This window comes from Apis mellifera, linkage group LG1, assembly GCF_003254395.2.
Source record: "Apis mellifera strain DH4 linkage group LG1, Amel_HAv3.1, whole genome shotgun sequence".
NCBI classification, from domain to species: Eukaryota; Metazoa; Arthropoda; class Insecta; order Hymenoptera; family Apidae; genus Apis; species Apis mellifera.
Genome location: NC_037638.1, coordinates 9,724,699 through 9,846,272, shown reverse-complemented (window position 1 = coordinate 9,846,272; position 121,574 = coordinate 9,724,699). Strand labels below are relative to the sequence as shown.

Below are 121,574 nucleotides of genomic sequence, written 5' to 3'. Positions count from 1 at the left end.
ATGAATGATTAATAATATTAAAATTATTGTTTATAATTTACGAATGTAACAATTTTTATAATAATTATGTTTTAGAAATTAGGTTATATTATATATTATTTTAGTTATTAATTATTATATATATTTTATTCATCATTTCATTAATTATTTACTTTTGAACTTTTTATTTTCTTCACTATGTATATATTAAAATTATTATATATCTATTTTTAGTTATTTATTTATTTACAATTATTCATTTTTATTCATGTATTTGTCTAAAGAGTTATTTTTAGATTTTTCGTTTTGTTCATTTTGTAAAATTAACAATTTATTTATTTAGTTTCTTTTTTCTTTATTTAATTATTTATACATTATTCTTTGTTCATTTATTTTAATTTTGTTTTGTTCATTGTGATAAATTAATATTTTATTATTTATTTTCTTATTTAATTATTTGTACATTATTTTCATTTATTTAGTCTATTTTTCTTTGTTTTTGCTAATTATTTATTTATTTAGTTCTTTCCTTCTATTTAATTATTATTATTATTATTCTTTAAGACAAAATTTTATTTTCTTAGATTTTTTTTGTTTTTCATTGTGTTGTTAAATTAATTTATTGTTTATTATTATGTCTTTCATTTATTATTTGTACACTCTATTTTGCATTTATTAGTCACTTATTTTTTTAAACTATTTGTTTGTGCCTAAAATTAATTCTATTTATTTATATTCACTTTCTTTTCTTTATTTAAATTATGGTATACATTTTTCTGTGTTCATTATTTTTTAGGGAGTTTTTTTTTGTTTTGTTATTTGTGTATAAATTAATTTATTATGTATTATTTAGTTGATTTTTCCTCTTCATTTAATTATTGTACACTTATTTTACATTTTATTTAGTCATTTATTTTTAAAACTTTAGTTTTGTGCACTAAATTAATTTATTTATTTATTATTGCCTTTTCGTCTATAATTATTTATCATTTTTTTGGTTTTTAGGGGTCCAAATGTTTTTTTTTCCCAATTATTTTTTATTTTTTTAAATATTTTTTTTTTTTTTAATATATTTTAAACAATATTTATTTTTTGATATAACACAAAAAATTATTGATTTTTTATCTCTTCATTAATTTATTATTTATATAATCTCTCGCTAATCATCATAAATTTGTTCACAGTTAGTCTATATTTATTATTTATATAAAATATTTATAATATTTTAATACAGTAATTAATCGAAAATTAAAATCATAAAACAGCAACTTTGATTTGTAAAAATATATATTAATTATTACGTTTAATATGTAATGAATTATTAGATGTATAAATAACAATAAAATCTAAAATTTGAAAATTATTAATTATTATATTCGAAACTTGAATTTAAAGCAATTGGCAAAGTATATATGTCATATTTTCGTGTCTTATATATACAAAGCAGGTTGGAACGGAATAATCATTTCTTATCGAACTTTGTCGATGAGTAGATTGATTTTATAATATTTTAATTAAATTTTTTAATATAATAAATAATTTTCAAGCTATTTTAAATTATTATTTTAATATATTTATTATATATTGTCATATATTATATTATATTATTTGTTCTTACTTTTAATAAATTTTTATTAATTGCTTCATTTAGTTGCTTAATCATTTACATATTCATTAATTTAAACATTTATTTTTTAATTTATAATTTATTTATTTAATTATTCACTTCTTATTCAATTCTTTTATTTATTCTTTTTATCTTTTATTTTTTCAATTCTTTTATTTATTTATTTGCTTACTGTTTTACATTTACTTCTTAATTTATTTTTAATTAATTTTTTTAATATTTTATTTATTTATTTATTCACTTTCATTATTCACTTTATATATTTATTTATTGATACACTTATTTATATATATATATGTATATATATATTTATATTTATATTTATATTTATATTTATATTTATATAAATATTTATATAAATAATTATATAAATATTAATAATTATATATATATATATTCTTCTTTTGATTATTTATTTCTTTAATTATTTATACATTTTTGTATTTTGTATTTTTTTATTTGCATTTTTAACTATTTGTAAACTATATATTCATTTTTTTATGACTAATTTTTAAAATTAATTTTTAATGAAGAAACAAATAAATAAATTAATAAATTGATGTAGATGATGTGAATGTGTAAAACAGTGAAATCTACAAAAAGATCTAGAAAAAATCATTATACAAATGTAATAACAAACATCATATATAATAATTAATAAGTCCTTAATTTTATTCATTATATGTATCAAATCATTTATATATTTACTACTTTGATTATTTAATTATTCATATATTTATTTATTCATTTGACTAATGATTCATTTCTAGACATTTTTATTTTGTTTACTTATATATGTATCAAATTATTTATATAATTTCCCCTTTAATTATTTATTTATTTATATATCCATTCATTTTTTATTCATTCATTTGTCTACTGATTTATTTAACTCTTATTAAACTCTTTGTTTTGATCATTTACGTATCAAATTATTTATTTATTCACTCCTTTCTTTATTTAATTATTTGTGTATTTATTCATTCATTTGTTTAATGATTTATTTGTAAACTTTTTAATTTTATTCACTATATATTTATTTTTGACATTTGTGCATACATTAAATTATTTTTTTCTTTATTTCATTATTTATTTAAATATTTACATATTTATTCTTTTATACATTCATTTTTCTGTAAATTATTTATAGATTTTTTTTGTTTTGTTTATTTATGTATGTATCAAAATATATTTATCACTTCTGTTTAATAATTTAATATATTAATCATTCATTTAATAATAACTTATTTCTAAACTTTTTTTATTTGTTCATTTATATTTGCATCAAGTTATATATACATATTTATTTTTACTTTTATTATTTTTTTTATTTAATTATTTGTTAATTCCTTTATTTGTTCATGATTTATATCTAATTTTATGTAAACTTATAATATACATATAATAATAAAAAACTATTATATAATTAGTATATACTGTAAATAATAAATATATACTGCAAATAAATAAATAAATGAGCAAATAAATAATTTAATGCATTTATAACAAAACTATATAAAAAGTCTATAAATAAATCATTGACAAGACAATTGAATGAATAAATATTTAATAATTAAATAAATAAAATAAATAAAATAATGAAATAAATAATTTTGATGCATGTATAAATAAATAAAATAGAAAGTCATTAAACAAATAATTGAGTAAATATATAAATAATTAAACAAATGAAGCAATAGATAATAAATTTTTCAATATATAAATGACAAAACATAGAAGTCTACAAATAAATCATTATATAAATTAGTGAATAAACATATAAATAATTAAATGAATAAATAAATTTGATATATACATAAATGAACAAAATAAGATGGTCTATAAATAAATTAATGGACAAATGAATTATTAAATATATAAATAATTAAATGAAGAAAGGAATAAATGAATAAACACTTTTTTTGATGTGTATATAAATAAATTTAATAAAAAAGTTTACATAAATAAGACAATCATTAGACAAATGTGTGAACAAATATATAATAAAATAAATAATATAACTAAATGAAAGAAGGAATAAAGAGAAAATAAATATTTTATTGATGCATACATAAATGAATAAAATAAAAAATCTATAAATAAGTTAGTAGACAATGATTTAATAAAAGAATTAATAATATAAATAAATAGGGAAGGAATAAATAAATATATGAATGAATTTGATGCACACATAAATGGACATTATTAATAAAGTGTACAAATAAGTCATTTCACAAATCAATAAATAAATATATAAATAATCAAATAAATGAACAAAAAAAATAAATAAATAGATGCATATTTGATAAATAGGCCAAAAATATCTATAAAAATATCTATGAATAAGACAATGTCATTAGACAAATGGATAAATAAGTATATAAACAATTATATTATGCAAATAAATTTATAAATAATTGTACAAAAAATGATAAAATAAAAATTAATTAATTTTATATGTATATAAATAAGCAATTTAAAGAAATTTATAAAAATATTAAAAATAAATCATTAGAGAAATAAATAATTTAACAAATAAATCGATAAATTGATAATCGATAAATCGATAGTTAATGAATAAAAAATTAATAAAAATATATATAAATACAAGAATTAAAGAAAAAATAATAGATTAAAATTTAATAATATATTAGTAAATTAATTTTTAGTTAATATTATAAATTAAAATAAATAAAATATATTATGCAATAAATTAATTTTCTATGCGATTTCGATTATCGAATCGTACAATGTCAGCCAATCAGAAGGCTCCTAAGAAAGTTTTGGCGGGCGGGGTCAGTTTTCTGTGGAAAGTGATAGTGAGTGGACGTGTCGTCGCTGCCGGCTTCGAAAATTCTACTGCGCAGTAAGTAATTTTGATCATATTTTATCATTAAATTTATAAATTATTATCATTTTCGTTTATTTAATAGTTTATTTATTATTGTAGTGTCGAAATTAATTAGTATTTGGGATTTTTTTGTGTTTTTTTCCGATTTTCGTTTCCGTCGAGATTACCGGTATTTCGTGCTTCGTTGAATCGGGATTCGAATTCACTTGTTGCTTCATTTTAGTATAGTTTTTATTTTATACGTTTGTTTTACGATTTTAATTTTTATTTGGAAGAATTTATTTGCTCGGGATAGAATTATTTGCTTGGAAGGAAAAATAGATTGACGATACATTATAACGATTTATGACTGATTTTTTTCACGTTAATATATCTTTTAACGAATAAATTTATTAGAATAAATTTATTTAGAATATATTTTTGTAATTTTTTGTCCATATTGAAACGAACGTGCATAAAGTGAATTTTATTTATCATATTCGAAATATATCGATATATTTGCAATACTGCGCATTTAATATATATTCATATTATACACGTATTTTGTGCCTGAATATGTTCTGCATCACTTCGTAATGTTTATATATTTTTTTTCTTTTTTGTTCAATGCTTCGAGGGTCATTTGTTTTCATAATATCGCTTTTCCAAGAATTTGAGAGTTCGCGTTTTTTATTAGTTCGAAATATTTCGACATGCTTCGACAGGTTTCGACAGGTTTAGACTTGCGGCGCGCGCATACACCCCCTTCCCCACCCCCTCTAATTCGTTAACGGTAATTCGTCGACGGTTAGGATTTTAGTTAAGATTTTAATTAATTCGTATGTCTTTTAAGATGGAATTTGTGCATGATTTTTGTTTTATTTTAATATATGATTGATTAATTTTATTTTATTTCATATATATTTGAAAATTCTTATTTTCTTTCTTTCTTTCTAATAGATTATTACCTGATTACTGGTAATTTGAAAGGCGGGAAAATTTCAATATGGACGCCAACGTACTTTTTCAAGAAATTTGATGTTTCATTTGCGTACTGTATGTATTTCGTTTTTTTCATTTATTCTATCTTTATTCAATGGTTTTTATGATATAATTTATTATTTCAAAGTATAATATAATGAATATTTATAATGAACATTCACCATATATATTAATAGTTTTGTTTTAATAATATATATTCTATTTCTTGTATATGAAATTTTTTTATTCATAAAAAAATTAATAATAATCAATCCATAGTTTCAATAAAATGACAATTTTTTTCTGAAACAGATGTTTGATAGAAAGAAGAAGAAAAAATATAGAAAAAATATTTTGCTTCTTTTTCTATACATTCCCCCCCATTACTAATAAAGCTTTATTTCCAGACAATTATTGTGATCGCGCGCAATGCGATCAGATAGATTCAGTGTTTGCTTCGTAACAGTTTTTTAATATTTTAGAGCACAATAGCTCTAATTAAATTTATTTATCAAAGTCGGGAAATTAGAGTCAGTGTTTGTTCGCCGATTGTAAATTAAACGAACGCGTTAATAGTTTTTTATTTTTTTATTTTTATTTTTAATATTCGTTTTCGGTACAGGATAGAGTCAGTGCTTCTCGAAGGAATAAGGCAGTCATCCATCACGCGAAGAGGTAACTATTTTTATAAATTTTATTTATTCTTTTGCTTTAATTGGTTAAAAAATATAAGCAATCTTTAATTTAAAGAAATTTAAATTCTTTCATTGAAATAGAATCAGTAGATACTTACTCTTTTCTATTATAATATATTTTATTATAATATATATTTCTATTATAAATTGTTATCGTTATTATAGTTTATTAGATATTCAATTTTTATTCATATTAGAATTTGAAGTTTAATAGATTCTTTTTTTTATTATTTCAATATTTTTATTTTATCAATATTGTTAAAAAAATAATTACATATAATATTTTATATTTTGTTAAAGATGCTTTGCCGGTGTTTAAGAACATTTCTACTGGACTTCAACTTTAAAAAATATTTTTGATCGCGCGCAATGCGATCAGATAGATTCAGTGTTTGCTTCGTAACAGTTTTTTAATATTTTAGAGCACAATAGCTCTAATTAAATTATCATAATTATTCGCGAAACTAGAATCAGTGCTTGTTCGTCGCCTATGTTTCAAATCGATGCGATGGTAGTTTTTTATTTTTTATTTTATTTTTTTAAATATTCGTTTTCGGTACAGGGTAGAGTCAGTGTTTCTCGAAGGAATAGGGCAATCATCCACCACGCGAAGAGGTAATTATATATATATTACAATTCAACTTTTTTAAATATTGCGTTTTAATTATAATGTTTCATGTTTTGTTATAATTTCCAGTTCCTGATGATGACTACTTTGACGATGACATCTTGGGCCACGACAATGCAGATTCTTCGCATCATTGGTGAGTCGCATGCATTTATGTTCCTCCGATCATTCAATCATGTCGTAGGATGAAAGATCCGAATCGGCACGAGTGATTGGTTGTATACGTAGATTTTTGCACGAGCACAGTGACCGTGGGTATTTATCATACCCATGAATAGTAACATTTTTTGTGTTTTATTTATTAGATCAGGATAGATCTTCTTGCACGTCGCGCAATTTTTAAGATAATATTGATTAATATTATATAATATACATCTAATTATTTTGATATGATTAGTATGAACGATACAAATTAGTTTGATTGTTTATAGTTGAAAATGCTTGTGTAATCATTTGTAAAATAAAGATTAAACAACTATATGAATCAAACTATATGAATTTAGTAATAAAAAGGAATAATCGAATAAATGAGAAATATTGAATTGATTTTAATTAAATCTTTTGTAGTGAAAAAGGATGTCTTTCAACATTTATATAATGTTGTTATATAATGGATAAAAAATCAATTATACGATAAAATGCATATTATCATTATTAATATAATAAATAATTTTCAATTTTATTTTTAATCATAATATATAATATAATAAAATATATAATTATTTGATATGTTAATGTTGGTAAATTTATAATAAGTGTGATATGAATTAAATTAAATTAAAAAATATGTAATTTTTTCCGTAAAAAAGAAATGTATGAAATATATGTGCAAGAAGATATTTCGCGACAGGTAGATTTCTAAATCAAAGCAAGAAGTTTTGCATATTGACTTTTCATTTTCGAACGTATGCTTTGATAAAGAGATCGCCTGAGGTTATTTTCATTAATATTTCATTAATATTTAAAAGATACATAAAAATTAGAGTCAATAATTTTATATTATTAATTATTATAAATAAATATCTTTCTTATTGTATTTTTATTTTTTAAAATTAATAATTCAATAATTCATTAAATTTATTAAATAAAATATTTACTAAAGAATGAAATGAAATGATACAATTTTAGCCCGTTAAATTTGCACTAATACTTTTTTTTAGCTCAGGATTTTCAGGTTTAACCCCTTCCATGTCTATTGCCAGGATCTCACTCACGTGCCCAAGTGCTACTTGGGTGAGAGAGAGGTGATGGGTATGATGATCTTAGTTTATAAGCTAATAAACATTTTTTAGCGATTGACGATGCGTTAGTGTATCGTGCACGACGTATTTTCCACATTATGTGTGTATGGTTAGGCTGTGGAATTGCGTCGTTTCATTTATCATTTCATAATACAATATAATTATAAATTGAAATATTTAAAATATTCATTGATTAATGTCACAACATTTCCAATAACAATATTTGTACGCAATATTAATTCTTACTTTGAAATTTCAATTTTTGAAAATGATAATGGTCAATAATGATCAAATTTTCATGTTATTTTAATAATTTAATTTTTTAAAAGATATATTTCTTAAAAGAAATTTATTAATAAATATTCATAATTAAAATTAAGATATATACGTGTTTTTATCGCATTTCACGCAATGGTCATTAGCCATCGTCAATTGATTTCAGTGAAAATGGTACGTACCCTTAGAGTGTGAATGTAGTATGCCAAGCTCGGGTGTCGGAGGTGTCCCGGGACGCTTTCCCTAGTGTAGGCTTTTGCGCCCGAGTATTATGCGTGAGAATCGTGGAATGAATGTGTTGGTATGCCTGTTTTGCCATATTTTTAAATATAGGGTTAGGTAGGATAGGTAGTATACTTCTGGTGTGTCTGTTAATTATAAGTAGGTAGGGCCGGGCAGGTTGTCACAGTCTCTGGTCGGGTAGGCGCGTTTTCGCGTGACAACTTGTTTCAGGAAATATAATTTGAAAAATCGAGGATGAAGCTGGAATATACGAATGGAGCATGCCATTCGTATTTGGCTTTATTCATCGATTTTTCGAATTTCCGCGGTCGCGGTCGCGAGGTAAATTCGAAACGAACGTTATGCTCGAGATTCTGCACATATACGATCGGTGGTCATAATTGATAGTTGGTTGTCTATGTGCACTTAGCTTTCGCGATTTAGTCCTTTTTTTTTTCTTTTTTTCTTTGATTTGCGGTTAGTGAGTCTCGAGCCTAGATTTAAGTTTCAGCGGGCATTGCGCCCGAAGGAGGAAGACCGAAGAGGCCTCGACAAACTGTCACGAAGAGGGGCTGCAACGAATGGCTCCTCATCTTTTGGATCTGTTTTTTGGGTCCAAAGGATGGGAAGTCATTGTTACTATTTTGTCATTGTGCTCGTTTTAGTATACGTAGTAATTGTGTGTTGTGTGTCTGGCCTATTGCATGCAGGCCCATCATCCAGATCCAGTCATCATGGGCATCGCGATTTTTTATTAGTGTTGCGTTAAATGAGAATCGCGTTTGCATTAGTGTTGCGTTAAATAAGAATCGCGTTTGTATTAGTATTGCGTTAAATGAGAATCGCGTTTACATTAGTGTTGCATTAAACGAGAATCGCGTTTGCATTAGTGTTGCGTTAAACAAGAATCGCGTTTGCATTAGTGTTGCGTTAAATGAGAATCGCGTTTGCATTAGTGTTGCGTTAAATGAGAATCGCGTTTGTATTAGTGTTGCGAATTATGATATATCGCGACTTTTTTTATTATAAATTGTTATAATTTCTTATAAAATATTGTTCATACTATCACTTGTTATTAATTTTTCTATTTTTAATTATTAGTAGCTTTCTAATTGCATAGAAATAATGATTTTTATTGAATTTGTTTTAAAAAGTAGTGTAGCGTTGATAAATAATCGCGTTTGTACAAGTAGTGTTGCGAATATATTGAATGCCCAAATTTCTTCCACATGGATTGTGGAAGTACTTATGTTCCTGTTGTTCCTGTTGAATCACCTTAAGTGGCTAAAATAGCTACAAGGGTGATTGTACGACACCAGTCTTTAAAAAGACTGCATTGGATTTTTCGTCATTAGTGTTGCGTTATTTAAATTTGAGTGCATTAGAGTAATGTTGCGTAAAGAATTGATTTTCTTCGAGTATTTTCTAGTTTTTTTTTTTTTTATGTTTTTTTTCCTTAATTGTAAATTAACTATTATTGCAAATAAAGCACTCGTCGCGATTGATTTTATATTAAAAAAAAATAATAGTTTATTAGTGTTGCAATACAAAATAAATATTCCACTCGCGGTTTGTTCGGTTTTTTTATCGAGTGGAAGATATTTTTATTTTCAGTAGTCCTTCTGACTACTAAATTTTTTCTTTTTCAGCATTCCTTATCGCACCTCTGAGTTTGTTTCAGAAAATATTGTCACAATATAAATATATATATAATTATATATAATTATATATATATATATATATATATATATATATATATATATATATAATTATATATATATATATATATATATATATAATTATATATATATATATATATATATATATATATATATAATATATATACTTTTTCAATAGCAAAAATTTTTAATTCTTTTTACTAAATATTTAGAATATTTAGAAATATTTATAATCAATTATGGTGAATGTTCATTATAAAATTTATCTTTTTATATCATTCCAGACTATAAAATTTTATTTGGTTTCATTTCTTTTTTCAATTATTTCACTAATTTTCTGATTAAGTTTGTTTCAGGTATTATTGTGACTCAGTATATATAACGTGCTCTCTGTATTTTATTATATGCTATTTTTTTCTTTTTCTTGATCATGTTAATATCATGTTAATAAAAGGGGCCCCTTAACATGAATAGAAAGCATTTTTAATATTAGAAAGGAAAAACGTATATTGATTCTATGTATGTAATCCAATTGGAAAATAAATATATTTACATTAATTAATATATTTATATATTAATTAATATAAATATATATATTTATATAGTAATAAGTATAAACATAAGATATTATAGAAAATTAATAAAGATTTTATAAAGTATATGTTCCTACACTAACTTTTTATATATTTTATATTACTTTATAAAATATATAAAAATTTAATGCAGTAATATATATTTTGTAAAATCCTTTTAATTCTATAATATAATCCTTGTAAAATTGTATATTTGTATATTTGTACATTTGAATATTGTAAAATTCTTATAATCAAAGATTGTATGGAATGAATGTGAAATCAATGAGGAATGTTTGTATTTGATATAACCCTTGATTTTATTTAAATTTTTCTGTAAGTAGATTCGCTTAACAAATCTTTGTATTGTTATATACAAAATATTATTTCTAATCAATGCCAAGTAGAGATTAAAACAAATATTTAATTAATATAACCAAGAAATTATTATAGATTTAGATGAAGCTATTTTAAGTTAACGTTCCTCAAGGATTATATTAAATTGCAATTGTAGAGAATTACAATTATGATATTTTTAAGTTTAATCAATATTATGAAATTTTCTATGTGAAAATTGTGTATATAGAATAAAAGTAGATGGCTTTGTAGATGGCTTGTAGAATTGCTGCTATAATGTAGAAATATTGCTGCTTAAAGTAGAATTTGAAAATGCATGCATAATAAATGGTATAACAGTACTGTTATATTATAGGTGGTGGTGGTCAATAAAATAGATATAACTCTGTGTGAAATTTTTCGATTTTTCGATTTCTTTTTCTTTTTAATTTTAAATTTCATAATTATGAATAATGTATAACATTGATATACGTACAAAGTAATCTCGCAGAGTTGTATATAATTAGATTAAGATATAATTGAATTTTTATTTTCAGGTTTAGTTTCGGTTTTTTTCCTTGTGATTCCTTTTGCTGTTTGTTTTGCAGAACGATCAAAAATTGAACGTTTTGCACACCTACATCAAAAGGAACATTTATCAATGATTTGAAATAAATTTTTGCATAAAGGAGGGTGGATGGGACCGTGGATAGGGTGGGTCTCCATTCGCAGCAACCTCCAAGACGGTGAGACCTGGGAAATCATAATTATTTGCTATATAATTCATAATCGTATCATTGATACAATTATAAATTTTATAGTACATAATATGAGCTAATTGGCTGCGTTCGCGATTATATTTTTCGTAGTTGAAATTTTTTTTTTTTAAAGTTATATATGATACATACGCGCATATGTATTTTTACTTAACGTTTTTTTAACACGTTAATTTTATACATATGAAGATTATATTCTTGCTAGATAACTTGCAAAAAAAAAAAAAAAACACTCTGAACTTTTTTAAGATTGATATTTCGGAAAATGTGATGCTAATTCTCATAAAATATTGCATCTATTCTGTTTCGTCGCATTTCGTGATATTATTTATTCTTGACAATGTCGTATTTTTAATATTTCTCAAATTTTCATTCATCCGTGAAATATTTCGCGAGATTACTTTTTTTATAATTCAATTAATCAAACAAGGCTTATTGCAATTCTTAATAATCAAATAAAATGCGAGAGTTACAAATGACGTTCAATTTATTCATTAAATGTTGCATTATAACGAAAGATTTATGTTAAACTTTTCGTATTTCTCTTTAAAAGGAAAAACAAGGAAAGTAAATAATGTGAGAAAGATAAATAGTGTAGTAATTAGACTGCTGGCGCCATCTCGTGGTTGGTAAAAACGTTTATCCAAAAATATTCGAAAGATGGCGTTAGTTTTGAATTCTTACTCTACATTATCCTCTTGTAATGAATAGTAGTAATCGGAGGACTCAAGAGATGGCGCCAAGTACCTCTTATTATCGAAAAGTTGTTACTTTATAACTCGAGAGATGGCGCCACTATTCACTTATTGTCGAAATGTAACGATTTTGTCGCTCGAGAGATGGCGCCACGGTTCATTCGTGTAATTTGTCGTCGAATGCACTTATTGTCGAAATGTAACGATTTTATCGCTCTGGAGATGGCGCCACGGTCCACTTATTTTTGAAATATAATGATTTTAGCTGTCAAGAGATGGCGCCAGCAGTCACTAATCTTGTTCTATAGGTCTGCATTTCTTTTGTAGTTACTTTTTGTTTTTTTTTTTATTTGATTTATATATTGGTTTTAAATTCTAATGATAATGTTTTAGTTCTTTTTGATAAAATTTTGATAATAATATTGTGGTCAATATATATATTGAAATATTGATAATAAGATTGATAATGGTTAATAAGTTTAACTCCATAGGAAATAGGAATACATTTTACTTTCTTATTATTATATTTTATATTTTCATTATCATGAAAATATTAAATTTTATGATCGACTGTATTTAATATAGTATATTTTCTTTTAATCTTATGTATATTATGCAATTTTGTTATACATATTTGATTGTATGTATCATATATAATTTTTAATATATAAATAATTCATTAAATTGTGATGTAATTTTTTTTTTATAATCTTTTTTATTGTTTGGTTTTTAAAACGATTATTTTGCAAACATTTTGCAAACTTACATCAGTAAAAAGATTTTTGATTAATAAAATTGTTGTGGAAAAGACAATAAAATATTTTTTTTTGTAATATTTAAAATACGATAATAATTTTTTGTATAAAAAATAGTTTATTTATTTTTTATATTTCGTAATAGGGAGAGAAAAATGTTTTTTAACTATTACGAACGCTATAATTGATTTCTAAAATCGATTTAAGAATAACATCTTATTATATGCAGATATGATAAAATTCCCAAGATTTTCTAAAAGCATTGAATTGTACTTCTGGTCCGTACATTATTAGAGCATAGGCGGTATCTTTTATTGAAATATATATATAGAATATCGATATATTTGTAGAATATCATTTGAGTGTTAAATAACGTGTTATAATTTCTTCCACTTTTTAGTGCCCTAATCTCATTCTATTTTGAATCGATAATATCGCATATGTTAAAAAAAAAAAAATTGTAACTAGATATATAATATATATAATATATAATATTATATATATATATATATATATATATATATATATATATATAATATGATAGATAAGTCCGTAATGATTTGAATCAATCTCGAAAAAGGCTCGAATATATATTGCTAAATGGAAATATATCTCTCAATGATAAAAAAGCGGTCTAGGCAAATAACATTATATATTATGTACTATATTCATATTTACTATCACTAAACTGCAATTGGAAATTTTTATATTTATTTTTTAAAGCGGATTATAAATGGAAATATAATGGAAAATAAGATTAGATTAGTAAAGAAGTAGATGTGTGCAACAAAGAAAAAACAAATACAATACAATATAATATATCTCTTATTATTTCTCGCATTATATTTTTAATTTTATTAAGAAATCATTACTGATAACATGGTTATATAATATAAATTTTATTTGACAACTTCATTAACAGTCCTTGTTTTGAGAGATTGAAATGTAATATGAATTTATATTTAAAAAATGACAATGCAGATAAGATTGAATAGTTTGAGAAAAAATTGAGAAAGTGTATATAGAAGCACTGTCAAATATATCATATCGATAGAATTGACAATTATATTTCTTTTTTTTTTTTATCATCCAGTAAACATTGTGAAAATTATATCTTGTCTACAATTTTGTGTCTTTTATAATTTGAAGTGATAATTTTGAACATGAAGTACAATTCGAATCACTCGAGTCGATAAAACATTTTTCAATTACCATGATTGATCTAAATAATACATAATGTTTCTTTGTTGCATTGTATCATGTCAAAGTTCACGTCACCTGAACTATATTTCTTTACTAATCAGTATTCTAAATATTAATTGAAAACTATCGTCCTTTTAATAATATGTTACCTATTACACTGTAATCGTTGCAATAATACGCTCAAATTTATTAAAAATATAATATTTTCAATGCTTCCCTCCGAAGAGAAGTCGTCTATGAATCCATTTTCGCTTGTTTGAATCGAGACACAGTACGAATACAAAATACAGAAGCGCGGGATGAATAAACACGTGACATTTTGTAATGCGATTGTTCGGAATTATCAAGGCAAATTACACTTCCATCGCATTTAATTAATCGTTTAGTGGTTTCGGTGGTTGGCGCGCAAATACGTACCGCGAGTCCAATTGAAACGTGAGTTTTGCGGTCCTACAGGGATCAAATCCTGTGGCCGTTTTGAAAAGCGACGAGATAATACCTTTTAAAGCATAATTTGACCGGGATTCATGGTGAACCTATAACGTTTTCACTTTCAATTAGGATTGTTTATATTGGAGGGAATCATATGTCATAAAGCAATGGGAAAGTTCGATTGATTGCTAGCGCCCCTATCGAGCTTTGAGAACAACTCGTAGCGAATCGAGACCGCGCTTTTTGGAAATTAATAAAACTTCATTGACGTAATATTTGTAATTCATAACGTCATGGAAAAATAAGATATTGAATATTAATAAAAGTTTATGATGTATTCGTAATTTATAATGTCATGGAAAAATGAGATATTAAATATTAATGTTGAATCTATTCAATAAGGAAAGATAATAGGGAAAAGGATTCCAATAGTCATTGATAATAATTATTTGTAGTGGATTTTTAATTTTGTTGTACGGAAAGATGTCGAAGAATTACAATTGATAGTAAAATAAAATTGGTAACAATTACATGTTGTTAAATATTTATACAAGATGAAAATTGTTATTTGTATATTTGTTATTTATATAAATATGCATAATATAAATTCCAAGTATCGAATTTCGTTAAATTTTAATTACAGTTTCATTAATTCATTATATGTTGCCACAATAACAATACAAAATTATATTGATGCTGTATATTATTTTCATTAGGTTAGTATGAAATGTTATAAATAATGTTATAATGTTATAAATTTTGTTGTAATGTTATAAATTTTCTTGATTATGCATTTAATTCAATATAATTAAACATTTAATCATCGCGATCGTTTAGCCAATTTCTTTCCAATTCGTTTAATTACAATATAGTTTCGCGAATCGAATAAATAATAATAATAACTATAAATTTGAATTAAAATTGAATAATCGAATCGAGGCTAAATAATTATCAACAATAACATAACAATAATTTAAAAAAAGAAAAAAAATATGAAAACAGTTCTGTTATCGTTTTCAGCATGCGGGAGTTTATATTTCAATAATCAAACCAAATTCACGAGTTTCGAGATTCGGTTCGTATTTTCCTGCCACGGTAAAAATCGTTTATTACAAAGATTGTTTTTTTTTCCCCCGGTAAAAATACGATGAATAGATAAATTATCGAGTCTGCGTTCATCCGTCCATTTTGTCTTTCGCGGGTTTCGTGGATTCATCGGGTCTCGACGAGAGGCAATTGACGTTTTCATCAAAAACGATGATTGACGACATTCAGCCGCCGATTTTCGGCGAGCCTCAATCAAGAACGCCGTATAAAATCATCAATACGCAATAACGAATTTTTACAATAGCTGTATTTTAATTTTCTTTTTTTTCTTGTATTGACTATTGGAATTCTAATATCAACACTTTTGATAATATTAAAGAAAAATGGTTATTTGTTACCTGTTTCAAATTTTCGTTTGATTGTTCGAGCCTTTTTCATGATGAATAATAAACTTTTTTAGAGTGGTTCTTGTCTCTTTCAGATATTCTCTGAATATAATTGAATTTTATTCGTGACATGAGGATGTTTATATTTTTTTCAATGGAGCATAAATTATATTCATATTCGCGTTATTTTATAAATTATCCTATTGTTTTGTAATTGTAACGTATGTGTATCTACCATTTTGTTCTTGTCGCGCTACACCTCCAGCGGCAAATTAATGACAATAGAGTTGGTTGGTGGAATAGAGGACAGAGAATTGTCGAGCGTGCCCTTTATTACACAGAAAATACGATTATATCTTACGTGGATGCTTGGTTTGCCTGTTTGATGACTATTTCTTAATATTCTGATTATTCAATTTGCAAACAAGACTTGAGTTTACAAAATTGAGCCTTGAATATACAAATGTGAATGTATATTTGTTAATTATAAAAAGAACATTAAATGGGAAAAGGATATAAACGAGGCTTAAAATTTTATCATACATAAAAATGATTCTATTCAATGATTCCATTTTGAGATACCTGATAGACAAACTATCCACTATTACTTGTGCAGAATGGATAGACAACGCAGAATAGTACATAATTTATAGCTACTAGTATATAATAGCAATATATAGACAACTTCCATGTGAAATTAATCAATTTTTACTTTTCTCTACTAAAACTCTCATTAAATCAAATCAAACTATTCGATGTAACACGATTAAAAATTAACTATAATACATACTATAATATCGTAATTTAATCTTGCTCCGATTGTCACGAATAAAATAAATTATACAGAAATATCTTATCAACCATGAAAATTCAAATGTGTCATTTCTTTTCTTCGGACTAATACAAAATCATATTTTATATTCGTCTCGTTCATTTTCAAGATAAAAGCGATTTTATCAAATTTCCATCGAGCCTCAATTATCCGCGTCAACCACGCATATCACGATCCCAGCTTCCTTTGATGTTGCAAATATCGCGCATCCGTAACATCTATAAGGACGCATGTGCGAACGCACGTGTTCGGACGTCCAATGATTATGGCGGGGATACACGGACACGTAGCTAGGTGCACTGGCCATATGGGGGGGCTGCGAGTGACAGGGAAATACTGCTGGTGCTAACTACTGCCTTTTGCTTTAAGTTATAGCGGATGAATCGCGCGTGGATCCGCCATTTCCGGTATACGGGGCTAATTTTTTCCACTTCCCCCTTTGTTTCTCTTCTTCGATCCATCATTGATCACTCGGTGATCAATGAATTTTATGCGTGCACGTAATTGGCGCGGAATTTGGAATTTTGAATCGTTGAGATTCAAGGAACTTTAATTTTGAAATTTTAACTTTGATTTTAGAAAGATTTTGGGAATTTATTAATATCTTTTGCACGTGTGATTTGTTGTTTTGAAATTCATTTAGATTATTAGTTTTATTTTGGATAATTGAAAAATTGTATAATTTGAAAACATTTCACAGATTTGTAGTTTGTTTTTTCAAGTAATATAAGAGAAACGTAGTCGGAGGAATAAAACATGGCTGATCAGATAAATATAGTGGCTCACACTCTTTGTCTGATCACTAGTTCATATCTATTTCATTTTCTAAATTATTAGTTGTTCTATACTACTTGCACTATTAGTTAATAATAAAGTTAAATATAAATACTTTGAATTCCTTTGATACTTTTGAACAAGATAATAGTAAAAAAAAATTAAATCACGAATTATTAAGTTTCTCATATGTAAAAATCTAAAAAATTATTTCAGAAATTTAATAATACTCTATAACACAAAAATTATCCGGGCAGAATAACCACTAATCACAAAAGACTTCAAAAATTCAAAAAAGGAATCATTATTCATCAATTCATTTCTTTCCTTTTCGATTTTTACATGATAATTTCTACGTGATATATATTCCATCAAGTTTCTCATTATTATAACAATCTCATCGGTAACTTCTTCCATTTTTCCGTGTATGAACTTCGATCGAGGAAAGTATATAATTAAAGATAAAAAAAAATGAAAAAAAGAAAGAAGAAAAGGAAAAGAGAGAAAAGTTTTACGGTTCACCCTGGAGACAACGAAAGCTATTTGAGAGTCCGATTTATGTAACGAGGGACTGGCTTGAAATTTTAATTCTATTCCATTCTGGACTGCGGTCTGAGCGCAGCGCGATATAATTTAGGCGGTGGAACGTTATTTACAGAATGACGCGATCCGAAAACGCTTATATTATACATTGTCGGTCGTGGATATCGTCATTCAACATCAAAAACCGCGATATGTCTCAATTTCAACGTATGTGACGAGTACTCTGTGTCCCTGGCACACGCGTGTCTAATACTGGGCAATCAATTTGCCGTGCGGTTGTCGACGACATTTACGCACAGTCATATAAAATATTGTTTTTTTCTATTATTCTATAGACATTTGTTAAATGGTGAGAAGAAATAAAAATTATGTGACTCGTAAATTATTCATTTATAGCTTTATACTTGGGAAGATTAATTTTATAAATAAAAGAAGTTAAAATAAATACAAAAATTAATAAAAAGTATTGAGGTTTATTAAAAAATTGATATTTTTGTTAGACGAAACGAATATGACAGAGATAGATAGATTTGATCTAATTTTATTTCGAAATAAAGAATTTTTAATAGATATTAGTAATCGGAAAATATTAAAAATTACTATTAATGAAATATCGACCAATTTATATTATTTCGATAAACAATTTTCTTTCCTTAGATTCATAATAGATATAAAAAATTATTAATATTGTTATACGTATAGAATATTGTATATATCATAGAAAAATATTTTTATGTCAAGCGAAGATTACGTGCAATTTATCATTTTGTCATATTCGATTCCGCAATAATAGATATAAAAGATAGTATTTGGATATAAAAGAATTTCGATTAAACTGATTCAAATAAAAATTCAATGATTTGGAAAGAGCATCATGACGACAATAAAATTGATAGGAAAAAATCAAATTCATTATTCATTCTTAAATATCATAGTGATTTTAAATATTTTTTATCTTGTACAATAATATTCAGAAATATTTTCAACAAATTAATATAAGATTATAACAGTATCGAATCAATCGAATACAAATGATATACAGATTACTATTGCTACTTTGTTTGTTTAAGAACGCATTAATGTAATAGTGTGTTGCGTTATATTTTCATCATGTTTTTACGTTTGATAAATCATTTAAAGTTTCTCGTCTATTTAATGAGAGACAATATTCAGATTTATATTTCTCATTTAAATATAGAAATCGTGATCCTGTAGAGTAAAGATAATTATGAGAAGAGAATATTAAGCATTTGATAGAGATATTCATTTGGAAGATAGGGGATGTTCTTGAACACAAATTAAAAGAAATATAAAGAAAAATTTGTTCGTATATTTATCGAGTATTTTATTGAAATAGAATTCTCCGTGATTCATTTATCGTTTAAGTAATTTTGTTAAATGTATTTTTTACTTAATTTTTTTATAAATCTCTCTTTTATATATTCGAATTAATTTTTACAATGATATTTTAACATTCAATAATCATAGATATCATAAATATAATACATAAAATACATAAAATTATATTATTATAATCGCAAAAATACGAATACATTCCGCGTTCATTTTTAATATTAAATAATTATATTCATTGAAATACTTTAACGATCTGATTTTATTTAATATTCGCGTTCAACATTATTGTCTTGTCAAAATCGACATATATAATATGCGTGTCCGTCAGCATGATCTTTTCTTTTATTTTCGGATATTATCATACGCTTTTTAATATAAATAACAATGCGATGTATACAAAACAAAACGTCAAATATATCAGACAATGATTACTCATAAAAATTAATTGACGCAAAGATATCGACATGAGAGTTAAATTTATCGACAAAAAGATATTGATGTGAGAGTCTATAGCGTCAAAATGTTTCGAAGTAAATGTTTTTTACCGTAATACCTACGACGAATAGAATCGAAAGCCTGGAATAAGGGGCTCACTCGCAGGGGACTAAACTATTCCCGTAGGCTGATGACGTGTGTTACAATTAATCAAGCAAAAACTGTCAACTGCCATGTACCGATATATACGTCATCCGGGTGGGAAACTATCGACCCTGAACAATGCCTAATGCCACGAGTCGTGCAACCGACAAAATTAGATCATCTTATTGGATTGTGTGTTTCTGTCGAATCAAAATAACTTTCTCTTTTTTTCTTTTCACTAATCTTTATTTGTTATCCATTAAAATTTATTTTTTATTTCGTAACTATTAACATATTCTAAAGTATATATTTATAATAAATAGATATTTTCTTCAATTTATTTATATATCGGTAAAAATTGTTCTTAAATTTTAATTTCTTTATATCTTTTTTGTTTTAGTTATGTGTTTTGTTATAATAGAGAGTGTTTTTATTATCAATAAATGATGATAGAAAATTTTTCTAATAGTTCAGAAATATTTGGTTCTGAAAGGATTAAATTTCATAAATTATAATATCGTGAGAAATACGAGTAGTAAATGTGATGATGTATTATTGTAGGGCGCGAGAGTATAAGAGGAAAAGGAAGAGACTGCATTGAAAGGCTGTTAAAAGACTCGTCATTATTATTATTATTATTTCTTATTTATGAATAATATTTATTGTATCTTATAAATAATCATTCGAGTAATGTTGAACCTTAAATACTAAGGTTATATTTAAAAAATAACGTGACTTATTTTTTATTTCTATGCTGAAATTTAAATTGAAAGGGTGTAAAGTTAATTCATTGTACGGTTTTATAGAAACCATGTTTTTATAGAAGACTCATCATCAATCTATTAGGCCTATATATTATTAGAGATAGGAATAGAATTAGAGATCAAATAGAAATGAATAACTTGTTGATTATTTGCAAAAAAAAAAAATACAGTATAGTATATTTGTACAGAAAAATAGAAGAAAAAATGGTAGAAATATATAGTTAGAATATAAAATTTTATTCTTGTATTGTAGTTCAAGGTAAATAATGATATGAAAGTAAAAAATTATCTTTTAATAATTTCATAAAGATCCATCTTTATATAATTCTTATTAATTAATTCATCAATTTAAGTACCATCAATTGAAAGTGCTTTAAAGTACAGTTTTTACGTCATTCCTTTTAAAATACTTCTTCAATAGTTTTACTCGTTCGCCACTACAAAAGTATCCCATTATCGAGTCCATCAACGTTACTTCAAAATCGAACAATTTCTGAATTTAAACGGTTTTAAAGTTTTTGTTACGGGGCATTGTAATGATATATATATGTATGGTCTAAATTATCTTTTGAAATAAAAGTTTGAAGCTTAAGATGAAAATATAAATGTCAGGATAAATGTCAACTGGTTCAAATTATACGGATCATTCAAAGGTAGACTTTAAATATAGAAAATGTGAAGTGTATTTCAAATAATTCGCTTTATTCACGACGTTCTTCGAATTCCCTTTGTCTGAATATTTTCCTTCATTTTCCGATGCAATGACCTCGTATAGTTCGGGTTCGTTAGGCAAAGAGAGAAGGGTGTTTAAATACTCTTAACACAACGAGTTGACTATGGAAAGAAAGGATCTTCAAATCGTTTGTGTATAAAATATTAAATTAAATAAGAACAGTTTTGAATATATTTTCTTTATGATTTTGTACATTAACACCATGTAACTAAAAAAAGAATATGGCTTTAAATGTTACATTTGCACGTAATTTTAAGAAATGGACGATTGACTTTTTAATCAAATTTGGAGATTAATTGTATAGTTATAACTAATAAATTGTATTGATAACAAAGGAATATAAACTTGATAGAAAAAATTAATAGAGGATCGTCAATTTTTAAATCAAAGAATAATTTACCAGAGCTTATAATGAAGAAAGAGGCTCTCACTTCTATTATGCTAGATTGATCTTCCTTGATGATGCTTTTAAACTAAGAAAGCGAATTGAAAAAGTAAAGATAATTTCATCTTTGGAAATTTTAGAAAATCAAACAATTGTATGAAGTTTAAGAAATTTTTCTCGTGATCCAAATCATTATAAACTACGAAGATCGATGTCCACCGCTTTTGTCTTTCCATATTTTTTTTAAAAATAATTAATAAAAATCTTTTTATCGGTGTTTCAATACGTTATCTAAGAAATTGTGTACGAATTTTGATCTATCACTTTGTCAATTACAAGCTATCCAATAGCAAAATTTATTTTTTTTAAAAATATCCAACGCGAAAGTGTTGTCTTAAGATCTTATTCCGTCGATGATTCCGTTCGCAAAGATTGTCGCGTTACTCTTTGGATACGAAATTTCGAGGTACGAAGAAGACTGCCTCTTACACCGGCTCTTTTAAAAGTTCTGGCACGTTCAGTAGCTATGAGTTGCAATGTGAATTCTCGAGATTTGTGCAATTTCTTCTCTAAGATTCGCTTTATAGAAAAAGGCTGAAAATATGAATATTTTCCAACTATATTTTAAGAGTTCTCATGATATGAAACTCAAGATCAATAGAAGAACTTATTTTCCAAATATAATGTAAGGTGAAATTCAAAAATTAACTTTTTTGTATGAAGCTGATATCAAAAATGCATTTTAAGTAATTTTCTTTTACAAATATTGCACAGATATATATCTATTATTAATTATTCAAAAAAAAAAAAGAATTTTTTCCATAGTTTTAAAATTATTGAATCTCAAAAAGATTGATTATTAATATATAGCATATTAATACATTGAAATCGATTCTAGAAGATAGAACACAAAAATTAATAAAACTATTATTTAAGACTTAGTTAAATTAAAAATAGTTTAAATTCACAAAACGAAATCAGATGATCTTTATCTCATTTCATTGAATTTAAATTGTTTATCAATTAATAAATAAGCTTCGATCGATATTTGTACATTAATATTTTGTATTTATTTTGAATCGATTTTTTTGAATCAATAATCATACATTATATAAAGTTGCCAAAATTGACATAAACATAATACTTCATGAAATATTCGGAAAGATGAAGATAACAATGGAAACAAACATAACTTCGATAAGATAAATTAATATAAACTTCTCAATTCGATATCTCAATAAAATGGAACAACGAAACGATGAAGATAACAATGAGAGCAAACATAACCTCAATAACACAAATAACGCAACATTCAAATCTGATTTTCGCGGAATTATTCAACAAGAATTACTCGAATTGTTGCATCATTTCCATCCAGAAAGAAAAACATGCGTAACGTATACCTCATTTTCCTGAACAGTTTGGAAATTTTATGTTGAGCAGTTAGGAAATTTACGTTAAACAGAAACACGGGCCATCCATTGTATGAACGGGTCAGAGTTTTTGCCATCTTGTTATTTTACGTCATACAAGTTTTTCGTGCACTCGTGACAATGGAAATGCAACGGTTGACACGTTAAGCACAGTTGACAAATGGAAGCCAGGTAGGGTCAAGCATGAGTTATTAGTTTCGAGCGACAACGTCATGTCCCTGCTTTAATTTTGCATCTTCGACAAACGGGGTGTGTAACAGGGTATACTTTATGTAATTAATGCGCAGGTTAGCACGAAACGCAAGTAATTAGCGGAACAAAAATAGCCTCGTGTAAATTTAGGAATATTTTTTAAATAAAATGATTAAAGCAAACAGAAACTTATATATTCATCAACTTATGATCTGTTCTTGAAGAATGAATGAATATCGAATTGAAACACGTGTAGAATCAAATGTAGAATCAACTTTTTGTAAAATAAAAATTAAAAAGAAAAGAAGAATAATCGAGTCTCATTATTGAATCGGATTATTAAATAAGAATTTGGTTAGAAATTTATTTTTTATTAAGAAATTGCGGTGGCATAAAATGAACCATGCAATAAGAAATTTTTGATGACGAATATTAGATTTTTAGACGAATATTGAAATATTTTATGTTGAAAAAATTAAATATTGGATTCGAGATGAATATAAAAATTTCATTATCAGTTTTATTTTTATTTTATTTAAAACTTATATTATTAAATAAATAATTTATCATTAATTGTATCGTAATAACATACAAAAGATTTTAAATCATAATTACATATTAATCATGAAATAGAAGCTTCTTTTTTTTTTAAAAAAGATCGAATTTCCAAAATAAAAAAAAGAAAAAGAAACAAAAAATCGAAAAACAACGACTTTCAGCGAAATGTAAAGTTTTTTGATTTGCGGTTGAAAAAAAAATATTTACCGTGTGAAATAAAATAGTTTTATACGCAACTTGATTTATTGAACGTTTATTCCGCCAATAAATGCCATCGTGATTATTTTAATTCGAAATATCTTTTATCTTGTACTCGAAACTAATCATTTTATCAGGGATAAAGAAGCACGATGGAAACACCATCTTCTACGAGAATCATTATCGATAATCCGACTTTAAACGCGTTAATTTTACGTACTAAAAAAAAAATGATCATAAATCATGACTCATAGAAATTACCATCGGTTTTTATACGTTTCATGGGGAAATGAAGAAAGATGCCGTGAAAAAACGACGATATAAATCTTATTCGTTTTGCAGAAGACCGTAACCATTTCACGCGTACGTTATTGCATAGAAAATGAAAAATATTTCTTGTTGCATTCTTTTTTTTTTTTTACATAAAAAATAAAGTAACATGATATATTAAAGTAGGAAAGGAAATAATTAAAAGAATTGCTGTTCTTTTGGGAATTTTATTAATATTATTAATGAATATATAAGATGTGTCATATATTAAAAATATTTTAATATGAATTTCAGACAAATACAAATACTTTTAATCCTCCAATATATTATTTAATAGAATTATTAAATAATATATTGGAAGAATTCTCGTTAGGAAATAATATATTGAATATATTAATTATGTACGTCGATGATTGAAATGCATATTCGTCTGAATTTCTTTTGTGGAATATGTTTAATTAAAAAAGTTTGCATCTCAACCAATGCACTTTGATGAATACATCGAAAACGAAAATTAGTTCATAGAATAGAAAATATTCACAGAACTGATATTATTTTGTGTTAATTTTATTTTTTTTTCTTATTTCATTTAAAATTTTAAATTATATAAAATTAATAATATTAAGAATAAATTAAGATTTAATAATAACAAAATTATTTAAATTAATTTTTTAAAACAACTTACTTTCGCGAAATATAATAAAAATATGATAAAAATAATAATTCTTTTGTTAAAATAAATGAATAAAAAGAAAATTTTTGGAAAAATAAATCATCAATAACGCAATATTATACTGCGGGACAAATCTAATCATCGTTAGTATTACGTGCTAGAAATAGAATTTCATAATCTACGTGCCAAACGAGTTACGAAGGAAATTTGCCTAGTAGAAGATCGTATCGAACGTACATCTTGATCATCCGCGATATGCGGATGCAGCAACAAGGAAAGCGACTAGGAACTCGAAGAACTATTGAAGATCAATACGGTGCTTCCTTGATTCTGATATCGAGATAAGCCGATTAAGAAGATCCTATCAATAAGTTTTATAGTCCATTTAGCATGATCGAAAACTTTTGTTTGGAAAAATTTTGTATCAAAACAGGCAGAGACAATTTCCATATATTATATCAATAATTTCTTTAAAAATATTTAATATTTAAAATTAATTTAAATCATTTATTATTTAAAAATTAACAAAAAAAGAGAAAAATTTTGATTATTGTTCCTAATTTTTTAAATATTTTAAATACGAAAAGTTATACAAAAATTTTGGAATACATTATAATTTTAATATTATATTAAATTCGACTTAATTTTTAAATTTTAAATTTTTTATATTATAAAGGGTGGTATATAGATTATTCGTTATTATGCTATCGTATTCAGTAGCTTATTGAATAATTTTTAAAATTGTTTCTACAAGATAATGTCTTCGTAGCAATAATCACTAAAAAATACATTGCGCTATTGTAAATTTAAGAGATCAACGAGGGTGAATAAATGTTTTATCAACTTGAAATAAAGTAGATTTAAAAGTTTTGAAAAGGAGTGGAAGTTTTTTAAGAAAAGCTTCTTTCAAATTCGCAAAACACGACTTCGCATCCTCGAATATTTTTATTGTTTCATACATTGAAACAAAATTAATGATTCAATATTTATGAGATTAAATAATAAATTTTTAAATTAAAGATATAGAATATAGAATTATAGGAAAACAAAAAAAAAAGAAAAAAAAAAAAGAATTGCAATTCGAAAGAGATTGCCCAATAGAATGTTAATATAATTTCGACCACTGATATTTCGAAATATATCTCATGTTGGCAAAAATGAAAAAAAAAACTGTGCATTCAATCAGAAACATTTACATTCCACTGCATATGCAAAATAAAATTTAATATCAGATATAGAATAACAATCCAGACATTTAAAATTCATTTCATCGTACCAAAGATAAGCGATACCATTACGATTTTAATCCGTCGTCTTGGATCTAACGTTTAACGTTCCTTGACAAACTTCCCTTAAATCCACGAAGACGAATCAATAGAATAAAACAACGGGAAAATTTCAATTACATTTTCTGAAAATGTAATCTCTCTCTCGCCCGTATCTATCCTCTTAAAATCGATCGGGATGAAACGACTAGGACGACAATCGTTTCCCTGTTATAAATAAAAATCCAATCTCGAAACAATGGCGCAAAAACCGCGGATAAAAATCGGGACAGATTATCCCCTCAGCACGCGCGTTCTTCCGTTGAAAATTCGTGTATCGACCGGGCTACTTTCAACGAGTTTTTAAACGGATGGGCGCACAGTCAACAGCTGCGGAAGTGGAGGGGCGCTCGAACGCCACTGATACCGATGATTAGAAAAAGAGGAACACGCGGAAAAGGCGGGAAGAGCAAAACAAACGATGGTGGAGAGGCTTGTTGCGAGGGTCATCGGCCCCGAAACGTCGGGATCCGATCGTGAGATTAATCCATCGAATGTAATTGGAAGGTCGCAGCAGCACAGTGTCACAAGTCGAAGATTTACGAGCACTGTGTGTCCCGCGCAAGTCATTCATAGCTTTTGTTTTTACCACGAGAATAGCCGACGTACGACAATAAAGAGCGTTTCGGGATATAGAAGAAGCCGTGAATTTTGACGAATAATATCGCGGTTGCGTGATACATTGAACCAGAATCGATTAATCTTCGTCAGTTTCGAATGTCCATTCGGTGAATCATGGATCAAATATGGCGGAGGATCGATGGAAATTTGCGGGAGATTCCGTCGTCATTAAATGGCCTGTAATATTTCATTTCTCGAGCGATAAATAAAAGAGAAGGGAAGTGATCTTTCTTTTTTTTTTTTTTTTTTTTTTTTTTTTTTTTTTTTTTTTTTTTTTTTTTTTTTTTTTTGAGTCTCGAAATTCGTGAGCTTTCGTAATTTCTGCTTTGAAAGTTTTGTTTACGATACTTGAAAGAGAGCATCTAATTTTAATTCACGCTTCAAGTATCGGATCCCTTTGCTTTCAACGGTAGTTGGATCATTATATCGTTGGTAATGGAAGAATTTATTCGAAAGATTTTGAACTTTGTTAAAATTTTAATTTAAAAATTAAAATCTATGTGCTTGATGTTTTCTTCGAAAGAAAGATTGGTTCGATTGATTTAAATTAGTATTAAAATTGCTTTCAGTTTTAAGAGAATAGAGAGAATGTTTCAAAAAATCGAGTCAAAATAAAAAAAGTAGATATTATTGAGGATTATTTAGCAAAAAGATTTTGATATAAGAATCATGTATATTGCCTTAGGGGTATATATTATTTATAAAAATAAGGATAGACTTTAAAATGGTTTAAATCTTTAAACCAAATGTATCTAAAATGGAAAAAGTAATATCATCAACAAATTAGAATCGTTGTTTTCATATTTGAAAAAAAAAGAGATGCATTTTTTTTATTTCTTCAGCCACTTTAATAAATCAAGTTGACGATAAATCATATGATTTTTGAAACTTAAAAAGAAAAAAATAAAAAATAAAATGAAATCAACCAATTTAATTTTTAAATATCTCGGGTATTAAAATATTACACGCATTATAATTCATCAAAACGATACAAAATTTTCTTTTTTCTTTTCAATTTCATTCATTAAAAATTCAATATCCAATGTACATAAGAACTTTAAATATAAAAGAAACTCGATTAACACAGAGTCAAAGAATCAAAGAAAAAAATAAATAAGTGTACATAGTGTTAGTCGTAAATTGCTATACGTTGCCGCGATGAATACAACTTGCAACTGCAAACGGATTATCATGGCTGCAACGACAAAGCCCTCTTTTATTTGTAGTTTCCAACAGGCGCGTTAATCATTGGACTGATATCAAGCTGCTTGGATCGAATGTTGCGGCACAGAAAACTGGAGCTTACGAAGATTTTCCAGGACAATGAGAGGTTCGTAGGATCACCGGTCGCAGCGCTGTTGACGGCGGATCCATGGAAAGCACGTGGTGGTGGCAGAGGTCGCTCCTAAGACTTGCGAGCTTTCAAACTGAAAGCAGTCAGTCGGCAGCCGACCGTGGTGCACGAGTTGTGAGTTATGTTGTTGTGTTTAAGGAACATATATCGTCTTCACGATATTGTGACAGAATATTTGGAAACGTGAACAGTGAATTATTTTCGGTAAGTTTTTAAGAAAGAAATAAAAAAAAAAAAATTCACTTGTGTATTTGCATGTTTTGGATTGCATTGTAATTTTGTTTATTCGAGAATTGTTTTGTGACTACGAAAGTTTCGCGTGTTTGGAGGATCCATTGTGTCTAGTTGGTTGAGAAATAGGATAGAAAGTTTTTTCTTCCAGAGAGTTTTCATTGTTCTTTACGTGCGCTAAGTTTAAACGTTAACACGTGCTTTCCTTTCGTGAATTAATAGGATGAATATAATTCAACAAGCTGGTAGGGAAATTCGAAGTTTTCATTCATGAGGAAGTTTGTTTGCGCGGTAAACTTGAGAAATTTTAAAGATGGGATATCTTATCGTGTTCGTTTAGAAAATTCTGATGTTAAAAACAAGTTCAAAGATTAAAAGATTTGATAGGAATTCTTTCTTTCATTGAGAAATTTTCTTTTCTTTTATTAATGCAGTTTGTCGACAAATAAAATTTTCTTGCTATGATGTGTAAAATAATATTGGACGTTCTAATTGTTCAAACATAATTGATTATAGAATATATATATTGATTTTATATATTAATAATTTAATATAAATATGTTTTAAAATTATTTGGTTCATATAATTTAGATATTATTAAATTATTTTAGAAGACTTATTTTACAGATTGATTTTTCGATAGTTAAAAACATTTTTTTTCTTTTAAATCGATCTCTCAATGGAGTATTTGAAAATATTCGTACAGTTTTTACATATCTTTCATTCGAAAATCGATATCATTTAAACCATCAATCAAAATGTCTCTTATGTGTAGAAAATCCTGTATATCCGTAACGATCTTCGTATATATTTAATACACGTGTTACGATATTCGTCCAGTGTCCGTGCATCTTTCATCTGAGAATCGATAGCAACTCGAGTTCTTAGCCGCGACTAATTACGTGACTTCTTTTTGTTCGTGGGGCGCTCGTTATGCGGTAGCTAATTAGTTTCCTGAACGGTGTCTGGTAGGAGAGAGAAAGAGAGAAAGGAAAAATGTTCATCTTAACTCGTGATAATTATGACGTATGTGGTGGACGTATTCAGAAACAGGCGGAAAGACGTGGCGAACGTTGATGCGGTTCGTGAGCACGCGCCAACATAAATAAAAACCTCGAAAACTCGTCTAACGACCGACCGTCCCATCAAAAACTCACTACCTCGTCAAAGAGCGCGCCATCAACCAGGATTGCATTCAATGAATCCATGGCGGCAGTCGACTGTAAATTTAATCCTTTGCCCTGTTGAAACTCGAATCAAGAGTATCCCCATGGACACGTGTCACGTAAATTGGATACGTACTTGTTCACCACAGGGACTTTTCGCGTCGAGATTTTCATAATAATCTTCTCGAGCAATAAGGAAAGTTTCGATTGTCCAAAGTGATATGGCTGTATAGAGGACTTCTCTGATGGAGAAGTTGGAGCGACTATTTGATTTCAAATTTTCTTTTGTACGTTTTCCTTGATTTTGTCCCCGAGATTGAATATTCTTTTGGTGTAAGTAAGTTGGAGAAAATTTTATTGGTGTGAATGCGCTATGAAGGAGAATAAGTTGCAAGTTTGAAGAAATAGTTTTTTTTTGGATTGAAAGGAGATTTCAAATTTAATAATTAATAGTTTTAAATTGTTTCAACTTGATTTGATGGATTTCTTTCAAGATTGATACAAATTTGTAGATAGAATTATCATTTTGAAAAAACAATATTAATATTAATTCATTTTATTATTACTTCCTTATAAATATTCATCATTGCCAAGAAAGGAAAATGTAAATTTTCAAATTTCAAACTTTTTTAAATAATTCAAACAAAAATTAAGTTACGATCTTTAAGCTTTTAATTTGAAGCTATTAACCTCAATTAAAATTTTTTTAAATTTAACGAAAATTTTTTATAATCAAATGATCAGTTAACATCGCTTAAACTTATTTTTTTTATCGAAAATATATTTTCCAATACTCCAACTTGCAACTTACAAAAAGACTAAGATAGAAGAACGGAACAAAGTATGCCGAGCTTGCAACCAGCTCTTTGTCTTATCACCGAGAAAGCGTACAGAAGGAAGTCATCGGAGGCAGAAGCATGTTATTATGAATGGCGGGTCTATCGGCGGCCCATAAAAGTCCATTGTAAGCATAGGCCGGGTCGTTCGATAATCGATACAAACCTTTGCATAGGTGATATCGAATACGGATATCTTGATTATTCGCGCGAATTCGCGGTCTGAGAATTAACGTTCATCAAAGCTAGGAAGAAACTTCGATGTTCAGATTCATTAAAATCGATTTATTCCGGAAAGCAATTTCATTAAAATTCCTCCGTCCGAACGAATAGCGACGAACATTTTTGTTCGATACGTGCGCACACCACTGAATTCAATCTTCCTCCACGTTCGTGCGAGATCACCGTGGAATTAGATTTGGATAGACTTTTGGGCAAAGTTTCCTAAAAACAAAACCGACAATTTCCTCTTCCCCGATAATGGCAGTATCCTCGAGATATAAAGTTTCTCGCGTTGATTCGAGAACATCCGCAAACAGAATTCCATTTCAGACCGGTCCAGAAGCAATTTGTCGCATAAACATGGAAGCGGAAAACGGAAAGATAGGACCAGACTCTGCTTTTTGGTTAGATAAATGTAAATCAAGAGTATGTTACAGACCGTGAATCGTTCAGCGTTTTCTTAGTATTCATCAGACACATCGTTGCACGACTTCACCAGCTTAACATTTTATACAGAATGTTAATTGTCCCTTTAACAAAGGTACGACGCTCGCTCACGAGGTTCGAGGTTACCGCTCTGAGAATAGGTCTGCGCCTCTTCGTCGAGAGTCGTACCTTCTTACGCTACTCTCTTGCGCCCTTTTTTTTTTTTTGAACGATTTTATGCATGAAGAACTTTCTCTTGCGACCGATTAACGTCGGATTTTTATCTTTAAAGATTCGTTGACCGGTTTTTTTCTTTTTCTGAATATAAATTTTTAATCGGAAAAGAGATCTATTTGAATTTGTTTTTTTTTTTTTTTAAATCATATTTTATAAATAACAAACGTTTCGTAATTAAGAAAGAAATTGTTAATTTTGATAAATTACAAAGTCTCACTAAAGGGCATTTCAAAAAGTCGATTAATTACAAAAATGAAAAGGGGGTAAAAGATTAAGCTATATTTTCGTTCATAGAGCTGACTTGCGATTTTTCGAGCTTAGCATATGAATACGATAATATCCTATATATATATATGTATATACGTATGTAGATATGAATATATATATAAGGGATCTATAGAATTAAAAGGGTTAATGAAGTCATATCTTAAATTTGCAAATGAAAACTTTTATCGGATAATTTTAATATTTTATTTTACATCTTTAATTTATTCCTTATTGATGGTTTATTGTACAAATATTATATATTTATTTTTTTATAAAATTTGAATTCTCATATGCAACAAAATAATTCTTGACTTTATAAAAGATTGCATTTATTAAAAATAATATTTTAATTATTTTATATTCGTGAATCAATTTTATTATTAATCTTTAAACCTATTTTTCTCTAAAAGTAAAAAAAAAAAATATACAATATTTACGAATAAGCTATATATATGATAGTAATTGATGATCTAAAATCTTTTTAAATGGAACGGAATTTATAATACAATTGGAATCGATAGGTTTTATTTAAAATTACCAAATACACCACGACTGTTCTTGATAAATTCAAACGATACGAATCGAGAAAGCTATGTTCTCTCGCGTCATTGCAAAGTGTCAGTCATTACAATCTTGCCTTATATTTCTCTCGCATCCTCTTGAAGGAAGTCGACAAAATTTAATGTCACGTAGCGTTCTGAAAAATGATTCCAGCGTGAATTGGTCGATCCTATGACACGCGAGCCTCGCTAGTTTACCTAGATTCTTGAAACGAAGTCGATTTCAATAAGAGTTATGCAGGTTTTGTGAAAGAAAGAAAAGTCAGAAAGCTACATTTCTAAAACTGGGAATGAAATTTACGACGTACTGATTTATTGATTCCAGTTTTATTGTAAATAGCTCAGTTACATTAGCAGTTAGTGACGAATGATTTTTAAATGAATAATCATTTGAAATTATTATGAATATTATGATAGTTCGAACTGCAATATTTTAAATTGTAATAGTAGATGTCAGTTAATAATATTAATAACGAGAATAATAACTAAAGTTAAGTTGTCAAATACTTTTAATATATGAATAGGTAATCGTATGATGGTAGTTTGGAACTTGTATTAAACTGTAAATTCCCCTAATGGCCAATAAGTATCGATACTAATTAACTGGTAATAAAAACAATACCAACTAAAATTAATACCAACTTAAATTGTATTAGGTATTATTAGGTATCATATATTGTTGGTATTAGTTTAGAACTAATAACCATTAATATCAATTAATAATAAAATATTAATTGTACACAATATCAAAATTAAACTACATTGGCCACTATTAGTATTTGAATATTTCGTGATCATCTAAAAATATTGTAGATCTATATATGAGAGCAAAGTGACGAAAAATGAGCAAAAGATCATTTTGAATGTGAGTGCAGAATTCTGGACCATTAATCTTGAAGTCTAAAGTTTTTGAATTCCTGAGCAGATTCTTTCATACTTTTTTTCATAGTTACAATTCAAAAATGATATTGAATGCACAAACACTCACAAAAGATATTTACGCGTATTTATGATTTATGACGTTTAAAGTTTTATATTGCGCATGTTCAAAAGATGATATAACAACAAAATAATAAAGAATAGATAAAAATAGCAATGAATAGCTCGAGTGAAAATGTTACGATATATAAATTAAACAAACGGATAATAAATTTCTAACAATTATGTTCTCTAATAATTGGCAGATATATTAGCGAGAAACGTGTCTAGAAATTCAATCAATAATTCGAAAAGATTATCTGAAACGCACGCGTGACGGAGACAGTGGACGTGACCATGATTATTTCGATAATCGATTCCACGCAATGTCGAATAATGGTTTACACGATCGGTGATCCATCTTATTCCCAGTCTAGCATGTAAACGACTGGGTACAGCGGACGGAGCTCGTAAGCCGTCCGTTCAATTTCCATCGAACCTGTACAGGAATAGAGTCGAGTTTGACAAACGTGTCAACGTGAAGGGCGCAATCGAAATCCAAGGATTTCCGGAAGATGTATAATCGCATGAAATTGAAGATCTAACGCGGATGGATCGATTTCACGTGGATTCAATTGTCGGGCATATTACTTTACTGATCGAGTAATTAAATTTCGCGCCATCGATCTAAGCAGAATCGATATTACAAATGAAGGGATCGGGATTGATCGGGATTGAATCATTTAAATTGTTTATTTGATATTCGTACTTGAAATTGATAATAATAATGGAAATAATAGTTATAATAACATATATAAATTATTAACCTCAACTTTGTTATTAATTAGAAATTAATGATATCGATGTCAATAGGTTCGTTGATAGATTTTTTACAAAAGAACTTTTTGAAACGATTCTAGTTTAAATTTTTTATTGATTATTGAATTTTTGGAATATTGCATTCAATATTCTTTTTCTTTTTTCAAATCAAAAAATAGAAATATAATTGAGATAGTTATATCTGGTATTTGTATTCATAGAAATTATAAAATGTTACGATTAATTCTTAATTCGAGAACTCGAAACTCTATTAAAAAACTCATTATAAAGAAATTTTAACAAGAATAATTTAAAATTATAATTTCATTAAATTTTTTATTCTTTGATATATATGAAATTATGTTATTTTTTTTTGGTTTCACTTTACTAAAATGGAGAAAATACACACAGGCAAATATTTTTCTCTTCAAATGAATTACTTGCCGACTGTTAAAATCTCGTTTCATTATTTAAAAATGAAATATCAGATCAGCTAAAGACCACGGATAAAATATACATTTCGTAAATTATTTATTTTGATTGAAATGTTTTCATTGATTATTTGAAATAGAATAACAAATAAAAAAATAAAAAATTTTACAGACTTTATATAACGGCGTTTGCAGGATTTAATTAGTTTAAAATTTATTAATTTCTATGGATAATTATACTAATTTTTTTGAGCAATTTGATTCCATAATTTTCATTGGAAATGAAAATTATATTGGTTTGCAAATAATAAAGTTTTAAAGAATGGAAAAGATTGACAATATATGCAGGAAACTTAAAAAAGTTAAATTGTTGGAACGGATAAAGCACTTCCAAACTATAAGAAAATAAGTTCTGCAAAAGAGTTTTATGCGAAATTATTATGAAATATTAGTGGAGCGACACAGTTGTGTAAGTGTGCTTTAACGATGCTTTGAAATACTGATTCTCTTTTAATATATATTAAAATTACATATATAAGTATATATATGTATATGTATACATGTATACTTTATTTTAAAGATTTTCTTATAATATCATGATATTAATTCATTAAATTTAATTTATTATATTATATTTTGGTTAGATGTCCGAGATAATCATGAAAATCATTTCAAGCATGAATAATTCCACTTAATTAACTTAATGTAAAATATTTAGAATATATTATAATTTTCATTCAAATTAATTATTAGTTTTTCGTTAATTTTATTCGATTAATGAAATTTTTCTAAATTCAGTATAAAATATAATTATTTTAATATTTTAAATTCTTGATTTTTCCACACGTAGATATAATTAATTATTAATAAAATCACGATATACATTACACCACGCAAGTGATCAGAGCAGAAGACCGTAATCAATTGGGATTGTTCATGATGGGTTGCTTACTTCCAAATGACATATTGTATAGGCTTTGATTGGCGTTACCTTGATCATCCCTTCTAATCTATAGTTGGTACATAGACATCGATCGATCTGTAACGCGGTTGCGTATAATGAATACTCTCGATACTGTTTATCCGTGTCCAAGCGTCCCACTTCAGGGTCGATACCACAACAATTAAATACCATACATGCAATAGTCTGATAACAATGTCGATAATTGCTTGAATATTTAATTTAAAATTAAATATGCATATAAGCAATCGCATTATTCATACAATTATTTTGTTTGGACAATAATAAATTATCGCGACAAATTATGATGACCGAGTATATAATACATGACTTATGGATTAGGTAAAGGATTATATGATATGTTACGATTGAACGAAGGATAATAATTCGATAAAAATTACATCAATTATAAATTTTTTAAAAGTTTATATATATATAATCCGATAAAAAATGACCAATATTTATTGAAAACTAATATGTAGAAAATAATTTCATTTTGGGCATTGCAATTTTCCGCGATTAATATCAAATTTATTTGAATTTAAATATAAAAAGTTATGAAAAAATTTCTGAATTAATTTCTCGTAATTTCATGTGTGAAGCGTAGAGAACATCACAATATGTTATTTTTAAAAATGCACGAAACTAAAATCGAACAATTAAATATGATTGGAAAAACGATATCAAATTAGCAATAATAAAGAATATTTTTCAAGCGAAGAAATTACTTGTATTTATTTTACAAAATATAAATAAATACAAGATCATTTCTATAATTAATTTTAATTGAATTTTAATTAATAATTTTTAAAAAAAATGAAGTTATCTTTTTCATTAGATTCTATTTTGTTTTATTTATTAAAGATTCTTTTATTTTAAATTTTTTTCATAATTATTTTTTATTTTTCTATCGAACATCTCGCATCATTCGTGACACGTTTTCTTACTTTCTTTAATTCAATTTTTCATCAAATTAAAATATGCTAAGGAGCAAATTTAGGGAACACATTTTAGTATTATAGATAAGTAATTGAAACGATTTTCCAATCACGTTAAACTTGAACATATTTCGTTTGAAAAGCTGAGGAATATATCGTGAAAAGCAGTTCATTTTTTTCACTTTTTTCTTTTATATATTTACGTTGACACCAGCCAGTTTTTTATGATTCATAGATCGTCCAATAAACTACTTTCAGTGTGAGACTATTTTCACGTGCTTTTTGACTTAAAAATATGTCGATAGCATCATTAAAAAATAATAATGAAGAAAAAAATTGTAACGAGAATCATTTTTCGTTTGCAAAAAACTTTTAAAATAATCAAATTTCGATCGGATATTTTTGTGAAAAGAAAAAGGTGTCGATTTTTTAAAAGAAACTTGGTTTAATAGGAATATTCAAAATATGCAAATTCATATGGAAAATTTTTTCTTTCACATGACATGAATATCTGTCACGTACTATGAAATTATCTTTTGATTTAAAATAAAATTTGCATTGAAAATAGTTTCATATTAGTTAAATTTTAAGCACAAATAGTTAATATTAGATTTTGTTTAGATGTATAATGATGATCTTATAATATCTATCAAATCTTTTTTTAGAATGTTAATATTTTAGTCTCTAGAATTAATGTTCTAAAAACAATCTTCCACGAATATATTAATATCCTTTTAAAAGTTAAAAAATTCCACTTTGCAATTTCTTCTAATAAATAATTTATTGCAGTAACAATAAATTATCTCTTATAATTAAAAAATACATTAAGCATCACTATCATTAAAGGAAAAATAAAATGAAACGAAATAAAAATTTTATCAATTCAGAGGAATATAATCGAGGAATGAATATTAATATTTCTACAAGAATTCCTAACAAGAACTATATTATTGAAACAACGATTATCAGAATATAGAACATCTTTAGCCATTCAAGCATCTTAAGTTTCACTCGGTCCATCAAACGATAATAAACCATCACACATTTCCTTGTAATGCGAAACATAACACCTCGATATCAACCTTGAGTTCAATAATTCGCGGGAAAATTTAAATTTTCAGAAAGTTCAACGAAGCGATATCCGATTCGCAAAACTTGGCTGCGGCGTATCTCGCTTTCTAGAGTTTCCAGTGCATCTTTTATTACGTGAGGGAAATCAAAGACGTAAACAATTTATTTTCCCCGCCTCGCGCCAGATGCATTCGATCGATGCATCCTGGATTTATCCGGAATAGCTACCTTTGATACACACAAGATCACTAGGTATACAGGAATTTCGGTCGTTGAAGCAGCACTGCTGAGGCTCACGCGTGATTTCATCGTACCGAATGGCGAACACGAGAATTTCCGGCCGAGGTTTAGATTCCGAGCGCGAAAAAATAATACGCCTTGGGCAATGCGAAAAGAGCATGCGATACGCCTCTTGTCGAGTATGGACGAAAAGGGAAGAAAAAGAACGCAGGATGGTATTGCGAATATCGCGTGGAGAGGGGAAAAAAAAATGCATTTCTTCTATTTTCGTTCCCGTTTGTTTGCTAATGGAAGTAGTAGGAATGTTGAAAAATATGCGGGGAAAAGGATAGTCTGAAAGATTTCTCTGTATGATCGTTATCTTAGATATTATACGGAATCTCGCTAAATTTGGTTTGGAAGAAAATGTTTGAAAGAATTTTTAAAGAGGATATTTTTGTGATCAAATAAAAGAGTGTCACTAATTTTTAAAATCTATTTCGAAGTGAATTTCAATTAGATAAATTATTGAATGAAATTTGATGTCGATTCTTTAACAGACTCATACTTATTTCTCTCAAATTTCGGTTCAAAGATTCATCTGAATAGATGTCTATCAGACAGAATTGCGGAATTATTAAAATGGATACTAATGTATATACGTAATAAAGAAAATTAAGACCTGCTTTTATAACAGAGTTGTGCTCCTAAATATTTATGAGTTCATTTGAATACGATAATTTTTCGACGCATTATATTTATTAGGATGGATATTTCGACTATTTAAACAGAGCACAAAAAGTAGGGCCGTATGTTCATTAAACAATTCAGAATCATTATTCGTGGTAAATGTCGAGCGAAAGAACGAGCATTCGTGATTACAGGGTGAGGATCAACGTTCGAAATTGTAGACGCGGCTTTGCTGTGAAATTTAACGCGGCCAGTTAACCCCGTTCAGACTCATTAATTATAGGCGTGCAGTTGCATTGCATCCAGGGAGGCACGCGACAATCTAATTGAAAACAACAAACGGTTAAACAGGTATTCGGGCTTGAAAAGATAACACGCCATCGGGGGTGAATGTTGGCCAGAGTTGTCAACTGCAACTCTGTCGGCATCCCTTCTCGTTTGTACACGGTAACGAGAGAGAGAGAGAGAGAGGGAAACGTGTCGGTTAATTAGAATACCGTTTAATGTATAATCAAAAGGGGCGATTTAACGATTACTTCGACGACGTTTAATGAATGGAGATTAGATGATAAATCGTTGAGAAGGGGTGAAAATAACGTGTCCCGTGAAACGATACTGGTGGCGATTTAGAATATTTTGTGGTGAAAAGCGCGGAACAAGGATATATGGGACGGTAAAAGCTGAACGTTGTGACTTATGTGTCGAGTATACTTTTAGCAATCTGCGCGTCGATAAATTTAGCGTGAAATTTTTCGATGCTTCGTTGGAATGTAAATTTTGCGATGAATAATTATCTAAAAATTTTGCATTTAAAGATACTTTATCTTTTATAATTATTTGTGCGTAATTTTTACGTTTCTATTGTGTTAAAATATTATTTGTATTTATTTCGTTAAAATACGAGAAGTTGATGTAACATAGCATTACATAGGTAGACAGTGCAAACCACGTTGTTCGAGTTATTCTGGCATTTCGTAATTATGCTTTATCGATATTAATCTGTTTAGAGATGATTAAATATATTATCATACAATGTGCAAATTTGTTGTTCGTATTAACAAATTAGATAAATATAAAATTAATTTTATAGTTATAATTATATTTCATGTTCATTCATTTCAATTCATTAATTTCAATTTTCCCAAAATGAAAGACATTCTATATTATATACATTTTCTTTATCATCAATAAATATTCTTTATAAATTTTTCAAAATTTGTTTATTTCATACATGTTCAAAAATTCATGCGAAACATTTTAACTCAAATCTAAAGTTGAATTCAACAAGATTTGAAAACAATACAATCTTTTTGAAATACATGGCATGTTAAATATTTTTTCACGTATAATCTGCTCTGTTTGGCATCATTCTTCGAATATAATCCATCAAAATAAAAATTTCTCTTTGAGCGTGATACCGAAAAAAGCCTCGTAAGAGAACCGATGAACCGCGCTTCCACGAAATGAAAACTGCATGTTCATCAGAATAAAGCTAGCACACGGCGGTATATGTGAGTTAGATTAAAAAATAAATAGGCTTTCGGTCAAGCCAATAGAACAAATCGAAATTACTTGCAAGCTGGCGTTATCGAAGCAAGGCGAGTAAAAAAGTCAAAAGAAAAATGATGATGATACTGAAGTAGAAACAGAGATGCTTTACAAACGTTGTTTATTTTCAATTCCAACCTAGATGATATGCACAATTGAAAATATTTTTCGTGAAAATTTAAATTTATCGAACTTGATACGGAAAAGCGCAACTCTTTCACTCTTTTGTTCCTTTCATCCTGTATATAGGGAATATTACACATATAAAAATAAATTTTGATAAAATTTCATAAAAGAAAACGTTTTAACGAAAATAAAGATATAAGTCAAATAAATAAAGATATAGGTGAAAAATACAGGTGGATTGTTTTTACTTCAATGGGAATAATCCCTTTGAAACAAACGTAAACATATTGAAAAAGAAAAATATTTTTATAAATATCTTCTGGAAACAGAGGAACTGTAAATTTTTATATTTTTATTTAGCTTATTTTCAAATCATGATATTCAAAAAATATTTAAATTTTTCTTAAAAGTTAAAAAAATAAAGAAAGTTAAAAATTGGAGGTATATACATAATGTTAATTATATTATTTATAAAATTAAATACAATGTAAGTATTATATCAGAATCAAAGATTCATATTAAATATCAAACAAATCTACGCGGTTAAAACTATTTAATTAAAGATTTTAATTATAAGTTTATCATCGGAAGGAATGAAAATGTGTGTACATAAATAAATAATCTACTAATCCAAATATAACTTAACAATTCGATCCAAGTTAGTTTAAGTTTCCAATGTTTTTGACACGGTCCCAATCCTATCAAAATGATGCGCTCAAAGTATTCATTATGCAAAACGAAACGATTTGATGAAGAATTTACAATCTGCAACTATCTTCGACGATTTATTATAAAAAAATATTATTATAAAAAGTTGTATGAAGTATAATAAAATATCGATTCTTGAGTAAATAAGAGGACATTGGAATCTTTCAGTTAATTTAGATTAATGCTCTTAGCTTCAAGTTTTTGTTATCACTTTGATATGATCATGTCAGTGAAGTTACTCAAGTAACTCAAACTTACTCAAACTAAAGGATGTTTCAAAAGACGAAAGTTACTCGACAAACTCATCATTTGAACTATTACTTTCATCGATTTTTACAATTTGAAAAAGTTTCTTGATTTTTATCGAAGAATAGATTAGATGTTGCTATGTCTTAGTGATAATCATTCTTTTTTCTTTATTTTTTTTATCTTTATCTATTTATTTAAAGACATAGATTTGTGTAAAAATTAATAAAATAAGATATAGTCGTAACGTGAAATTTCTTTTAGAAGTAGTTAGTCGAATGTATCGATTCGAAATTTTATAGGTTTTTTTAATTGATATTTCAGAAATTATTTTTTTCAAGTAAAATAAATAAATTTAAAATTATAGTTTAGGGCAGAAATGTCTTGAAGGGAACTTCTGAAAAAAAAATAAAATATTTATATACGTGTAATTATATTTTGTGACAAAATAATTAAAAAATGATCTTTTTGTTACTCAAATTCCATTATAAGTAAGAAAAGTATGTAAGAAAATTTTAAATTCTTTTAAAAAAGAATTATTTTTCCTATGGAAAGACTTTCATTTGTATTCACTTCCCGCGTTCAAGCCCATTCATTTTTGAAATTATGTACATATACGTAGGTAATTTTAAGCGCATTTAAATATAATGCATGGTTCGCATCATTCGAGAAAAATTTCCTTGCTAAACTTGCGTCATATTTCTTAGCTAACATACGTGCCACACTTGCATGCATATTATAGTATGTAGATATATAATTCTAGGAAATTGTCCAAGATTTTGTCGTTAGAAAAAATCTCTATTGAATGGATTAATTGATAATAGAATATTTTATATAAAATAATAATATTACGCTATATTTAACTATATAAAAATTGAACAAGACTTGTTCTTATATATTTCTTAATACTATATATTGTTTTAGAAAAATCACACTAATAAAAGAATAATTAAACTTAATTATAATTTACATTGGAATAATTTAAAAATACAATTCTTGTAATCAGTATAACTTCAAAAGTTTTTATTATTTAATTTTATGAATAATTTTCCAATGTAATGAATTATTAGGAAATAATGATAATTAATTTACATAATTTCTTGAATTATAATAATGATAAATATTTGAAGAGAAAAAATATTAACTATCGATAATTCTATAAGAAGAAAAAGAAGAAGCAGAGTAACAAGTGATGGAAATCTAAGAAATATCATTCTTGATCTCCAGTTATATTCAAGAAAAATGGCAATATGTCATGTGGTGCTATTACCAGTAATACGAGACATTTTCTCCCAATGAAACGGAAAAACTGCCCGTGAAAAATATATGAGCCAAAAGCAAAGAAAAAATTATTGTTTGGCCACGTGTGTTATACTGTTTTTATTTTATTATTTTTTATAATTTTTTGAATATGTTTATTTTATAGTTTTCAATATAAAAAAGGGCTAAGAATCTAAAAAATACTGACACAATTTCTAAATTATTTCTTAAGAACTTGAATTATTTATTATTAATTATAAATAATATTATAATTTTTTATTACATAATGTTATTTATAATTATAAATTTTGATTGGCAATCAATATAAAGAAAAAAATAATTGAAGATATAAATAGGATGCTATTAAATTGTTATAAAATTCATTGCTTGAACGTCATTTTATACATTAACGAAAATTATGTAAAATTATGTATGGGCAAATTACAGGATATATTATAGAAGCTTATCAATAGGAGAAAACTTTACTAAAACGAATAATTATAAATGAAAAATCGATAATTAACATGTAAAGTTAATGCAATATACGTATTTACATTTTCATATTCTGGCTAATTCTGTATTATAATATTTTGAAATTAAGTTGTCACAAATTATTGTATAAATAGCAATTGACATTATATTAATCAAAATTTTCTATATTTCAATATAAAATAAAAGTTTACAGTATCAATGACATAATCATGATTAGTTTGCGCATTTTTATTTCAATATTTAATCAATATACAGAAAATATATTACATATATCTCATTAAAATATATTCAAAAAATAGAGGAAATTATGTCATTGAAGTCAGTTTTTGAATTATTCTGATATCTTAATTGGTTGCCAAGATATAGAAATTCAGTATTTATAATACTTAAGACAATATATATGAATAATCCGCCATGTAGTGACCTAGATTTTTTCCTAAAAATGCGCACAACTTTCAGGAATCATGTCTGTCGTTTGTCTGGAGTTTGGAATAGGTCAGTGAAAGGAGGTGCGAGCGAGAGATCCGAGTAAACAGAGATAGAGACGATTAAAAATTACCCTTATCTGTACACGATGATATCTCGAGAACCAGAAGTCGTATCGAGATAAATGAAAAAAACATTTTAAAGGTCAAGATTCTATAATCTTACTTAATCTTTTAAAAATTATTATGATTTAAAATTAGGTAAATTTTTTTCCAATTAATTAAATATTCCTTTTTCTTCTAGATGATAGATTCTATCAAATTATATTTCTAATTAATCTTTGAATTTAACGATCTCTTTTATATTTCAATGAAACATAAAACAATCAGAACCAACTTATTGTTATTTCTCTCTTTTACAAAATAGCGATCACACTAGCAACTAACGCTTACCACGTGATTCTTTCTATAAATTACAAACTCGTAGACTCTGAATGTTGGCGCAAGGTTTCCCTTTTCAGAAACTGGTTTCTGGAAATACGGGCCGTCTATACTTTGTCTTGCGTTAAATGACATCAGGATTGAGCAGGGCCAACCTTTTAAAATGGTCTTCGATAAACGAAACTCGAACAAAGGTCTAGCGGAAGCAGTGAACGATTGATCACAATGAGAAGGCGAGTGTAAAATTGTTCCTGTTTCCCTTTGTGCCTTCGTTTCCCGTGTGTTCGATGTTTCCTTTATTTCATGCCGTTTTGTTCGAACGTTTCATGGATTTAATATTTACACATGAAACGTTTCTTCTTTGGCTATTTAAAATAGAATGCGAAGGATTTCGAGGAACCGCAAGTTCGAATCGAAGTTCGATAATGAGTTGATAATGGTGAAATTGATGAATGATTAAGCATTATTAACTTCTTTACGAATTTTTTATCGAACTCTTTGAATATTGTGATCAAATAAAACAATTTTCTAAGCGAATTTAGATAGACTATATCTTTCTTAATTAAAATATTTTATCGAATATATTTATTTCAAAATAAGAAAATGTTAGACAGAATATTTCAATTTTTAAAAAGAATAGAATTATTCGAATAATGAAAACGTAATATATTGTTTCACTAAAAAAGAAAAAAAAAGGAATAAGAGATAATATGGCTATTTCTTTTCATCTCTTCGTTCCCAAATTTTTTCATTCTAAAAGATTAGCTCCTTTAAATCATTCAATTTGAAAAAAAGATTCAATCTTCCATCTGTACTTATTTTTTCCAGAGAAAATCTTGTAAATTTTAAGAAACGTCAATGCTGTGTTATATCGTGATACATTTTCTTATTTCTACAATTTATTCATTCGATTATTTCGCAATTTTTTTCGTTCGAATTATCATGCGATAAAATTCTGCCACTAAAGATGGAAAGTCTAATTATAGAATGTTCACGTCCGCATCGTAACACGATTTACCAATAAATTCGTTAATCCCGACCACGAGCTGACCGATGAGTGGTGCGCGTTTAATTAAAAACTCAATTCCAGGAGGGTGGCCCAAGGGAAGCGCGAGCTGCAGCCCCCGCATGTCTATTTAATGTAATTATTAACAGTACACCGTAACTTTGACTCGGGTTTAGGTGTGCGTCTAAAAGGCTATACGAAGAGCAACTAACCTCCACTGTTCTCGATTATAACAATCCCACATACATTGCGCTCGAAATCGCGAAACGTCATATTGATAGCTTCAATTTCCTATCGTCTTTATCTATGTGTGTTAAACTGTGAAATTATCAGCTTTGCTTTTGAAACCATACATTTTGCAAGAAGAAACAAATTTTTCGAATTCTAAATAAGCAAGAAATGTGAATAATAGTATAATTTATGGATAAAGATGTGTATAGATTAGTTATATTTTTTTCTAAGGGTAGAAACAAATTTTTATTGATTTATTTATCAAATAGGATGAAAGGAAGCATAACTGAAAATAATTATTTGAAAATCTTTCTTTTTTTTGTTCTTAATTATATGATCTTTAATTTGAGAATTTTTTTTTAAATATATTTAGTCGTTCTATGATTATGATGTATGATCGTGTTATAATAATAAATTAGAAAAATAATCAAATAGAATTTCCAATCCGAAACGTAAAATTCTTGATTATCATACAATTTTAAAATAATGTTGAAAGGGGAATAAAACGAAAGCTTATAAGCCAGGAGCTAAAAATGCTATACCATAACCATACGTTTAAAAGAAAGCAGACTTAAAAGCCATTACAAAGTAATACGTTATAAAGAATATTCGTATGATAATAGAGAACTATAAAAAGAAAGGCATTAAAATTAATTAATTAGTATTTACTTTATATCTTGATCAGATGATTTACTTTATATATATAATTAATTAATATCCTGATCATTTATCAAAATTTTTATCATTTAATCTCTACATCTTTTCATTTACTATTTAAAAATAATTATATTTATATACAAAATGAATATAATATCGTAATATGATTTCAAATAATTCGTAAATTATTCGTTTTATAAAAATAGATATTATATAGAAGTTAAATGGAATAGAAAAAAAACAAATTCTTATTATTATAAAAAACTATTAAACATTTACAGTAAAAAATTAAGTTATTTTAACTTCAATTTTATGAAATTTATCATACGAAAGACAAAGAAAGTTTTGGAAATTAAAATATCTCCTAAAATAATAATTTTTTATTAACTTTTCAGTTTGTACAAAGAATAACATCGATTAATGTATTTCCTTTGAAATTAAACTTTTTATTTCATAATAATTTAACGAAACGATCGAACAAAAGATGAAAATCGATATAATAATAAAAAGTAATAAAATAAAATCCCGTGGAACGTTCTAATTTCGATCGACATGACTTTCTTGTTCGATGGCAATCGAAAAAATCAGTGATCCGGGCACGTAACACGCGGAATGCATCGCAAAATTGTAGCGACGTGGTCTGTGGCTCGAGATAGGACCCGTTCCCGATCGTCTATAGGTGAACGGGTGTGCAAATATCCATTTTTATTATTTTGCTCGACGAGTTGTTCGAAGAGTTGGCCGATCTACTTACGTAGATCGAGAAGATACGTTCCGGTGAAACATGAAAGGGAATTTTTACGAGCAATCTCGGAAGGTGCATAAAACTGGCCTGTTTCTGTATAACAGAAATATATGTTTTATGAGAGACGAAGTTGTAGGACAGTGAATGGTAAATAAATTGAATTATCCGCGAAAGAGGAGAAACAATGGAAGATCGATCTTTTAATAAATAAGGTTCAAAATTGTTGTACTTTTATTGAACATAAATATATTTACAAGAAGTTTTTGAAATAAAACTATTAGTCGGATATTTAATCAGGTCATTAGAAAGAAAATGGTAAGAAGAGGCAAAATTGTAGAAAAAAGATTAAAGAATATTATGAGAAAATTTATTATTGGATTAAATATATTTTTGAAAGAGAGAAAGAGAGAGAAAAAGAATTTAGATTTTTGAAAGACTTTACATATTGAATTTTAAATTTTGGATTTTGGATAATTACGATATAATTACGAGAATAAAATTGTATCAAAGTAATTATATTATATAACAGTTTTGAGATTACATGATTATTTTTCCGATGATATAAGGTAAAATATTTATCGACGAATATTGGAAATATCTTCCATAAACCAAGAATTTTAATTTCATGCATATTTCAGTGACATTTTTCTCTTATTTCTTGCATTCCTCGTTTCTATTATAAACAAACGATGAAACTTTCTCGATCATTTAACAAAAATTCACTTTGCAATGGGAAATGATCACGTTAAATTCATCGAGAACATAGTTGAACGCAAAATGTTCATTAATTCTATACAATCTGATTCAAATTGATTGCGCAGAAACATGGTTTAAATGATCGTAATGCGAATTCAGTTCTCCGTGAAATTCAATTAAACGAATCCTAAAACGCATAGCACGATGCGATTGTTTCGCAAGGTGGATAGTGATCGTATCTAAAACAAGAGTGAGGCAAAAAAAAAATCTCTTCCATTTGCATTTATCGACAGTCACGAGATGCATATTGAGAATGGTAAAAGGGGGTTCGTGTAGCTTACAGGTCGGCGTGAACATTAACACCGTGAACACGTACATTACCGATTCTGATTTAACAAGAGCTTTGTTAAGTCTGTTCAAAATTAAAATTTAGAGAACTGTCCTATTTTTGAAGTTGTATATGACGTAAATGGCCTAGTTACTGTGCCTCGGCACGATTGGATAATCGATTAATTTTTGAAAAATTCGAGAGAAACATAAAGTAGCAATAAATTGTTGTAGTAACTTTTTATCGAAATATGAAAAATATTTTTTAAAAATATGATAAATTTTAGAAAATATTAGGAAATAGTTGATTACTAATTAAATAAAGATTTTATTATATTATATAAATAAAGATATATTATAGTAATTGATATTCTTCAGATTCATATTCTTAAAAAGAAGAAAGGTTAAAGAATAACATTTGCATAATTAATATGGTATTGAATTTATCATATTTTTATTTTATCATATATCGAGAAATATTAATATTTAATTTTCGTTCAATTAAATTGGAGAAATTAAAATTATTTCTCGAAATATTGACAATTAATAATATTGCAAATATATGAAATTAATTTACAGAATATCATAATGAAACATCTGAACAATAAACTAATAGTTTCCTCGCACATACATAAATGTAGTTAATAAATCATGATTTATAACAATACACAGAAATAATTGATGAAATATATCTATAATATATCAGTTGATCTCAATAAAAAGGAATATATATATTTTTAAATAAAGAATATAAATCTCTAAAAAGACACAAAAGAATAGGAAGAAGTGCAAAGTAAAATCTTACTTACTGATTTAAAAAGCTACTTCTACAACTTCACAGTTCAATTAGAGTCCACTTATCCTTGCAATCGTATTTCACACAGATCTTCAAGTTATAGTATCGCGTTAGAAAGCAAGAAAGAAAAGGGATTACGTGACTTTAATATTTTCTTTGCATCTATGGCCACAAAAGAAAAAAAGATATTTCCATTACAAAGTTCTTTCTGTAAAGGCAAACATTCGCGTGCACATTAGGAAAAGAAAAGGTAACTATTGTTCCATTTTCACCGTGTCCTGCCAACAATACAAGGGCGTTGAATCTTTAATTGACTTTAATTCACATTTTTCTTGAAAGTTTCAATTCTTTTTCAGAAACGATTCACAACTTAATATTGTGAATACTACTGTGAATAATAATATTGATACTAGTTCTATAAGTTGCATATTTTCAAACAAGTTTCATTAGAAATATATTAATCAAAATGATGCTTTCTTTTCAGAAGTTTCAGAGATAGATAGAGATGATGTCTTTGATCAATGTAATAAAACACGTATCATCGATAATAGTACACCTTTTGGAAATTTTCATTCCTCTCGAACTTTCTCGAGTTTCTCGATTACTTTTCAAACTTGTTCTTCTCGAATTTATCCGGAACAGCGAGGCAACTGCATACTCGTCTGTTTCGACACTCCACGCGCATTCTTTATTCGATCCACTATATCGCCATTTTGTTTATTTATTTTATAATTAATTGAGCAGAGGAAATAATTTGTCAAGAAAGGGAAAATCATCATTACGAAAGATCGTATGTGAGTTATCGTGTAAGTCGAAATAATAGGATAATATGCTCTTTGCTTCGTGATATTTCTACATTTGCATTTTCGCTCATCAGTATCTAGTCTCGCCAAGTTCAACACTTCATCCTAGTTAGTTTCATTCTTTTCTGTAACTCTTATCAATTTTAAATCCCGCCACGTCCTTCAAGTTAAAATGCCAATGATTCCCCATTGGAGCGCGTCTATTTCATGCGATGAGATAGTGAAAAAGTTTCTTCTTGTCGTCCCCTTTACTTTCACGTAACCGTCTTTGCGATATTTCAACGTTGAGGAAGTGCAGAACGGTTTCAGTGAGTTCTCGTTTAAAAATTTATCGTGTCCACGGTGTCTTGGGAAATGTCAAGAGAAAGAGAAGAAAGGTGATAGACGCATAGCAGGTGGTAATTTCTTGGTCGGCGGAGAGGACCAATTTTTTCCTTTCTACTTTTTAAAATTTTTTTGAACTCTGCTCTAGGAAGCAAAATCTTAGCATAATTGGAAGCTTTGGTAGAAAAAAATGTTAAAAACTTAACGTTCTTTCGAAATAAAAATACGAAAATATAGGATATAAATATAAAATTCATATTCATTAAGATGGCGTGAATATAGTAGCACCATCTAGCGTTCCAATTCGTGAAAAAATACGGAATATTGAACAGTGTATATATTGTACAGTGGAAACATATTATCTTTTTACATTGGATTTAAATTCTTTTGATTTACTGTCCTTATTTTTTTTATTTAAAGTATAAATTTTAAGTTCGCTTGGACGATATTTCCTCTTTATAAGATTCTCCAAACGTAGATGATCGCGAGCATTCGAAAGATGTCTGGTTTCGACCAAACGTTTTTCGACAAATATTTGTAGGACTTTATTGAGTTTGCTACGCGAACAAATGTGTAATACGTTAACTCGTAAAGGACAGAGCTGTAATGGCGATGAATAATTGAACGAGCACGGAATAAATTGCAAATACTTCGTTCGAAATTAAAATTAAGCTCTCGGAACAATTTGTATTCGTAAAGGCCTCGTTTCGTGTCGCTACATTCCGGTTGATAGAATAAAATATTTCGAACGCGAAACGAACAATTTTTCAACTTACTTGAAATGCGTTTTAACTTCTGCTTCAAAAACACTTAACCATTTTCGATAGTTGTTATAATTTTTTTTTTTTTTTGCGCGCGCGTCAATCCAATACTTTTAGTTTATCAATTATTAGTCAATTGCAAAATATAGATTTTTATTTAATTGTAAAATACTCGATTGTATCGCATAATCAATACTCGTTAACCGCATTACAAAATGTATTTTAATTTTCATTTGGATTTTATTTCATGCTGACATGATATCGTTTTATTCGTTCCAAATAATCTTTCTTGCGTAATTTCAGAACGTTTTGTGACAGGGGAAGATTAATTTTTAATATACGAAGTCTCATATATTGCATCGAATAATATTTGAATTCTGAAATATTTATAAATTTGTACATTTTATGTTAAATAAGTTTTATATACAGGTCGATTAAAACAGAGCTTCCATATTTCATACTTTACATGTTTTAAACAGAATTTCATATTAGATTGAAATATTTATTTTCCTGTCACGAATGATGAGAAGTATAATTGAATTTTTATTAATGAACGTTTTAAAATAATTGAACTTTGTATTTAGGAGAAAAATTGACTATTAAAAATAATATGAATATTTATATCTAGCATTTTTTGTTAAAAAAAAAATCAATTTCTACGAAAATAGTTAAATAAAACTTTTCGTCATCATACAGATATTTGATGAAATTTAAATTTTAAATTTCTTTAAAATTTAAAAATTTATTTTTATTTCTTTTAAATAAAAATGTATAAAATTAAAACATTCAACAGAAAATAATATTAGAACTATTTAGAGCATGAAAAATATTCAATTAAAATTCATTTTTCTTAAAATTCTTTTAGAAAATGAAAACAAATTCCCAAATTATAAATTGTATATATATTTTATTTCAATTTAATTTATTTGTTATTTAGAATTTAAAAAATTTATTTTTTCTTTTAAAATCATATTTACTTCATTTATAATTCCGTATGTATCACGCAGGCTTACAAAAATTTCATGTAGACTATGCATAAAATAGAAGGAACCGCTTTTCTGCTTTACATCTACTAGCTAGATATGTGGCTCGCTCCTAAAGATTCGCTCAACAAGCATCATTCGAAAGAAAAAAGGACTATCAAACCACACTGTTTTATCACAGAGACATTTTCCTGTTGATCGATTCTTTTTTTGCAACAACTCGCATTCTTGTATGCGGTGTCTTAACGATGCCCTGGAAGAATGCAACTAAGAAAAAACTCGCGTTACATTTACGAATAATGTCAGGTTTTACGAGAGAATCTCAGCTCGAGTTGCAGCAAAATTTTCCTCTTAACCTCGTTCCACTATCTTTCTCATTCATTTCCGAAGGCAATTTCATTCTTCATTACTTTTTTTAAACTCTTGATTGCAATAGTGGTTCCTATATATGCAAATATACGTATTGGTTAGTGCTTGTTCCTCAAGCTATATGGAATTTAATTTTCCACTGAAAATGAGCGTAGGCAATCAGACCATCAACGTACTCGGTTCATTCTACTACTAGTTGCCAATATTTTTCATGCGAAGTAAATTGCTCATTATTTGGAAGGAAAATAAACAACTACGTGACAATTTCATTAATATATTTTATACATTTTTTTTCGTATTGATTGATATTGATTTCATATGATTAAAATTTGTACGTAGATAAATTCAAATTATATAAATAGATATCAAATTTTCAATTTCTTGTGGATTATGATAGTATACCGGACTTTCACTTATCGAATTATTATACAGTTTTGAAATCTCGACTAAAATCTGTTTTCTATTATTGTTATGATAATACTGATCCTTATCTCGATCCACCCATTGTTAATTGTTCTGATTCAATAGTTTCATGAGAAAGACTGGGTTAGTTGGTTCTTGTAAAGCTATAACAGCGACTCTTTAGCGAGTCTGTCCAACGAAGATGGTGACATTCGATTATATCTGTGCTTTACCATTAATGAATCCACTATTGTCGTTTTCAAGGCAAACGCAAAGAAGATTCATTATATGAAACTTACTAATAAACATACAATATAATATAAATAATGTTAAATTATATATATATTATAAATATAAATTATTATAAGTTCATATAGCAACAATTAATAATTAAATATTAAAGCTTTGTAAAAAGATATGAACAAGAAGAAAATATTTTTGTTTATTAAAATTTTTCTTTATATTATTTATAATCTTGATCAATTTCTATCAATTATGCCAAGTTTAATTATTATAAGAACAATATTTTCGGTATCGAAATTTGAAAAACATTTCATTTATGAAGAGAGAATGTTATGGATAAATAAAGATAAACTTAACTGCACTTCTGCAACCCATATTAATCACAAGTTCAATGAACAACTGAATCAGGGCGAGAAATCCACCCAAAAGTCACGTAATGCGATACGAACAACACGAGATGACCCAAAAGATCACCAGACATCGAGAAACTGCAACAATTAAAATATAGAAACTACGGAATTTTGATCAAAACTATGTTAAATTCAGAATTCTAAAATCAATACAAATCATTCGCGCGCATTCATTAACATTTGATCTACAATTTTGGGATTAAAGAAACCAAAAAAAATGATTAATTCAGAACATTACGGAACAATTTGGAAACTTATACTTCTTTATCTAATATTTAAGAATTCAATTTGAACAATTTCCAAAAGCCATAATGATAAAATGATAAAGACTAATCCTTACGAATTCCAAATGTTTCGTAGCTAGTAATTTGATTGAAAAATATCTCTGAAAATATCAAAGATAAATATCAAGATGTCTCTGTCAGAGAATCTGATTTATATGTACATTATATATACATTTTTCATGATTTCAATCTTACATATCATAAAAGATACATGATCATGATGCATCTGATGAATAAGTAAGATCTGGTTTCTTAAAGTTATTAACATCATTATTCTATGGTAACAAGAAGGTAATTTCATGATCATGAGTATTGAATTTCCCACGATGATATCAGGATAACATCAAATTTGGGCAATGTGATAGTATGAATTGGATCCATTGTGTTTGAAATGTGTATAGGTATCATGCAACATGCAGCATCAGAGTTCTATAACACTGTAATGATGATTATCAGATTTCCAAATCTGAGTAGCCAATAATGAGTTATTAATATTTCTCTATAATCACTATGTTATATATATTGTAACTTACTTCCATACATTTAATTTATCCGAGTTTTGGAAATATGTATTTTTGTTTGGAATATATGTGGTTTTACACGTCAGAATAATTAAACAAAATATATTTTTAAGTGTAATTTGATGTTGTTTACGGGCCGATGATTTAACCATATAATTCTGATTATTTTGCAGTATACGAATAACGAAGTTTTATAATAATTATCTTGCCATGGCATACACAGATATGCGCCATATGTAGAAGCTTAAGCTTAAGCAAATCTTAATTCGTATTAATTAAAATGAACTACTGATAAATTTTATTAAATTTGGTATTTTACATTATTTTACGAAAATAAGTAATACTAAGAGAAGATAATATGAGATTTTTTTTCACATATGAAATTTTGAGATAATTAAAAAAAAAAGAGAAGCGTATATCGTTCATATATTTTTCATATAAAATATATTTTATAAACTGTAATTTTGTGATTCTTATAAAATCTTATGAATTTTTTTTTATAGAATACTCTTCACTCTTTTTTTAATTTCTTTTAAATCAAGAAATAAAAGCAAAATTTTAATAAGAATTAATGATTGTCGTAAACAATTTTTGTACTATAACAAGTAATTCAAAAAAATGTATGTGCTATGTATTATTGCATAAGAATCAAAATTATAAATTCATTTCACAGCTGTCTTTTCTATAATTAATTTATTATTGTTAGAATATTACAATTTTATTAAATATCTTTAAAATCTTAAAAGATATTTAATGTATATATCACTATACTATATAATCTTATTATATAATCCTTAATTTTATTTCACCTTTCAATATTTCTACAATTATACATTTTATTATACGTCGTAACTCCACATTAACGATCCTATTTGCCATTTCATTTCAAGTCCAGAAAGCTTCCAGTATCGCTTAAGCCCCGTTTTCGCTTGCGTTGCGATTTCCCTCTCAGAGAGATAAAGCTCGTCATAAATATCATTACGAAACAAGATTTGCACAATATTCTCAAATCCGAAAAGACCATACTCCATTACTCTGACTAAAATCTTTTAATGTCCCAAATACTATTTCTATTAGATATCTGTCTTCCTACATCCACGCATATTTACGTGAATTGTATTTACCATTTCATCGTAAAAATAGTGCAGAGAAAGCATGAATTTTGCTAAAAGATAGTATTCGTGGATTTTTTTTAAATTTTATATTTGTTTAATTATGAATATGCATTTATTTGCTAATAAAAAATCAATTGTTTGCTTTACACATAATGTGATAGTTAAAATTTTCAATAACCTATTATTGAAATTTTATTTGATTCGCTTGATTCTATCATTTAATCATGACAATTGACATAATCAAATAACTTATTTTAAAAATGAATTTATCGCTTCGTATATGACACGATAGAAAATGCAATTTTTTTTAATAATCCCTCACTCGAATTTCAAGTATCAGCTATTTATTACGCGTCGAGATGATTTAAAAGGATGTAATCGAGAAAAATGATATTATCGGGCTCCATCCTTCGAGAAGAAAAAAACGCCTGATCTAACGTTGCTTCGAAATTAAAAATTTCCCTTATCAAGAGATTCTTATCATAGGCGCGTAAGTTTTTCAATTTCAGTCGGAAAATTCTTACTTTGTTTTCAATATTCAAGATTCCCAAGAACTCTTGTAGTGTCTTTAATTTTTGAGTATCTCGTGTTAAAGATTTGCGGCAACACGTGGCGGGTGTTCGGCTCGAGTGCACTAGTTTGCCATACTAATTTGCCCGGATTAATCTTTAAAGCATGAAGTTAATTAATGTAATTAGAACGGCTGTTGCTCCCTTATTCTCGGCTCTTTCGGCGATGCGCTTGCAAAGCAAGATTTCCCCCGTGAACGTGAGGTCTGAAAAAATTATTCAACACCTTTTTATCTCCATTTTTCTCGTTATACAAACTATTTTGCATATGCGTATTTACGCTCCGTGCTTTATTCACACAAACAAGTGAGACTAATTTTTTATCTTTTCACGAATATTTCCTGGACACAGTAGTACAAGTTCATTTTGTAAAAATTTTCTATTTTTACACACTTGATATATACTGTACATATGTCTATACTGCTGATCAAAAAATTAGAACATCTTATATTTTTGAGAGTTTTTTTCTTCTATTTAATATAGAGAAAATTAAAATAAGATAGATTAATATTAATTCAATTATTTAATTTTTCTTCAAATCTCAAAATTATTCCTTTTAACAATATTTATTTGGAAAATCAGTAAAAATTATACCAATTTTAATTTTTTATTTGAATTTTATGTGCTGCAAATATCAATGCTCAAATTTATTCAAAAGATATTTCAATTCTAATCGTATCCTCAAAGACCATCTAACGTGAGTTTAGTTCGCTTATACGAAGATGATAAACTTTGCATTGCAAATGCATTTATTTTATTATGCGGACACAATAGTCCAACTGACTAACAAAGCAAACCAGGCGCACGCATATTTTAAGATGAAAACCATGCGGCGCACGGTTGTTCGTGTGGAAGAGTCGTGGTTTTCGGTTTACTACCAGTGGTTGCAGGTGGATCCCATAGAAACTGGAAAAGTTCATTCATCGAGGTGATTCTCACAACCAAATTCCATCCTGTTAGCATTAACCTCATCCTTCCCGTTTCTTTATTTCTTTTTCCTCTTCAGTTTTTCTTTTATTTCACTCTTTCATTTTTATTCGCAATTCCCTTTTACCAATTCCTTCAATATATTCTAATTTTTTTTTAAATCTTTTTAATAGTATTTTTTGCATATAAATTTCTATTATTAAAATTTATTAACTTTATTTCATGTTTATTTCCAAATTGAAAGTTTTTCACTTCGATAAAATTTTTACATTATTAAAAATTTCTTGTAATATTTTTAAATCTATTTCGCTAATTTATTTATTTATTTTTTTTTTGCAAGGAAAACAATCAATATTCGATCAATCATCTATAACTTTACAAGAATAATAATACTTATAAAAATAAAAATTGTATACCAATGAACATCATGTGAATATCATTTAATTGTCAAAATTAAAATTTTTTTTGGAACATTAGTTAAAAATATTCGAATACTCTTTTCTATATTCCAAAAATATATTCATATAATGCGTTCACAAAAATCATTTTCATCATGATTCTTTTATTGTTTCGTTAATAATTATTTTTTCCATATTTTCATTAATTCTTCCACACCTATCCTCAAACTTCATTCTCTATTACTTTCTGACCTCCTTTTTTTTTTCTTTTTTTTACTGCCCCTTTCTATCAGCTTACGGTACCGTTTACCGTTTGTCTAATTTCAACTCCACGTCACGTTCTCATTCCGTTTCCACTTGTAATCCCTTTTTCCAGACCAACTCTCTAATTGTTCCGTGTTTCCACTAGAGAAACATACACGCAGGCGCCTCGCGGAGACAACAAGATCGGTTTCTTACTATTACGCGTTTTACATTTTAAATTATGAATTAAGTTTGTCAATCTTTCCCTTAATTCTTCTTTTCAACACAGGAAGTAATTGTTTAATTATATCGTCGAAGGGAGTAAAGAAAATTCGATAAAAAAAAAAAAAGAGTTGAGGATATTCCAGAAAGATTTTATTAAATTTATATGGAATTTTTCAAATGGATTTAGAAGTTATGACTAATTCATTATAATTCATTGCATCTTTGTTGTTATATTTGAAAATATGAAGATTTGATAAATTAAATTATTCAAATTTATTTGAAAAGTATGGTATAACACACACCAAAGAATGATTTATTTAAATAAGTAATCATAATTAATAAAAATTATTGTTATTAATAAAAAGCGATTGGAAAAGAAATTTACTATTAATATTTATTATTATGTGTTGTTTATCCTTCGATCGCTTTATTATAAATTCTATAAGCATATATCACTTTTAATATTTGAATATTCATTTTTTAATTTTGGGGAATATTGTCGAATATTATTCGTGAGAATAAAAGGAAGAAATGAAATATCTTTTTTTTCTACGTATTTCTTTTTATTTACATATTTCATCAAAACCATATTAAGCCAAGATGACTAATTACTGGCTTACAAAAACTGAACGTTTATTTGACGTTTTTATATCGCAGCTTGTGTACATTTTACGTTCCTTTCATTGTATTTTATATATTTGTCGGTAATAATACTCGAATTTTTAATTAACTCGAACTTTTAATTAAAATATTATTTTTGTATGTAAATTTTTTAATTCTTTTGCAAAGAATACTTTAATCAAATTGAAAACATTTGAAAAAAAAATAAATTAACTTTATCTCAGTTCATACTTCATAGGAACTCATCACTTTTAATTTCCAAATTATCACAATAATTACAATATTTTGAATTATTTTATTTATTTACGAAATTTATTCGAGAAAAAATTTGATTCGAGACAAAATAATAAAAGAAAATCCGACTCATACGTTTACGCTTTCTCAGTGGAAATTCCATTCAGTAAAGTATAAAATATGCATGAAAAAGACTCGATCGTTATCCCCTTTCCCATTATTCTCTTGCATTGTTCTGAAATCCACATACCTTGGAACACTAAGTCTTTTGCAAACTGTGAAACGAATTGATCTCTTGAACCACGAATCGGCTCTACTTACCAATGAAATTCCCTATTTCTGAAGCTTCGACACTTTTGTTCAAATTAATAGTAAAAGAAGAGATAAATTGGTGATGTAGTTCTGAAAATTACATTGGATTAAAATGTAAAAATTACGTTATAAAGAAAAATGTGATAATATGAAAATTAAAATGTAATTAGAATATAATTAAAAATTAAAATATTAAAATTAAAATTGTGATAATGTGAAAATTAAAATGTAATGAAATAAAAATCAAATATTTTGCCGATATTCTCTTGACATATGAGAATATTATTATATCATTTTGTGAAAATAATGAAATTAAGATATGTCAGAAATGAAAATTATATATTTTTGTAACAGATATTTTTGAAACAATAAGATATATTGTACTAAATAATTTAAATTTATTTAGATATATGTTTAAAGTAGATATCTTTTGATATTGTTTTGTTATCCTGTATCTGATCTTTGTTATCTGTATTGCGATCTGGGAATTCCGCTACACGAATGGTTGTCAGAAATTAGATCAAAGTGTTGCAGTTTGGTTAGGATCATGACTGTGCGTGTCAGGTCATGGATCTGTAATCATGCCATATACTACTGGAAACGTAATTGTAGCTCATCAAATGCTTATGCAACAATTCACGATGACATTTATATCGATTCTAAAGAAATATTTTAAAATATAATTTAAGAAATTTTTTCAAACTTACAATTTGAATTTATAAACGCTGTAAGAAAAGTTAAAATTTCGTCTATTATATTTATTTGGTCTTTTAATCGATCTATTTCACTTTTATCTAGCTGTGATTGCTTTATTTTGACAATTGTCTATCTGTATTATTTGATGGATCATGATAGTTACATTTTTCTTGAATAGTCTGTTCTACTTGTCAAATTGATCTATGTTAATATACATATATTTGTTTGATCATAATTATTTTATTTCTCTTGTCTGATACGTGTTTATTTAATTATATCGAATTTATTTTACTTCTTTCAACAATAATTGAATTACTTCTTCTTTACTACTTGTTCAGTCAAGTATTTATCTGATTATTGGTAGGCTTATACTACTTGTTTGACCATAACGAATCTATTTTACTTCTTTCATCATGATTGATCTTTATCACTTTGTTCGACTAAAAAAATAAATTCTTCTTCCACGTCTGATTATTGGCTAATCTATATTTTTTAATTAGAAAATAATCAAATGTTATCTTCTAGAATCTATATATATATTTTCGAAAAAGTGTTTTAAAGTAAAACCAGATAAATATTTAATTTTCTACAAAGCAAAAAATTTTTTGAATAGAAATATTTATTCTCGTTATCGAGGATAATAATGATACTACTCAACAACTGACGACATTCAGCATTCTCGAATCGGTTGCTTGTTATTCTGGTAGTGCCGTTGGTCAAATACAGATCAAGAGTGCAACATTCAGTCAGAGATATTTCGAGTTGGTGACATTTGAACGAATATTATATGACATTTGAAGAATCGATGATTTTGATGATCGATAGTTCACGGCTAGAATGTAAATTGCCGTTTCTAAGACAAGACACGTTATTAAATTTTTAATCAATTGTTCGTCTTATTATCCGGTTTCCACTCTATCGATCCATTCAGCGATGAAAGAAAGGAAGTCGAGTTTGCGAACGTAATTGAATGGATAAGAAACTCAAGGATCTGTGTGGTCGGGATCCAGGTAGGTTACTAAATTTATATCATCAGTCGGGGCACTTTTTGCGAGACTCATTAAGGTGATTCGCTTTTTATTTCCCTGTCTTTCATCTGGTCGATGATGTAATAAAAATTAATACAATGGTTAACCCTTTCGAGACTAATGGGATATTATGTTCCTAAAGTAATTTTTATGTAAATTTCAACATTACAATTTTTCTGATACCATTTACAAGAGACTTACTGAAACGTGGTATAGCACTAGAAATGAGATTATTAATTTCATTTTGGAAATTAGACTTCATTTACTTTTAATTATATGCTATTATAATATTATAGATGATACCATTTAAACCATTAACGAAAAAATTCAGTAATTTTTATAGCCATATTAACTATATCACGACAATGTTTCTTAACTCTTGTAATGATATTAGATAAATGAAAATTTATCAGTATGGTTTTCATGGTTGCAAAACTATACTGTCTTTAAATTAATTAACGAGAGAATTTCCATGATAATCTTGAAAAATATATCAATATAATTAATATTAAAAATAAATAAACGACTTGATAAGTAAATAGCTTCCTAAAAAATATTTAATGATTTTCAAAATGGTCAATGAATCTAAGTTATAATGACTAAACATCTTACATCGTGCACTAATTCTTAATCACCTTAACACTTTCCCAATTATGAATACCTAATTTAACGCGACGACAAAATAAACACACATTCACCACTGATGCCTTGATCCTTTCTCGCAAACTGCTACCGTGTCAATAGGAAGAATAGGTTGGCTCCTTGCTCGGTGAATTTCTCGCCGATCTTTGGTCAGGTTGCGCATCGAGTTCCAGCAAATTTTTCGAGATACACGGGGATGAAAGGAGATATGCCGGCGACCTGGATGCTTGAATAGATCATTCTCGGTCGGGTTGCCGAATGTTCTGTTGCCATGCATCTGTGCAGGATGCATGCAATGGCGCGCATTCGTACTTTGATCACATCTCCGTTAGAATAGCTTCCACCTCTCTTTTCCTCCACCGTCCATTCTCTCTGTCTATCTCTGTCGGGCCCCGGATGATCGCGCAAAGCTTTTCGAAAGGAGACTTTGACGCGTATTTGCACACGCGCGAAAAATCGTTCTGCTATAACCGGATGTTTCCTCCCCAAACGATATTTTATACAGCTACTTGATAACGCGTTTCTTTCAGAATTATTTTTATCGAAATCGGATACATCGTTTTTCCCCTCTGACGCCTTTGAATATTCTTCTACCTCTTTGCGCGCGCGTGTATGTGTGTACACACACTCGAAGCTGTGGAAATTCGATTCAAAATACGGTAGCGAAATTGCATTCGTGTTTTCTAAATATCACAACAAATACGTGTTTATCTCGCTTAAGAAATAGAAATGGCAAGAGAGTGTGAGTGTGCAAGTAGATTGCGAACAGTGTTGCTGAAATTTTACAGATGCATTGAACGAAATAAAAGAAACATTGTTGTTTTCTTATTTGAAACTTAACTATAATTCTTTTTGAATAAAAAAAATATATATATATTTATAAAAAATGCACTATATAATGATGTTTATTACGTGTTTTTTAAATATTTTGTTAAATATGTTTGTTGATGCAAAAAAAAAATTTTTTTTTACATGCATATACAGTTTCGAGAAAATATTCGTGGAACAATATATATCTGGATTTGATACGGTCCATTTCGATATAGCTCGATGTTACAGTCTTTCTTCCGATAATTCACATTTATCGCGGGATGTATATAGAACTATGACTGCGAACAACGAGAACTAAATCATACGTCAAATACATTTCTCTTTCGCAATCGAAGTTATTATTACATTCTCGACAATTCTATTACGAATTATACGATTGTCTGTATTATTGCAACGTTTAGATAGATAAAATAAAGACCTCTATGTTCTAATAGACTTCCATCGATAATCGCATTTTTTGCTATAGATACGTTGATCATCGATAGCGAACATATTCTCGTTTATGATCTGAATTTCTGTTTTCAAATCTTCAAAATCTCTCTGTATCAACTCTATTGTAATCGCCACTGATCTTAACTAACCTACGCAAGAATAAAACGATTAGAAATAATTACGCGAGCATGTCAATACTGCACGAACGCTTGATCACGAATTGATATATCTGTATCGAAAATAATTGCCCCCATTTATCCCAAATAATCATCTCGACCGAACTTCGTCAAGATCGAACCCTTTATCGAATCCGTTCGCCCATGAACATCAGTTGGCAAACACGTTGGAAGCAGCAAACATCAATTTTAAACCAAGTTACCCGACAGTGTACACAAACTGTCGGCATTTTGACGGTATCGCGTATTCATCGGGATATTCGGGAATTTTCCTCTTGAACCGTTGAAGAAAGAGTGTGGCCACCGTGGACTTTCATCGGTGTTTGGATTTCAGAGACGGTGTTCCGCGGTGGCCCGGTAAAATCAACAGACGTCGCGGAATATAAGAAGCTTCGGGGGATGCGAAAACCGGTGGACGATGTCGATGAGACCGGCCTGGGGGCCGAAGTTGTTTCTCGTGCTGGTGACGACCACGATCGTTATCGGCAATTATCAGCGTCATCGCGAGAGGATCTATTTGCGGGGGCAGCTCGTTAACGGGCACAAAGTGACGAAGAACATCACTCGATTGCAAGGTAAGTCGCGTTTCCTAACATTCTTCCGTTTCTATGGGCGGGGGGAGGTCGAAGAATATCAATCATTGTGTTATTAATTTAGGATAACGAGTGTTGTTCATTAAATCAGATCAATTATCGTTTGCTATTTTTAGTTATATCTTTTTGAAAACATTTTATTGTCTTTTTTAAATAAGAATTTTTTTGGAGTAGAGACACTGTTTAAAAATGAAAAGGGGGGATTATAATTGGTACTTTTTATCATGATGTTCTTCTTATTTAATTTCTTTTTCTTGTAATATAGATAATGAATATCTATTTTAATACCTAAAAGTTCCTTTAATTTAGTAAATGAAATTAGAAATTTGGTTCTTGAAAAATTTTATTTTCTTATATATGTTTTGAAAAGATAGATAGAAGAACAGATTATAGACTTGAAATTTATAAATAAATGCACATAGTTTCATTTTAATTTACATAAATTTTTCATTATTCATTATAATTTTAAAATACATAATATATATATTTTTTTCATAAAAATTAAATAGTAATAAAATTCTTGACAATTTTTTTTTATATTGTTCATCAATTATTTGCCAAAATTTTCTTAATATATTTAATAATATTGCACAACATTAAAACGGTAAATAATTTTCATATTTAATTTCAACATAACGAAATAAGAAATAATTTGGGATATAAAGAATTAAGTGTCGTTTTATATTTAATTTATAACATGAGAGGTTTTAATTATTAACAATTTTTATGTTAATGTATTTTTATAGAATTTTGTGATTCTGTGTCCAACAAGGGATAGAAACTTTCAGTTTTTATTGAAGATAATTCGAATTTTTCTGAGATTTTACGTACCATAGAAAACTCTTGTCACGAATAATCTCGTATAAAAGATGAGATAGTGATATAACCAAGATTTTCACAAATGTCCTATATTTGGATACATGAACCAATATTTGGATACACGACCCAAGAATATGTATCAAATCATACATGTTATTACACTAAAGTTTCGTGAAAAAATAAACCATTCGTAAATTTATAATTTTTCAAAATTTCACATCCGTATTGCTTTTTTTAAATTTCTTTCTTGCTAAATGTTTCATTTTAAAATACGTTAAATATTCTTTTCGTAGAAAAAAGATAGATGAAATTTTAGAATAAATTTCCAAAAAATTTGAATTAAATAATCATAATTATAAACCAACGAATAAAACGAGGATAATTTAGAATTTAGACGTATTTCTTCGTTAATTCTACAATTGAGAATGCAGTGCAAGTGAACTTTGCACTATTTTGACTCTTGTTTCGAAGACTTTTCTCTAACCGTGCAACAGAAAGGGAAGTAAACAACTGAGAAAAAAAGCGCATAACAGCGTATGTTTTACGTCTTTCGAAGTATATACGTACAATATATATTCTTTTCTCATTGTTCTCAATTTACTCCCAGGTGTAACAAAAGAAGTTGGAAAATAAAAGTTAGAAAATAAAAGAAAGTACAATTAAGCGAGGTGAAGAAATTTAGATAATCCTAATCTTAGAAATTCTATATAAAATATAGACTATTCAAATAAATACACTGGAAATTTTTTCAAACAAAACTTATACAAAATCTTATTGAATTTTAAACAATTAAATTTAAATGTATTTCTATTTTTTCCATTCAAAAACTATAGATTGACAAGTAGATTGCGAATATTTATATAAATTCTGATTAACATTAATTAACAATTAATAATTTGAAAATTTAAATAAAGATCTATTTCATTTTTTAAATATAATAAGGATAGACAATATATCCCAAACTGAGTTCTTTAGTAAGAATTATAGAATTACAATTTTTCTCATACCATTTATACGAGGCTTATTATGATATGGAATTTCAATATTTGGATCGGAAATAGAGTCACACGTTCCATTTTGAAAATTAAATTGAACCTACTTTTTTATTCATTCATTATATTTCTACTTCATCGTACTCAATCGTCCATCCAATCAGTCAAATTAAAAAAAAAAAAAATTCATCAGCAAAATCTCTTCGAGATTCCTAAAGGCGATCCTAAAGCGATTCAAATAAACTCTAAACATAATCCAGCTTTTAGATTAAACATTCAAGATAATCGCGCATAAAGTAAGATTTCCAACATCTCATAAACGATAACAAAAACCTTTGAAGCCAGCATCAGAGACAAAGCGTCCTCCGGAGTAAAAAGGGAATTGACAAGTATAAAAGCAATTTCAACCACGTCTGCGCGACGAAGAGCGGAACAAGACAGAGAGAAGAGCGGATATATCGCGAGTTGATATTCGACTACACCCGTACCGTGGATCGATCCTCCATGAAAAACGAGTGGCAACGTCACGTCGCCGCGTCATTTTCGATAACACCAACTACGACGAGCAACCATTCTGCATACGTTCCATCGCGTGCTCGCCGAATTTATCGCCGATTTATCCGCCGTAAAATTCCCTCGTCACATCCTCTCATTCTGTGAAGCGGGACAATGATGGAAACACGGTCGAACAACTCCTTAATTCCGTTCTCGAGTGTTTCGCTTCCCGCCTCCCCTCTCCATTTAGAAATTTTTGTCGCGCAATTCGCTTCGAGCGAATTTGTACCAAGAGGAATTTTTATTACTGGCGAAAGCTTTTTCGCAAAGGAGTTTTTAAAAGTTTTTTCCTTTCACCGAAGTCACTTTGCCGGTGAATTTTTGTCCCATTTGAAACAGGGAAAGAATGTTGAAGGTGGAGAAGGTTAACCATCTGCTTGTGAATTAATTTTCTGGAATGTGATGCGAGGAGAGAAATGGAGCTCGAGCTTTTTCAGCATCGTTTCGAAGTAATTACGAGGATAAATAAAGAATCAGGCATTGGATCTTTTGTTTCTATGATGTTATTGAAATTATTTATCGTTGAAGTGGAATTGAGATAGATACGAGGGATGTAGGTGTATGCAAATGCGCATTAAAAATGTGTAAATTGTACATTCAAGAAACCAGAAATATATTATTCGCGACATTGCAATTATACTTACTTAACCTTAATTATAGTTAACTACTTTTGCATCCTTGTTAGGTAAAAATTTATTTTAACAGGGGAAAAAATAAAAATGGAGATAAAAGTTATCACAATGTATGCTAAATCTTGAGCATCATCTTCTATGCAATTAGAATTACTTTCGATCTTTCAGGATTAACGTCTCAATTTATTACTGCTTTGGGATTTACATTCGAGACTAACTTTGGATGTTGACTTAAACGACGAATCAGTTCAATTAGTCCTCGAACACCTGTCTATCCTAGTCTAAAGTCTGTAAAGTTGGGGCGCAAACCTGATCCGAAAGGGATGATCCTATGTTCATTACTTGTGGAATTATGTTACATTATTATATTTAAATTAAAAATATTTAAAAAGAACTATAACCACTTATATATATAATTTTAATGGCTACAAAATATTTTTAAATCGAATATAAGAAAGAAAAAGATTCTCAAAAGTTGTACATCTGTTTGATGTTGAGTCTACAATTTATTAATTACATTTCTCATTATTATTAAATTATTTCAATAATAAAGAATATTAAATAATGAATTGCAAATTCTTAAAATTGCAATATATCCTAGCATGACTGTGTCACAAATAAAAAAATAGAAATATCGCATTTCTTTTTTTATCGATCTAGAATAATTGTCAAATGTTGTTAAGATTAAAATTTTATAACTTATATATAATTCAAGAATCGTTTGCAAAATTGCCAAGCCTCGACCAGATTCTATTTTATTGCGAGAATGTTTTAAAGTAATGAGGAAACAAACACGGAGAAAACCAATAAAACCGTAGAGTGTTTAATTACACTCTTTATAGAGAAACGGATAGTTGTTTCCTTCTTACGCTTAAATTTATTTTACAATCTCATCATCTGTCAACTCGTTAGAACACTCTGGTGAAACGTGATCCAGCAAATTTTACCATTATTTCGTCGCGATGAATATATATTTTGTCATTTTTATCTCTCTCGTTGCATTATAAATCGCATGATTGGTGTCAAGAGATGCGGGAACGGAAGCAACGAGAAGAAAGATAAAGGACAGTTGTCTTCGTTTTAATTATGCTCGGAGCTTATCGTTGTTATTTAACCCGTGAAAAAAAATCAGGTGCAGTTATATCGGCAAAAACTACGTATAATTAACTGTTATTTAACGCGGCGGAATCTCGTTATGAAGTATCGACGCAAATTAGAAAAGTTTCTCGCTTATATTGTACCGTGCGCGTCCAGCAACGAATCTATTCTCGCTTTAATAAACGGCTGACAAATTGGAACAAAAAATTTGGAACGAAAAAAAAAAAGTATTCTAGATATTATAAATATAATATTTAAAATCTCAAATGAAATTCTAATCTTTTTAATTAACGCAATGGCGTCATCTCCATTCAATGTTAAATCTGATTAAATTGAATTGATTGTGCAAGCAACAACACAATTCTCTTAGTTTACCATTGTTCAAAATTGTATGCTAAACATCTTGCGTCTAGAGATTCCTCGCTGTGAACTTAGGAATGGATTCATACTAATGCAATGAATCTATTCCTGATTCAATGTACAAATTACATATTGTATCCGCTCCCTATTGTTTTGTTGGAGTGTGTTGCAAGGACAGGTTTGTCTAATATATGTTCATTAGGCACATATAGAAGTAAATTAAAGAAATTAATCATACATCGATATAATTAAATATCGATATAACGAGAAAGGATACTTATCTACGAATTGTTAAATTATTGGATCGATTGGAAAATTATTTAGTACATGTAATAATATTCACTATTAACATATTCATAGAACGTCTTGAAAACAATCATGAAAGTTATAGATATATAAAAATACCAGTTATTTATTAAATTATAAGAAATTGAAATTCGTATTGGACGAAATGAAGATAAAGCGGAGGTAACTCTATCTTCGTCGCACTGTCATTTATCTCCATTTTACTTCATTTAACGCAAACTTAATTAGTTATAATTTAATAAATAAACTTCAACCATTACATTACATTTTTATGCACATCAATTTATATTTTCTTTTCGACTTCCAAAGATATTCCATTAATGAATACCTTGCATAATACGATAATATACAAGTATTTTTTACTTCGATCAATAAATATAAATAATTTCAAATACAAATGACTAAATAATAATAAAAAATTATTTTTTCAATAAATAACTTTCCAATCATCCGCATGTCCCCAACTCTTATACTTGCACCCCATTTCCGTAACATCCCTTACATCAGCTAATTTATCTTCCCTCGCCGACACTTTCTGGAAGCTTTTGCTCCTCGGATCCATCGATCCGAGGGTAGTATCTTCACAGATCGGTAAAGTTCATCGGTATTTTACGGTAGAATAACGAGAGGTGCCGTGAAATTAAGTGCGCCACGTCGTGGAATCTACGATTCCGTTTTAATATAATAAACGACGCGTGGGAAGTCGAAGAATAAGATGGTTTGGAGAGGGTTTAATTACCAGATCCCTTGAGTTGATCAGTGGTGCGGAGGGTGAAGCTCGTGAAACCGACGCCGAACGTGGCGGTGATTCGTCTAACCGGGAAAGTTACATCGAAACTTTCTTACCCTGGGACTATTCGAACCCACGGCCACGCTCAAACTTTCGTTTCGCGGATGAATTTTACGACATACAAACCTTCTCTCTGTCGAGCCAAAGGTTCATTCTAGATATCGTTGCTCTTTGATGTTTGCTTTTTCTTTTTATCCCGATGTTTTCCTGGAGAATCTTATTAAGCTAAAGTGTGCAATAAGGAAATGAAATTATAATTTTAACGCGTTGTTTTAAGTTATAAATTGTAAATTATAAATTTTAATGTGTTACAATTTAAAGCAAAGACAGTTAATTAGAGAATAGAGAAATATACAAAGAAAATTATTATTTTAAATCAATTTATAAATATAAATTTTTTTAATTTATACTTTGGTTGTATTAATATAATTTTCAATCATATCAGTCTTGACATTCATTCTTGATTTATACGAATGAAAAGAATAATATTGCAATAATTATTTCCATCTTAAATAAATAAGAAAAAAGGAAATGTTAAAAAATTTGTCACAATTAATTTTAATAAAATTTGAAGGTAAATAACCAAGGATCATTGAATTTATCGAAATTTCTATTGAAAAAAAATGAATGGAAAGGATTTCTTTATCTTCTTCTTGTCTTCTTGTCTTCTTGTCCAAAAAGAAGGAGCCAAACAAATTGGGCAGAAAGTAAGAAAGTCAAAATATCATAATTTAGATTTCACGTTTGGATTATTTGACAATGTAAATTGATAAAGGAAACTGCTGCAAAGATCGTTTTGCCTCGAGTTCAATTTATAACTCAAGTTTCAAACTGTGTGTTTTAGTCGGGAGTTGAGATCTTATAAATTTAACGTTATAATTAATAACAAGCTTAACTAATGTTCGAAATAATTAATGTTTCAAACTACGTGTTTAAATAAAAATGGAATTCAAATTAAAAAAAAAGATTTATCATGAAAAAAATATTTTAAGATACTCAAGATACTAAGATGACGAAAAAGAAAACAGAAAATATTATTTGCTAACAGTAACGAATACAGAAAAAAATCTTATTTAATGGTATCATATGAAAAGATAAACTGTAGTGAATGGCGTAGGATCACGTGAGATATTCGGTAAGGATTGGTAAGCTATGTCGTGAAAAGTTAGAGATAAGTGGATAGACGGATACGAAAAGACAGAGAAAAAGGAACGACGTTAAGATGGCACGGAGACGAATTCCAAAGACATTTTATGTGGTTCTACCTTTGGCAACAAGGATACTGAAAGGCAAAGCTTCGTCCTATACTCACGACTCAACCGGTATTTTCTTCAATCTCGACCGGAAGGATTTTCCTACGAAATTTGTGTGTCATTGTATAGAGACGTATCTAGAAAACTTTTCGCCAGGCGAAAAAGAAAGTTATTTTAACGAAACGAAACTTTTATTACGCGTCCAAAGTTCTTCTCATCATCGTTCTATTAATTTTCTTTTTTTTTCTTTCTTTCTTTTTTTTTCGATTTTTAATTCTACTTTTAAAGTACTCGTTACCATTGATCGGCTTATAAGTTAAATAATACACGAAAAATCGGCCTCAGCAGACGAAAGCTTAAATTATTAATTAACCATTCACTTTTTTTTTTTTGCATTCGGTAAAGTAATTAACCTTTTTTCGCTCACCTCAGACCGATTTTAATATAAATTTAACGTTGACTAGAATTGAAATATAATTCGATAAGACTGAAATATATTTTTGAAGTAGAATGGATTCTTCGAATTAAATTTTTTTTTTTTAATCGAGGCGCATACTGAAAAGGAATCGCATTTAAAAGGTGTGAGATTATTATGACTTTTATAATTTGACGTTTTTTTTTTTTTATGGAATATTGATTATAATTGTAACGGGTAATATGTTGAAACGAGCATACATTAAGGAAAAATCGCGTGTTTCGATAGTTAGTCGCAATAGATAGTATCAGAATAAAAGTTAATTACCGTACAGAACGAGGGCTTAATACGTGAAACTACCGAGCGGAAAAGTTTTCTCTGAATGAACAATTCGCCGACCATTTTTCTTCCGACATGGAGAGAACTCCATCGCAGACACTGCCTTAATGGTTGTTTCGTAAAAAAAAAAAAAGAAAAAAAAAGAAAAGATAACGAGGAGAAAAAATCGGGGGGAAAAAAGGAAAAGAACAAGCAATCAAACGTAAGAAGAAATCTACGTAACTCATTGGCCCTCAAACGAATCGCTTTTTCAAATATCAGGAATCATTTTGAAATTATTAGATATAAGAAGATGAAGAAAATTTTCCAATAGAAAAATATATCGTTTTCTTATTGTTAATAATCAAATATTTATTACTGGTAATATTTCGTTCCGTAATGAAAGAGAAGAGAAACAATAAAACGTCGTTGATTTCTCTGTGAATTAAGAAAAGTTGGAACAAACGTCGTCGAATAATAATAAGAATCGCGACAATGTTAATAATGAGGAACGTGCTTGAGCTGGTTTATCGGAACGGAGCTTCTGTCGAAATTTCGCCGGAATTAATTGTCGTATAAAACGGAGAATAATCATGGACAGACGATCAGAGGAAACGTTCGCCACGATGAATAATTCCGAAATCGTGTTCGTCTGAATACGAGCATCATCGCCCTTATTCAACAGTTAATCACTTTGCTTTCGTGTTAACGCGGCCAGGCTGGAATTTCAGTGGAACGAGAATGAAAGCTGATTAAGTCTAGCCCGCTTAATCGGACGGTGAAAGTAAATTATATCATTTAACGAGACTCATTCTGCGGGCTTTCTCTGCGGACAAGATTTCGCCATATTCTTTTACTTTACACGATTTCCAAGATCTCCATTTTCAAGTAGGTTCTATATAGCGTATAATATATTGATGAAGAGTATCATAATGATATAAGATTGTGGAAATAAGAGAGAAACATTAGAAATGAAAAGAAAGTCACGAAAGGAAAAGTTTTGGACTAGCTATAGAGTCTTGATAGAACCATTTAATGGATTCCCAAATAGTAAAGAATAAATCAAAGATTGTGATAATTATTTTTCAATAGATTATCCTGCTAACTAGAATATCTTTGAGCCAATTATATCTACGATATAAGATCTATCGATTCTTGTCTAATAATTAAATTGTATCGTTAAATTAATACTTAGTTTGGATAATTGTTTGAAAATATCTTCTTAATGATGGTTCAGGTTTCATTTTGAATTTTAAGTTCCTGGATATAATAATAACAATGCCAATCAAATACTAAATAAATGTTAATTCAATTGAAAGATAAATCATACCTGAAATTTTTTAATTGTGAAAACATTTTAAAAAATATTCTTCAACAATAAATTATTAAATAAACATATACATTAATATAAATAAATAAATATATAAACAATAACTGCATCTAACGTGAAATAGATTCTTGAACCGAACATCTAAAAGGCGATAATCAATTCCTCGTTAATGATAATCATCGAGACAACGATGATTATTAAAAAAAAAGTAAAACGATTTAAAAAAACGATCGCATCATGATGGAATCTTGATGAAATAAAAGGAGAAAGAGAGATGAGAATAGATATTTCGAAAAAAATGATACCACGATGGCTATATTTTAATTACAGATTCCGATCGACCTTCTCGAGTAATTCCAATTAATTCGGTATTGGTCGGCTGAAACGAAAAAAAAAAGAGAAGAAAAAAATCATGTTATGCTTTGATCATTCGTCTATTATAGATCACAGGAACACGCTGGACATGTGTAATTAATCAGACGGGCGTAATTAAATTCACAATGATTGAGAAATGAGATGAAAGATTTGTTTGATACGTGTTTAAAGCACGTGTTAAAATGTGTTAAATAGATCGAAAGATACATAACGAATCAATTTGTAAAATTGGATATTGTCTCTGGAATCAAGTGTAATCGTATTAAGAAAAATTTATTTTTTAATTAGATTCTTTTTTAATATACAATATATTGATTAACAATATATATTGATTAAAAGGTTGAATATTCTCTTTCCATATGACTTTTATTAAAATGACTTATTGTTGAGATAACTTCTATTCCTTAATCATCGGAAATCTGTTCTCGAAGAAAGCTTTCCTCAAATCTACTAAGTATAAAATAATTTACCGGGTCGACCTAAATTCTTTCCTTTCTTTTAAGGTGGAAACTGGGTCACAGATAGAAAAGAAAATTATATGACATCGTATACTTGAAATTTTTTTTATCAGTACTTCCGATTTTTATATATAAAGTAGGAAAATAGTACGTTTCAAATATTCCATATTAACTTACTCCAATCCATCCGTTATACGTGAAATAAAATTTATCTCTCTTTCAAAATTTTTATCAATCAATCTTCTTTTTCAATTAAAATTTCAAAAAAAAAAAAAAAAAAGAATATCAAACTTCAAATACAAATTTAATAAAATTTTCTATTTTTCAACATAGAATACGTGTATCAATATCAGATCTTAAGATAACGATCAAAATATTTTCCTCTGATGCTAGTCACACATATTAGTCAAATAAATGGAAACGCAATTCGTTTGAAGCTAAACTCGATTACATCTCGGTTTGCCATTTGTTACTTATCCCTCGATGGATCACAGAGAGAGGAAACGTAGACGAACTCGAATGGTAACGAGCATCGTTGCAAATGAAATTGTTAGGTGGACGGCTACGGTATCAGGCGTCATCACCTGAGCCTAGGCATATATGCAAATTGCGTGCACGAGATCGTTCGCTACAGAGTGGTACTCGAGCGTCAGAAATATATCGGCGCCAGCACGCCACTTTCCACGCCAAAATTTATCCGAACGATGCATGGTGATACGCATGATTTGTCGCCTCGTCGACCGGAAGTTGTCGTTGCGGTGAACCGAGTGAAATTCCACGATGATATCCCCCTAAATTGACCTCGACATTTAACATCTAAATTATTATACGAGATTACACTTTTGTCTCGTTAGAGATATTTATTTCCTTTGATCGTTTTATCTCATTGATCCTTTGAGGATTTATATAAAATATTATTGACGTGTTTCAATTTATCATTTCCTTAGAATATCTCATTTCTCATTTGTGTTGTTTGTTTCACTAATAGGTTTTTTTAAATATAAGATTTTAAATTTATATTTTACGTATAAAACTTAAGCATAAAGTTCATTTTTGTCAAATTCTGTCAAAATCTAGTTCTTTAAAATCTAAATAATACATTTTTTAGAATAATTCTAAATTATAAATATTGGTTATTCTTGTTTTTTTTTTTTAGATAACTTCTCTTTGAAATAGGTCACTTATATAATGCAATCAGATATTAAACAATTGATAATTTATTTATAAGTAGACTGCGGATATTAATGCAGATTTTTCATGATAAGTAGTTTTGCATATTTTATGTAACATGGCTATATTCCAAGTAACAAGCGCGATTCCTAGATTCCTGTACGCATTGCGATATCGGGATGAAATAACAAAAGATACTTTAATGATATGATTTTCTCTATTTCAATGATGCAAATAATAATAATCTACATTCTCTTAAATCTTTAATCACATATATATTGCCCCATATTTCTTATGAAAAAAATAAAAAAATTAAATGGAACAATAATTCCTAACGATTTTAATAATTCTCTAATAATTTCTCGAGCTTATCATGTTTATTCTCAACTATCTTGCAATTTATAAACAAAAGTATACTTCATTAAACGCTACCCTCCTAAGCGTTAATCCCCCTCTAAGTCCTTCGAACGAAACAAAACCGCCCCCTATGCACAACCGAACATCGAAGTCGAAGACAAAGCAAAAATTATGGGCGAAGGACGCAGAAAGTACCTCTTTTCCGATATTCTTTTTTTATGGAAAGCCGTTAAAAGCTATCCTCGTCTACCTATTTATGCACGCGTTCCAGGATTACGGCCGTTCTCGGACCCATTTACGACCGCATTTCCGAGGGGTAGAAATCCTTTGACAACGTTCGATAATAATTCAACCGCGCTTTAATGCACCTTGTATTAGATCGAACTCCAAGATTTTTTCGGGTCATTTCATCGGTGTACAGTTTCATCAGTATAGAAAATTCGACAATTAATCCTCCGCAAGTTGAAACCGAATTACAACTCGGATGCAACACATCCTTGTAACGTTGTAATCGGTCTAACGTTGTAAATTACTGTTCATTGATTAGATTCGACCTGAAGAGCTGTGTAGTTGTAGATACTGGTCGGTATTTCGGTAAAGGAAGTTCTTGAATTGCTACCATCGACCGTTCTCATTGATGCTACATCGAAACGTAATACGGGGTGGTTTATTTGCTATTGGACCACTTTTCGAAGATATCATAATTTAATTCTTAATTAATATCTCGATAGATTTTAATAATTTTGGGATTAAATTTTCGTCAATGAAAAATTATAATTTTTTTCATTTTTGTAATATTTATTTAAAATGAAAATAGACTTGTTTTTATTTCTTAGCAATCTCTGTCGTTTTAATTAATTTGATAATAATATGATGGCGAGATAATTGTAATATTTGAATAATACTGATATTTAGTTAAATTTAGGATTAGTTATTAAAAGAAACAAATATTTGATAATAGAGTTTCTTCACATAATTCAAAAATTAATACAAGATAAAACAGTTACAAAAGTAATATATCTTCCTTCTTTGTTCCAATCGATTCTGTATTGAATTAAAAACTTAACTTATTACGTAGCAAGAAATATTCGTTTGAATTTGCAAAATCAATTCACAGCCACTATATATTAATGCACTATATCATTTTGACATTAAATACTTATAATATCAGACTTTTATTTGTTATTTAGATACTTCAAAATTCCACGAAATAATTAATATTATATTTGATTGTAACAGTTAAGATATTGATAATTAACATTTGAATCGGTCAAATATCTCATGTGCATTAATAGATTCAAAAACATGAGAAATCACTCGTTATTAATTGTTCGACGTTTAACAATACGGTATGCAACACTGTTATATTAAGATTAATCGAAAAAGCGATTCGAATACTGTATTTGGTGTATAATAGGTGTATAATAAATAAATTTACAAAGTTTAACTATTGAAATGCACGAATACATTCAATGTGAAACATTTTGACTTCCATATTGAGCAAAAGATAACGAATAATGAAAAGAAATATTTATTTTATTTTTACTTTTTTACTATTTTCATTGCTCGAAATATTCTGCAGAATTTTCAATTGGGGAAAAAATCAATATTTATAAAACTGACGAGTAAAATTTCAAAATGAAAAATTGATTTCACATATATTAATTCTTTATATTTATACATTTCTTAATAATTTCTAATCAATTTTTATGCAACATAATATAATAAGTATGGCCTATAATAGAGATCTGAGCGAATTTTGGCTGAATTTTGCACATAATCCACGCGAAGTTGGTTCACAATATCTAGATAAGCGTTGCACAACGATATATGTATCCTTAATTTTGGAACCACCTCGCAATCCCATAATCCCTATTTTGAAGTCTAGCATCCTCGTAGATTTATACGAATTGCTGTTGGATAGATAGAGATCTCGAATCCTTTAAGCTCTGATTACAATTTTGAGTTCTTTCCATCTTAATAAATATTGCAATAAAAGAAAATTTATTCTAATATTTATAAAACGATTTACCAGATATTTATTTGATAAGATAGATATTGAAAGAAAATTTTCATGTAATAGATATAAATGTAAATTAATCGTCATTGAAATAATATGACTATTACAGTTGCCCTCTATTGCCAGGAAGATAGCTATCTCTAAATCCTCATGAAAGTTCAATTTTAGTTGTGTTGAAGGGATTTCTTCAAAGCGGCATTTATACTAATACGATGTAATTTCATTGGAGCCACGAAAAATAACCGTACCAACACATTGCATTACGCTAAACACGTAAAACGAAAGATGTGTAATTTCATCGAAAAGCTTCAAACTACTATGCAGAACATTTATCGAAGAGACTGATCGTTATATATTCTTCTCCTTATGTGTTAAGAAAATATAATACAATCTCGTGACATACATTCTCTAAAATATCGAAATAATTCTTTCCAAGTTGTAACAATTAGCAAGTTTTAATTGATCGATTATTATCACAAACTATTTCTTTTAAAATAAAGAGTCAGTTAATACATATCGTTGACACAATATAAAGTAAGATCGTTGCATTTGTTCAAGTCAATAAACAAAAGAATTGGCAATTATTTTAAATAATTTCATTATACCAAAATATTCGAGATGGCTCCGCTTGTTAGTTCAATCAATGAAAGACGACACTCGGCCGAATAGAAGTTTTCAAGTAGTTCCATCATAGCGGAGACGTCGGTCGAGCAGATCACGGTTCTCCCAAGTGCAGATCGATTTGAAGGAAATCGGCTTTCGAATCGTCAGTCTTGTAAAGACTTGTACGTTTACCGAGGAAGTTACGATAGTACGATAAAGGAAAATGTCGTAGATCTGAAAGAAATCTAAAAGCTCTTCGAACGTTTGTCGCGGTTCCATCTTTTCAAGAATTGTCATCCTTACCGATAGCTGATTGATAATTCAGTTGCTACAAATCGATACACTGTAAATTTTTCATGATATTAAAAATAATTGAATGTAGAAAAATTTGTGTTGAAATGGGAAATTATTCATGTACTATGGATCAAAAATTTTGCTTTTTCTTTTCTTCTCTTATTGAAACTTTGTCAAATTTCGAAATTAGTGTTACATACTCCATTAATGATGGAACTTTTGAATAACTATTTTTTTTTTAGAAATTCAAAGAGTTATTAATTATTCCTTTCATTTTCTTTACATTTGTATTCATTGGATTTTAAAAATTTTTCATCTTCTTTTATGTTTAAAATCCTGAAAGATATAGTGTCTCTAATCTTGATTAATTAATTTATATCAAATGTGTTTTTATATATATATATATATACATAAATATATATACATTTAAATATATTATGGAACATCTTTCAAATCTTTAATTGGATTATTTAATTTATAGATTATTATTTTAATTTATCAGCTCGAAATAAAACCAGTCAATCAATTTGATATTCGATGAAAATTTGAAATTCAGTTTCTCTCATTGTCAATACCAGATATAAGGGTGCATACTATAATTCATGCTTCAATGAAAGAGAATTCATCAAAAAAAAGATCTATAAATTTTGAAACGATATATTTCTGCATTTATTTATGGGTAATTATTTGCGAACGACACTCAAATTGATTTGTATATTTTTGCAGAGCTATTAAATCATCGAAGAAATAAATTGAATAAATCCACTTTTAACACAATATATTTGCCCTATTATAAATATTTCAAATTTTTCAATATTCGTTTTACTTCCATATTTTTTCGAATTAAAAATATTCTCTCTCTCTCTTTCTCTCTTTCGGTCAATATTTACCCACTTGTTGACATTATTCAAATATTTCCAAACTAATTAACACCTTTATTCTTTAAATTATACACAATGAATATTCTCGTGCTCGAATCTATCGAATTCCATATGAAAGAAATTTTGCAAAAATTCAAGAACCACGTAAAATTTCACTCAATGATAGCCAACCCATGATCCTTGAACGAATTAAGTAAGGACATTCAAAATCGATTAAAATTCAACCTCTTTTTTTTCCTCGATACACAAGACAGATGTTTTCACTGTCGGTGAAAAGAGACATATACTTTTGCATGGAGAGCCCCCCACGGACACAATGGTCATTGTCGCAGCCACAACTCGCCTGTGGCATTGTCGACTCTCTTTAGATTGTAAAGTGTCCGTGTAACGTCTGTTCATCACAGTGAATAATATAATAATGCGCGCCCAGACTTTGTGGATCACACAAGCAGTATCTTGCAATTTTTGGTTTTCTCGAAAAACTTTTTCATCTCTTTCTATTCGAATTTAAAGACAGAAGTTGGCGTATTTTTTCCTCTTTAACGAGTTCTTTTCGCACTTGAAATTCTTTTACTGCTTGGAGAAGTAGCCAACTGCTTTGACGTTGTATCTTGATCTTTATGTTTGAGAGATGCTAATGATAAAAAGGAAAAGAAAATGGAAAAATTATTTTTTAAAAGATATACGTTGTATATGTTGTTAACTTTCTTTTAAAGATAGAAAGAACATTATGTATATATAGTTCTTTTATTTGTTCTTTTTGTTCTTATTATGATTATTTTTGTCTTTTTCATAATTAAAAAGTTTTTTAAAAAATTTATTTCTTTTTTTATTTAATTAAAAGTTAATTTCGCAACAATATTTATTAATATATCATATATTTTGTCATAATTTTTAAGTATAGATCAATTAATTCTTCATTCTTAAAATTGAAAATAAATTTATATTTCTTAAATTTCTTAAATTTATAAAAAGAAATATTCAAATTCTCTTTAATTAAAGTTTGGAAAGAATATCATTAAAATTTTCTTTCATTTAGATAAATTTGTCAAAAGATAAATTTGTTGGAAAATTAGATTAATGAACAAATAATGAATAAAATATAGTCGTAATTAAAAAAATATATACATAAGAGATACAAATAAATCCCAATCGATATTTATATGTTTATTTTATTCTCTAAAATCAATCTTTCAAAAATGTATCTCATATCAACACCTTATATAACATCGAAGATCAATCTTTTTGATTTTCAACAAAAAAACAGACGTAGACAAACTGCTCTTTTCCATGTAATCACCATTTTAAATTCTCGCGATCATTTGAATTGTGATTTTTAGTTTATTATTCCCTCACGTTGATATATCACGTTCTCGAAACAATTTCGCACTCTTGGAGTCGATAGTCGGAAGCACGCCGAGCAAATGAACAGTAGATAATGTCAGCCGTTGGTCAGACAACGTATATTAGCTTATTGCACTTCCCTACTAAATCAAGGCTGATAGTGATCGCTGTGCATACAACTTGTCGTCGTATACATTTTAAAAGACTTTCAAATGATTTCACTCGGCAACTTGTTTTCTTTTCGCAATGATTGACTAATTGCCCTATAATAGAATGATAAATAAATATATATTAATGTTAATGTTAAATATATATTTCAATTCAATTTTTTTTGGCGACATAAAACTAAGTGTAAGAATTCTTATGAAGAGGAAATTTATTTTCACATGACAAGTGATTATAAAAATAGAAGATTACATTTTTGTCCATATTAAATTACAATTAATAATAAAAATCAGTATTACATATTATAAATTCATAAATATACATTTTCAAGTCTCTGAACTTTATAAATTTCATTCCATCATCCATCTCTCCATTATAAAACGTATCAACAAATATTTTTCTTGAAATGTAATCTCCAATTATCATGAAACATACCGTACTCTCAAAACCTACTATCACACGATTCACAACGAGAAGGAATGATCTCACATTCGAATGAATGCAATGACTTCTGATCAACCATGGATGGAAAGAGGTATACTTGGCAAGATTTATGATACTCGTAAACAATCGTAACCAAAATGGTGCATAAAGGGTATAATGCGATGTTTTGTCGATGCCTGAGACTGTGTGAAATGCGATCACGAACGACTACAGATGGACCGAGTTGTTGATTCGCTATGTCACAACAGAACAAACAAAACGAGATACGATACGAAATATAGTGAAACGAGTCGTGAACGAACTATTGGACGAGACAACGAAACGAGAGGACAACTAATAGGCAGACAAAACATTCGTCGGATGGTGGCGTACTGTATCAATCCATGTTAAGCCACGAAACGTTTTCCATATCGGTGTTGGACGATGGATTAAAGTACAGTTTGTAGGTTTTAACGTGATCGACGTTTGCTTCTGTTTTCGATGGAAATTGACGCATCGAACGTGACAATGTTATGTATGACGAGGTAGATGATTAAATATTGCTTCGATCATCGTTGTCTTGCATGAGGGTTATAATGGGTCAAATAGTTATGCATGATGAAAATATTTGAATATTTGCTATAGGAAATTTTTAAATAGGCGTATCCCGTGAAATTCCATTGATAAATTGGTAAATTTTTAATTTTTCAATAATATTTCCAATTATTTTTAATTTTTACTTTTCATAATCAATATTTAGCTGTAAAAATTTTGATTTTTTTATCAATTGAATAATGCTTTTCGTAAGATTGTTACAATTTCATGAATAAACGAATAAAATAAAAAAAAATCAGTAAAAATAATTAAAAAATATGAAAAGTATCGATTTAATTCGATTAAGAAGTAAAATCAAAATAATAAATAATAGGCAAATAGTAATTAGGGATAATTAATATCTAATTATGTATTGTGAAGCGTGTAGTAGAGATATCTAGGAGAACGAAATCTCATGAGATATAATACCCTACATCAGCTGAAGGGTTCAGAGTGGGATTAGCTGGAAAGTTTCATCGTTGTTGGGAAACATGTCGCCTTGCCAGAGAATTAGTCCAGTGTTACCTGTGTACAGACATCTCTCCACCTACATGAAACTCATTACTGAGAAATGATGGCAAAAGTATATTAGTACAGTTAATCTTGGTGCATAAATTCATCAATGAATACTCTATTACAACAATTAAATTTATTAATAATATAAATAATCTTTCCTTTTAGCTTTTCTTTAAGTTTTATTCTACAATAAAAAAACTTTAATAAAATTTATTATATCTATTTTCGAAAATTATGTTATGTATTGTTAATTATTATTTATATTGTTGTTGAAAATTTGTGACAGTGAAGAAATTATAGATATTAAGAGGATAGACAAGAAAGTAAATATAGGTTCTGAAAGTTGTTTAAGATGTAAGCCATTGGTATGTTCAAAACTTGGCAGAATGTGTGAGCTTCGTAACTGGAGCAAAACTTATGGGCTTAATCTAATTGGCAAACTCTTCTGTCCGTTTCTCAAAGCTGTTTGTAAACAAGTTAAGGATCTTCTGTATATTAATATAAATATTGAGATGTTTATTTATCAGATTGCTATAAGCTACACATATATGTTTAATTTTAATTTTTATTATCATCAGAAGAAGACAGAAGTAGAATTTAAAAATTACAATAATATTAAAAATAAAATACTAGTGAAATATTCTTTATAATTCAAAAAAGATATTTATAGAAAGCCAAAGTAAACTAAAATATTTTAACTTAAATATTTTAAATATTTGTAATTAATTTATACTTTATATTATTAAAATGAAATAACTAATGTTAAATGAAATTTAATATGATTTTTCATAAAAATTTTATAAAAAGAAAGAAAGATAAAAGGACGAGATTCAAATGATGTAACGCTACTTCCTCTTTTTTGTTTCACATTCGAAATTATGAAGTTACTCAATTCAATTAACTATCTAATTAACTGTCCACACGTATCGTCTGTCGACGTGCAAATTTAAAAATCTATTTCCAACTATAATAAATATATTTCCAACTTGTGGAGGAATTGTTAAAATGCATTTTCACGTTTTCGTGTATTTTCCGCAGAAAAATTTGTCTCGTTTCAAGTAACAACCAAAACTTTTTCTCATTTTAATTAGACTATTCTTTTCATCTTCAAATTTTTGTTCTCTTATGTTTTAGAATTTTTACGTCCAGTTTTATTTTTATTCTCAAGAATAAAAATTTGAATCCTTACAAATTTTTTAAATTCTTAAAATATATTAATAAACTATAATTTCATTAATACATAGAATAACGTTACATCAAAAATAGATAATGAATGAAATTGTAATTATAATTTTTACACTCATTTAGACTATCATCAGATTTTTCTTATATTTTATTTTTTAAAAATTCAAATTTATTAATTTAAAAATGAAATTCTTCCAAATTTTTGAAACATATTTGAAAATTATAATCCCATTATCAAATTCAAGAATATTGAAGACAAGTTTTGTTTTGAGATAGTTTATCATCGACGAGATTATAATTGCAAGATAAATGACCTTGGTATGCCAATAACACCAAGATACTCCTCCTCCAGTTGGTAAACTTAACCGACCAAAGATTCACGCCTAATAGCAGGCGGGCATACTTCTCGAAACTCTCTATCGTACAATATAGAGCACCAGTCGTGATGTACTTCCTTGATTAAGCAAGTTCGTATCGGGAAAGTGGAAGTACGAAAGTTGGTGTCGGCCGGGTGAAGATAGGTAATTATATACCCATGTAACTACTGATCTACGTCGCCTAGTTGCTACCCTCGTGTTCTTAGATTTCAGCATCATTTCTTCTAGTTTAACGGCGATCTTGAAATAAAGAAAAATTGTTTTACTGTATATTGGAAACTATAGCTTCATTTAAGATTATTTTATTCAAGTTATATAGATACTCAAAATATTCAAGTTTGATAAATTAAATTGAGAGAAAATTGCAGAAAGAAAGTTGAATAAAGTTGATAAGTTATAAGATTTTGTGAAAAGTTGAAAATTGTTATATCCATTGCATTACTGTAGAATTCTAATGATCTCATCGAACTTTTTCAAGAGGAATCCGTTCAAGTTTTTTAAATGTAGTGATAAATCTGTTCATAGATGAAAATGGGTCATCCTGTGCAAATTTGTGGAATTTCTTTGTACTGTTCGCATAAAAGAAAATGGATCAAATTAATGTTGACTGATCACTGATGAATACTAATAGATTTGTCATACGATAATAATTATTCTCCAAAATGATTTATGTCCTTCGAAGCATTCGGCATGCGCGTGATTAACATTAATCAAAATTGAAATTGCTTTATCCAGAGAAATCGATACGAACAATTTAAGAGAATAAAGAAATTTTTAAATTTAAATTAAAAAAGGGGAATATTAACAGAAAATCTTTGTTTATGATAAAAACTTTTACTCTACTATTCTAATATGAATGAATTTCTACAAATATACAATAGCAATTCAAATTCAAATTGGAAAGATAAAGCTCAAGTTATTTCATGATATAACATAGACTTAAAAAATTTAAAAATATATTTAAAAATCAAACCAAACCTTGAAAATAAAAATTCAAATTTCTTAATTTAGCACATATTAACATCACTCTACTGCAAAAATTTAACAATATATAAATACATTTATTAAGTAAATACTTGCTTGCAAAATGTACTTAAAAGAAAAAAAAGAAATTAAACATTCATACATCCATTTAAAAAAAAAGAGGACTCGGTTAAAAAAAGAAAAAAAGGACAAATTTCCATAAACATCGTGTAATATTCACCAATATTCGGCTAACCTCGTTTCACCTTATCGCTCACGATTTGCTGTCAGGACTCGCGACACTAATTCCTCGCCATTGCATCCACTTTGTGCTTTGAGTACTGCTATTTTTTGCCTTCATTTCTCAACTGGATAGGTAAAAAATCCGGATCGAGTGGCGGGCAAAGGACGGGAAAGGAAGGAGCCAAAGAACACAAGAAACCGCCCTGAGGCAAAGAATTGCCGTATCCTGTCCACATCTTTCGCGCGTTTCCTTCAACTTTGACCAAAGAGGGGCGGCCACTTCCGCTTCGCATATTACGAGCTTAAAGAGGCGGTCGGTACATCGTTTCGGCTGGTACATGAAAGGCATCACCATGGGCTGCTGGCAGTTGCCGATGAAAAACGACCGACAAGACGAATGGTCTCTCCCTCAGACCCTTTGGCCATGGTGGCTCTCGGCCATAAGGCAATGCTTGGAAACAAATGATGTCTTGGATGTACATTTATTACGTGGTCGATGCGAAGCCGGAACGACGACCTCGATTGCGAGGCGTGCTTGTGACCTCGTTGGATGCGTTCGTCGTGTCGTTTCCGCAAGGGTAGTAGGGTGAGAGATGAGAAGCAAGAAAAAAAAAAGGAAGAAAGAAAAAAAAAGAAGAAAAAAAAAGGAAAACGCGGGGGACAAAGGTTCGGAGAGTGTTTCTTTCCAATGAAACGTTGCGCTATCACGACGGAAGAAAATAAGGGGAGAACAAGAATGGGTTGGATGAGATTATTTCGCTTACTTCGCTCGTTACTCGTTTCGGAGATTCGCCTTTGTGGACAAATGTTTTTTCAGTGATTATTTAGGATACGCGATTTTTCCAGATGGTTAAATGGTTCTGGCAGAAGAAGTGGAGAATTTGTTGTAGCGTGAAGAGATTGAGACAAAAAATGAGTAAAATGAAAAATAAGAATAGAATCTTGATAAATTAAGAAGAAATTAAATATATTTTTCGATTTTATAATTTTTAATAAGTCTTCGTGAATCTACTTTTGATGTGTTTTTTCTGTTATTAGAAAGAAATTATATAATTTTGAAAAAATTATGACGATTTATAGTTATAATTAGTTGTGGTTCTCAAAACAATTTGTAATACTATTTATTCTCTCATGCGTATCAAAAACAAAAAGAGTTTATGTTTTTTTTTTAAAATTTAAAAACGATAACAGAAAATTTTCAAACATCACGCCAAAAACAAATAGAATTCAATTAAATCCACATAAAAAAGATATTACCTAAAAACGATGAAATTATCGGTGAAAGATTATATCGTGAATATTTTATCGTTCGTAAAACAAAAATAATAATTGAAGCTTTTAAAGTTTTATAAAAACGCCATCGAACCAATATCATTTTACGAAGTGCGTAATTAAAACAATTTATTTATGCTATTCTCTTTCTACCTCGTTCAAAACACATTCCGAAAGCATCATTTCATTTAAATTCATGATACGAGTAAAATAATTTTTCACATTTGCCTCTCGTGTGGGTGAATCGAGTATCCGTATGTATCATTTTCAATTTTGATTATTTTTTTTTTTTTTTTGCGAAATTTTTCCCATTAATAAATTATAACGCTCCATTTAGAAAATAATCATCGCGGTGTTCATCCGCGAACAAGTGAGTAGTTACGGTTTAATAATTCGTCGGTTTCTGAAAGCGGTTTTCCAACGGTTCTTTGTTTATACCATGAATAGTAAATTGTGGGTCCTTTATGACGACAACAAATCCTTCCGCTTTAATATTTGCCGGTATGTAGTAATAGCGGTAGATTAAACTTTAAAATCACTCTTCTCGTGATCGTTGTATTTTTATATTATCCATTTATAAATATTCCAATAGGATTATGAACAACCGACGACGTTCCCGATATGTATGAAAAAGACGATCATAAATTTGAGTACATTACGAAGACTTTGGAAAATTTCTTTGCAATAAGTAGAGCTCTCGATACTCTTTTATGTATTTCTGATATCGAGACACTTTTACGATAACGATAAACTCTAATAATTAATCCCATATCGGATTGCGATATTATTATTTTATCTAATTTCGTCTTCAAGATGAAAACTCTTTTTCTCTTCCCTCCTCGAGAGATTTAAATTTGTAAATATTTCCTATATAATCTCGAAGAAAATTTCTAAGAAGAAAAGTTTAAGAAACTTTTATTTTATGATCGTGGGATTTACTCGAGACGTTTACCGAAGTATCTCCTGATTTTTAATTAGTACGTGAAATATTTTTTTCTGTATATTTTCTATATAAATATCAAAAATTTTCTTTAAATTTTCATCGTCATATGTTTCTCTAATTTACAAGTTGTATTTCATGTTATATATTAAATTTTCCCCTATATATAAAATAATAATAAATATCAGAACTTTCTAAATCTTCCTCGTCCAATTTCTAGAACATTGTCAAAAGAATCTTAAATCAATTTCTAAATATTATAGAGACTAAACATAGGAATATGGAGGACCATAACGTATCAGAAAACTTTCCCAAATTCTTTACCACCGCATTACATTAGCCAATTTCTATAGACACCATTCCAAAAGACCTCGTATCCACCTCGCGATACAAATACCGTTGAAAGCAACACCGGTTTCGATTGCACCCTGCATTTAAAATTCGTCGACTTCCGTAATCGAGCGGTGTTAATCAGCAAATGTAAAGTTCGCGGCGCGATCGAAGCGAAAACTTTCGATCGATGGTCGAACGCACAACACGTCGAAGCGCTTTAATCCCGATCTATCCTCAGAATCGACTGGTAAAAAAGGAGCTGGAAGTGTGGTGGTAACGAGGGTGGTAAAGATAAGGGGTGGGGAGAGATTTTTCAACACGAATTCAGCCGCTTCCCATTAGCGCTAATGAAAGATCCGTGCAACGACTTCGCTCTTCTTTTTCCTTTCTTTTTTCTTCCTTTCTTCCTTTTTTTTTCCTTCCCACCCTCGATTATACGCGAGTTTTCGAATGCCCGAAGGACACGCGCGAAGCTTAATTAATGTTCCCTCGTGCTGGACCATCTTCTGTGATCCCCTAGGAAGCCGCCGATGAATATTTCGCGCGTCATTGACGCGTGACAACGAGCGAAATAATCGATCGTGGAACATGATGTATAATACCTGTTTCAAGTATCCGGATATTTTGATCATTTGTGTAATAATAATAATAATAATAATAATATCTGTTTGGATTGTATCGAAGTGTATAAATTGAGGATGAATTAATGACAAACGATATTTATTATCCCCTTAACGGAGTTAATTAAAATTATTTATAATTTTATGTATAATTTAATAACAATATCTAAATAATACGAATCATTAACGTATATTTGTTAATTTTATATGCCTTTATATTAATAATAGATTATATATATATTTTATCAGTTTAAAGGGTATGTCTGATAGATCGATTTTAACAGATTTAATATATTCGTATATAAATAATTATTGGATTATTGTCGAGATTTATTTTCGATAGTTTTTGATAGATTTTTCAGGCTATATTAGAAATGAAAATTGGAAATCAGATACTTAACTTGCAAATGTTCTCGAGAAATTATTCTGAAATCTATTCTGAATAGATTAGATTCACATTCTAAGACTATCTTAGTGTTAAATAATAATAGTATGGTAAAAAGGAACGTAATGAAGCAGAAGCAAGAAATATCATTAAACGCATTCGCGATTTATAATCCTCTATTTTCTACTACAAAAGCTTATTTTATTTCTGGCATGAAACGTGTAGATTTTTAATTTTTGTCTCGTTTAATTCGGTATCTTGAAGCACTGTTCCTGCATATTTTCATTAAGCCTTTAAGAATTAGGTACTCTGAACCGTTTTGTCTTTTCCATAAATGCAATTCTCGCGTATTCATTCTCGACCATTGTGTAGTTTATTTAATCATCCGTTGGTGCGTACTTTTTAAAAAAATTACCACTGACTTGTTCCTCGCGAAAATGAATTAAACATTCCTTCCTGCTACGAGGATAAATAATTTTATTTTTATTCTACTTGCCAACGATTTCCTTCATCCGCATTGTGCATTAGTTAACGTCCCGTTTAGTTGAATTGCTTCTAATTGTTCTCGATTAAAAATATAAACCGCATCGAGGATCAATTTCATTTACATGAACGAAAAGCGTTATTGGTTTGGAAAATGATTTTCCATGCTGGATAACAATTCATTTCGTTTTTATGTCGTCTCGCAAACAGAGAGAAATAAAAAGAAAAGCAAAGAATATATATAGTTGTATTGCATATATTTCCTTCAATATTTACCGTGCAAATATTAATAGCGAGTATAAATAAGAAAATTATAAAAAAATTTGTTAAAAACGATTGTATTTACATTTTTAATAACTTTTTGTATTTACGTTTGAAATAAAGGTAGAAAATGAAAATTTGTTTTGTTTGAAATGTTATCTACATAAATGAGAATTAAAAATTATTCAAGTCTATTAAATAAAACCAAATATCGTTGTTTCAAATTATATTTATTTATAATTAATCAAATTAATTATACGATATTAATTATAAAATTAATTATAAATTATTTATAAAATATTTCTACATTTATCGCAATAGTATATTTTCCATTTATTTATTTGTCTATCATTATTTCAACATTTCTTTTATTTCTCGCTGTATCATATTTATTCTTCAGAAAGAAAATATAATTATAAAAAAAAACTAATATAAGTAAAAATATTTAACAAAAATTAAATCGCAATGTTTACACGTACAAAAAAAAAAGAATAAAGAGATCCACTTGATCATAAATATCATATAACTGAATAAAAATATTATATAAATATCCAAACACACGTGTATCAATCATATCGGGGAAACAAAACAACGCTTAAAAAAAAAAAAAAAAAAAATAATAATTTATCTCGTCGCTTCGATTCACGTATCTCCAACACAAGAAACCACTCCTTTCCAATTGCATCATGATTCTCACCCCGTCCGTTGCACCGTATCCTATTTCACAATTTCATTTAAACCTTAAAGTCGAGAGACCCACCCCCGCCTCCTCGATTAAAGTAGCCAATCGCGGAACAATAAACCGGACCGCTCTTTAATTCGTAGAACGACGAGATCGTTTCGAGATCGAAAATGCATCGAACTTAAACAATCGAAACTACTCGAGATATCGAGGCTCAGACGAGGATATAAAAAAATAAGAGAGAGATGGTGAAAAAGGAGAGGAAATACACGAATGGATCCTTGGGGGAGGAGGGATCGAGGACGACCGAGTTCTCGTGGCGTGGCAAGGCTGTGCAAGGGTGAAGGGTGCGCCCATTGGCGAAGACATTTAGTTCTCTACCCCGTTAACCCCGAGTACCGGGGCACAATCGAATCAACAACGGATGGGTAATTTCCTTGGGAACAAAGCGGCGAGATATTGAGCCCACCGGAAAAATGCACGGGGACAAAGAATCGATAATTGTAATTGCGATCTGCTAGTCGACGGGAAAACGATTTATTGCAACGAGAGGACCCGTCGTGGTCTGTTTAATCCTTCCTCCGGAGGAAAAGATGTACTTGGATCTTCAAAGTTCAACTTTTGACGATTCGATTGAGTAAGATTTAATAATAGCGATTTAATAATCCTGAAAGGATTATATTTTGGGGGGATGAAATTCTATTTATACGATTACTTGTTTGAAATTCAATTCGTTGAGAAGAAAGAAGAATATTTGTTCGATACTTTAATATGAAATAAAATAGAATTTGAGAATTTGTTTTTTTCAGATTCGTTTCGAAAGAGCAAATTGAAAAATTCAGTTCTAATTCATAAAAGAAAGAAATTGATAATTTTTAGAGTACGTTTTTTATCATCTTATCATTCGATTTAATTTTCAAACCGTTGATAGGAAAATATTGAGAGTTGGGATGAACATATTACTTTTCGAACTTCGCGTAATAAGCTCCGTGTGAAGAGCTCGCCAAGATCAATTCGTGATCTTTTGAACCTCGAGGACGAGGTATCCAACGATCTTAGATGCGCCTATAGGAAATGGATGTCTATGGAAGTCCATTTTCAACCGAGGCAAAACGTCGAGAACAACTTTCGTGGGCTAAACATAGAAATTGAAGGAAATCTATTTGCCTCGTGTATACTCCAAACTTGAATTATTTTCTTTCTAAAAGCAAAGAGAAACTGTCACTACCAGGTATTTTAATTGAATTGAGTTTTTTTTCTCAAGTTTTTTTCATTTCATTAATTAAAAGTGATTTATATAATTAGGTAACATGAAAACATTTTTTTAATTATTTTTTATCTCGCAGAAAGATAGGAAGGCTGTTTTATCATTAACTATCATCAAGTTCTTTTTAAAATTAGTTTCATTTTACAAGGACATATTTAATTCAGGAATATTTTTAAAAATTTTAATTAAAAATCCATTCAATAGAGAGGAACTTACAGAGGCTTTCTCTTTTCAATGTTTTTGCGTTATTACAATTAATTTGTCTATTCGATTATGTCTTATTCCCCTTGCCTGCCCGTGACAACTTTATTCTACTTGTATGACTGCGTTATTTCACTAGATTGACCATGACTGCTTTATTCTACTTTTTGATCATGGTAAGCTGATTAATTGTGAATTATTATTTAAGCATTATATAAGCTTGAAAAATATTTTCCAAAATAAATAACACGGACAATTCATTGTACTTTGTATAATTGCATTGTTTTAATATTAATTAGTATTGTTTGTTAGACGGTAATCTCTATGGATTTTCTGTGACAATGAAATCTCTCTTGTCACGTAATGTACACATTTCAATCCCTGTTATACAAACATACCATCTTCCGTTTAAGTCACGATACAAAAACATTTTCAATCACTTACTATTATTTGGTTAAGCTTTAGATATACATTTATACGTGTGAACACAGTGAAAATGAAGTAGACAATAGAAGATATTCAAAACGAAACTTTATGATTTCGTTTAAATTATATTTGTTTGTTTTATATTCGTTTGTTTTTTTTATTTTTAAGACAAAATTTAAAATAATTATATTTGGAAAGAATAGAAATTTCGAAGAATCAGTTTTGTTCAAAAATTTAAAAATATATTATATTATATCACTTTTAGCAAAGATTTTCTAAACATCTGCAGGAAATGTTCCATGAGATATCTGTTTGATAGACCGCGAACCACTTTTACTTGCAAATTACATTTTTCTTATCGGGACATGCTTCACCATCTTAGATTTATGAACAATATTCCCAGAGGAACTGTTTACAATCTTGCTACCTATTCTTGCTACCTAAACGGACTTGTCAACGTTTTTGAAACCGAACAGGTTGATCAATATTTAACTTATATATTTATCATATCTACATTTACATTGTTTACAAAAATATTATTTTATAGCGGAATAAAATTTTACTTTAAAAACTGATCTTCTTACAAAATTTTCTTCAGAAGATACTATTTATAAAGTATAATCTAAAATATTTTTATTTCATTCTATTAATTGACCTAAAACCAATCCTAATTTTAAAACATGATGGATATTATTTTTAGCATCGATAGTCATAGATCACAAGAATTTGATTAAGTATCATTTCCTTCAAAAACTTAAAATCTATCAGAAAACTTGATATATAAAATAAAGCACTCTCTTGCACATACTCTCTTGAAAATTGACATAATTTCAATGATTTTTTTATTCATCTCGTGTTAAAAAAAAATCTCTGATATATAGAATATTAATATATTCTCTTTCGAAGGATTTAAAGGCCAAAACAAATATAAAAATTCCTATTAAAAAAATATTATGTACTATTTTATAAAGTAATCTCTTTACTTATAGTTTATTCTCAAGATTCAAAGCATGATTGCACATTTCTTTCTCTTATCTCTTTCGTATCATCTCATATTTCTAAATAACCTATAATTTGTGTTTCAATCTAAACCAAAGGGAGCAAGAACAATTTTGCCATATAAAAATGTCATTAGACGGTTAATTTTCGTAAACGAATCACGTCCCGCGATATATGAGACTTCTCGGTGGGATATCATGCGAAAACTTTGCTCAGATATTCTACGCCGAGCAAATTTCATAACCGTGTATCCGTTATACAGAAATGACCGTTTCACAGCACGCGACGAATGCATTAGAAAGCATACATGTCCTACAACTTTCACAAAGTTTAATTACTGGTTCTTCATGACGCCGGTAGCCATGCGAATGAAAGCCCAGAATTTTCCTGCTCGATGTTTGAACCACATCCAAAGAAATACTCTGTTGATCACTCGACTATGTAAATATAAACTGTGAATTAAAATAATTTTTTATTCGTGGTCATATTATTTCATAATTATTAATCTCTTTTTTAGTAATCTTGGAGAATTGTTTCAAATTTTTTAACAAATATTAAATTACGATCTATTTCACAACAAACGTGTAAAATCGTTAAAAATTATAGTTTATATATTACGGACAATTTTGAAGAATTATTAAATTGTTAAACTTTATTAAATAAATATTAATTTGTTGCATGATCGATTTCACGCAAATGTGTAAAACCATTCGGAATTAATAAGTGAATAAATATATTAAATAATATTTGTTCAATTCGAAGTTTAAATTCAAATGAATATAATTTTGAATATAATTTAGCTGAATAATATATTATTAATTGTTTTATTAAAAAATTTTATTAAAAATAAACAAACTTTGTAATGTAATGAACTATGTCCAAGTCGAATTTAATCGCTTTTCTCACCGTGTCAGGTTTAAATATGACGTATAAAAATTGCAATTAATACGTGACAATTGCATATATCCGGATTATGAAACTGACGCGTAAAAATTGCTAAAATAATATTTGTCGAACTTTTAAAAAAAATTACAATAAACGAAATAAAGGAAAGAACAATGACATCAATAAAATGCGTATTGTTAAATATAAACGTAAAATAAATCAAAGACTTGTCAAAATTTTTGTACTAATTTCAATCTCGCTTCCCTATGGACAAAAACGTTGAATTTCTTAAGCCAGACTTCTTTTAATATTATCTTCAACAAATCTATAGACAAAAGATCTTATTTAAAAATTCGGCCAGCACTGTATTAATTATTAATTTCGTTCATAATTGAGGGTTCTCAAGGAACAGGTACAGGTGACAATAAATGTCAAAAAAAGCAGTATGAGATTTATAACCGTGGCAGAAAATAAACGTGGCGAGGAAACGAGACGAAACGAAACGAAATCATTTACTCGAACTATTATGCCTACCAAGTGGTATATTTCCTTTTTCTCAAGAGGAAACTTTAACTCTCGGAGGAATGATGGATTTCGTTCCTTTTATATTAACTTAACACAACTTCTTCTCTATTCAGGAGACGTAATTATATTTTCTGTTTCCACTCCTTCCTCCTGTACACGAACCATAAAAATCGTTCGAGGTTAAATCCACGCGAAAGTGCCTCGTGCGAAAGGTCGGAAGGTTAAGTGGCGGAACTCGGATCAGATCCGCGATTTCTTCGACCTTTTTCCCCTCCTTGTATTCCATTTCTGGTTACTTTCAATCTTCCGTCCTCCTTTGTACCCGTTGCTCGAATCCACGAGTGCTCGTCGGTTCAGAATATTACGGACGTTATTAAATAATTAATAAAAAAAAAAAAAAGAAAGAAAAAAAAAAAGAAAAGGAAGATCAGCAGGGAGCAGTAACGATTTCTCCACTCCTTCTCTACCATTTTCTTCGCTTCATTTCCACTGCACTCTGAATCTTACCTCGTTTTTATTTCTTCTTTAGCTTCGTTTCCTTTTGCATCCAGACAAATTTTATCCATTGCTTCGCTATTGTATCTTCTCGACTACCGATTGTTCTGGGATTTCTGGGGTTTCAGCAACGCTTTGTCGCTTTCTAAACGAAAATCGTGTTGCATCGAGAGTGAGCGATCATATCTGAATACTCGAGACAGGAAATCCTCCTCGTGCAGCGGAACGTCGAATGTCGCGAAGATCGATTTGTCGTTGATTCGATCTTCGCGGTACAAAGGTGTTCTCGTTGCTGAGGAACAGAGAATGTATCGATGTGATACGAGGATGAACAATATTTTGAAAAGAGAGAAATTTGTTGATATCGAATCGAATTTAATAAATATAGTATAATATATGTTACAATTATGTACAATTATATGTTCATCAAATAGAAAGACAATTAATGGAGAAACTTGAGCATCTATGATTGGAACATATTTATATCTTTAATTATTGTCATGAAATTAAAATAAGTAGATATACATAAATTATTCGATGAAATTTTGAGAGTTCCTTCAAGTTTTCTTTTTGATCTTCTTATAATTCTGATAAATAAAGGATAAAAAATATTCAGAATTGATCAGAATTGAGAATCAATAAATCAAGAAATATACAAAAAAATATTAATGTAAAATGAACACGGTTTATGTAAGAAATTAATGACTGTATCGATACATTCTTGCCGTTCCATAGATCACAAATTGTGATATTTCTCCAAGTTTGTGAAATCTGATTAAACTGTTCAATGAACAATCTCAAGTATTCCAAGAATTTTACTTTTTCGCAATCTATAGTATTCTTCGTTGTATTGATTCGACGATGATTTCGATTAAGTAAATTTTTGCTTTCAAAGAGTTTGAATTTGTTTGAGATGTAAATTTAAAACATTATCGAATTATTTGAAAAAAAAAGTAATTATTGAATATAAATCAAATAATATAATACGCGATAATTTTCAACATTTTAATTTGTTATATCTATTTACTTACTTAAACTGAAAAAATTATTTAATTATTAATAGATTCTACTTGTACCACATGTCCAATTCTCTCAAAAATAGAATTGTCACTTCAAAGATGATACATCATTATAATCATTTTCTTTCATATTTGATACAATAATGGAAACGAATAACCCGACAAAAAAAAAGAGAATCTTCGTAAAATAACACAATTCTCGAAATGGGACAAGTCCATTCGTTCAGATTGATCTATGATTACTTTTTCCAGACATCATATATCAAAAAACGGTATATTTTAATAACGCTTTAATAAAGCGTTCTCGTGATTTACGCCCCCAGCAAATAGTGTTGTTAGCAAACGATGGCGCACCTGATAAATCAACGATCGTGAAATGATTCATGGAATGAGAGTGCAATTTACTTGAACGTCGTGCTCGCATTTTCCCCGCATTTTTACCTATACAACAAGCTTGACGCGTCCGTAAAAATCCTATTACAAAGACGCCATGCAAGACGGATGTCCGCGGTTTACCTGGGAAATCTTGGCGAAATTGTACTCCTCGCAGGGATTAGAATCACCGAGCCTCATTTTATTTTATTTTCCATTTCCACAACCGTGTCTCGTGAACGATGAAACGATCCTCCTTTTGTTACCGGGAAATATAATCGTATGAAGAGAGGGATGCACAGCAGATTTATGGTGATCATTCAAATGAAACTAAGGAGAATATATTAGATTTCTAGGTTTCCTCCTGTTTAAAAAAATGAATATGTCGCCATCATGGGATATGTAAGTATGTGAATATTTTGTAGGAGCAATTTGTGTGAATGAAATATGCATTGTTTGATTATATAAACTATTTAGTGTGATATATTATTTTTCTTATGAAATTTTTGTATCATTTCTGATATTTAATTGAGACTAAAATAAATAAAGTCAAAGTTAGCTTAAAATAAACTAAGAGAATAATTATAGCGCAAAAAAATAAAATATATTTATAGTGGTTTTAATTTAAAAATGGTTTTAATTAAAAAAAATATGGATAATTGAAACTTTTTAAACATAGAGTGGCTACAAAAAGTGTTCATTTAGTATTGTATGTAAAAGAATTTATAAAAAAATTTAATTTTCTTTAATTTTCTGTAGAATTTATATACAAATTAATTAGGTCAAAGTATATTACGTTTTATATTATTTAAACAAAAGACTAAGATAAAAGAGATATAGAAAGTGACAAAAAAATCATTTGGTTGGAAAATAATATATTCAAATATTTTCTAAACTCTTGTATATTTTGATACGTTTATTAAATTAAGAATAAAGTTACAATAAATATATTTTTACATTTGAAGTTTGAATGCAACATAATTTTACATTAACATAATTTACATTAAAATTCAAGATCTGTCCACATTGTGTATTTATTCGAATGCCAATTTTAACAGGTATGTTGAATTCTAAATCTGAATAAAGTTGATGGGAATTTTACTCGAATGAATAATTAATTTTGTGTAATAATTTATTAAGAATCTATCTTACTCATTACATATTCATAAATTTGTTGCAGAGGAAATAATCGCTAATCTACCACCTCTTCGAATTCCTCGCTTGAGGCACCATCGAGTAACAGATTGGGATCCTTACTTCGAGAATGCTGAAGGTCAGGGAATTAATGGATCTCAGAATGTTGCATTGCATCTTGGTGCGACAGCTCTTCTCGATTGTCGCGTCGCCATGCTTTCTGGAAAGAAGGTATTTTTTTTATTTTTTTTTTTTAAATATTCTTTTATATAATATCCTATATCACAAAATATTTTTACAATTCTTTATAAGAATATTAAATATTGATAATTTATATAAAAATTGCAATTTAATCGATGATTTATACTGCATTTTGTTTCATAATCTTTTTTATAAAATAAATAAATTGAAACGTTTCAATCAAATCCACCCTTTTTCATAATATTATAATATCTTGTTCAGCTTTTAATTAATTCCAATATTTTTCATTATTAATTACGTAACGTGATGACAAAAATTCACGATAAATTGCTCCTTTTCAGTCGGTGAACACGGATGAACTTAATTACAGAATCTAGTAAACTACGATATAACCGGATACGATTATTAGTGATCCATAATGTACCACGATCGCGGAAATTCTAACGCAGGATCATCGTGCAATTGTTGAATCTGTGTCACAATTATAGGTCATGTGGTTACGCCGCAACGCAGACTGGGCATCCCTTTTAACCCTGGGTAATACCACTCACATTTCCGATCCCAGGTACAGCGTTAGTTTCCAATATCCAAACAACTGGAGACTGGCGATCGCCGGGGTGCGCAGGGAGGATCGTGGCTTGTACGTCTGTCAAGTGAACACGCACCCTCCGAGGATGCTCGTCACCAACGTCACTGTTCTGGGTAATCATTTTTTATTAATCAGAAAAGTGTTTAACACATTCGAGATTGCATCAAAAATCGAAAAGGGTTTCTATCATGGTAAGTACAAAAAAATTATAAAACGACAAAAAATACAAGACAATGATATTTGTATTAAACGCGTATATAAAGTTTTTGGAAAGTTTTTTTTTCCATTAATTATAGTTTTTGTTGAATATGTTACTTCTATGAGTTTCAAACTGTCAGTTGTGAAAAGTTTATTAGAGAATCATTTGTTTTCATTTTTAGTCATATTGATTTATGGCACTTTTAAAATTAAAAATATCAGGATGAAAAAATTGTGCTTTTAAATTTTTCTTAATTTATATGAATTAATTTTTGCACTTTGAACAGGATTATTTTTTTCTAGAATTCTTGAGGAAAATAATTATAATGCAAAAGATTAAACATTACTCGATTATTGCATAAATAATAGTTGAATTCATAAATATATAAAACTTCAAAATTTAATAATATATATAGATTATACATATATATATATATATATATATATATATATATATATATATATGTGTTGTTAATTGTTGATTTAATCAAAAAAATTATATCATGTTATCAAAAGAAAATAAAAAATAACACTTTTTTAAAAATTCATTAATTATACATTTCATGATCGAATATATTTCTTTTTTTTTTTCTTATTTGAAATTAAATTTTCTCGTAGAGAAATTATTAACGAAAAAAATGTTATTTTCGAATTTTCTGCATCTATAGAACAATACTTTGCCCATTCGTTTCATTCTTATTCAGTTAGGCAAGTATACATGTACTCAACGAACGTTTAAATTCGATTTTCTCGAAAACGATGTTTCAAACAAAAAAATTTTAGTTTTTGCTTTTTTGTATCTCTATGCGTGTATATCGAATAATATCCTGTCCAGTTGAACTACATGTGTCACGTACATGTATAGTTTTATAAAAGTTGAAAAAGACATATATACTATTTACAAAGAGATATTGTTTATGTATATTTTTTAAACAAATGGATTTTTTTATAAATCAAACATAACTTATTATGTACGAGAAATTTAAATGATAGAAAATGATACATCATACTGATAATCTTATTTTAGATTATTGAAATCCATATATTGAAATCCATTATCATATTCAGATAGATACAAAGGATTTTCATATACGATATTCATACAATCGTATTGATAGTCTGGAATTTATAAAAATTTTGATAAATAATTTCAATTTAGGTCATCTGTCTCAAATCCAAAATCTTAAAGATTTCAAGATTGTTTGAAATTTAGGGAGAGTAGACGGCTTGAATATTTTGAATCTTTTGAGATCCTTGAATGCCTGAAATTCTGCAATTTCTGCAAGTTTGGTTTGAATTATTATTGAATTATTATTCTCTAAAATCTTTAGACGTCTTTATTCCTGATAATGCTTAGTTTATCTGATTCACTGGATCAGTAGCTCTTTGGAAGCTCTATAAAATAGATTTTTGTAAACTCTATTAACATTTATTGTATATTTTATTTATTGATATTTGTTATTGAAACATGCAAATTGAAGTTAGAGTTGAAAAGCTGAAAATATTTATTCTTTAATTCATTAAATTATACGTATCATTTTAATTCTTGGCACTCAAATGATGCCAGGAAATTAACAATAAATGTTATTTTTTTAAAAATAGCAATCTTTTTGATCATATCATGAGTTTAACATTTATAATCTAAAGAATTTAAATATAGAATATTTTTTTTGCAATTTTAACATTCGCTTCAAAAATTGAATTTTATAATATCAATTGTTAAAAACTTTCTGTACATTTTACTTAATTATTTTAAAAATTGCATACATTATTATTCAACGTAATGCAAAAAGAAAATTTTTAATGTAAATGAAAAGAATGAATGTAACGACAGCATCATTAGTAATACGATGCTAATTATTCAGGTATCAAACCATTCAAAATATTCAATTCCAAGCATTTCTCAAGAACATCCGATCAAATTCATCAATCATAATTATATTCAATAGGATATTCAGATTTCTTGGCAACAATTGCTCAACAATTAAGAGATGCATTAATATAACGATCGGTGATGCATTTCATTGAAAAATAATTAAACCATCACAAAATTCAATCATTCCATTTCATTCATCTCTCAATAATTGCAAATATTACAAATATTGCAAATATTCTCTCCCCCTTTCTCATTATTAAATTTCAAACAATATTTACCAACTAACTTGAATCAAGAAAAGATATTAATGAGCAGAGAGATTCGATTAAAGTTCTTTAATTAATAAAACCAATGGAACAAGAGGGGAAATCAATGTTTCCGACGGAAATGCGTGAAAGGTTTCGCTTCATTGTTTATATTATTGATCGAAATTGTGGTGTAATTATGTTGTCATGGAGTTTGCAGAAAGTAACCATGTTTAATAAATAAGTTGTTATTGAACTTGATGCACTTTGGTGTTCTTGTCTCGAGAATAAATAGGAACTTAACAGGATTCGAGATGTAACTTGTTGGTTAATTAGATTGACTTTTCGAGAGGTATTTATTGATAATGATAATTTTGATGATAAAAAGATGATAAAAATAATGATGATTTGATAATTTTGTTCTGATAAAAAGCAAATAAATATTACGAATCTAAAATTTTGATATTATAATTTATTGATATTGATAATATAATATAATATAATATAATAATTATCATTATTTAATATTATTATTAATTTTTAAAATTTGATAAAATATTATATCTTTATCAAATTATTATTTCATGTTCATATCGTTATATTTATATTTATGTAACATCATATATTATTTTTTATATAAAGATTGAATTGTCAAATTGTGTATTTTCTGTTCGAACGAAAGAATAGTTCATCTTTAATACATATGGAATTCTACAAGGAATACAAACATGGAGAATATTCCTCCCATTATAATCCCAGAAAATCTCTTCAAGTATAATCGTGTTCGTATATAACATTCGAAGTTAATGCGTTGCTATATTTAAAACGAATGCAAATTAACTTTGCCTTACAGAGACTTATTCCAGTCAAAATACCTCAAATATGTCTTGATAAATTATTCGCTAAATTCCTTGCGTGTATTTTCTTAACGAAATTCTGATATACAAAGATTAAAAGGATTACTAAATTTCACACATGTATTCATATATAAAAAGAATGAAAAATATAGTTTTAAATGTAATAATAAGAAGCTTAACGGAGTCATTTTTTTTCGAGAAATGATAAAAAATTTATAAAACATATATGATGAAATATATGGCATAACCATGATTTTGATTTATTTCTTAAACAAGTTATCAGTGATAAATTGATATCGAAATAATGAAAAGTTCACAAATCTCGATTAAGTACTATTTTTTCAAGTTATTAACAACTTAACATCACGCCATGAAAATGCTTGTACGCATACAACGGATCAGATTGCGTGTTTAATCATACTATAAGGAATGTTCAACAATAAATATACAGTTTTTTTTTAAAATATCTTATTTGATATAATTTCGAACGATTATTTGCTCGATATTATATCATTAAAATAAAATTGATAAATGTTAGTAATTTGCATTTATCGTCATTTTTATAAATAATTTTTTACATGATTTTCCAAATGATTATTAGCCAAGATTACACTAAAAGACCATTAAAATAAATGAGTGAATATTAGTGATTTCTAATCATTTTTTCCAATTTTACACTATATATTTTTATAAAAATTATGTTACTATATAACATAATTAAAGAAAATTTGGAAAATAAATATAAAACAAAAATTATAAAGCTAAAAAGAGTTCAACGAAGAGTTCAACGAAGAAATTAAACCAAATTGTCTATAGCTTCGTCATATCTTTCGGATAAATGACTATTTCAAAATTTTTAATTACAAAAATTCTCTCATATCATCTTTTAAATCTTCACACTTTCCAATCCAAGCCTATTATTTACCGACGAAGCTTAAAAAATTCACGAAATCAGATACGGACGTAACGAATCACCACGTCGCGAGACGGAAAACACGTGACGAAAAATCGTTAATTATGCACGTGACGCGTGAAGGGAATTTATCGCGTAGCTAATCAACTCACACGCGGAACCAATTTCAAACGACAGTTATATACCAAAAGTTTATAACACGATGGGGGATTTTCGCGAAGGTTGCCTCGAGCATCTCCCGGAAGTGAAGAAGTGGGGCGCGCAGGTTGATTTTATAGAACGTCGGAACGTATTTATACAAGAATTTGCAATTCCCCGACTGTGAACTGGATTACGTAGCTCCTTTATTCCCCTTTGTCTCGAAGGCATGATCAGGGGACTCGGACGAAATCGGTGCTTTGAGACCCTCGTTTCACGTCTGATTGTTTCTCAAATTGAACGATGGATGGGCGCACGGTGGTAGCAATTGAGAAACGCTGTTCACTCCCGTCTACAAATTACATTTTTATAATGGCATTCTTTATCGTCCTCGTTCGAGGCGCGTGGTGCTTATAATTTCATATTAGAGGGAAAATCGTGGGAGCGTTTTAAATCTCAAAAGCGACTCGTTGTTCCATATTTCCAGGGAAGATATTTTAGACTTTCGTTGAATTTTTATTTTAAAGCTTCATTTTTTTTTTTCTTTTTATTAGATTTTGGCTCGAATATATCTTTCTAAAGTGTTGCGAGATATTTTCTCGGAAATTAATGAAGATTATCGAGTTTATCTTTTTTCTTAGTTGTGTGAAAAATATTTTTTGAGAGAAAGACTGTGTATATTTCAAAGAAATTATGATTGTTTTAAATAAATAAACGAATAATACAAATTCCTTTTTGTTACGTAAACTGTCATATGAATATTAGTGATCTCTGCATATTCAGAATTATTTTGGAATGAAATTGTAACTCGAAGGAAACCTGATTCAACATTATTTATACAGATTGCTTTATTTAAATATAGTGAAACATTTTTGTTTTTATTTTAGACTTCAATCTTTCAAAACTTCACCTTTTAACAATTTACAAACATTTTCTTAATTCTCTATGAATAATTTTTCAACGATGAATAAATTGAAAAACGATTAAACAATAATTTGCATAACTTTTTTATCTTCTCACATCGCGTAAAAATCTTTCATTCGGTATTCAATTTCTCATCCTACTCGATTAATTCTATAACCTCTATAACGTGTATATAAGTAAACTCGTCTGTATTATAATCAATTTTTTCCGGCACAAAAGACGAGAGCAACAAGCAATCGATAGGCGCGGTCAACAACGTTCCATCGCGGAAGAAGATGAGAAAATAATTTCCCCGTGAGCGGACACCAATCAAAGAGTGGAGAACGTTGACATAATTTTTAAAGAATATCGATAGAGGCGTCGCATCGAGGAGCACGGAGAACGGACGAGGAAACGAGTGATTAATGTTCACGCATCCCGCTTTCCCCCCCCCCCCCCCTTTCAATAAAGACCTCCTTTTGTGATCGAACCCATTCCCTCTTCTAAATTATCGACTGGTTCTCGCTTTTTAAATCGAAAAACCGTTCAGCCTGGCATATCGAGGCTGCAGTTCGAATACTGCTCTCGAATGCTCTCTCGATCCCTCTCCAGTGCCAACATCGAAGCTGCCTACTTCAAATTGCTATTTTCTCTTCGCGACTCAGTTTACAGATCGTCCCCCGGAACACCGTCGAAACTTTCAACCGACACTCGGGGATGGCCCATTTTAAATTCTCGTTAACGTTTGCCGAGCCTCCACGAGGCTCCAGGTTGATCTTTAATTCACCAGCCACGGCTTGGATCGGCCAGAAAAAAATTGTTATTCCGCCGGTTAATAGGAAGCTCGCGATGACAGCCACGAGGAAGTCGACAAAGAGGACCTCTCTGCTCGAAGTTTGTTCCCGAACTCTTTGTTCCCGCTCGTCGATCGATTATTTTTAAACTTGTGTCGGATTCATTGTCGAGATTGGAAATTTGCAAATTTACCGAAATTTGAAAAGACGGTATGGGAAGTATTCGGGGTAAAGGGAGGGATTTTATAAATGGAAATTTATTCTGGATTTCTTGTCCTTTGTTTGTGTACACGGAAATCGAGAGAGAGAGAAAGAGAGAGCATCGTTTTTTTAATTTTCTTCGAATAAATACTCGTTGAGAACGATTTCTTCCCGAGTTTCTCATTTGCAATTATTGCACGAGATGGTGTGGTATTAAACGATTCTAGTATGGAAATTTAATAGGTTTGAGTAGAGAAGTAACAAAGTAGAAAATTGAAATTACAACAGAAACTATATAATATTCGATGTAAATAAACGCCTTTCCTTATCATAACAATGGAAGTAAAATTTAATTCGAAATCAATGTTGAATATATCGTGTATATAATATCATATTTAGTATTGATTATTAAAATGAAAGCAAATAATACTGAATGATTAAAATACAAAAGAATAAAATGGAAAATTATTTGTACGTTTCCTTATATATTGTTAAAAAATTTATATAAAATTTGACAAGTTTAAGAAAAGATATGAGATCTCTAATTTTATGGAAAATATTATTTTTGTCGTCAAAGTGTACAATAATTCAAAAAAAGAAATATGTATTTCATTATCTGAACGGATTGCTGTCCTCCTATTAGTTCGGTTAATGGAGATTCTATATCGTATTTTCGATATAATGCTTTTGTCTGATACTCGTTTCTGCGATAAAAAGGAAAAGCATATACGGGTAACGATTCGTTATGTTTCTCATCGCTTAATTTGGAATTTCACGTTCCATCGAACTCTTTATCAACTAAAAATACAAAGGATGAATATTTTAACGTCCTCGTGTTTTACTCCGCTTGACAAAACTTGACGACAAAATGACAAATGTACACTTTCCACTTGACGGAACACGCTCAATCCTCTCCTTTGACTGCTTTCTCATCCCTTGGAAAAACTTTCCGATACATCGCGAATTCAAATGTTCCTTGCCACACGAATACCGCGGAAGTACAATGATTCGCATAAATATGCATATCCAAATCGACCTGATATCAGGAAAGGAAGTGGCGAAGAAACGAAATCGACTTTCCTTTTAAATCTTCTAAATCTCTTTTATCAAGAATCTTCTCTATCACCTATCTATAAAATATTAATCGAGCAATATAAAGTTCAAACAGTTAACTTTTTTAGAAAATTTTTAATTTTAACGCCAAAATGTATGATTAGTATTCAATTTTTTAAGCTCCATATTATTCGCGATGGAAGTGAAATATATCTAATTCTACTTTTTAAAAAATGATATCAATTTTTGATGCTCTAAATATTTCTAATTTCATTGTATTGTCAAATCAATTTAAATTTAAAATTCTTTCGCAATATCTTTCGCAAAGGATAGCAATTATCGCCAACCAAGTGACGAATCATTTTCAAAAGCAAAATTTCTAACAACCTCGGTTCAGCGAGTCTCTTTGTCTTGACTTCTCAATGCCATATCTCGTGTTTCTTTCCATGCTCGTCGCCTTCCTGGAATAAGACTAAGAAACACAAAACTTCCGTTTAATCCAGTTAAGAGTAGTAAAACTTTTCTTCGAGCTTCCGGCCTCGAAAGTCCTCGCTCTGTCGGACTTCACGGAATCTTAAACTCGACACGGTATTTTTCATCACCATCCTCTTCTACCATCCTATCTCTTTCTTATCTCTTCTACATCCACGAGATTTTGTCGATTCTGCTTTATCCCACGAATTCTTTATTCTCTATCCTCCGTTAAGGATGCAGGATCACTGTCATTTCGAATTAGCAACGATTATTGGCTTGACTCTTACGATAAATTGGAAAATGTGCGATGTAATTGTGATTTCCGGCCATTTCTTAGGGAAAAATGTTATGAAAAATTTGCATTAACAAAAGTTGTTTAACATTTAATGAGATAGATTATGTATAAAATGTGTTGCACTCGTATGAGAATGACTATATGATATTCGTTTAAATTAATTCGATGACATTCGTTCGGATAGAATCGTACAAATAACAATGTTTGTCGATTGTGTCATAAGCATATGGCCATATTCGCGATGTAATCAATATCATCCTCCATTTTTCTTATTTCATTCGAGGTTATCGGCAGCCAGCAAGTATTCCTTTAATTAGAAGATGGTCGAGCCTGGATTTTTCCAACGACCCACTCTCCTTCCAATCGTATACGATCGTTGTTCTTATGAGCGGTATAATAAAAGTTTAATTGAGAAACTGGTCGTGCAAGCAAAGAACACGAGCACAGTCCGGGAGTGTGTTTGTCGGAGGAGGTAGTTTTGTCAGGCCGGGTCAATATGTCGAATTGGAAGTCAATACGCTCGAGGTTTCGAGGCCTTTATGTACCGAACCAGTGAGAGATTTAACGTGTTTCTCGCTAACGTGCTCGTTAGGCAGAATTAAATTCATGGAGCTAAGGTATTATAGACGTCATTTGGTCGGTAAAGGGCCTCGCTTTGAATATAACAATAGTTTGAATAAATTCTCAACGGTGAATTGACTTTATGCAGTTTTACTTTAACGATTGTTTCGATTTTTCTTTTCTTTTTTTTTTCTTTCCTTTTGGTAATTAAAAGCTTTGAGAAATTTGGAAGATTAATTTTGGAATTTTGGAAATATATGATGCATTCAATTCATCATCAATGTCTACGTAACAATTTTGAATACATAATGTTTTGTAATAAAGTTTTGTATTACATATGAGGTGACTGATTGAAGAAGAAGGAAGAGAATAATTGAATTTATTATTGATAATTATTTATCAATATTTATTTATTGATAAATGAAATTTAAAATGAAGTCACAATAAATTTAAAATGTAAATAAAAAAAAATTGATGGAAAGGATTGTCAAAGTTTATTTTCTTGCAATTAGTTGGAGATGAATAAAATTAAATTTTATCTTTAACAAGTAATTTTAATATTTGATTGTATTATAAATTACTATGGTATATCTTTAAAGAAATATCTAATTAAAATTGAAGGATATTTATTTGTATTTTTTAGAAGAATTTTTTTGAATTTCGAAAAATTAACAATTATTTTTCGTCTTTGTGGTTACGAGATATATGATTAAAGAATTCCTTTGAATGGTTATACTAATTTCGAATGAAAGAGACGAATGTTTCTTGAATGAACGAAGGTGGTGTATTTAAAGATGATTCAAAGCTTACTTGCAACAGACCTGAGGGAAGTATGATGTTCAACGTAAGCAGAATGTTTCGTAGATTAGGTTACAAGAAGTTCTCCTTCAATGAATAATTCATCTCTGACTAAACATCACCGCATGGAATATTTTTCATTTTACGTGAACGTTCGCTTACTGTTACTGAATAAAATTATTTCGATGAGAAATAAAATTTACGATAATTCTTTATTATCGCTATCATTTTTGATTTATTTAAAATATATTCGTACATCTTATAAAAATATCAATTTCATTAAAATGTAATGCTACAAAATTTTTCTGTAAAATTATGTGCAGTTCATTTTAATAAAAATTGTATTTTACGGGATATATGAAGAATTTCATAGATGATTAATGTAGATGTGAATTAACTTCTTTCCATAAAATCAACTTCACGAATATTAATTTCATGTTATTGCAAAACTTTTTCAAAAAATCAACATTGACGAGAATTTATTATATTATATCAGGTATAATGAAAAAAGACAACAATTTGCTTGCTAATTATAATTTGATATATTTTATATGTGAGAAAATCGTTCCAATGTTTAATACATTTTCACGTTTATCTATATTTGTCTCGTACATCCATTAAATTAATTGTAGTAGTTAAATTAGTTAATATTTAAAATTATCAAATGTCAATCTTAATGATTATTTTCTTATATTTTATATTTAAAATATAAATTTTCGATTTAATTATCGTACTAAGAAAAGAAGAAGAAATATTTCAGAGATATTCGCGATGCTGTTATTTATTAAAATATTGAAAACAAAAATAAAAAGTATATCGCAAGCTATTCCCTTTTATCGCACAGCTTCGATTTTCGATCGATCATTTGTTTTCATCAGATTCGAGACACGGCAGGAGTCGAAAATATCGTTCTCTTAAGAGTTTAAACGAGATATGCAAAAACTTTAGGGTGGTATCGAAACTACCCTATCGTTTCAGCGATTTTTATTCTCTCGCGTATCGAAACTCTGAAAAGATGCGCCTCACGGAACGCTAAAGAACTCTTTTATCTCGAAAAAAGAAACGAAGAACACGAAGACCAACCCTGTTTTCTTCGATATCGGTCGAAACAAATCTTGATCGATCGAACTCGTCGATACACCTGAGAGGAACGAGAGTTTATCAGTCGAACTAGTTACCGTTTAGAGAATTTGTGTTAATTTAAAATAATACATCCTCTCTTTTTTCAATATATATCAGAGAGATTTTTAAAATTTTAGATGGAATATAATATTCAAAATATTATTCAATATAAAAATTGAAAAAAAAAAAAAAAACAATCTTTGAACGACATTCTGAGTATTCTTTTACTTCAAAATTTCTTTTAAAACAATTTATTTATTAATCAAAATTATTATAAGATATTTATAAGAAGTATATATTATTATTATATAATATAACATTTATATTTTATCTAGATAATTATTAATAAATTATTTTAAAGAAACTGAAAAGGAAAGTCTCAGATTCTCTCTCAGGAAATTTTTATAATTTAAATATAAATTAATAAAATAATCAATGAAAGAAATGTACAAACTCATGTGGAAATTATTTTGATCAAATATACGTAGAATATTTCAAAGAGACATCGGCTCAAAGTTTTATTTTTAAAAAATGCATATTGCACCGTCCAAAAACTTTCGTCTCACTCTCGGTAATTCGGTATCATTGACGTCGAGACTCTCGACTAAAACGGAAAAGGAAAACATCGAGAAAATCCTTCGTTCCTCTTTCCCATTTTCTATCCTGCATCGTTCCATAAATCGATGCTACGGATCTCCTCGCGACACTTTCCGCTCGTTCGAACGCACGAGCCTCGCATACGATATGAATCACGCGGAGAGGAGGAGACATGCGTTCAATTAGGTCGTGAAGTCTTATAGTAAAGCTCCACGATCGATAGCGACATCACGGAAGCGATAAAATAATTTCCTGGCACGATTTTATCGTTGTCAAAGATATTTAAGATTCCTCTGATCAGGAATCGTATGATTGGATCGGATTATCAGGATCGAAATTTTTACTCAGGGAATTCTACAGAAAATAGAATAGGGAATTTATTCGAGAAAGTGACGAGAATAATTGTTCTCTTTGTCGTTCTTTTTTATTGTTCTTTTCTATTTGTTAATTGATTTGACGTATGATGTTTGTTCGAGTTAGGATACGCAAACTTTGGAGATATATACATGGCATGGATCAATGGCGTGATAGTTTTTTCGTTATGCTCCATTTTCTTCTGCTTGTACCTCTTAGATAGGATAGATTAATTAATGATTATAATGATACTTAATAGTTTAATTGCTTCGTTCGTTCATGGCTATTTTATTATATTTAAGGGATGATTGATTGATCTATAGAAAATAAAAAAAATAAAAAATATTATGACTAAATGAAAAGTTTAAATGAATTATTTGTTAGAGGCTCGAGATGAAGCACGAATAAAAAAATAGTATAGGTCAATAATTTTTAGATAAATAAGGGCAGAATTAGTAATTTATTAGAATGACAATTAAGTAGAATGAGTAATAGTATAAATAAATAATTTTTTAAAAATGTAGCTCAATAATTTTTCACTTGATCAATATTGATCTAATCATCAGATAAGTAAATTTATAAGTTATATAAATAAATTACATTCTTACTTTTATTTCAAATTATTCAACAATTAACAATTGTAGATTCTCTTTTTGATATAATAATAAATTTCTTCGCAGAATATTATGTTCATATAACAAGAAAAATGTGTAATTTACTCTATTTTTCATATGCAATAGATAACAAAAAAAAATTCGTCACATTCAACAAAATGTTTGAATAATAAAACTTTTAGATGGAAAAACTTTAAGCACCAAAGTTTTATCTTACCATAAAATCATTTTTAACGCTCATATCCGTGCATAAAATCATCGCGTACCAACTAAATCACATTTTCCAGTTTGCGGTTCAAGATGTACACAAAACACAGACGCGTTTTCCGGCAGCGATGCTGAAACGACTTTGAATTTCGTGCCCGGAAAGATTCAATTATGTCGGTGGAATCTTGCGGAAGCCCACAGAGAAGAAGATTGCCGTGGAAACAGGAGCACGTATCGTGTCACGTATTTCCTCTCGTTCTATATTTCTTCTTATTTTCATCTGTAAGGAGGCAACACCTTGTTGTTCTCGCTCTCTCGAAATCTTTTAGCTCGTTCGCTCGCTAATTATCAAAATTATTATTTATATTTTAAAGGGAAAAAGTATAAAAATAGGAGAACATCGTTCGAGATGTTACGGCGTGATTTTCCTTGAAACGATTATGATTGGAGTAAAATTTGGGGCGAGAAATTTGTTGTAAAAGATAGTAAATTATTTTGCAGTAAAAATTTTTCACGAAATTTTTAAACAAAAAAGGGAACGATAAAAAATATAATAAATATAATAAAATAACAATCAATATCTCTATCTCCTCTCTTTAACTATTTTTATATATATGTCATTTCTTCGATCATAATTTTTTCTATATCTTAAATAATTAATTCATGATTGCAGTTTCATCTATCATTTTAATTTCCTTCTCTCGACTTGACTGACAAATGATTGACGTACATCTACACTGTTGCGATCAGTAGTATAAATCAATTATATATCTCTACCTATATTATCATTTTCTTTTATCATAATTTTTCTCTATCTCTAAAGCGAATATACTTAATGATCATAGTTTCTAAAATCTAACGTTTCAATTTTCTTGTCGAACCTATAACTTGATTAAAAATAAATAATTTATGTCTCATTGATTTACATCACATTCGTGTTTAGTCAAGTAGTATAGATCAATCATTTATCTGACAAATGATCAGAATTGGAAAAGAAATACGGAAAAATTTTTCGTTTCCCAGCTCCGGACATAAGGATCCTGGACGAGGCCAGACACGAACTTCGAGATCGGTACTACAAAACCGGAAGTGGTATCGAGCTAGCCTGTGTCGCTCGACCTTCTTGTCCCGACTCCAGGATACCGCATCCTGTCTGGAGGAAAAATGGTGAGACGTTGCCGGATCATGTCAACGTTTATCACATTAATGGGTGAGTATACAGAGAGGAAAAAAAAAAAAAAAACGATGGAATCACGATAGATAAACCGCGTTCCGATTTACGTTCGTGCAATTGTGTCTCCGTACGTATCAGCAAGCATGTAAGCACCGCTTTTATCGAATCGACTCCCCGTTGAAAGCTGTCTAGCGTTTCACCTACACCCTTTCTCGATAACGAGCGAACCGTTTAGTCTCCCTGGAGGCGCTTTTACGAGACGCTCAATGCCCTTGCAATCGCTACATTCCATTTCGACTCCTGTTTTCGTATCCACTCTATATTTTCTTCCCTTCTGTAATATATGTTTTCATCCGTATCGAATTCAGTTATCATTGAATCGTCGATCGAAATAATTGCAAATATATATCCATGATTAATCGATTTTTATTTGATTCGAACGAAGCATCGATTTTAGAGACGCGAGTGAAAAAGAATCGTGTAAGTTTTTTCAATCAATGCATTGTGGATTTTTTTATGCACAATTGTTGATTTATTATGTTGTATATATTTTTAGAAATTGTATTATATCGTCTGAACGAAGTCGTAATCCATCATTTGAAATGGAATGCAATTCCATTTCGTAAGGTTTAAATTGCTACATTTGAATTCAATGCTATCTTACTAAACAAGTCTCATCTATCCATTGATTAAGATCTTGTATGTTTGTTATGGAATAGTATTATGATTTCGTGCCTAATTCAGAGCATTCTCAGAAAATTTGCATAGTTTCTGATATCAAGATTAATATTCCAAATGTACAAGATCAAATTATCTTTCTTTTGAAATTCGAACGAGAGATATTTCATAGCAAGTACGTTCCACTATCGATTTCAATTTTTCACGATATTCGATCCTATCGTGATTCGACATCGAACGTTTGCATATTTTTCTTTTTTTTTTTTTTTTTGGGAAATACATATTGAAATGAAGGTTCAATGTATAACATGACAACTGATTTTTCAGGTCGAACGAAGATCTGGTGACCAAGCTATATATCGAACAGGCGAAAAAGACTGACAGCGGCGAATACTCGTGCTCAGTGAGCCAATTCAGTACCGCCGCGGTGCATATTCACGTCCTGAATGGTAAATTGAATTGAAAGTTATGCGTTTGTATAAAGATTCTCTTATGGTGATTCAGAATAATTCAATGTGAATAAAAAATTTAAGCTTAATAGTTGAAAACATATATGTTATATACTTCATATAGTTAGTCTTCATACGTCTTAAACAAATTTAATTAACAAATTGTGTTATTGAAATTAATTAAAATTTTATTTTTAATTTGAAATTTTGTAAATACATAGAGCACAATGGATTATATGGTGCAATTTTTTCTTATGGCGATTTTTACTTTGAAAAGGTAAAATTAATTTTAAGTTTCATTGTTATTTTTATTATTTTATATTCATTTTATATAATTTTTTAGCATTGCAAGTTAAAATATAATTTCTAATGTGAAATTCAAGATTTGATTTTTATCATCTTGTTGTAAAATATGTTTCCTGAAGTTCAAAACATTTTCATTGAAATGAGAATTTTCTGATTGGGAAAATTTCCTTATAAATGAAGATACTTCCTTATAATTGAAGATACTAATTGAAGAAGAAGAAGGAATAAAATTATGATACTATTTTTATAATTTCTCTTTAAAAAATATAAACATTTTATATTTTCTCCATACTAATATATTTATTTTTTTTTTGCAGGTGAAAAGCAAGCTGCGGTTCATCATGATCAATGGAATGCAGCGCGAACAAATTGCGAAAAATTGAATAACTTGTACACCACAATTGCCAGCTTTGTTTTCCTCCAGACTTGGATGATCAGCTCGTCATGAACCTCATCAAAAAAAAAAACAAAATCTTCAAATTACGATTGCACACTACATATTTCGCATCGCTCTGTATTCATGGATGTCCGCCAAAAAGCATTTCTAGTAACAGATCAGTATTACAATTGACGAAAACTGCCGAATAAACAATTGTACGCAATAAAATAGTATGTACACAATATTAAAAAAAAAAAATATGTTCATATGAAATTGTGAATATTGATCCGATTCATTCGGATTTGGTAAGAAAAATATTTCATGGAAATTTATTTTATGAAACTGGTTGTATCTAAAAAATGTATGTTACAGTTTTTTTATCATTTTACACAATTTTGTGAGATTAGATAGATTAACATTATCTTACTACATCACTATATTAATTTTATATGATATTTTGTAAGAGTTTATATTTTTATTTTTCTTTTCAAATAAAAGTTTGATTAAAATTGATATTTTACAATTAAATACATAGTTTAAATATAAAAATTACTAATTAATTAATTAATTAAAAAATAACGATATCATTGAAGAGGTAACAAAAGTTCTAATAATATTGTAACATGCGTTTATTAGGCAAACCATAAATGTCTTCAAAGAGCAATTGCGAATATTAGTAGTTTAAAGATAAGGAATAATAATAAACGTTCCATTCTTCTCTTCTCGATGGCCTGTACATAAAAATATCTTCAATATTGTATAGTCAAACATTATGCTCGATTGGTCGATCCATTGCGATTTGAAATAATTTTACAAGTATGCAAATCGCTTGCTCTTAATTATGTGTAAATTGCCCGTCTTAAATCGACCAGTTTAGCTATGCGCATACGTTCACGGATAATAAAATATCATTAACTAATTTCATCTAAAATATTCTGATCTCATTCTACCTTCCTTATTCTATTTATTTATTATTGTCCTTATCCTTATTATATTCTCCAAATATTTATTCTACTTAGTTTTTATTATTGTAAAAATTTTTTATTACAGGAAATAAAAGTCAAGAGTATAAAAATTGCCACATAGAAAATATACAACAGCATGATTTTTATAGAAAAAATATTCAATATTTCGAAACTTGTCAACAGACATACGGTAATATATATTATAATTATTATTAATATTATGTAATAATTATTTATACTTTTTAATAATAAATTACATGTATGAAATAAAATTAGAAAGGATACATCGGTTAACATAAGTTTTAAAAATTTCTATCTATCAAAGATATTTTATTCTAAAGAATATAAATATATAAATAAAAATATATAAATAAATAAATAAATATGAATAAAAAATAAAAATAGATTATTAAAATTATAATAAAAAGTAAATAAATATAAATATATAATTAAAAAAGACAATAATTTAAGAAAGGATTATTAGCATATATTTGAATATTTGAATATAAATTTGTAACAGTTTAGACAAGAAAAGCAAATAATGAGAAAAGGAGAGAGATAGAATAAAAATTAGAGAATCAGCGCCATCTCTAGAGTGCCGCAGATTAAACTAATGTAGAGAAGGAAAACAAATAGTGGAAGAAAGATAGAGATAAAATAAAAATTGACGTTTGGCGCCATCTCTCGGAAATGTTTCAGAAGAGATGTTTTTAACACTTGAGAGATGGCGCTGTCATTTAATTCTTAATCTATCACACAAAAACAATAGACATCTTGTAGGATTTTATCATATATTTTCTGTCATATATTTTTATTTAAAGATTTAAAATTTTTCTTTAGTTCTTTAGTTTTAGATTATTTAAATTTATTTATATTTTATTATAATTTTTCTTTATATTTCAGTTTTTCTAATTTTATTTTTATTATTAATTTAATATTTATAAAAATATTTATAAAAATTTATAATTTTATTTTTATTTTTATTATTATACTTTATATTTTTATATTTATTTGTAATAATGTTAATTTTTTTTTAATTTTTTTGATTTTTAGGTTTAATTTTTCTGCTATGTTTGAATCTTTTCTATATTTATTATGTTATGTTACATTTTCTTTTTATATATATATATATTTATATCATTATTATTATAATATTAAATTTTTTTTATGCATGTCTTTTTCAATTCAAAATCTATATTAAAATTCTCCTTTACATATTAATTTTTTTCTTAGATTTTATCTTTCAAATTTAAGCTATATTTACTTTTTATTTTATGCTTTAAATTAAATTCTTTTTTTAAGTTACATCATTCATAATTTATAATTTATAATAATTTATAATAATATAATATTCAATTTTTTCTAAATTTTAAATTCTATATTATGCATTTTTTAATTACTTTTTATGGTATTGATATGGTATATATATTTTATTTATTTAATATAATCATAAATATCATAAACTCTTTTCTTATATATATTGCAGTTTTGTTAGATTTAGGTAATTTTTATAAAATTTATTTAATAAATTTTTACTTTATGTTTATTCTCAATTAATATATATAATACAAATTCTTTCTTAAATTTTTTAGATTTGATTTCCATATGATAATATATTTTGTTCCAATTAGTTTTTGTTTCTCTTTTATGTAATTAACTTCTACTTTGATTTTTTTTCTTATATTTTCATTTATTTTTATATTTATTTAGATTTTATTAAAATTTTTTTCTATATATTAATTATATCCAACATTAATTATTCTATATGTACAATATTTTTCTTATTTGTACATGTATATGATTTTAATTCTTATATAAAGATCCTTTCCCATACCTGGACAAGATAAATGATTTAATTTTTGAAAAAAAATTCTTTTATTCAACATTAAAACTTCAATTTTGGATAGAAAGAAGATAAAATGATTTCTTTCAGTACATTTCGATGCCAAAAAATTCTATCTAACATTAATTTGAATATGTAACACCAATTTTTACAAGAATCTTTTTCTACTTGTTGGCAAAATAATTTAATAAAGCAATTCTTCAGAAAAAATAATCCTTAAATAAATTTTAACTATATAACTATATAAGCAGAAATAGAATAAAATGATCTTCTTCTACCTGTATTAAAATGAGCAAATTCTACTTTTATATAATATATTTCAATTTTTACAAGGATCTTATCCTACTTTCTGATAATTTAGTAAAGCAATTTATGAGCAATTTAAATCATTTTGGATAGACATGCAATAGATTGCCCTTTTTATATTCATATTACAGGCAAGAGATTCTATTTTTGTATATTTCATTTTAATTTCTAGAAGAATCTTCTTCTACATCCTGGCAATGTAATTTAGTAAAGCAATTTTTGAGGAAAAAGTTCAGTCTTTAAATTATTTAAACTTTAAGCAGGAATAGAATAAAATGATCTTTCTCTACTTGTATTAAAGTCAGCAAATTCTGTTTTTATATAATTTATTTCAATTTTTATAAGAATCCTTTTCTAGTTGCTGACAAAATAATTTAGTAAAACAATTTTTGAGGAAATAGTTCAGTATTTAAATTATTTTAACTTTAAGCAAATAAAATGAAATGATCTTTTTGTACTTGTATAAGTATCTGCAGATTCTATTTTTATATAATTTGTTACAATTTTTCCAAGGATCCTTTCCTACTTGATGACAAAATAATTTAGAAAAGCAATTTTTTAGAAAAAGTTCAATGTTCAAATCATTTTGAATAGAGATACAATAGATTGATTTTTATGTGTTCATATTAAAACCAATAGATGCTATTTTTGTACTTTGTTTCAATCTTTACAAAGATCCATTTCTATTTGCTGACAAAATAATTTAGTAAAGCAATTTTCGAAGAAAAACTTCAATCTTTAAATTATTTTCACTTTAAACAGAAATACATGTTGATGATTATATATATTGTTAATAAATTTTTATTATATTTTTAATAGGCAAACTTTTTTTAGCAATTATGCTTTATAAATAGCAAAAATAGTTTTATAAAATATTTTAATTTTTCGCGCAATTTTTAATATACGCATGCGCCACATTTCAGCCAATCAGATCGCTTCTTGGTGGCGCTTCCCGCCATTTTTCTGGTGGAAGTGATTGCAAAGGGACGTATCGCCGATTCGAGATGTATAAATTATGCCTATAAAGTGTGTTTTTTTGTGTTTTGTTATTAAATTATTGTGTGTTCATCTTGTTTAATAATCTGCTCAACAATAGTGAAGGTATATTTCTTTAATATTTTATGATTTTTTGTGATTTTCTCTTTGATCGTTCATTTACCTGTTGCGCCATTAGTAGCTTCTGATATCGAAACGTTTTGAGACAAAATTTGAAGTCAGATATTGCTTTATTTTAATGTAGATTTAATATTATGCATTTATTTTACGTTTTTGATCTTTATTTTTGCAGATTATCTTTTAATAACGAGGATGTCTTTGGATTTGCATTCGATGTATTTGGAGCTATGACGTCATCGAACAATTCTACGACGCAATTCGAAATATTTTCTATAAATCAGGTAAAATTTCATTTATATTTATAAAAATATATTTATATCTATACACGATTAGGTTTTTTATTATTTTTCGTAATCATATTGAGATAAAAGAAATTTATTACGTTCAATTTCAGTGTGTGAAAACGAATTATCTGGTGACGCATATTTTTTTATAAATATATGTAACTACATATGTAACTATCCGCATATTTTGTCTATATTTGTCTTTTTCTTTTGTTTATATTTTGCTCGAAGTGAAACATTTCGTATGATATTGCGTTTCTAACAAATTCGTGTTTACATTTCGAACTTGTCGACCGAACGTATCCCCTCTCTAATTTGTAATTCGATATAGGTAACCGAATGGAGAAATATTATTGTACGTCGATAAATCGTGGCGATTAGATGTTTAGAAATTTTCTTCATATTGTGGTCTATTTAATATATTTATTTTATAATATTTATTTTATACTTACTTCTTTATCGTTCGTGTGTTCTTATTTAACTAATATTATTATTTTATTTTATTTCTTTTAATATTTTATTCAATATAACTCTTTGGTACTAAAATCACTTCAATTTTTTTTATTCATTTATAATTCGATTGCCAAGTTACAAAAAACATTATTTAATTCAAGTTATTTCATTTAATTGTGATATTTTAATACAATCTTAACTTCATATATGTTATTTATTTATTTCAAAGCTTTGATTTTCTTTTTGTACAGAATAAATGGTAAAAGAAGAATAAAAGAATCTTTTTCTACTTGTATTAAAGTCAGCAGATTCTATTTTTATATAACATATTTCAAGTTTTACAAGGATCGCTTTCTTCTTGCTGACAATAGTTTAGTAAAACAATTTATGAGGAAAAAGTTCAATGTTCAAATCATTTTGGATAGAAATGCAATAGATTGACCTTTTTATGTTCATATTAAAGCCAAAAGATTCTATTTTTGTGTATTTCATTTTAATTTTTAGAAAATTCTTTTTCTACTTCCTGGCAATTTAATTTAGTAAAGCAATTTTTGAGGAAAAAGTTCAATATTTAAATTGTTTTAACTTTAGGCAGAAATAGAATGATAAAATTATCTTTTTGTACTTGTATTAAAGTCAGCAATTTCTATTTTTACATAATTTACTTCAAATCTTATAAGGATCCTTTTCTACTTGCTGATAGAATAATTTAATAAAGCAATTTTTGAGGAAAAAGTTCAATCTTCAAAATTATTTTAATTTTAGACAGAAATAGAATAAAATGATCTTTTTGTAATTGTATTGAAATCAGCAGATTCTATATTTATATAATTTATTTTAAGTCTTACAAGAATCCTTTTCTACTTGCTGACCAAATAGTTTAATAAAGCAATTTATGAGGAAGAAGTTCAATGTTCAAATCATTCTGAATAGAGATGCAATAGATTGATCTTTTTATATTCAAAGTCAAGACATTCTATTTTTGTGTATTTTATTTTAATTTTTAAAAAAATCTTCTTCTACTTTTTGACAATGTAATTTAGTAAAGAAATTTTTGAGGAAAATGTTCAGTCTTTAAATTATTTAAATTTTAAGCAGGAATAGAATAAAATGCTCTTTTTCTACTTGTATTAAAGTCAGCAAATTCTATTTTATATAATTTATTTCAAGTCTTACAAGGATCTTTTTCTATTTGCTGACAAAATAGTTTAGTAAAGTAATTTATGAGGAAAAAGTTAAATGTTCAAATCATTTTGGATAGAGATGCAATAGATTGACCTTTTTATATTCATATTAAAGCCAAGAGATTCTATTTTTGTGTATTTTATTTTAATTTTTAGAAGATTCTTTTTGTACTTCCTGACAATGTAATTCAGTAAAGCAATTTTTGAGGAAAAAGTTCAGTCTTTAAATTATTTAAACTTTAAGGAGGAATAGAATAAAATGATCTTTTTGTAATTGTATTAACGTCAGCAAATTCTATTTTATGTAATTTATTTCAAGTCTTAGAAGGATCCTTTTCAACTTGATGACAAAATAATTTAGTAAAGCAATTTATGAGGAAAATGTTCAACGTTCAAATCATTTTGGATAGAGATGCAATAGATTGACCTTTTTATACTCATATTAAAGCCAAGAGATTCTATTTTTGTGTATTTTATTTTAATTTTTAGAAGATTCTTCTTCTACTTCCTGACAATGTAATTCAGTAAAGCAATTTTTGAGGAAAAAGTTCAGTCTTTAAATTATTTAAACTTTAAGCAGATATAGAAAAAATGATCTTTTTCTACATGTATTAAAGTCAGCAAATTCGATTTTATAGGATTTATTTCAAGTCTTACAAGGATCCTTTTTACTTGCTGACAGAATAATTTAGTAAAGCAATTTGTGAGGAAAAAGTTCAATCTTCAAAATTATTTTAATTTTAGATAGAAATAGAATAAAATGATCTTTTTGTGCTTTTGTTAGAATCTACAGATCCTATTTTTATATAATTTATTTCAATTTTTACAAAGATTCTCTTCTACTTGATGACAAAATAATTTAATAAAGCAATTTTTGTGGAAAAAGTTAAATCTTTAAATTATTTTAACTTTAGACAGAAATAGAATAAAATGATCTTTTTGTACTTGTGTTGAAGTCAGCAGATTCTATTTTTATATAATTTATTGCAATTTTTACAAGGATCCTTTTCTACTTTCTGATAAAGTAATGTAGTAAAGCAATTTTTGAGGAAAAAGTTTAGTTTTCAAAATTATTTTAATTCTAGACAGAAATAGAATAGAATGATCTTTTTGTGCTTTTGTTAAAATCTGCAGATCCTATTTTTATATAATTTATTTCAATTTTTACAAAGATTCTCATCTACTTGCTGACAAAATAATTTAGCGTAGCAATTTTTGAGGGAAAAATTCAATCTTCAAAATTATTTTAATTTTAGACAGAAATAGAATAAAATGATCTTTTTGTACTTTTGTTAAAATCTGCAGATTCTATTCTTATATAATTTATTTCAATTTTTATAAGGATCCTGTTCTAGTTGTTGACAAAATAATTTAGTAATACAATTTTTGTGGAAATAGTTCAGTTTTTAAATTATTTTCACTTTTAGCAGAAATACGTATTGATAATAAATTTTTAATATATATTTAATAGACAAATTTTTTTTAGCCATTATTTTTTATAAATAGCAAAAATAATTGTTTTATAGAATATTTTAATTTTTCGCGCAATTTTTAATGTACGCATGCGCCATATTTCAGCCAATCAGATCGCTTCTTGGTGGCGCGTCCCGCCATTTTTCTGGTGGAAGTGATTGCAAAGGGACGTGTCGCCGATTCGAGATGTATAAATTGTGCCTATAAAGTGTGTTTTTTTGTGTTTTGTTATTAAATTATTGTGTGTTCATCTTGTTTAATAATCTGCTCAACAATAGTGAAGGTATATTTCTTTAATATTTTATGATTTTTTGTGATTTTCTCTTTGATCGTTCATTTACCTGTTGCGCCATTAGTAGCTTCTGATATCGAAACGATTTGAGACAAAATTTGAAGTCAGATATTGCTTTATTTTAATGTAGATTTAATATTATACATTTATTTTACGTTTTTGATCTTTATTTTTGCAGATTATCTTTTATTAACGAGGATGTCTTTGGATTTGCATTCGATGTATTTGCAGCTATGACGTCATCGAACGATTCTACGACGCAATTCGAAATATTTTCTATAAATCAGGTAAAATTTCATTTATATTTATAAAAATATATTTATCTCTATACACGATTAGGTTTTTTATTATTTTTCGTAATCATATTGAGGTAAAAGAAATTTATTACGTTCAATTTCAATGTGTGAAAACGAATTATCTGGTGACGCATATTTTTTTATAAATATATGTAGCTACATATGTAACTATCCGTATATTTTGTCTATATTTGTCTTTTTCTTTTGTTTATATTTTGCTCGAAGTGAAATTTCGTATGATATTGCGTTTCTAACAAATTCGTGTTTACATTTCGAACCTTCGACCGAACATATCCCCTCTCTAATTTGTAATTCGATATAGGTAACCGAATGGAGAAATATTATTGTACGTCGATAAATCGTGGCGATTAGATGTTTAGAAATTTTCTTCATATTGTGGTCTATTTAATATATTTATTTTATAATATTTATTTTATACTTCTTTATCGTTCGTGTGTTCTTATTTAACTAATATTATTATTTTATTTTATTTCTTTTAGTGTTTTATTCAATATAACTCTTTGGTACTAAAATCACTTTAATTTTTTTTATTCATTTATAATTCGATTGTCAAGTTACAAAAAACATTATTTAATTCAAGTTATTTAATTTAATTGTGATATTTTAATACAATCTTAATTTCATATATTTTATTTATTTATTTAAAAGTTTTAATTTTCTTTTTGTACAGAATAATTGGTAGCATCGTCATAGGATTCGAAGGCTGAAAAATACCAATATGGATGTCATGGAAACGCGGTAAAATTTGAAATCTCGTTCGTATACGTTTTTATTTTGTCATTATTAAATTATTAATGGTTGCTTTTAATTATTTTATGATAAAATTGTGTTTTACTGAAAGAAAATTGAAAAAATTAAAAATTTATTACAAATTTTCGTAGTTTATTATTAGAAAGCAAATTTTAAAATCTAATAATTAAAATTTTATTATGTTTTAGATATTCATAAATATTTGGCAAAATTTTTATTCATATTTTATACGTTAAATTTAAAATAAGATACAGTATTTTCATAACAATTGCTCAATGCAAAGAAGAAGAAAAATATGAAAAGGATATTGTTTCTTCTATCTTTTCCCCATTTTTAATTTAATATTATTTTCAGAAAATAATTGTGACCGCGCGCAATGCGGTTAATAGATTCAGTGTTTGTTTCGCATAGTATATTTAATTTTTTTTAGAGCATAGTTGCTCTATATTAAATTTATTAAAGTATAATAAACGCGAAATTAGAGTCAGTGTTTATTTGCCAATTATAATTTATAGTTCTTTATTTTTATTTTTTTCTTTTTATAAATATTTGTTTTTGATGTAGAGTCAGTGTATCAAGAATGTGAAGTAATTATTTATTAGAAAAGGTAACTATCTTTATTTTAAAATAGTTTTTTCTTTCAATTTATTTATTCTTTGCATTTCACTTTAATTAGTGATCAAGAAATAAAT

At 28.1% G+C, this 121,574-nt stretch overlaps 1 protein-coding gene and 1 long non-coding RNA gene across 3 annotated transcripts; both read left to right on the top strand.

Annotated features, from left to right (window-relative positions):
* Positions 1–29,008: 29,008 nt before the first annotated feature.
* On the top strand, positions 29,009–112,830 carry LOC409701 (zwei Ig domain protein zig-8). 2 transcript variants are annotated; one of them, XM_393199.6, is made up of 8 exons: positions 29,009–29,154; positions 62,530–62,770; positions 95,970–96,154; positions 96,613–96,826; positions 109,937–110,123; positions 111,093–111,214; positions 111,436–111,491; positions 111,558–111,793. In XM_393199.6, exons 2-8 carry the CDS (start codon positions 62,614–62,616, stop codon positions 111,582–111,584), a joined length of 948 nt encoding a protein of 315 aa, XP_393199.3. In that variant the 5' UTR covers positions 29,009–29,154; positions 62,530–62,613; the 3' UTR covers positions 111,585–111,793. The 2 variants fall into 2 exon arrangements, with proteins under 2 accessions (XP_393199.3, XP_006568554.1); XM_006568491.3 differs by lacking the exons at positions 111,436–111,491; positions 111,558–111,793 and adding an exon at positions 111,838–112,830 and having other exon boundaries at positions 29,013–29,154.
* A 3,161-nt stretch (positions 112,831–115,991) lies between these two features.
* LOC102653825 lies at positions 115,992–120,915 on the top strand. The gene is made up of 4 exons (XR_003306525.1): positions 115,992–116,114; positions 116,302–116,410; positions 119,994–120,102; positions 120,803–120,915. It is a non-coding gene; the product is annotated as an uncharacterized LOC102653825 (long non-coding RNA).
* Positions 120,916–121,574: the final 659 nt, after the last annotated feature.

Bases quoted from the DNA above. Each gene is read 5' to 3' on its own strand.
- LOC409701 (XM_006568491.3), top strand. From the start codon at position 62,614: ATGTCGATGAGACCGGCCTGGGGGCCGAAGTTGTTTCTCGTGCTGGTG. The intron at 96,155-96,612 runs GTATTTTTTTTA...TCACAATTATAG, and splicing joins CCATGCTTTCTGGAAAGAAG to GTCATGTGGTTACGCCGCAA. The intron at 111,215-111,837 runs GTAAATTGAATT...TTTTTTTTGCAG, and splicing joins GCATATTCACGTCCTGAATG to GTGAAAAGCAAGCTGCGGTT.